This window comes from Aquarana catesbeiana, linkage group LG10 (assembly GCF_042186555.1).
Source record: "Aquarana catesbeiana isolate 2022-GZ linkage group LG10, ASM4218655v1, whole genome shotgun sequence".
Lineage (NCBI taxonomy): Eukaryota > Metazoa > Chordata > Amphibia > Anura > Ranidae > Aquarana > Aquarana catesbeiana.
This window is the reverse complement of record NC_133333.1, coordinates 112,048,266-112,192,444: the sequence shown is the minus strand read 5'-3', so window position 1 is coordinate 112,192,444 and position 144,179 is coordinate 112,048,266. Positions and strand designations below refer to the sequence as shown.

General features: G+C 42.8%; 3 protein-coding genes across 6 annotated transcripts in view; 2 read left to right on the top strand and 1 right to left on the bottom strand.

Annotated features, from left to right (window-relative positions):
- Positions 1–29,121, top strand: part of HYOU1 (hypoxia up-regulated 1) — a 74,693-nt gene extending 45,572 nt beyond the window's left edge. The window contains 7 exon segments of the mRNA XM_073602458.1: positions 5,228–5,315; positions 5,768–5,890; positions 9,164–9,297; positions 12,077–12,161; positions 18,850–19,099; positions 20,470–20,550; positions 23,836–29,121. Coding sequence (XP_073458559.1) covers positions 5,228–5,315; positions 5,768–5,890; positions 9,164–9,297; positions 12,077–12,161; positions 18,850–19,099; positions 20,470–20,550; positions 23,836–23,885 — 811 coding nt within the window. The 3' untranslated portion in view covers positions 23,886–29,121.
- A 21,357-nt stretch (positions 29,122–50,478) lies between these two features.
- On the top strand, positions 50,479–107,764 carry SLC37A4 (solute carrier family 37 member 4). 4 transcript variants are annotated; one of them, XM_073602454.1, is made up of 10 exons: positions 50,479–50,738; positions 66,191–66,655; positions 74,025–74,257; positions 76,540–76,783; positions 78,993–79,154; positions 82,612–82,697; positions 88,836–88,949; positions 89,145–89,210; positions 100,968–101,106; positions 105,828–107,764. In XM_073602454.1, the coding sequence occupies exons 2-10, from the start codon at positions 66,502–66,504 to the stop codon at positions 105,992–105,994; spliced, it is 1,365 nt and encodes a 454-aa protein (XP_073458555.1). In that variant the 5' UTR covers positions 50,479–50,738; positions 66,191–66,501; the 3' UTR covers positions 105,995–107,764. The 4 variants fall into 4 exon arrangements, with proteins under 4 accessions (XP_073458555.1, XP_073458556.1, XP_073458554.1 ...); XM_073602455.1 differs by lacking the exon at positions 50,479–50,738 and adding an exon at positions 65,758–65,895; XM_073602453.1 differs by lacking the exon at positions 50,479–50,738 and adding an exon at positions 65,772–65,990.
- A 2,513-nt stretch (positions 107,765–110,277) lies between these two features.
- On the bottom strand, positions 110,278–132,006 carry TRAPPC4 (trafficking protein particle complex subunit 4). Its single transcript, XM_073602457.1, has 5 exons — positions 131,770–132,006; positions 122,922–123,096; positions 121,891–121,994; positions 117,934–118,060; positions 110,278–110,625 (listed from the first exon to the last, which is right to left on the bottom strand). Exons 1-5 carry the CDS (start codon positions 131,942–131,944, stop codon positions 110,547–110,549), a joined length of 660 nt encoding a protein of 219 aa, XP_073458558.1. The 5' UTR covers positions 131,945–132,006; the 3' UTR covers positions 110,278–110,546.
- Between the last annotated feature and the right edge of the window lie 12,173 nt (positions 132,007–144,179).

The following is a 144,179-nucleotide window of genomic DNA, read 5'->3' as shown; positions in this document are numbered from 1 at the left end:
TATTTTCAAGATAATGCACCTGCTTGGCACAGCTCCACAGGGTCCAACAAGTAACTGGGGACACTGGATCAGAGGGGTTGAATGCCACGTCAGCATTTGGCTTGTGCCTACATTTTTCAGGCTCTCAGCAAGCCATGGCCTCTCGCAGCCGAGAAGTGAGGGGAAATGGAGGATTATGGTGGGGCTCTCAAACCCCATTATTGGGTAGGGAAGACCCCCATGCCTTGCAAGTACCCCCTAAGGGATCAGTATTTCCGCTGTCTCAGGGGCACAGTCTTCCACTTTGTTTCAGAGGAGGAATTTTCTACAATCATTATCTTGGCTGCGTGTTCAGGTCTTCACTGGCTTAGACCGCCTGGGACGAAAACATGGGATCTCTCCTTCCTTTTTGATGGAGGGTGAGGCGTTAGAGGAAAATCTTCCTGAAGTTGAAGCTGTTGAGAATCAGGAATCTTGTGTGGAGGAGTCTTTCCAGTAGGATTCTCAAGATTCAGTGCTGTCTCAGCAGATGTGGTGTACATTAACCTGAAGTTACCCCTGCTGGATCTTCACTGGTTTTGGATCGCAACTCCTTTCCAGTGCACCCTCAGTTGTAGGAAGAAATGTACCACCTTGAAGTGTTTTACTCACCAGTGGAGGAGGAATTCTACAGAAAATATTCTCTGGCTGTTGACCTGGGCTGGCTATTAACTACTTTTAAATACGATCCTGACTGATCCCAGTGGATAAGGACAGGTCTTTTTGAGACGCAGCAGGTAAGAGGATGGAGGCCCCTCTTTTACAACATCCTTGTCTCTAGTAGGAGCGGCTCTGTAGCCTGCTGTGGTGGGGGTTTACAAAGCCCTTAAGATCTGGGTGAGGCGTGTTCCTTTCCAGAGAATCTGACCTGGAGGATCCTGCCATCTAACAGTTCCTGGAAGTTTTTTCAAGAGCCTTGAATTTCCTCTTGGATGTCTTGTAAAATTCCATAAGGCTGCTTTCAAGGGTGGCAATCCGCTCTGTCCGCAAGAGAAGGATCCTATGGCTCAAGTATTTGTGGGCTGGGCAGAACTATGCAAGAGGCAAAGTAAGGCACTGCACTTTGAGGACAAATGCTGGTTTGTGCCATCTTTTGGGTACCTTCATTCCAAAGAGTGGGAAAAGTAAAAGTGAAAAAAAAAAGGGAAAAGTGGGAAAAGGCTCATTCACCCCTTAAAGAGGGGAAGGTGACAGGTCAGAAATGGGTGACTCTTCATGTTTGTTGGCCTTTTGTGTGGACTGAAGACATCAGACAACTGGGTCTGCAGCATGGTGTCCAGAGGCTGCAAGCTGGATTTTCTCTGCTTTTCCTGCCCATGCTTTGTGCTCAAGGGTATCTTTTGGTTCCACTAAAGTGATTTTCTTTGCGATTCTGGAAAGTCTGTGGTCCCAGGGGTTCGTTGTGCCCATGCCAGAGGAAGACTACTTGCGGCTTCTGTTCAAAACTCTTTACAGTTCCCAAGAGAAACGGAGATGTCCAGCCTATTCTGGACCTCAAGGGGGTCTCAACAGCTTCCTTAAAGTGCAGAATTTCAGGATGTAATTTATTTGATTGGCGATTTATTTGCTTCATCAGGGGAACTTTCTGGCATCGGTGGATATCAACAATGCCTATCTACGTCTCCCAATTTTCTAGGCTCACAATTGTTACCTGTGATTTGCAGTGGAAGATCTACCAGTGGCTTTATGAACTATTATTGGTCCCCAGAGTGTTTACCAAGGTGTTGGCTCCAGTTCTGAAGTGCCAGGTGAAGGTACAGCTTCTGCAAAGGATTTGCCTGTCTCTGCCCCCTGAAGTTTGTTGGGAAGTCTGTCAATTCAAGCCTGCTTGAGGGTGCCGTGAAAGGTGGTTGCTGTCTTCAGTGTGGTCCCTTGAGCCTAGTTTTATTCCAGAGATCTTCTGCTTAATATCAGAAGATTCCAGAGATCTTCTGCTCAATATCATGGCAGTATGGGCCAAACATCAGGAGTTATTGGCTATTTCAAGGCACCTGACTCCCAAGACCAGGTCAGCTCTGGAATGGTGGTGATCCACACAGATGATAGAATTGGAAAATCTTGACACCAGATGCTAGCCTATTGGCCTGTAGAATTTCTCAGTTCAGGGAATATGCTAGTCAGCCAATCAACATCCTGGAACTTCTGTTGATTTGGCTGGCTCTCCTACATCCACACTGGTCTGTCCCACCTTCAGGGGTTCCCCATCCGGGTGCAGTCAGGCAGGCAATGTAGAGGCTGCATGGCATATATCAACTATCAAGGAAGAACAAAAAGTTGTGCTGCTCTAAAAGCAGGTCCGATCTGATCTTGGTCAAAACTTCACGTTACGGCCCTCGTTGCAGTGCACATTCCCGTTATGGAAAGTTGGCAGATGGACTTTCTCAGCTTAAAAATAAAAAAAATCCTGAGCAGCGTTAAATGCCTAAAAAAAAAAAAAAAAAAAAAAAAAAAAAAAAAAAAATTGACAGCATGCCAAATCGGCAGTTACCGATCAAAATTTACATTTTATACACAACTCCCTAATTTTTACTCAATGTGAACAGTCTTGTGATGATAAAGTGCAACCCCAGTAGTCTAAAAATCGGTGCCAAAAAATAAATGATTATTGCATCAAAGTTTCAAGCAAAAAGTCCGTCTTCACAAATTCCAGAGATACAAGTGCTGAGTTTCTTAGCTTGCAGCAGCAGAATCTGAGAGAATGGGCTCTTCTCCTGGACGTGTTTGTAGAAATTTGGATGTGGACCTTTTTGGCTTCAAGAGTCGACAACAAACTGGACAGGTTTTGTCCTTCACCAGGGATCTGCAGGCGTTTGCGGTAGATGTCCTGATAACGCCTTGGGATCAATTCTCTGATCTTTTTCCTTTCCTCCACTGTGGCTTCTTCCTTGCCTGTTGCGCAGGATAAAGTTAAGGGCATTCCAACACACATCGTAAATCTCTTGGCAGATAAGCGGTTGGCTCTTCTGAAATGGCCAGATTTCCATCCTTCTTTATGTTCACTGGCTGTGATGGCATGGCTGTTGAAGTTCAAGTCCTGAGGGATAGGGCTTTTTCTGACGCTGACCCTACCTTTTATCCAGAAAGTCACATAGTTGAGTTGAAAAAAAGACCAGTCCATCTAGTTCAACCAATAAAAAAAACATACAATCCTATACCCACAGTTGATCCAGAGGAAGTCCTTCAGTAAGGTGCACTGCCATACAAGGAAAGCTTTTTTTTCGCCTGGTGCAAGTCTCTTAAGTTTCCTTCTGACAGTATATTGTGAGGCATGTTTTGGCTTTTCTCCTGTCAGGAGGTTTATGGCCTTGAGTACAATCGAGGTTCAAAGCTTGGCCTTATCCACTTTGGTATTGGGCACCTATTGTCTCATTTTGTTGGTAAAAGCCTTTGTACAGGGTGTCACAGGGGTTTGTTCTGCCTGTGCACTCCCACTGTCTCTGTGGGACTTTTTTTTTTTTTTTTTTTTTTTTTTCCCCTTCACCAGGTTAAGGTGGTGATGAAGACTTGAGCCTCCTACTTCCCTAAGGTAGTTTGTTATTCCACCTAAATCAGATCAGGAGATTGTCTGCAATCTTCTCTAACCCTAAACATCCTAAGGAGAAGGTGCTTCACTTTGAATGTTGTTCAAGTATTTAAAATTTTTCTGAAGTTGTTATCGTTTCTTTTCGACGGTCGAGTTCCCGCTTTGTTCCCCCCGCGGGTTCTCGCAAGCACCAGGCTGCTTCTCAAGCAACTATTTCTAGGTGGATTTTTCATCTTAGGCATATGGTATGGTATTAAGGGCAAGGTGCCTCCTCTTCTTCTAGTTAGGGCCTATCCACTAGGAGTTGGCACTTCCCGGGCTATTCAGCATCCATCCCTCCCCACGTACCTCTTCATTGCTTGCTAAAAATCTGTGCCAGGTTGAGCTGGGATCCTGCCTTTTCTTGGCCAGTGTCCATTCACCTGAAGGTGGCAGCAAACCCAAGTAGTCATGAATATGAATTCCTGTGTTGTACTACCAAACAAAACTAACATAGTTGGCAACGCATTTGTCAGTTGGTGCATGAAAATGAAATCGGAGGGCCTGATCAGAAGATGCACTAAATCTTTAGCTTTCAGGGCTTCTTCACACCATTATGTACATAAATACTGATGGGAAAAAAAGTGCAGATTTGAGGTGCAGAGATTACATGGCTTTTGAAGCACATTTCAGTGAGGTTGCACATTGACTTGAGTCTGTGTGTTTTTTTTTGTTTTTTTTCCCCTCCCCCACTTTGTGCCTTTTTATGGCTTTAGAAAAAAAACTGTGGCATTTACCTTTTTATTATCCTTACAAACCCTCCATCCAGGATTATAAAAACTGTGTGGGATTCTCCTTTTACTATAAATACCAGAGTTTTTTTATCCATGTTTAGGGTCTGATATGAATTTAAAGGGAAGCCCTGTAGCAAAAGAGAAAAACCTGCCTTAATATCAATGCCAATCCCTCGTACAAGATTTAGAGTCCGAGATGATGAATACGAAGGAGAACCCTGCAGCAGAAAGCACACTCGTAGGGTCCCGTACCCAATTCTAATCCAAGATCTGGGTCTGATGTGAATGTAAAGGGGAACTACACAGCAAAAATTCTACCAGACTTGAATGTGAGCAGCAAAGCACCTTGTTCCTATGTTGAGGATTAGGGCCTCTTTCCACATCTCTGGCTGGTGGATGTGGGGGTCAGTGGGTGGACTGTACATCTTCCCATATACTCATGACACCTGGTGACAAAATGATCTGCCCATTGCCCTGCCAACCTATATTCACCACTTCTGGTCAAATCTAGATAAAGGGGTGGATGACTTCCTTGGCCAGACATGGTAACTGATGTTATTTATCCACCCCTTTTCTTTAAGACAACATCACAGTAATGTTCTATATGGCCAGAGTAATGGCGAATTTGGCTCGGTGAGGCTACAGGTGAATAGTTTTGTTGTGACAGTGGGATCTTTCTTGTGTTTTTTTGTGGTTTTTTTTTTTTTTTTTTTTTTTTTTTGGTCCCATATGTTTTCTGCACAGTTTTTACATGTTCATGTGCAGAGCTGTGTGGAAAAATGCAGACATGCTGTTTTGGAGTGCACAGGGCACATAGGAAACAAATGAAGCAGGTCTTTGCACGTGGTATGAACAAACCCTCAGAAATGAAATAAACATGATACAGGGTTAACACCTCTCATTACTATTTCAGATTGCAAGAACTGACTGAAAGAGATTTTGAGAAACATGAGCATGAAAAAGCAGCAAATAGCCTGGAGGCATTTATATTTGAGACACAGGTCAGTTTTTGTGTTTTTTTTTTTTTTTTTTTTTATATATAGCGTTCCTTTTAAAGCACAATTTCAGCCAAAACCTTTTGTTTTTATGATTCTGCCTCCCTTCCAGCACCATCATTTGATGAGAAAATGGGAGTATAGGCCCATTCAGATGTCTGTTCTTATGTGCTGTGTTAACGCATGTGTGTCACTGGTTTATATAGATAGGCTGCCTTTATGCAATATGCTATTTTTAATGGGCTGCCAACACACAGGAATGGACCAAAAACATGCTTTTTTATTTCTTCCAAATTCAGTAGACGACCACATGGTAGTGCATTATCGGTTTTGCAATGCATGTGGCCTTGGAGCTACTTTTGCTTTATTGTGTTGGGGTGCCTTATACAATGAATGCAAATGTATTAAACACTTTGTGTGAAAGTCAGTATATACTTAACTCTAACATCTTGTCATAGTTCAAGCTTGAACAGGGGGAATTTAAAAAAGTTTCTACAGCTGAACAGAGGGAAGAGATTTCCAGCAAGCTTCAACAGGTGTCGGGATGGCTAGAGGAGGATGGTTATCAAGCTTCAACCAAGGTACAGTAATTTAATCTGTTTTGTTTTTATTTCCCCCCCTGTATCTTTCAAACCTGATTCATGTTGCTGTTGAAAGACTTCATTTTCAGCAGTTTTTAAAGGGTTGTAACTATACAGCACAAGTCTTTTGTTGTAGTGCTACAATGCCATAATCTTCATATCCTTAAGAATGTGATGTTTTGACTTTAGCCATATGTGCTGCATAAGTTTGAACAAACAATAGGCAATTATAGACAAGTGATCCTGCTTCCAGTCTCAGCAGTTAATTGTACCCTTTTGTTTGTACATCACAGGACACAGGATACTTCATGTTCATGACTACCTGGATTATGCTGCCACCTTCAAGTGAATGGCGGAAAAAGGGCAGAATTTCCTGCCCAGGCGTAACCCCCTCTTAGCTCAGCTAAACCTTAGTTTTTAGCTAGTGTCCTTAGGAGATCGAAGTGCCCAGAGATATCTCTCTGAAGATTTCCTTTCATGTGCTTTAGTTACTTATTTATGGCCTTTTCTGGATATCCTTGCTGGAATTGGGAAAAACTTCATCTAGAACAGTTGACTATGTCCAGAAGGCCAAGAGGGATGTACCTTGAAGCCACATGCAGGAGCGGCCTGTAATGTTGCCATTCTGGCTGGATCCTGCGCTCAGCGATCTCCAGGGTACTGTGTATCCATTGACCTTGAGAATGCCTTACAGATTCAGGGCATTGATTCTCTGTGGTGTTGTGTGTGGCAGTTTCCCCTAAGAGTGTTCCCTGTGCATCTGGGGTAGTGCAGGCTTATTTTTGCATGCAAAGTCGTACACTGCAATAGCCACGTTTTTAAAAATGGCAGACCAGTGCGTATACATAATCATGTCCTCACATGCGTCTGTACAGGTGCCATTTTGTCCATCTGATGCAGCTCCAGTGGTAAAGCTACACTGAGGCAGAGCCACAGCATGCCATCAACACAAAGGCACAGCTTGTGTATTGGGGGTGACTTGCCACTTAAGTGCCTGCCTTGAGCAAGCTCTCCTCTTAGCTGGGCTGCTGCTCTTTTATGATTTTCTGAGAGCCTTGAGTTTCTTGGTGGGTATCTTGGGAAAACTTCCTTAGGCGGCTTTCCCTGGGGGGGGGGGGGGGGCTGCGGCGGCAACATGTCTTTGCACATGAAAGATCACAATACTCATACTTGTGTCAGAAGAGTAGAGGTGTCAGTTTCTATTACAACTGGTTTACAGTTCCCAAACCAAGAGGAGCTTAAGCTTGATGTACAAACATCCTGAATGGATTCCGCCTGGTCAATGATTGCTTTGTTTTATCAGGGGGCTTCAAGTCTTCTGGTTCTGGAGGAAAATCCTCCTCAGTGAACTGGTGCTCCCAGTCGCATGGATGGGGGGGGCATCTATTAACCTTTGCTGACAACTGGGTTCTGCACCTTGGAGTTACAAGCTGGAGTTTTGTTGCTTACTCAATGCTTTTTGCCCTCCAAGGGTATCTTTTCAATCAAAATCCCAAGGAGTCATTGTTTCAATAACAGAAAAAGAGGGGTCTCATGGCTTCCATTCCACCCTGTTCATGGTTCCCATGTCAAATAGATACATCTGACCTATATTCGACCAAGTTCCAAAAACTTGAAAATTCAGGATGGAATTCACTTAATCTGTTTTTTGTCTCATCTGGAGGACTTCTGGCTCCCACTTCTTGGGTGGCAGACCTTGTAGATCTCCTCCTGGTGGACGAGTTGTGTTTCTTACAAATCGGCCAGATTTTCTGTCACTGGGTGCCATCTTCAATCCTGCTTTATGGTCGCTGGCTTTGATGGCATCACTGTGAAATCTTGAGGGATAAGGGTGTTTGATTTGTGACCCTATTCTCCTCAAAGCTAGAAGGTTGACCTCCAGGAAGGTGAACTTCCATACACGGAGAGCATTTTTTTTTGCCAGGTGTGAGACTTCCAAGTTTCATCATTGACCATATATCGTGGACGCATTTTGTCTTTTCTCCTGTCTGGTGTGGAAATGTTTGGCTTGTACCATCTGGTATCTGCCTTGGCTGTTTTTGTTTGAGACCCGTTGCATCTCATTTGTTGGTATAACGCATTCTGCCTGTACGCCCCCCCCTTGTCTATGTGGGACCTATACTTTGTCTTGTCCGTTGTGCAGACTTCTCCCTTTGAACTTCTCCAAGAGATTCTCTTGTCGCCCTTGCACACAAGGTTGTCTTGTTGATAAAAAATTAGCTAGACTCGCAGGGTCTGAGTTGACTGCGCTTTCAGGCAAGGAGCCTTTTTTCCTGGCTTTTCACAAGGATAAGGTAGTGTTGAGGCTTCGGTCGTTCTTCTTCATTCCACATGCACTAGGAGATTGTGTTGCCATGTTTTTGTCCTAATTTTAGGCTTCCCAAGGAGAATGTGCGTTTACACTTTGGATGTAGCTCAAGCTATTATTTATTGGAAGTCTACAGCTTTGTTTTTTTGACGACTTCTTTTTTGTATTCATTTATTTTTCGAGGGTCTTCACAAGGGTCCAGCTGTTTCTCAATTTATTACTTTAATTGCTGTTTCAGCTCATTTCTCAGGTTTATGGCATCAGGCCAAGGTGCCTTCTTTTTTTGGTCAGACCCATTCCGCCAGGGGTCTCTGTACTTCCTGGGTGATTTTAGCATCAAGCTTCTGTTCAAGAAGATGGATGCCAAGTCTTGGACGAAAGGTCTTGCTGGAGGCTTTGTATTGTTTTTTGTTTTTGTTTTTTTTTTTTTTTTTTTGTCCCCATTTCTGTTTTCTGGGTTTTTTTGCTTGATGGCTTTATGTTGCTCAGCCCTCCATGTTCAGTGCTTTGGAACATCTCAAGTAGTTGTGAAAGTTCCAATGTCCTGTGCTGTACGATTAGGAAATTAGGAGTTTGGTTTACCTGTAGAATCCTTTTCTGACAGGACACCAGGATACTTACTACTCTCCCTCTCTGTTCCCCATTGCTTGCTACAAAACTGAGGCAAAGGTGGGAGAGGTTATGCCAGGGTGGGAAATTTCTACTATTTTTTTTTTTTTTTTTTTACAGTGTTCATTCACCTGAAGATGGTAGCATAACCCAAGTAGTTGTGAATATGAAATACCTGTCCTGTGGTGGATTTCAGGGAAAGCATTTTATAATGTAAACCAAAAATTCTAATTTTCATTCATAAATGGCTGTAAATTCAGTCCTGCATTTGATCTCATAGATGCTAGTATGTTTCATTGATGAAGGCATGCAACTGATTATTTATTTACTTTAACATGTTTTCTTAATCTTCACAGGAACTGAAGGAGAAATTGACTGAACTTAAGAAAGTGTGCAAGTCATTATTTTTCAAGGTAGAGGAGCGACGAAAGTGGCCAGACAGGCTGTCAGCATTGGATAGTTTGCTTAATCACTCCACCATTTTCTTAAAGTAAGTTCAGTCTATAATCACTGTCAGACTTGCTTAGATTGCAGTGAGTGCTGGGGGTTTGTAATGATTCTATTTGCTTGTAGTGACCTCCTATTAGTTTACTGTAGTTGACTCAGTCAAGGCATTCATTCTGACAGGCTCTGGCTTACTGCACTTAGAGAATCATTGCCCTGTGCATCATATGTGACTAAGCTTTCATCTACATAGACTGAAAAAAAGAAACCTCTTGTTTGAGTGAGTTGGTTAACAGCTGCATTTAGGAGTTCTTGTTTCTTAATCGGATACCACAGGAAACATGGTTTATTCATATCCGTAATAACTGGGTTATGCTTCCACCTGCAAGTGAATGGACACTGGCCAAAAAATGTCACAGCACCGTACAGCCTCAGGTTTGTGCTAGTTTTCTGAGGTGATGGATGTGTTTTGAGTCCTGACTCCCAAGGGGCTTCCAGAAAACATGGGGTAGGTAAGGCCACCTACATAGTTCACCCTGTAATGGCACCCCTCAGGAAAAGATCAATTTGTCTTATCTAGCTTGTACAAATGGCTCTGCCGCAAATGTGTGCACACTCTATCCATTAATGTGGAAGGATGAGGTGTCAAAGGACCAACCCTTGGATGTGGAAGAAGAGAGTACCCAGTGAAGAGAGGATGTCCTATTTCTTAAAGCCTTAAAAAGAGTGGCTTTCCTTGCAGTGCTAAAGAGTTCCTTTTCAGTGTCACCGCACCCATTCCAAGGTATTGTCTCTGGTTCTGGAGTTGTTGCGGATTTGTCATATCCCTACTGTGTGGTACCTAGACAGCTTGCTTTAAGAGCAATCGGCTCAGACTTAACGTAAAACATCGGTCAGATGGAACCTGGAGCGGTTTGGTTGGGTACTGAACCTCCAAAAATCAGCCTTGGTCCCACCATAGTATGTGGAATAGCCTAGTAATTTAAATACAGCTCCGTTCAAGGTTTTCTTCTACCTGAGATAAAGACCTTTTCTGTGGGAGTCCCTGAAGTCTCTAAAAAAAAAAAAAAAAAAATACTGCCAATACGTTTCTGCATAAAGGCGCTGGGGAAGATGGTGTCTTTCTTCTATGGAGTTTTGTATGCCCACTTCCACTCCAGAAATTTGCAGCTCAATATTCCGTCATCCTGGGACAAAACCCCACTATCTGTACCTCAATCTGTCAATGCAAATCCAAAGATCAGGTCAGCTCTGGAGTGGTGCTTCTCTTCCAGGACACTAGATGCAGGAAAATTGTTCATTTCAATTGGAAGAATCTGACAAAGGATGAAGATCCAGTCAGTTCAAGACGCATAGTCATTGGAAAAGAGTAGATCAAGACTGTGTTCCAGATGAGTTTAGAAAAAAAAAAAGTCAGGGAGGAGTAGGTTTTTTTTTTTTTTTTTTTTTTTTTTTTTGTTTTGTTTTGTTTTTTTTTTCCTGATCAACATCTTGGAACTTAGGGCGTTTCATCTGTCTCTCTGCCTTTGGGGTCACCCAGTTGGAGTGCAGTCAGACAATGCCACGGTGGTGACATATGGCAGTTGCCAGGGTGTTATAAGAAGCTGCGCCTCAAGAAAAGGCAGAGATAATCTTATCCTAGTTAGAGCTGCATGCCTGTACTTTCAGCTGTGCTAATTCCAGAAACGAAAAATTTGCGTATGGACTTCCACAGTCAGCAGCAACTGACTTTGAGTAAGTAGGCCCTGTACCGATGTGTTCAAATGTCTATTCACCTGAAGGTGGCAATATAACCCAGGCATTGAGTATATGAAGAAACCCTTTGCCCTCTGACATTCTCCCAGGAAAAGGATTTTACAGGTTAAACCAAATCCACGTTTTTGTACCATGTTGGTTTTGTTTCCTGCTGAAAATGTATCTGAACTCTTAAGTGAAGATTTGGTATTTTTTCCCTATAAAAAAAAAAAAAAAAATTTAGAAATGTTCATCGTGCCTAAGCAATATCTTGGTAAAATGTTACTTTTTTTTTTTTTTTTTGTCTGGAATTCTTTCTGAAAAATAGCAGCTTACTTCTGGTAGGAGTTTGCCTAGGCACTCCTGGGCATATACAGTGCCATAGCTGTACATCTCAGGATATTTAGAATGAGATTGGGTAACGTCAATACTGTGCTGCTCACTGTTCTTGCTAGAGGCTTTGACATGGGTAAGCAAAAGCCCTGCCTCAACCAAGGTGACAGACACTGTGCAGAATAAAGCATGTAAAATCAAGCGTAAGTTGGTAATGGGGAAAGATCGGCTGCAGGGAGTGGTGGGGGGTGTGTGTGTGTGTGTGTGTGTGTGTGTGTGTGTGTGTGTGTGTGTGTGTGTGTGTGTGCTTTTTTTTCTTTTTTTTTTTTTTTTTTTACGTGGGGTCTGTTTTTGTGTGTGTTTGTTTTTTTTTGTTTTTTTATAGGTGTTTAATGTGTTCGTCGTTTGATAATTGACCACTACAAGCATTTTCCTTGGTTAACAGCTGCTGAAAGCATAACCATTGGACAAATTTGAAATCCTAATTCAGATTGATGAGATTTGCACCAAACTTCTTCCCCCTTCTTCCTCTTTTTTTTTTTTTTTTTTTCCCCTTTTAATTTACACTTGTATTTTATAATTAAATGTCAAATGTATGTGGACCTTACCTTAGTGAATTTTGCTACCTTCTGCCTCATAATCTGCAAGATGTGGGGAAGAACATGGGACTCGCTCTGCATAGTTTCTTTGATTAACTTCTTGCCTTTATCTTTTCCCACAATCCTTCTCAATCTTTCTTTATGGTTTTACCTCCTTAGGACTGTCAAAAAGATCCCAGAAGATGAGCAGATATTCACAGATGTTGAACTAAGCACTTTAGAAAAGCTCATCAGTGAGACGTCGGTAAGAGGACCAATTATTTTGAAGAATACAGGCAGTCCCCGAGTTACGAACACCCAAGTTACGAACGACTCCTACTTACGAACGGCCTCAAATGCTGGCCACTTGTGCTCCGCGCTGGTCCTGGATACCTCCGGACACATCCCATACTGTAATACTGCATGGCCAGAAGAGCCCCAGATAAGATAGCAAGCTCCTGGAACATCCCACATCTATGCACAGGCAGGCGTTACACTTACAAATGCAGTGTTCCTACCGGAAGTTACACTTACAAATGCAGTGGTTGCGACTTACGAACAAACCTACAATCCCTATTGTGTTTGTAACTTGGGGACTTCCTGTACATAGTGTATTTTGTATCATTGTGTTTTTACAGAGAAACCAGAGTAGCTTCTGCATGGCCACCAATTGCCATCATGTGTGCCCTAATCGAATTTGATTGCTGGCTGCAGTGAAGTAACCCAAGTGCATAAGGGCACATCCGTGCATTGGGCTGAGATATTTTATGTGTATGATATGCGTTACATAGCTTAAAATGTTTCAAGAGCATCCATTTTTATTATAGTTCTTATTTGCTTTACTAGTAGCCAGATTGACATCTGTTTCAGTTAGTGCCATTAAAAGCAGTGGATAAAAGCAGACTTGACTCAGACAACCGCAAATAATAATCTAGTGCAAATGTGGTCTAGGTAACACTGGTAATTGCAATGAAGATTAACCACTTCCAGTCCTGGCCAATTCTGACAATCCTCTTCTACGTGTATAAAAAAAAAAAAAAACAGCTTGGGAACCACCAAACATATATTTTTAAGCAGAGGCCCTAGAGAATAAAATGGTGGGCATTGCATATTTTCATGTCAGTCGATAATTGCTCAGCAGTTTTTCAAATGCTTATTTTTTGGACAACATACGGTTGTGCTAATAAGTTTACATACCTTGGCAGAATTTGATTTCTTGGCCATTTTTCAGAGAATATGAATGATAACACAAAAACTTCTTTCACTCATGATTAGTGTTTGGCTGAGGCCATTTATTATCAATCAACTGTGTTTACTCTTTTTAAATCATAAACAAAAGTTAACTACATGCCCCAGTTCTTAATAACATGTATTGCCCCCTTTAACATCAAAGTCTTTTGTGGGCATTTGTGGATGAGGCTCTTTATCTTCTCAGATGGTAAAGCTGCCCATTCCTCTTGGCAAAAAGCCTCCAGTTCCTGGAACTTCTTGGGCTGTCTTGCATGAACCGCACATTTTGAGATCTCCCCAGAGTGGCTCAATGCTATTGAGGTCAGGAGACTGAGATGGCCACTCCAGAACTTCAACTTTATTCTGCTGTAGCCAATGATAGGACTTGGCCTTGTGTTTTGGATCATTGTCATGTTGGAATGTCCAAGTAAGTTCCATGAGCAGCTTCCTGGTTGATGAATGCACATGTTCCCCCAGTATTTTTTGATAACATACTGCATTCATCTTGCCGTCAATTTTGACCAAATTTCCTGTGCCTTTTTTTTGTAGCTCACACATCCCCAAAACATCAGCGATCCACCTCCGTATTTCACCATAGGAATAGTGTACCTTTCATCATAGGCATTGTTGACTCCTCTCCAAATGAAGCGTTTATGGTGGTGGCCAAAAAACTCAATTTTGATCTCATCACTCCAAATGACTTTGTGCCAGAAGGTTTGAGGCTTGTCTCTGTGCTGTTTGGCGTATTGTAAGCGGGATTCTTTGTGGCATTTGTGTAGTAATGGCTTTCTTCTGGTAACTCAACCATACAGCCCATCTTTCTTCATGTGCCTCCCTATTGTGCATCTTGAAACAGCCACACCACATGTTTTCAGAGAGTCCTGTATTTCACCTGAAGTTATTTGTGGGTTTTTCCTTTGCATTCTGAACAATTTTCCTGGCAGTTGTGGCTGAAATTTTAGTTGGTCTACCTGACCATGGTTTGGTTTCAACAGAACCCCTCATTTTCCACTTCTTAATTAGAGTTTGAACACTGCTGGTTGGCATTCTCAATTCCTTGGATATCTTTTTATATACCTTTCCTGTTTTTATACAGTTCAACTACCTTTACCCGCAGATCCTTTTGACGGTTCTTTGCTTTCCCCATGACTCAGAATCCAGAAATGTTAGTGCAGCACTGGATGAAAGAAGCAAGGGTCTGTCAGGAGTCCAGAAACTCATTGACCTTTTATACACACACTAATTACAAGCAAACAGATCACAGGTGAGGATGGTTAGCTTTTTTAATAGCCATTCAAACCCCTTTGTGTCAACTTGTATGCATGTTATCAGGCCAAAATCACCAGGGTATGTAAACTTTTGATAAGTGTCATTTGGGTAGTTTCTGTTGTGATTTATGATTAAAAGAGTAAACACAGTTGATGATAAATGGCTTCGGTCAAACACTAACCATGCGTGAAAAATGTTTTTGTGTTATTCATATTCTCTGAAAAATGGCCAAGAAATCATAAATTATGCCAGGGTATGTAAACTTATGAGCACAATTGGTACAGTTTACTACACAATATACGTGTTTGTTTTTTTTGGGGTTTTTTCTTGGTAAAAGTATTGTAGCGCGCTCCCCCACCCGCCAGAGGAGCCGCTTGAGTATATTTGGTTCTGTACTCAGTCTCTCAACCCCAAGAACAGTCTCAGCCCCTCTGACACACCTGGCAACAATGTTAGTGCAAACACCACCAATGTTTTATTATAACAAGTGTCTCATTATAGTAAAACACAGAAATAGTCCTTTACTAAGAAATTTCTTTAGAATGGGAACAAGCAGCAGTATATCTGAACAATAGACAAATGTATCACGTAAATTAACAGTGTAATAAGTACTGAAATCAGTAGAAGTAGAACTCAATGATATTGTATGGCTGCTTTTTAGGGCACTCCTCAAGGTGAGTAACCCCGAGCGCAGAGGCAAACACTTTAACAATTGACAGATCACAAAATGGCAGACCCTGAAACAGACTGGTCACCTCTACTTAAATTGGGCTGAGTCCAGGCAGGAGGAGAGCAGAGGAATGACCGTTTCTTATGTCAGACCTCTCCTTTCTGTCCCCTGACACCACAGGCCCAGAAAACCGTAAACACTGTACTAATGCAGCATTCAATAATGTAACACTTAAGTTCAGATTACCTCGCTCATACACTACCTTTTCTGAGCCCTGGGTATGTGTGCGCCCATATGACACTAATAACTTAAGTCCGTTGGAAGAAGCCCTTGAATCTTCAGCTAGCCTCTTTAGTTGGTGCACTTAGAAATCCTGTTTGGTAGAGTGAAAATGGCGTATGATGGCAGCATCCGAGTAGCAAGGCAGACACTGACTGCTTAGCAGGGTGTAAGTGTGACTTTGGCCCTACAGGTGTAGGCAAAATAGGCAACGTTGCCTGCATGCAGTGTCTCTGTATCGTTTTGTAAAATAGGCAAGTGCTCGCTCACCAATCCTGCGGGCAAGGCCCAAATGAAGTGTCCCGAAACAGTCAGGCTCTTCAGGTAGCCTGATTGACTACCTCACAACTGGAACACTTCACGTGGTCTGTATAGGTGCGCCTGGAGAATGCACTTGTCAGCCTCTGGGTGTCGTCATCGTCTTTTCCCCTAGAGCATGCTGGGATGTGCAGTCCTGCCCCCATAGAAAACTATGGGGCTGTTTTTTAGGGACTAAATGTCCCACAATCCTTTGTTCTTTTTGCAGCTCTTGTTTATTGGCTCCTTCCCCTGCCAATAGGAAAGCAGGGATGGGAACAGAACAGGCAGCTTGTCTTTCTGCGAGCCCTGCTCGCGTGCACACACTGGTGAATAGGAGAGGGAGGGGGAGAATTCCCCTGCAGGAGCTGACAGGCTTCTCTCCCTTCTGAGAGCCTGTGTCATCTCAGCGGTGGCTGGCAAGAAGTGCGGGGCACCCGCTACAGTATAAAAGACAATGTTATGCTAAGTAAATAGATACCAAACATGTCGTGCTTTAAAATTGTGTCTGCCAGTGGAACTGCGTCAAATTACGGTACCTAAAAATCTCCTTAGACAACGCTTTAAAAGTCTTTACAAGTTACCAGTTTAGAGTTACACAGGAGGTGTGGCGCTAAAATGAATGCTCGCTCTGACATTCACGACATTACCTCACATGCGTGGTGCGATCGCTATTTACATATGCGTACGGGATGTACATGCGTGTTCGCCTTTTGTGTGTGGGAATGGGGCACTTTAAAAAAAGATATTTACTTTTTTTTGTTTTTGTTAACTTTATTGCTATTACAAGGAATGAACAACATACCTTGTAATAGCATGGGTTGTGACAGGTCCTCTCTATGCCGCCGGTTGTATCCTTACTGGGTTCTCCTAACACAGGAGAGGCCGGTAAAGACAGCAGGGTGAGGGGGTGGTCCCCCTTCCGCCGCCTGTAAAAGTAATATAGCAGCTCAGCTTAGTTTTATTTTGTGCAGAATCGCTGGCCCTTAACAACAAAAGGTATCACCCTTCCCATCCAAGGACGTTTATAAACATTCAGCGGAAGGGAAATGGCTAATGGTACCTGCAGCCAGGCTTGGCACAACTTTTTTTTTTTTTTTTTTTTTTTTTTAAAACAAGGTTTTATTGAATATTCAGTGCATACAAAAAGAAAAAATTAAAGATTACGTTGTCATGTTGACACTATAACAGTATTGTAGTTATTGTCATTGAAATAAAGAAAAAAATCTGTATATCATTACATTTAAACATTTCTGGCGTATCTTGTCATTCAAGGTATACATATTTTGTTTTTAATACTGTCCATCCATACTTATACCTATATATCACTGTACGGTCATACAATTGCATTAGACACAGGTAGAAGATTCTTGAAGCCATCTATCCCAGATCTTACTGTATTTTGCTGGACAACCTCTATTGATATATATATACATTTCTTGTATGGTAATGTATTATTTATCTCCACCTTCCATTCCACTATTTTGGGGGCCTCTTGTCTCATCCACTTTTTGGCTATAACCTTTCTTGCTGCAAAGAGTGTTTCATGCACGAAGGTTTTCGTATATTTGTCGGTTATATCTGGAACTATACCCCAGAGACACTGTTTGGGGTCTAGGGTTAAAGGTGAACCCATCGTGTCGTGTAAAAATGCCACAGTTTGTTCCCAAAAGCCTTTTACTTTAGGGCATGCCCATATAAGATGGAAAAAGGTACCTGTCTCTCTCCCACACATCTGACATGTGGTGGTTTGTGTGCGCTTGTATCTTGCAACTCTGAGGGGTGTGAGGTATGCCCTATGGAGAATATAGAGCTGGGTCAGACGATCTGAGAGTTTAGGGGATACAGTTTTACAGGCCTCCAATACTTCTCCCCACTCCTCATCCTCCACCGGTCCCACCTCCCTCTCCCATCTTGGTTTAAGACCATATGCTATTTTAGCAGCTATAGGGGTTAAGAGCAAGTTGTAGAATGCCGAAATCAATTTTTGAGAGTCTGTACTTTTAATTATGGCAATGAGTACATTAGGAGCAGGGCTAGGGCAGGAGTCAGGGAATTGTGATTGTGTTGCGTGACGGATTTGTAAGAATCTGTAGAACATCTGGTCCTGTATTGTAAATTCTTCTTTGAGTAAGTCAAAGGTTTTGAGTTGTCCATCTTTTAATATATGATGTAGGTAAAATATTCCCTGTGTGGACCATATAGATGTGTCCTGTATTTTATTAAATTCCTGAAGATTTTTGTTGTGCCATAGCGGCGTGTAATCGTTAAATTGTGAGATGTCAAGTCTAGAGGTTGCTAAATTCCATATTTTCCTGTAGTGGTATATTATAGTATGTCTTCTATCTCCTAGTTCCATCCCTCCCTTGTCTGTCGCTATTGCATATATCTGGTCTTTGGTGTATTGTGCCCATTTAGGGCACATGAGCGTAAGAAATCTCTCACTGTCGGTTTTGTCTAGATGAAAAAGCTGTGATAACTGTGCTGCAATGTAGTATAAATTAAAATCGGGTAGAGCAGTGCCACCTAGATCAGTCGGATTTTTGAGGGCTTGCCATGTCAATTTATGCCTGTTATTTCCCCACACAAATGTCTTTAAGAGGGACTCTAGAGATTTAAAATGTTTTAAGGGTAAATAAACGGGGGTGTGCCATAGAATATAGAGTATTTTGGGTAGTAGAATCATTTTGATTAAGTTTATGCGTCCCCAGACTCCCAGTGGTAGTTTGGACCAGACCCGTATTTTATTTTTAACTAGGGAAATGAGAGGGGTTATATTTAGGGATATGTAGTCTGCAGGGGATCTGGTTATATAAATCCCTAAATATTTAATGACATCTGCTCTCTGAAGTGGGAGCCTGGTTTGGGATTCTGGGGGTGGGAAACTATCAATTGGCAAAATTTGGGATTTGTCCCAATTGATTTTTAGACCTGAAAATATTCCAAATTGTTCTATCGTGTGGAGTGCATTACGTGCTTAGCACAACTTTTAAAGCATTTTATGCTCCTGTATGAGTGAATGGGAATGCAGTGGGCTCAGAGTGGATGGTGCGGTAACACTGGAACATATAGAAGTGAAAGCTCAGTGCACGGGATAATGGGGCATGCAATGTGGATACAGACCCATTATGGGTACTCAATACCAAGATCACATTTTTCACCTTTCAATATGTTTTCCTGATTTTGTAAAATTCCTTTGTATCAACAGGCATGGAAGAATGAAACTTTAGCAGAGCAAGCCAAGTTGCCTGCCACAGAAAAACCCATTTTATTATCCAAGGATATTGAGCAAAAGCTTGGAGCTCTTGACAGGGAGGTTCAGTACTTGTTGAACAAAGCCAAGTTTGCCAAACCTAAACCTAAACCCAAGCAAAAAAGTAATGCCACCGATTCAGAGAATGGAAATGTAACAGACACCAAAGACAAGGTCATTACCCCCAAAGCAGAAGGTACAGCAGGTGAGTTTATACTAGTTTACAGTGCTCTGCTGAAAATGAAGTGCTCTGCTGCAGGCTATGAAATTATGAAAAATCTGAACTGTAAATAAACCTATCCAACAGTAAAAAGAATAAATAATAAGGTTGCGTGGCAGACATTTCAATTATCACACCACCCAGTGGGTTTTAAGGGATAACACAGCTTTTGCTGAAACAGAACACTGTTCTGCAGACCTGCTCTGCAACAAAAGGGGACTGACAGTTCTGGTCAGCACGTAAAGAGCTTAAACCACTTGTCTACCAGCTCAGTTTACAAATGCCAGCTGGTAGAACAGGATTTTAAAGTTAAAATTATTGTACAGCTTTGTTTTAATTTAAAAAAACAAAACAAAAAAAACCTTCTGGGATCCCCCACTGCGGCTCTCGGCTCCTCCTCTTCAGTGTCTGCCCCCAATAGCAAATGCTTACTATGGGGGTATTTGTGCAGGCTTGATCCCAAGCTGGGCTGTGTGTCCCTTAACAGACAGCATGGCTTGGGTCCGCCCCCTGCTCACTGGCTTTGACTAACGGCAGCAGGAGCCAATAGCCCTCAGGAACAGCACGGGATCAAGATCAGGCTTGGGTACATTTTTGGGGAGGGCTGGGGGATCTGAGCATGGAAGGTTTATTATCTTAGGAATGGTTTACACCACAAAAAACGCACTCCAGATCCGTTCTGAATGCGTTTTTCTGCATGCGTTTTTTTTTTTTTTTTTTTTTTTTTTTTAATGCATTCCAGATGCGTGTTTTTTGGGGGGTTTTTTTATGCATTCCAGATGCGTTTTTTTTTTTTTTTTTTTTTTCCCACTGTACTGGGGTCCCCTGCATTTTTGATGCGTTCCGCTGCATTTCTGATGAGTTTTACCACGTTATGGTACAGTCCAGTGCAGGGAAAATGCAACGTGTACTACTGTTTCTTTTTCTGGAATCGCCTGTCCGTGAACGTGTCATTGTTGCATAGTTGGTAAGGTGAAATAAATCCAACAGTCCATCGTGTGTGTGATAATTTCCCATATCCCAGTATATTATGTTTGCTAAAATAATTGGAAACCATATAATTCCATGCATTAGGTGTGAACTGGCCCTTAATGCAGAGAATGCATTTAAGAAAAAAAAACAACAAAAAACACCACCTGCCTTTACCACAAAATAAAATAAAATTCAAGCTGATTTTTAAGCATGATTTGGGCGCATCTAACACAGTGGATGTTCTACAGCATTTGTCTATGGCGAAACTGCATCCTGCATACATTCTGTGTCAGACTGCTGAGATAACATTTTGTACAGATCCCTATTAGACTGCATGACTATTAGCTTGCTTCTAATTATCTATGCATTATCTTTTTTTCCAGATCAAGCAAAAGACCCGGAGCCAGCACAAGAGCCTCCTGTGGTGGAAGAGAAGGTTCTAGAGTTAGCAGGTTCAGAAACAGGTACAAGAAGTCATGATGTGAATCTGATTGTGTATTTTAAATATGGTTTGCCATGTGCTGTACCACTTCACCTTTTAAACCCCATGCACACTGGGGCTCTTTTAAACTTTTTCTCCTTTCAGGTGAAAAGCCGGTTCAAATACGTGCCTAAGCCACGGTTTTGCAAACGCGTTTAGGCGTGTTGAGCACTTGGCCATTCATTTCAGTTGCCAGAATTTTATTCATTCTGCCCATTGAAATGAATACACACCTAGCATTTCAGCCAAAATTCTCCTCTCTTCAATGCACATTGATTGGATGTTGGTGGGATTTGCCGCTAAACACTCCTGCCTCTTAACTCCCATGTGCGCATTGACACATAAATGTAGATGTTTAGTGGTAGGGAAAAAAATTTAGTCAGACGCCTGTAAAACAGGCAATTTTGAACTGCAGTGTGCATGAGGCCTTTAAGGGCACTAGTCATTCAGGGCAAAGTGACGGTGTCTACTGATAGCCCTCCCACTTTCAGCAAGGTATACTCCTTTATCCACAGTCTGCCCACTGCATTACCCTATAACCCTACCAGTAAAATCTGGTGTTGAAGCTCATCTGAATGAATAATCTTTTCCCTATGTGAGTGTTCGGATTAGCTGCTTATACCAGAGCATCATCACATGAAGGAGGTCCCCATACCTGGAACCCCTGTTCAGACTGATAGAGCAAGAAGGTGATGAAGGTGTGAGAGTTGGTAAGTATAGCTTGCTGGAGGAGTGAGCTATCAGAAGGCATTGTAATTTTGCCCTAACTGGTGTATTTTGTTGCTTTGCAGCCAGAAAGGAGACACACTGTTTTTGTTCAGCTGTGTTTACTGTTTACTCAGTGCAACTTATCCAACATCCAAGTGAAAGATATAACACCAACATGTCAGAAAAAAAAAAAAAAATCAAAAACAGAATCCCTGAGTTGGATAAAGGATCACCCTCTCCTAGAAATTACTTGTAAACTCGATCCGGTGTAGCTAATCGCCTTCCCAATGGCCCACAAGGCCATTTGACTTTCAGCTGTAATCACCTGTCGTTATTTTGATTAGCTCAGCATAAAAAGTGCTTTCCTGAAGCATTTCAGTCCCTGGTAGTGCAATTGAAGTAAACAATCCAACTATGGATGGCAAGACACTGTCAAAATATATCCAGGATAAAGTTGTGGACAGGCACAAGTCAGGAGGTGGGTAAAAAAAATGTAAACGCTTTATCAATGCCTTGAAGCAGTGAAGTCTATTATTAAGTGAAAGGTATTTGGTACAACACAGGCCCTCCCTGGATCAGGACTTTGCACCAAATTGGATGAAAGAGCCAGGAGGAAACTGTCAAATTCCTGCAACTGCTTCAGAGTTGCTGTAGGCTTCTTGGTACCCTCTCTGACCAGAGTGGTCATTGTGTGCACGTGACCACAATATCACAAATTCTCCACAAATGTGGCTTATATAGGTGGGCTTCAAGAAATAAAACTCAAAAAAGGCCACATGCAGTTACGACTGTGCTTTACCAAATTCACCTTGAAGATTCTGAGGCTGCATGTACAGTATATGTCTGGCGGAATTCCAAATAATACCATTTTTACAGTAAAGCATGGAGGTGGTAATTTCCTTTTTTGTGAGGGGGTTTCTCTACAGCAGCAACTGGAGCACTTGTCAGGCTAGAAAGAAATTTGGATGGGGCAAAATACCTTCAAATTCTTGAGGAAAATCTGCTGTCCTTTGCCAGAGTTGTCAATGGGAAGAAGGTTTAGCTTCCAACATAACCCTGTGACTCCAAGTACACAGCAAAAATGAGCATGCAGTGGTTGAAGGAGAAAAAGGTGAATGTCCTTGCATGGCCTAGTCAGACCCCATTGAAAATCTGTGGAATTACTTGAAGACTGCAGTCCACAAATGGTCACCATGAAATTGTAACTGAACTTGAGCAGTTCTGCAAAGAGTGGGCAAATATTGCAAAGTCTAGATGTGCAAAGTTAGTAGAGAAATATCCCATGAGACTAAAGGCTGTAATTAAAGCAAAAGGTGGTTCAACAAAATACTGACAGGAGGGGGTGATCCTTTTTCCAACTCGGTGATTGTGGTTTTTTTTTTTTTTTCTATCATGTTGGTGTTTATTTTTCACTTGGATGTTATAAGTTGTAGAGTAAATGCAGCTGGATAAAAAAAAAAAAAAAAAATGTCCATCTTCATGACAGGCTGCAAAGCAACAAAATGTGATTAGTTGAAAGGGTAGTGCTGCTTTTTCATATCCACTGTATATATTATTTTTAGGAAAAGGACTGGCCATTATACAAATTTTTATTATATGGGTTTAGCTGGACTTTAACCACATATTTGACTTTCAGTGGGGATATCTGAAAGATGCCTGCAGCTACAGGCATCATTCAAATATCTTTTTTGGCCGCCAATTCTGTGCACCATAAGAACAATCATATCGGCAGTTTAGCCGCTTGATCGTTCTTACAGGCAGCAGGAGGGGATATCCCCTGCCGCCCTCCGGTGCTTCTCCTGACTCGCCCGTACGATCAGCGAACCAGAGGAGGAGTCCGCCGCCGCTGGACGTTGATCATAGAGATTTCCGGTGACCAGATGGTCTCCAGTCATCTCTATGATCTTCGGTGGCCCGGGTGCAACGTTATGATGTCTTATAGACCCCAGATCTCTCCATAAAGAGGACTTGTCGCACATCATTCCTATTACAAGGGATGTTTACATTAATAGGAAAAGTGATCAAAAGAAAAAAAAAAAATATAAAGAGTGTAAAAACAAAAAAATGGTAAGTAAAACAAACAATGAAAAAAAGAATAAAGTGCCTGCTCACTGAAGTGAATGCATATGTAAACGGCGTTCAAATCACACATGAGGTATCGCCGCATGCGTTAGAGAGAGCAACAATTCTAGCCCAAGACCTCCTCTGTAACTCTAAACTGGTAACCTGTAAAAAAATTTACAGCGTCGCCTGTGGAGATTTTTAGGTACCAAAGTTTGGTGCCATTCCACGAGTGTGCACAATTTTAAAGCATGACATGCTAGGTATAGATTTACTCAATGTAACATCTTTCAGATTCTACAAAAAAAATGGGCTAACTTTAGGGTTTTTTTTTATTCCCTAGAATTGCTGCTAAAAAACACATATAATGTTTGGGGGGTTCTGAGCAATTTACTAGCAAAAAATAGATGATTTTTACATGTAGGAGAGGAGTGCCAGTATAGGCCCGGTATGGAAGTGGTTAAAGATCTTGACAATACATTTTTATTTGCTTTAACAGGTTCTGAAACAGAGCAGTCTTCAGATGAGAAGCCGAAGACCGAATTATAATTGTATTACCTTCCCGTCCATTGATGGCACTTCATATTTATTGACATTACTTTTTTGTAATGGACCCTGACTGTTCCATACCAACTGAACTGTTTTTTCGTTTAATTTTATCTCGAAACGGAAAACAAGATGTAAATATCTGTCCTGCCAGAGCACCATTTAGGGGGGGTATGTGTGTATGTGCGCGCTTTATTTAACTGTGAATGTATAAAAGGGTACTGAACATCCTCACTGAAGAACAGCGGAGCCACTGACAGACAACGATCATTCTACCAAATCTCTATTTCTGTAAAGGCCAATTTTATGATAATTTATTTCAGTTTATAGTACCCCTTTTTTTGCTCTATATTTGTAGTCCATCCCCTCAGTACACGTTTTTACAGTATGTGAAGTGTTACAGATGTGGTAATCCAATGAAAAATCTAGAGATTGGGTTTTCTTCAAATGATTACTGTAATTGTAATTTAATATTACTTGTGTTGAATACTGGACATACAGTGGCCTTCAGTATATCAAGAAATTGGGGGGAAAATGATTTATTAAAAATGTTTTCCACAGTTTTTCCTAGCTTATAATCCTTTAAACATAATTTTTTTTTTTTTTTTTGCCTGAAGGTTTACTTCCTTAGCGTGTAACTCCCAGGTAAATAGTCCTATTGGAACTGAATATATGTGAGCTGTGAGACTTGATACAGATAATAATGTGGTACACAACTCTACCACACTGCATCGCCAGGCAATATTTCTGTTTTAGCATTGCTGATTTCTGTTTAACCTGCCTTCTCCATGGACTGTAAATCAGTAAATCAGCAGTGTTATGCTGCTCATTAACCTGTCTGGCATTTCAGCTTTCTGTTCAAATAGCAAACGGTCACCTGCATTGCTATGCAGTATAGTGGAGGAGTGTGTGATAAGGCTGGTTGATCAGAAATGCATATTTACTGGAAAGAAAAGTGTGTGTGTGTGTGTGTGTATATATGTAATATATATATATATATATATATATATATATATATATATATATATATATATATAGTGTGTGTATGTATATATGGCTAGCATTCTGCTTTTGAAAAGCTTCTTCAAGAAAAAGATTTCTTTAGAGTTGATGAATGCTAAAGGGGAATCTTGTGACGCCCACCCTGCACATTTCTCTTTTTAACATGCAGACATAAATGAAGTGTTGTCCAGTATTTTACAAACATCAGTCTCTCTACATCTATCAACTCTGAAGCCAATAGGCTTTCCCAGTGGAGCTACTTTCCTTGTCACATCTGAAGCATTTCTACCATGATGCTAAAGATGTGTTGCATTAGCATGCATGGGTTTTTTTAGAAGTATGACGCTGAACAACCTGCTTCTATAAATGTAACTGGTTTAGCTTTTTCTTGGAAAATCTTTAAATATCTACAGATATTTAGCATATTAAAATTGTGTGCATTAACTAGTGTGTATGTAGTGAAGATACTAAAGTAATTTTGGTTCAGGACTTAAGCCCTTGTATATATTGATTGGGGTGGATATTTAGTTGGGATTATATGTATGGTGAACACATTGTGGACTTAATTACCATAAAATTGGTCAATTCTATGTCGAACACCAGTATCCATACTGATTGACACTCTGGGGGATATTAATAAAAAGTGCCTGAGACCAACTGGAGTGCAAACCATTTTTTATTAATTCCTCGGTTCCTCGGTCAGTTCGAATTAAGATGCATGAAGCTCGATTCAGTAAGCTGACTCACAAGGGTGAAGATCATTTATTTTTAAAAAGAGTGATTATTCTTTTAAGCTGAGTTGTAATGAGCTTTGAGAATTGGTCACATAGTTATCCTGATCTCCGTGTTAAAACAAAAGTAAACTATCCTATTCCCTACTTGCCAAGGATGATGCCATCTTGGCCTCTTTTCAGATTTGCATTTGCCACGATTCTGCACATCTGACCAGCTATGACACCAACCTCTTCTGGGCAGTATTGGTGTGTTTTAAGGATTTAATAACCTTTTAGTAGAACATTTATAACTTTAAACTTTCTTTTGGGAAATAGTACATTGGTCTTGATGGTGGTTTTTTTTTTTTTGTTTTTTTTTTTTTTTTTTCTAACCACCTGTTCAGCGTTCACAAAATTTTCATTGAGTATTGACACCTGTGATGGTTTCTTTAGTGCAAATATGTCATACCATCTGTTTTTATTTCCGCAAAGCTGCAAACCATGACTGGTCAGTGTCCTCAGAAATCCATCTTTTAGTTCATTGAATATTTATGTAGAAGTATCTGTCATGGAGGGTTTTGCCCACTATCTCCATCTTTTGCTTAGCAGTTTTTCTGCTAAAGACAAGGTGCAAAAGCCTTACAGTAAACCTGCCATTCTCTGAAAGTTATTAAACTGGTAACCTGCATAAAATAGACTCCTTTTAACCAGAGTTCTAGGTATATAAGAATCACATTTTTGACCCAATTATGCATTCATAAAAAAATAAATCCCTAAACGTATGTATTATATATGCCCTGTCTGGGTCTACAGTGTAGCTAAACAATGTCAGTTGAACAATGGGAGGTTACTGACAGGATAATATCGGAGAGATAACCTTGTGGGTGTTCTGCTGATCCTGCATTGTCTAGTCAGCTGTATTTACTAGCTCTGGAAAATATCATTCACCTGACAGTGTTGTGTGGCAATTTGAGTCCTTAAAAAGCCCAAGTAGGGTGATGTTTTCTTTCCCCTCGTGGAGGTGCAGATAGTACTACTGTATACCTGCCACAGTGAAAAGAAAACCCCTTTTGGTCAACTGTGGTATGGTTGTATGTTTCACTGAGTCTGCAGCTTCTTTTTCACTGAGAATCTGTTCCATTTAGTTCTGTTTTATCAAAGCACAGGCCTGCTGTGGGAGGATTTCCTTTTTGATGTGTGCAATATGTGCCGAAGGTTATGCACTTGAAAAGTAAACCTTACAACTGAAACCACTAAATATGTTACACATTTATATGTAAATCTTATTTCACAGATTGCTATATTTGGAAACGTAACCAAGCTGAATATATTTATAACGCTGATGGCATCATGCAGAGAGATATTTTGTAAAAGATTGCTTCTTGTCTGCCCATTCCATAGGTGTTGTTCACAAAAAAAATTGTGCCAGCAAGAATGTTTGTTTGTTTTTCACCAGAAAAGCCCCATACACACTATTAGATTTTCTGCAGATTTCTGTCTTCAGAATTGCCCAAACCATGTAGCACAAGGGCCTGCCTGATGCATACAAATTGAAACTCTTAAGGTTTGACCTTATATTTTATGGTTTTGGTAAATCTGAAGACAACAATCTGCAGAAAATCTAACAGCGTGTATGGGGTCTTAGTTTCCAGCTGTCATTTGTGCAGTGAATTAAAATTCTTACTTGTCACTTTGGGCAAGAAGAATTAGTAACTTTTCTTGCATAAGCCCCATAGAATGCTGCTGGTTGCCAGGTCTGGCCGCAAATGTCAACTAATGTAGTACAATATATTAGAAAAAAAATCACTATTTAATTTTTATGTGCAGGTACGGTAACATTCTTAGTTGTAACTTTTTGGACTCGTTTATGTAGGGTGTACTAAAGTGTATGCATGCGGAGGGCCATGTTTACACCCATGGGGATGCACAGGTATCCCATGCATCCCTAAGCAGGCAGTCCCACTAATGTAAATTGGGACACAATGGCTGCATGGATACAGCCACTGCTCCTGATTTTAATATGCGTGCTGGTGCATGTCCTTGAACACAAACTGAGTTTGGGGACCTGAACATCAAATTGGGATGTGTCTGTGTAGCTGCTTCCCAATTGCTATCAATGGGATCTGCATGCATGGAACACCTCTGCACCCCCCCATGTTGGTGTAAACAGCCCTCCATGGGTGTGCGCTGTAGTACGCCCCATGTAAACAAGACTGTAGCATGAGTTTCATTTAAAAGAAAAAAAAAAAACAATTTCTAAGGCAAACAGGTTTTTATAATGTTGTGGTCTCTGCTTACCTCCAACAAGCAACACCTTGTCTTATTACAGTGTATTTGTATGTCACATTATAGAGCGCAGTGACAGATGCCTTTTATTCATTAAGTCTGCTTACATGCATTGATCATTACAATTTACAAAATTTAAACACAAGGATGAGGACTAACCTCGTGACTAATTTCAAATCTAATTGGACATGTTTTTGACAACTAAAGTCCTTATTCTTTTGTTAGGTTTGTCAATTTAGCCTATTGTCTCCATTTATACTATCCTGAGGTTTACTTCAAAATATCATGCGTTTTTTAGTTTTGTAATTGTTAACCGATAACTGCACACATTTTATAACTTATGGCAAACTTGTCACTATATAGTGAGTATATTACACTGACATAACTTTTTAACCAACACACAAAATCCTCCCCTAGCACATCCTGAGAGCCTGTGAACCCAGGAACCTGCTGTGTTTTATTTCTATTGGAGAGAAGTTGGTAGCTTTAGCATGCACCCCATTTATAGGTCCTGGGGGTACAGGTATTAGGATTTGGAGCTTTAAAGTCTTTCCATCATGTTCCTTGGTTTCTGAAGCATTTAAAAGAGGGCTTATATTACTAATAAAGGTATTTATCTGTAGTTCCCGTAACCCAATAGTTGTGGCATTTAAGAATACCAAAAATAGTGACAGATTTGCTCAAAGCTTCTAGTCCACTGGTAATGATAGTTTACATTGTGTTCCTTCATCAACATTTCAATTATGCGTTGAAACAGGTTTGTTCTGTTGCTTTAGTTTTTTTCAACTGCGGTTTATATAGTGCCTAAGCAAGGTCTACCTCATATTTAGTCCATAGTGTTGGCTTTGTTTTACAAATTATGGATTAAATATGTTGTTGATAAATCATGGTGTGTGGTTTTGTTTTTTGTTTTTTTAAGATGAATGACAGCTGTGCAGTTGTACATGTTTGTTACTCTTTGACAACTAAGCCTTTTTAGTAGTAGGATCATAAAGATGCCTACTCAGTTTAACAAGCTTCAGAAATATATTCAGTAAAACATAAATGCCTTCATTTGCTTTCAGTGATGCAAACTTGACCGTTCTTACTGCTGGAATATGATAAAAATTACTCTGCACATAATACTAGAGCTTGGAAAAGACCCTGGCTAATTGTCAATTTTGTTTCTCATTTCTTGTCTATTGTTGGTTTTTAACTTGTCAGATTCTAGGAAAAATAAAAGCATTATATTTCTGAAATTGAACTTGTAATGTGTGTGAATGCAGCTCTGTGTTTTGGTTCACTTGGCTACCTTCGTTTTGGTGTATTTTGGGAGTTTTGAGATTTGTTTCAGTGTACACTGCTCCATGAGATCCAATGCTTCCAAATTCAAACCCTGTATTTCACATCTTTAAAACAAAAGAACAAAAAAAAAAAAAAGATTCACAGTGGTTTGGGGGTGTGAAGCGGTGGCTGGATGAATCCCGTGCCTCCAGTGGGGTGGGTTTTCTGCAGATTCTACACAGCTGTATGCCTGCATCAGCACATGCCTCTCTCAGTAAAGGCCACTGCTGTTACTTTCAGCCCCAAGTGGTACCAAGCTCTTGTCCGGAGCCAGCTAACATGGTGCCTTCTAAGACTCCTGGCAAAGCGGCGCAGAAGGGAGGGGTGGCATACACATCAAGTGCTGTGAATATTCACCTGGACACAGAGCAGCAGCCTCAGGACCAGTCAGCTTTTCACTCCTACTGGATCCGACAGCGGCACACAGCCTTACTGGCATGATGGAGAGCTTCCTGGACTCTGCAGCAGACATCAATGCCCTCTTTCAGGCCGACAAAAGCTGACATAAAGCTCTGGGTTACAGTGATCACATATGTCATCAAGCAGGAAGTTGAAGACCTGAGACTGAGGATTCTGTGAGAGCGACCCTCTGTCTCCTTGCTGGATGATAATGGCTGCCTCTCCTCCACAACGCTGGCATACTGCAGAGTTGCTGTGATTGTATGTATATATTTAAACCCTTTCAGAGTTTAACCATTCTCAAAGAACTACAGCCCTGAAGAAGGGGAAGCGAATTCCACTGAAACGCATTGGCTTCACTATCTATATCTCTCTCTAGATATAGATAGATAGATAGATAGAGAGAGATGCGCAGAAACCAGTCTCTTGAAGGTATTCAGGGCAAGATGCTGGCCAAGACCAGACCAAAGAAAGGTCAAAATACAAGCTACCACTTGGGTGATCAGAGAGGAGCGCCCTGTGTCCAAAAAAAGTCTCACTTAATGATTTTTATAGTTGGTTTATTGAAGATAAAACGTGTGTGTGTGTGTGTGTGTGTGTATGTTTTGTCTTTTGAGACTTTTTTTGGACACCCGCCGCTCCTCTCCGAACACCCAAGTGGTAGCTTGTATTTTGACCTTTCTTCCTGGTCTTGGCCAGCATAATTTTTTTTTTTTTTTTCTTTCAGAAAAAGCACTGATCGCTGTGGAATGATTTTGGTGTGAAGGGGGGGCTTAACCACTTGCCGACCGCCTCACGCACATACAGTCAGGTCCATAAATATTGGGACATCAACACAATTCTAATCTTTTTGGCTCTATACACCACCACAATGGATTTGAAATGAAGCGAACAAGATGTGCTTTAACTGCAGACTTTCAGCTTTAATTTGAGGGTATTTACATCCAAATCAGGTGAACGGTGTAGGAAAAAAAACAGTTTGTATATGTGCCTCACACTTTTTAAGGGACCAAAAGTAATGTCACAGATCAACAATCGTCCATCAAACTTTCACTTTTTAATACTTGGTTGCAAATCCTTTGCAGTCAATTACAGCCTGAAGTCTGGAACGCATAGACCTCACCAGACGCTGGGTTTCATCCCTGGTGATGGTCTGCCAGGCTTCTACTGTAACTGTCTTCAGTTCTTGTTTGTTCTTGGGGCACTTTCCCTTCAGTTTTGTCTTCAGCAAGTGAAATGCATGCTCTATCGGATTCAGGTCAGGTGATTGACTTGGCCATTGCATAACATTCCACTTCTTTACCTTAAACTCTTTGGTTGCTTTCGCAGTATGCTTCGGGTCATTGTTCACCTGCACTGTGAAGCGTCATCCAATGAGTTCTGAAGCATTTTGCTGAATATGAGCAGATAATAATGCCCAAAACACTTCAGAATTCATCCTGCTGCTTTTGTCAGCAGTCACATCATCAATAAATCCAAGAGAACCAGTTCCACTGGCAGCCATACATGCCCACGCCATGACACTACCACCACCATGCTTCACTGATGAGGTTGTATGCTTTGGATCATGAGCAGTTCCTTTCCTTCTCCATACTCTTCTCTTCCCATCACTCTGGTACAAGTTGTTGATCTTGGTCTCATCTGTCCATAGGATGTTGTTCCAGAACTGTGAAGGCTTTTTTAGATGTTGTTTGGCAAACTCTAATCTGGCCTTTCTGTTTTTGAGGCTCACCAATGGTTTATATCTTGTGGTGAACCCTCTGTATTCACTCTGGTGAAGTCTTCTCTTGATTGTTGACTTTGACACACATACACCTACCTCGTGGAGAGTGTTCTTGATCTGGCCAACTGTTGTGAAAGGTGTTTTCTTCACCAGGGAAAGAATTCTTCGGTCATCCACCACAGTTGTTTTCCGTGGTCTTTTGGTGTTGCTGAGTTCACCGGCGCGTTCTTTCTTTTTAAGGATGTTCCAAACAGTTGATTTGGTCACACCTAATGTTTTTGCTATCTCTCTGATGTTTTGTTTTTTCAGCCTGATGGCTTGCTTCACTGATAATGACAGCTCTTTGGATCTCATATTGAGAGTTGACAGCAACAGATTCCAAATGCAAATGGCACACTTGAAATTAACTCTGGACCTTTTATCTGCTCCTTTTAAATGGGATAATGAGGGAATAACACACCTGGCCATGGAACAGCTGAGCAGCCAATTGTCCCTTTAAAAAGTGGGATTCACATATACAAACTTGTAATTCCTCACACGACACCGTTCACATGATTTGGATGTAAAATGCCCTCAAATTAAAGCTGAAAGTCTGCAGTTAAAGCACATCTTGTTTTTCATTTCAAATCCATTGTGGTGGTGTATAGAGCCAAAAAGATTAGAATTGTGTCGATGTCCCACTATTTTTGGACCTGACTGTATACTGCGGCAGAATGGCAGGGCAGGCAGAGTAACGTATGGGGGTACGTCACTCCCCTCCCACGGGCGGGGGGCGCATCTCGGAGGTCGGCATCGTTCCAGGAGCGATCCGTTCGGAGGAGGAGCTGCCCATTGATTCATGGCCACCCCTTCGCGATCGCTCCTGGCAAATGAGAAGCTTTCTCTGCTTCTGTAATGTAAACGGAAGCAGAGGATGTGATGTCATCTCTCTTCGTGAAGCCTTTTTGTTCTGGCTTCCAAGGAGAGAAGACATCTATTGTGTGTCTGCACCAACACTACACTGACACTAGCACACATAGGCACATAAACCCCCATCACCCCTCCTTTCTACCCCTGTCACAGTGACACCAATTAGCAGGTTTTTTTTTTTTTCCTGATTACTGCATTGGTGTCATGTGTGACTGTTATAAGTGGTAGGGCAGTTAGTGGTAGGTCCCTTTGAGACCCCATTCACACAGGGGCAACACGACTTGCAGGTCGCCTCAGCGAGGCGACCTGCAAACGAATGCCCGGGCGACTTGCAAAACGACTTCTGCATAGAAGTCTATGCAAGTCGCCCCAAGTCGCCCCCGAAGTCGTACAGGAACCTTTTTCTAAGTCGGAGCGACTTGCGTCGCTCCCCTTAGAACGGCTCCATAGTACAGAACGGGAGGCGACTTGTCAGGCGACTAGGTCGCCTGACAAGTCGTCCCTGTGTGAATGGGGTCTCAGGTCTAGGGTACCCCCCTAAATAAAAGTTTAACCCCTGTCGCCAGTGTCACTAAGCGATCTTTTTTCTGATCGCCATATTAGTGTCACAGGTAGCCAGGTAAGTATTTAGGTTCACTGTCAGCTTTTTTATAGCATCAGGTACCCCCATATACCACCTAATAAAGATTTTAACCCCCTGATTGCCCCCTAGTTAACCCTTTCACCAGTGATCACCGTATAACTGTTACGGGTGATGCTGGTTGGTTAGTTTTGTTTTTTTTATACTCGCCGTTTATTACATAAAGGTTTAACCTCCTGATTGCCCGGCGGGTGATACCAGTTAGGTTTTAGGGCCAGATAGGGTCTGCGTCGCCCCAGGCAGCGTCAGGTTAGTGCCAGTACCGCTAACACCCACGCACGCAGCATACACCTCCCTTAGTGGTATAGTATCTGAACGGATCAATATCTGATCTGATCAGATCTATACTAGCGTCCGCAGCAGTTTAGGGTTCCCAAAAACGCAATGTTAATGGGATCAGCCCAGATACCTGCTAGCGCCTGTGTTTTGCCCCTCCCCCTAGCCCAGCCTACCCAAGTGCAGTATCGATCAATCGATCACTGTCACTTACAAAACACAACACACATAACTGCAGTATTCGCAGAGTCAGGCCTGATCCCTGCGAATGCTAACAGTTTTTTTTGGTAGCATTTGTTACAGTTGCTGACAGCCTAGGAGCTTTTTTACCTGTGAGTCTCACTACTGTATCAGTAAATTTAGAGCCCAAAATGGCAAATCGAAGGTACAGTAGTGAAGAGGCCTACACGTTTCTGAGCATGACAGATAGTTAAGAGGAAGTCGCTCATCTGTCAGATTCAGGCTCAGAATACAATCCTGTAGAAGACAGTGGCTGCATGTCAGATAGCTCTGACGACGGAGTTGTGGTCCCTGCCAAGGTCAGGCGTACCAGACTCAGATCTTCTGCTGCTGAGGTGCAAGAACCGCAGGGCTCTCGTATTGAGCAGAGAAGTACTAGTGCCGCTATTCCTTCTGGTGAACTGGCAAGTACCAGCGGTCGTAGTCAAACCAGCACTGCAGTAACACGTGGCGAGTCCCATAAGTGCAGTTCAAGCTCGTGAGGTGGCAAGCACAAGTAGTGTCCTGCTGCCACCAAGAAGACAAAGACAGGCCCGTCGAGCCAATAGTGCCCTTCCTGCTGCATTCGCCAATCCTAATTGGGAACCCACCACTTCTGTACTTTCCCCATTCACTGGCCAACCCAGCATTCAGGTGGAAATTTTACATCATTTGATTTTTATTCGCTGTTTTTCACCGAAGATCTCTATAGATCTATTGTGGACCAAAGTAATTTGTATGCTGGTCAATACATTGCCGCTAATCCCCAGTCCTCCATTGCCAGAGATTGGAAACCAATTACGGTTTCCGAATTTTAGATCTTTCTGGGCCTATCCCTAGACATGAGCATAGTTAAAATGAGTACGTTGCCGTCATATTGGTCCACTGACCCAATTAACCATATGCCCTTGTTCTCTGTTTCCATGGCCAGGGCACGATACGAGCAGATCCTGCGGTTCATGCATTTCAACAACAATGAACTCTGTCGTCCTCGTGGAGACCTTGGATACGATCGGCTCTACAAAATTCGGCCCCTTGTAAACCACTTCAACCAAAGTTTTGCAGACTTGTTTACTCCCCATCAAGTTGTCTGTGTTGATGAGTCCCTGATTAAGAGCCCATTCACACAGGGGCAACACGACTTCCAGCGCGACTTTGGGAGGCAACTTGGACACCACTTGAGTATGAATCACAGCACGACTTGGGGCAACTTACAACACAACTTGAAGTCGCCTCCAGGACAGGGAACTTTACAAGTGGCCAATCAGAGCTTATCAGCTGTGTGTGAGAAGGAGGGGGCTGGCTGTTTAGTGGAGGAAATTACTTTGTTTCCTTTCTGCTTCCTGTAAAGTTGCCTCAGTATGAACAGTGATCAGACTTGGAGGCAACTTCCACTGAAATCAATGGGTACAAGTTGCCTTCAAGTCGGATTGAAGTAGTACAGGAACCTTTTCTGAAGTCGGAGCGACTGCAGTAGTGTGCATTAAGACGGATCCATTCATTTACATTGATTTTTTCGTGTAGCGCGACTTGAGGCGACTAGGGGCGACTTGGGGCGACTTGAAGTCGGATCCAAAGTTGCCCCTGTGTGAATGGGCTCTTAGTGTTCTGGCCGCTTGTCTTTCAAACAGTACCTTCCCAGCAAGTGTGCCAGATACGGGGTCAAGATGTATAAGCTCTGTGACAGGGCCACAGGCTATACATGTAATTTTATGGTTTACGAAGGAAAAGATAGCCACGTAGAGCCAGAGAACTGCCCAGATTACATAGGGAGAGCTGGCAAGATTGTGTGGGACTTGGTGTCACCCTTATTTGGAAAGGGAGTACCATTAGTATGTGGACAATTATTACACGAGCGTGCCACTTTTTAGTCACTTGTTTGATCATCAGATTGGAGCATGTGGCACTGTGTGACCTAATTGCTGGGGCTTTCCCCAGTGGCTTGTAGATTCCCGTCTTAGGTTAGGGGAGAGAGCCTGCTTGCAGTGTAATAATTTGCTCGCTGTGAAGTGGAGGGATAATAAGAATGTTTTCGTTCTTCACTCCCTTCATGCAGACACGACAGTCCAAATTCCTACGGCGCCTGGTGGTGTGGAAAAACCCCACTGTGTCCACGAATATAACCGAAATATGGGAGGGGTGGACCTCAACGACCAGTTGTTGGCGCTGTACCTAGTTGCCCGTAAGGCTAGACGCTGGTACAAAAAAGTGTCTATATTGGCTTTGCTGAATGCTCATGTACTATACAGAGCTTCAGGACGGACTGGATCCTTCCTTAACCGGTTCCCGACCGGCACACACCGATGTACGACGGCGGAATGGCACGGCTGGTCAAATGGGCGTATCCGTACGTCCCTTTGAATTTGCCGCTGTGCCATTGCGTGCGCGCCGCCCGGGAGCTCTGAGTCGGGTTGCAGGTCCCGCGGACTCTATCGCCACGGGGATACCTGCGATCGCCTCACAGAGAGGACGAACGGGGAGATGCTATTGTAAACAAGCATCTCTCCGTTCTGCCTAGTGACAGTGTTACTGATCTCTGCTCCTTGTGATCGTGAGCAGAGATCAGTGACCTGTCACACGTAGCCACGCCCCCCACAGTTAGTAACACTCCCCAGGACATACTGAACCCCTCCCTAGCCCCCTAGTGGTTAACCCCTTCACTGCCAGTGTCATTTACACAGGAATCAGTGCATTTGTATAGCACTGATTGCTGTATAAATGACAATGGTTCCAAAAATGTCCGATGTGTCCGCCGTAATATCGTGATAAAAATCGCTGATCGCAGCCATTACTAGTAAAAAAAAAAAAAAAATTATTAATAAAAATGCCATAAAACTATCCCTATTATGTAAACGTTATAACTTTTGCGCACTTATTGCGAATTTTTTTTATTTATTTTTTTATACCATAAATATGTAGAAGAATACGTATCGGCCTAAACTGCGGAGAAAAATTTTTTTTTTAAATATTTTTTGGGGATATTTATTATAGCAAAAAGTAAAAAATAATGCGTTTTTTTTTTTCAAAATTAACGCTATTTTTTTGTTTATAGCGCAAAAAATAAATAAACGCAGAGGCGATCAAATACCACCAAAAGAAAGCGCTATTTGTGAGGAAAAAAGGACGTAAATTTTGTTTGAGAGCCACGCCGCACGACCGCGCAATTGTCAGTTAAAGCGACACAGTGCCGAATTGCAAAAAGTGCTCTGGTCAGGAAGGGGGTAAATACTTCCAGAGCTGAATTGGTTAAATTCCAGGAAGAGATCGTCAGAGCCCTTCTGTTTCCAGACGCCTCACCTTCCCAATCCAAATGCAGTAAGCCAGCTGCATGAGAGGCATTTTCCGTATGTCCTCCCGAGTACCCCTATCCAAAGAGCCCCCCAAAGAAGATGTCTGCAGCAAGCGCAGATATAGGCGTGATACCCGCTATTATTGTCCCTCCTGTTCTGACAATCCTGGTCTTTGTATTGGTGAATGTTTTGAACGCTACCATACACTAGTTGAGTATTAGCGTAGGGTACAGCACTGTTCAGACTAGGACACACTTTCACAGGGTCTCCCAAGATGCCATCGCATTTTGAGAGACCCGAACCTGGAACCGTTATAGTTACAACAGTTAGTTACAAAAAAAAGTGTAAAAGAAAAAACAAAAAAAAAAAAAAAAAATATATAAAATAAAAAAACCACAAAAAAAAAAAATGAAATAAAAAAAACAAAAATAGTTGTCGTTTAATTGTGTTCTCTCTCTCTCTCTATTCTCTTTCTATTGTTCTGCTCTTTTTTACTGTATTCTATTCTGCAATGTTTTATTGTTATTATGTTTTATCATGTTTGCTTTTCAGGTATGTAATTTTTTTTTATACTTTTACTGTTTACTGTGTTTTATTGTTAACCATTTTTTTGTTATCAGGTATACCATTCAGCTGCAGCGCCAAGAAAGGGGGCTTTCATCATGACAAATATGGAGTGTGGTGGTCCCATCCCTTACGTAATGAATCATAGAACAAAGAATCCCCCTTAGGTTGGGACTTTGACAGACCACCAGACTCATTCAAATAAAAAAATATATTTTATTGATCTACTTTAAAGAGACGTAGGAGCGTCTATAGTGTATGGTGTATACGCTGTATATTCAGCTGCAGCGCGGATTTATTTATCTTGACAGCAACAGCGTTTGCTTCCATGATACATAAAGCCGTGACCCCAGCGCTGTAGGAGGTAAGCATGGGGGCAGCAAGGATGGAGGAGCGATTTGCCCCTAACTTTTGTGGGCGGTTGCCCCCATGCTTCGGTGTGTGTGTGTGTGTGTGTGTGTGTGTGTGTGTATGTATGTATGTATGTATGTATGTATGTATGTATGTGTGTGTGTATATATATATATATATATATATATATATAATTTTTTTTTTTTTGCAATAAAAAGTATGTGAACCCTTTCGGAATGATATAGATTTCTGCACAAATTGATCATAAAATGTGATCTGATCTTCATCTAAGTCACAACAATAGACAATCACAGTCTGCTTAAACTAATAACACACAAAGAATTCAATGTTACCATGTTTTTTATTAAACACACCATGTAAACATTCACAGTGCAGGTAGAAAAAGTATGTGACCCCCTAGACCAGTGATGGCGAACCTTGGCACCCCAGATGTTTTGGAACTACATTTCCCATGATGCTCATGCACTCTGCAGTGTAGTTGAGCACCATGGGAAATGTAGTTCCAAAACATCTCGGGTGCCAAGGTTCGCCATCACTGCCCTAGACTAATGAGATCTCCAAGAGCTAATGGAGTGAGGTGTCAGCCAACTGGAGTCCAATCAATAAGATGAGATTGGAGGTGTTGGTTACAGCTGCCCTGCCCTATAAAAAACACACCAGTTCTGGGTTTGCTTTTCACAAGAAGCATTGCCTGATGTGGATGATGCCTCGCACAAAAGAGCTCTCAGAAGACCTATGGTTAAGAATTGTTGACTTGCATAAAGCTGGAAAGGGTTATAAAAGTATCTCCAAAAGCCTTGCTGTTCATCAGTCCACGGTAAGACAAATTGTCTATAAATGGAGAAAGTTCAGCACTGCTGCTACTCTCCCTAGGAGTCAGCGTCCTGTAAAGATGACTGCAAGAGCACAGCGCAGACTGCTCAATGAGGTGAAGAAGAATCCTAGAGTGCCAGCTAAAGACTTACAAAACTCTCTGGCATATGCTAACATCCCTGTTAGCGAATCTCTGATACGTAAAACACTAAAAATGATTGGATTTCATGGGAGGATACCACAGAGGAAGCCACTGCTGTCCAAAAAAAACATTGCTGCACGTTTACAGTTTGCACAAGAGCACCTGGATGTTCCACAGCAGTACTGGCAAAATATTCTGTGGACAGATGAAACCAAAGTTGAGTTGTTTGGAAGAAACACACAACACTATGTGTGGAGAAAAAGAGGCACAGCACACCAACATCAAAACCTCATCCCAACTGTGAAGTATGGTGGTGGGGGCATCATGGTTTGGGGCTGCTTTGCTGCATCAGGGCCTGGACGGATTGCTATCATTGAAGGAAAAATGAATTCCCAAGTTTTTCAAGACATTTTGCAGGAGAACTTAAGGCCATCTGTCCACCAGCTGAAGCTCAACAGAAGATGGGTATTGCAACAGGACAATGACCCAAAGCATAGAAGTAAATCAACAACAGAATGGCTTAAACAGAAGAAAATACGCCTTCTGGAGTGGCCCAGTCAGAGTCCTGACCTCAACCCGATTGAGATGCTGTGGCATGACCTCAAGAAAACGATTCACACCAGACATCCCAAAAATATTGCTGAACTGAAACTGTTCTGTAAAGAGGAGTGGTCAATAATTACTCCTGACCTTTGTGCACGTCTGATCTGCAACTACAGGAAATGTTTGGTTGAAGTTATTACTACCAAAGGAGGCTCAGCCAGTTATTAAATCCAAGGGTTCACATACTTTTTCCACCTGCACTGTGAATGTTTACATGGTGTGTTCAATAAAAACATGGTAACATTTAATTCTTTGTGTGTTATTAGTTTAAGCAGACTGTGATTGTCTATTGTTGTGACTTAGATGAAGATCAGATCACATTTTATGACCAATTTGTGCAGAAATCCACATCATTCCAAAAGGGTTCACATACTTTTTATTGCAACTGTGTGTGTGTGTGTGTGTGTATATATATATATATATATATGTGTGTATATGTGTGTGTGTGTATGTGTATATATATATATATATATATATATATATATATATATATATATATTAGGCACAGATTGCGATTAAATTTTTTTTTATTTTTTTATTCTGGTTTTTTTTTGCTTTGCAGGTATGGTATGTCTTACTGTTATACTGTAATGTTACTTTGTTTTATTGTTAACCATCATTTGCTTAGCAGGTACGCCATTCAGTTGCAGCGCGGATTTATTTATCTTGACAGCAACAGCGATTGCTCCCACGATACATAAAGCCGTGACTCCAGCGCTGTCTGAGGTGATTTCACCACCACAGTTAAAAACAAAATGGTGCATGTATGTCCATCATTAGAAGTGGGTGGATGAAGGGAGGTATTCTAATAGTGGGCATACCCACCGATCAATCTCTTTTTTTCGTGCAGTAAACAGGCTGCATGAAAAGAAGATTATATCATATCACCTTCAATGGGAGGAAGATCTTGGCAAAAAGTTGGACTCGGAGGACTGGCAGATTATGACGATATCTCTTACAAAAATCTTGAGAAATGTTCTGATCCTAGAAAATGCATACAAGATCTACTACAGATGGTACTACACGCCTGCTAGGCTAGCTCATTTTTCCTTGTCAAAAGAAGTTTATTGAGTATACAATGTTATAAAGATACATAAAGATACATAAAGTAAGTTTACAAGGATCTATAAAGTAAGCTTATTGTTTTACAGTAGGGTTTATATAGGTAAATATCATGAAATTTCAAATATTAAACATTGGGTTCACGTAAATCTAAATTAAAGATATATATCATTTCCTTAGTTACTTTTGTAGGTATTTAAATGATTTATACCTACTATACATATTGTTTACAAGTAGAGTGTATATAGGTCAAATAAATTCTGATAATGAGCTTTAATCGTAAGGTGGAGAAAAGGAAAGAGAAAGAAGAAAAAGGGTTGAAAGGTAGAGGTATGGTCCACAAGGTTGTCCCGCTCGTCAGTTTATTATTCTTTTTAGTTCTCTTTGAAGCCTTAGAATGGGTGTCTCTGTAAGTCATTTAATCTGTTACCATGGCAACAGGACAGAGTCATTGAAGTTTGACAGGAACTGTTGTTTTATCCAAGGATGCCAAAGTTTTTCAAATTTTGGAATTTGATTTTGATCGATGGCTACCATCTTAGCATGGGACATTGTATTATTCATTCTGTGAATTGTTTCTGCTAGTACCAATGTAGGAGATTTCCATGCCTTGGCCACTGTTTGTTTTGCAGCTGTTATTAGTTGGATCATAAGTTTGAATTGAGTGTTAACCATTCCGGTTTTAGATTAAGTAAAGTTAAATATGGATCTGGTTGTATTATTTTTTTAAATATTTTAGATGCAATCACGAAGACTTCCTTCCAGAAGGTTTGGATTACTGGGCACGTCCACCATATGTGTAAATATGTGCCTATTTCTGGGCATCCTCGAAAACAAAGAGTTGAGGTATTAGGTGAATATTTTGCCACTCTAGCGGGTACAAGGTACCAGCGAGTTAGGACTTTATAATTTGTCTCCAGTGCTAAGATGTTGGGTGAAGATGACTTAGATGTGAGCCATATATTAGACCAGTCCGTGTCTTCTAAAGTTCGTCCCAGGTCCTCCTCCCACCTCTGAACGTAAGAGGGTCTATTAAGATTTGCTACTCCATATAATTGATTATAAAGTGATGAAATTGTACCTTTAGCAAATGGATCTTTTGTACAGAAGGCTAGCTCATTTTATCCCCTCTTATCCACCTTACTGTTTTCGGGGTTGCTTGCTGGAGGGCACTATGGTTTACATATGGTGGACGTGTCCCAAAGTTTGTAGACTGTGGGTCAGGGTTTACACCCTTTTGCGCAACATGTTCCACTCTAATCTAAAGAGAGATCCATATGAAGCCCTTCTATGCAAACCAATCCTGGAACTTCTTCGCCCAGAACGTCAGTTGGCCCTGCACCTTTTCAATGCAACTAAGTTGACCATTGCGCGGTCCTGGAAAACCCCTATATTCAGTTTTGAGGCAGTGAAGAATCGAATGAACGATATAATGATAAATGAGAAATTAACGTCCCTGGCTTCTGATACGCACAGTAAATTTCTTAGAGTTTGGCAACCATGGATATCATACAAACAGTTTGATAACCTGCCTTTGTCAATCTAGTAGCCTCCGGATGCCCCCCCCCCCCCTTGTAAACTGGACTCCTTCCTCTTTTCTGCCTTTTCTCTTTGTTTCCTTTCTCTTTTTCTCTTTTGATTCCCCCTATCTCTTTCTATCAACTTACTCTTTACCATTTCTTTTATCTTTTAATGTAATCTCCTTTGTGATTTTTTTTCACTAAGGAGTTAATTCACTTATGATGGTTTTCGTGATATGAATCAACCAAAGGAAAAGGGAGAGAAGGGAAAAAAAGAAAAGGGAAAAAAAAAAAAAGAAGAAGAATTTAGCCTAAAAAATGTTTTTTCCTTTTTTTTTTTTTTTTTATTATTGATCACTTATAAACGTGTTATTTACTTTGAATATGCACCCAATGAACAACAAAACACTTTTAAGATATAGATTACATTTTTGTTATGATATACTGTAAATGCTCTTTGTCTTTATATATAATTTTTTATTTTCTATATTTTTGTACTGTAGTTGTAGTAAGTCTGTTGTACTCATTTTTTCTATCAATAAAAACCTTTGTAAAAGAAAAAAAGATTACACTATATGCCCAACAAGGACCAGCAATGTACTGGCATGTTCCTGGACTTTGAGTGGTTATACCAGAATGATGCCTGCGGGTTTAGGTATCATCTTGGCATCATTCTTTTCAGCCAGCGGTCGGCTTTCATGTAAAAGAAATCCTAATGGCTAATTAGCCTCTAGACTGCTTTTACAAACAGTGGGAGGGAATGTGTCCCCCCCCCCCCCCCCCCACCGTCTTCCATGGTTTTCTCTGGCGCAAGCGTCGGTCTGGCGTCAAATGTAAACAGCAATTGCACCATGCATGTGAGGTATCACCGCGAAGGTCAGATCAAGGGCAGTAATTTTAGCAGTAGACCTCCTCTGTAAATCTAAAGTGGTAACCTGTAAAGGCTTTTAAAAATGTATGTAGTTTGTTGCCACTGCATGTTTGTGCGCAATTTTAAAGCATGTCATATTTGGTATCCATGTACTCCATGTAGATATCCATGTGGATCATCTTTTTTACTTCATCAAACATTTGGGCAATATAGTGTGTTTTAGTGCATTAAGATTTAAAAAAGTGTGTTTTTTTTTTTTCCAAAAAAATGCAAAAATGAAAAATGGCTGCGCAAATACTGTGTGTGGAAAAAAAATTAAACACCCACCATTTTAATCTGTAGGCCCTTTGCTTTTAAAAAAATATATAATGTTTTGGGGTTCAAAGTAATTTTCTTGCAAAATAAAAAAAAATGTAAACAAAAAGTGTCAGAAAGGGCTTTGTCTTCAAGTGGTTAGAAGAGTGGGTGATGTGTGACATAAGCTTCTAAATGTTGTGCATAAAATGCCAGGACAGCTCAAAGCCCCCCACCCCCCCCCAATTACCCCATTTTGGAAAGTAGACACCCCAAGTTATTTACTGAGAGGCATGTTGAGTCCATGGAATATTTTATATTTTGACACAAGTTGCGGGAAAAAGACATTTTTTTTTTTTTTTTTGCACAAAGTTGTCACTAAATGATAAATTGCTTAAACATGCCATGGGAATATGTGAAATTACACCCCAAAATACATTCTGTTGCTTCTCCTGAGTACGAGGGTACCACGTGTCTGAGACTTTTTGGGAGCCTAGCCGTGTACAGGACCCCAAAAACCAATCACTGCCTTCAGGCTTTCTAAGGGTGTAAATTTTTGATTTCACTCCTCGCTGCCTATCAGTTTCGGAGGCCATGGAATGCCCAGATGGCACAACCCCCCCCCCCCCCCCCCAAATGACCCCATTTTGGAAAGTAGACACCCCAAGCTATTTGCTGAGAGGCATGTTGAGTATTTTGCAGATCTCGCTTTTTGTCACAAAGTTTTAAAATTTGGAAAAAATACATTTTTCTTTTCTTTCTTCATTTTCAAAAACAAATGAGAGCTGCAAAATACTCACCATGCCTCTCAACAAATAGCTTGGGGTGTTCTACTTTCCAAAATGGGGTCATTTGGGGGGGGGGGGGGTGCGATCTTGGCATTTTATGGCCTTCGAAACTGTGATAGGTGGTAGTGAGGCATGAAATAAAAAATTTACGCCCTTAGAAATCCTGAAGGTTTCGGGACCCCGTACGCGGCTCCCAAAAAGTCTCACACATGTGGTATCCCCATACTCAGGAGAAGTAGCAAAATTTATTTTGGGGTGCAATTCCACATATAACCATGGCATGTGTGAGCAATATATCATTTAGTGACAACTTTTTGTTAAAATTCTTTTTTTTTTGTCATTATTCAATCACTTGGGACAAAAAAATTAAATATTCAATGGGCTCAACATGCCTCTCAGCAATTTCCTTGGGGTGTCTACTTTCCAAAATGGTGTCATTTGGGGGGGGGGGGGGTTGTACTGCCCTGCCATTTTAGCACCTCAAGAAATGACATAGGCAGTCATAAACTAAAAGCTGTGTAAAATCCAGAAAATGTACCCTAGCATGTAGACGCTATAACTTTTGCGCAAACCAATAAATATACTATTGACATTTTTTTTTTTTTTTTTTTTACCAAAGACATGTGGCTGAATACATTTTGGCCTAAATGTATGACTCAAATTGAGTTTATTGGATTTTTCTTATAACAAAATGTAGAAAATATTTTTTTTTTTCTAAATTTTTGGTCTTTTTCCATTTATATCGCAAACAATAAAAATTGCAGAGGCAATCAAATACCATCAAAAGAAAGCTCTATTTGTGGAGAAAAAAAAAGGACGCAAATTTCGTTTGGGTACAACATTGCATGACCATGCAATTACCAGTTAACCACTTCCCTACCCAGCCATAGACATATGACGTCCACAGATGGGATCTCCCATCCTGGGTGGACGTCATATGATGGCCTGGGATTCCCGGCCGTCTAGGGGGCGCACGCGCCCGCCGCGTTGCTCGGGACCCGGTGTGTGTGCCCGGCGGCCGCGATGTGCACCGGGCACCCGCGATTGCCGTTAACCGGGCCGGACCGTGGATCTGTGTGTGTAAACACACAGATCCACGTCCTGTCAGTTGTGAGGAGAGCGATCTGTGTTCCTAGTACAGCGGAACACTGATCGGTCTCCTCCCCTTGTACATCCCCGCCCCCTACAGTTAGAAACACTCCCTTAGGAAACATAATTAACCCCTTGTGTCCCCCTAGTGGTTAACCCCTTCACTGCCTGTCACATTTACACAGTAATCAATGCAATTTTATAGCATTGATCGCTGTATAAATGTGAATGGTCCCAAAAATGTGTCAAAAGTGTCCGATGTGTCCGCCATAATGTCGCAGTCACGAAAAAAAATCACGATCGCCACTAAAAAAAATAAATAAATAATTTTTTTTTAAAAATGCCATAAATCTATCCCGTATTTTGTAGACGCTATAACTTTTGCGCAAACCAATCAATATACGCTTATTGTGATTTTTTTTTACCAAAAATATGTAGAAGAATACGTATCGGCCGACACTGAGGAAAAATTTTTTTTTTTTTTTTTTTAAATTGGGATATTTATTATAGCAAAAAGTTAAAAATATTGTGTTTTTTTTCAAAATTGTCGCTCTTCTTTTGTTTATAGTGCAAAAAGTAAAAACCGCAGAGGTGAACAAATACCACCAAAAGAAAGCTCTATTTGTGGGGAAAAAGGGACGTGAATTTTTTTTTGGGTACAACGTCGCACGACCGCGCAATTGTCGTTTAAAGTGCGACAGCGCTGAAAACTAAAAATTGGCCTGGGAAGGAAGGGGGTGAAAATGCCCTGTATTTACCGGTTAAAGCAGTGCAATGCCAAATTGTAAAAAGTCCTCCGGTCTTTAGGCAGCCGAAAGGTCCGGGGCTTAAGTGGTTAATGTATAGTAATTTATAGACTCAAATACCAGATGTGCCAGGAACATACTGTTAGTGCAACACCCTCAGAAGCAAAGCAGCAAATAGGCTGGCTTTAAAGGACCAGATGCTGCCAAAAGATGAGTTTATAGCTGGCCTCTACTGCCAGCACATGAGCCAAGCTTTTGATCACAGTGGTTCTAAATTTGTTTCTAAGTTTCTGTAACAGTTGAGCTGAGGTTGGATTTCCATTTTGACACATGGGGGGGATTGGTCTGTGTTACCAGAAGTAAAAAAAATATATAAATATATATATAATTTCTTTAAAGGCCATAACTGTTGAGAGGTACAATCTGGTTTTCTGTTCTAGATTGGGCAAAATGTTGAAGTTGCAGGTATTGGAATACATCTTAGCTTGAGTTTATAGGTTAGTTGAAGGACCAGAAAACCAAGTCAAAATTCCTATTACCTTAATCTTACAATACAGAGAACAGGACTTGTTTTCTTAGTCCATGGGGTGTATCCAAGCAAATAAACTGAGGGATAGGCAACATAGTGACCAAACGTGACAACAGAACTGAGGGTATATTGTATCTCAGGGGCCTTCATGATGTGGTTTGTTCACTATGGTTCTCTAGTAAACCTCTGCAGGCTTCACAGAACATCTGTATTTATGCTGAGATTAAATTATACACAGGTGGACTCTATTTACTAATTAGGTAACTTGTGAAGACAATTGGTTCCACTAGATTTTAGTTAGGGGTATCAGAGTAAGGCTGGGTTCACACTGGTACGACTAACGCTCCGACATTGAGAGCATGAGTCGCATGACGTGTATAAATGAATGGTTCCCTATGAGAGCCGTCTTAACTGGTCTGATACAAGTTGGTCTGACTTTGAAAAATGTTCCTGCACTACTTTTGTTCGTCTTTGATCCTACTTCAGCTCGTTGAAGTTGGATCACCGTCTTAACCGATCTGACTTTGGCATGCGACTTGTGATCTGATGATCTTGAAGGGGAAGCCCACGCCAAAAAAAAAAAAAACACGGCATAGCGTCCCTCCAAGACCATACTGATTTAAGAGGAATATCCACGCCAAAAAAAAAAAAAAACGGGTGCCCCCCCCCCAAAATCCATACCAGACCCTTATCCGAGCATGCAGCCCGGCAAAAAGCAGCAGTTCTGATTAATTTTTAACCTTGTGAAATTATCAAATGCTAAACTGTGAGCTTAAATAGAGCTAAAGCCTCAATTTTAAAATCTGTGAACAGGCAGGCTGTTTATTGGAGAAGAGACATGCAATGACTCTTGTGCAATAAAATAAACCTACCTGCCTGCTCGCAGTTTTTCTTATGAATTTACACTGAGCTTTGCACTGATCCTGTGTGGCAGGGTGACTGAACCCCTGCACATGCGCAGAAATGGTGCCATCCTGCGGCAGCCAATGAAAATGACCACTGCCTAACATCTAAAATAGGCTGACGAGGGACGTTGGACCATTAAGGGAAAGGTAAGCATCGCAGACTTGTAAAGGTAAAAATTTTTTCACCTTAATGCATTCTATGCATTAAGGTGAAAAAACTTTTGACAGTACCGCCGCCCCCAGGCCCCCCGTTTTACTTACCTGACGCCTCGAATCTTCGCTCCTCGTCCTCGTCAGCTTCATTGCAGCTCAGCCTGGTCGCTGATTGGCTGCAGTGGATGGATTGAAAGCAGCGCAGCCATTGGCTCGCACTGCTGTCAATCACATCCGATGACGCGGCGCGCCGGGGGGCGGGGCCGAGTGATACAGCGAGCGGCTATAGCCGCCGGCTGTATCACGGGAGCGCGCCCGCAAGCACTCACCACCGTGCGAGGGAGCTCGCATGAAGGTGGTAAATGCTTGCGGGGAGGAGCTGAAACAGCCGCCGAGGGACCCCAGAAGAGCAGGTTCGGGGCCACTCTGTGCAGAACGAGCTGCACAGTGAAGGTAAGTATAACATGTTTGTTATTTTAAAAAAAAAAAAAAAAAAATAACTTTACAACCCCTTTAATTCCGCTGTAAAGTGTACGTAAACTCTAACAATACATTTCAGTTTTTTGCTCCCTTTTGGTCTGTTGAAGAGGAGCTAAACTCTGCAATACTTTGCTCCTTTCAATGGTCCGGCATCTCATTCTGGCACCTTTATTTCCTACCCAGCTTCCTGTGAGTGACAGGCTGTGGCCAGTGGCGACACGTCCATTAGGGGCACCTGGGCGCAGCCCCCTCTGTCACCCCACTCCCTATATGTAGAATGGATAGATTCATGCATTTTTTTTAAGCACCTGATTAGAGCCAAAGGCTCTAATAGGCTTCAAAAAAGGTGGACTCGGAGCGCAGAGCATTGCGCTCGGAGCACACCCAGGGGTGTTAGAAAAGCAAATGAATATTCGTTTTTCAAACATTAAACCGCCTTTCAGTCAATCAGGAGGCGCGGGTCTAATACCCGTCACCTGAAGGCACAGGCACTCCGATTGGATGCCTAGCAGGAAGGAAGACAAATGGAAGACACATGAGCCTGATCCGCTGCTCATCCCACCCTCCCGCAGCTCGCTAAGCTAGAGTAAGTGCCGGGCAGTCAGCCAGCCAGCCAGCGAGTGGGCGGATGGTCACAGTGGCTGCGTTTGATGGGCACAGTGGCTGCATTTGATGGACACAGTGGCTGCATTTGATGGGCACAGTGAGTCTGCAATTGATGGGTTTTTTTCAGTATTTTTCAGTTTGTTTGCGCCCCCCCAAAAAACTTTGAGCACCAGCCGCCACTGGCTGCAGCCATCTTCATTGCAGTCATCCTGGGCCACAGGGTCAATGTTGGAATGTAAACTGATCTGCGCTCGCTCCTTATCCGGGCTGTGTGTGTCCATAAACAAACACAACACGGCTTGGCCACACCCTCTGCTCTCTGCTCACAGAATTTGACTGACAACAGCAGGAGTGAATGGCTTCTGCTGCTGTCCAATCCTCATGTGAAAAGAGAAATATAGGGGAGAAAAACTGCAACCGGGCACAGTGTTGGATTGATATAGGACCCAGGTAAGTGTTTGGGGGGTAGAGAGAAGGGGGTGACAGCAAGTGGCAAATGATTTTTACATTAATGCAGGGAATGTATTAAGATAAAAGCATTTTAGTTTTTCAGAACCACATTAAATTCACCATTGAAAGTGTTTTATATTTGATGAGTGCAAAAAAAATAAAAAATAGCTGTTCATCCAGCCTGAAATCTTGTGAGCTGATAACCTCCTGTACTATCTGCCTCTGGGCTGTTATCAGTTAGCATTGTTCCCTGCTGTCTCCACAGACTGCAAAACAACTCCCACTCTAATGCAAAGAGAAGGAGGTGTTATGTAGTCCTTAACACACTACCTGTCCTAGGGTGACAACCAGTGGTGGCTTGTCCATATGGGCCGCCCCCACTAATCCATGCACCCGGCCCTTAATTTACATGCAGGGCACTGGGTACATGGATTCCAATGGGGGTTTTTTTTTAAAATTTTTAGAAGCACATAATTAGACCTGGAGGCTCCAATTGGCATCAAAAAAAGGATGGGCTCGGGGCGCAAAGCACTGCTCCCTGAGCCCACCCAGTTGTGTGACAATAGTGAATTAATGTATTATTGTCTTCCTGATTCTCCTCCCGTCCAATCCTGGCTTAGGAAGCAGGTCCTGAGATGGGGTAAGTGTGGGGACCAATTGATCGGCCGACCGGGGGGGGGGGGGTGGCTATGTTGGCAGACAGATTGTAGACCCCACTGCTCAGTACAGTTGTCACCCTAGGACAGGAAGTGAGTATCAGGTTAAAACAAAGGAGAAAAAGTCTTTAAATAAGAAAATAAATGCATCCACCACATCTAAAGACTGGTAAACAGCAAGTCCACGATATTTTGTTCTTGGGATTAGATACACTTAAAAATTGAAGTAAGTTTTTTTTTTTGCCCATCATACTTACCGATGCTGCATCTGTCCCCCGGTGCCTCTGCACTGAAAACCGAGTGATTGAACACCGCCGCTGGCTCGGTTCTCACAGATCCCTGAGCGGAGTGCTCCTGCCTGCCCATCAGCAGCTCTCCGCTCTGCCCTCTCCACTCTCATTGGAGCACTGAGCTGTGGAGGGGCGGGGAGCAGCTGTCTTAGGCTCTCAGCGGCTCGCTGACACGGGTATCAGTCCAGGCACCTGGTGGATCCAGACTTTATTGTCGGGATGACGCGGTGCCTGGACTGATTCCTGTGACGTCAGCAGAGAGCGGACTTCAGACCACTCTCTGCTGAAAACGGGTCACAGGAGTGCATACCTCCCAACATTTTGAGATGAGGGACACCTACTAACAAGCGTATGTAGGCATAGGACACGCCCCATTGCCACACCCCCTTAAAGGAGAATTAACCAAAAAAAAAAAAGGTTAAATCCACAAGGGCTAATTTTTACCACTACTATTCCTTTATATTGGCTTGTAAAAGGTATAAATGCAGCAATTTATAATTTGGATGAAAGGTTTAGCACTGGGAAACACTTTTTGAAAGATAAAAAGTGCATTTTATGTACAATTCTATGGATCGGACCAAAATGAGGAGGAATGAGGGACAGAGGGACATTGCTCCAAATCAGGGACAGTTGGGAGCTATGGGAGTGCAAAACGAATTGCACTGTGACCCAGAGGAGAAGTCCAGCCAAACAAGCTCAGACTGGACTTCTCCTTTCATTATACTGTAAGTCTTTGTGCTTGCCAAGTAAAGGCTGCAGCACTGAATAGTAGACGTGCCTGCCACCTAGTGGCGCGCTGAAGGCATAACACATCTACAGGGATGCCAGGGATGTTCTATTTAGAGCCCACAGGCTTGTGTATTGGATCTCATCTCTGATCTCTGCTTCTCTGATTGGTCACTGTCTATTCCGCCAGCGCTGAACACACAAGGTGATACAATGTAAGCGCTCAGCCTCCATTTACTTCTAAAGCAGAGGGTAAAGGGCGCTTTATCTCCCCCAATCAGGAACTCGTGCTCGGAGCTATCGAAGGGCCCGCCTTTCTGTCCTCATTTGCATATGGAAGATGTGGGCGTGGCTGACACCTCCATAGTATTGTTATGTGGCGGGGAGTGGCGCGGGAGGATGTCGGTGGAGTGAGAGGTGAGTGACGTGTCCTCCCGGTGTCTGTCCGTTCTGTTCTCCGTCCAGACATGAGGGCATGACACACGGATACTTTTATTACTTCTCCGTTTCCCTGCCTCCCACTCACTGACATTCAGTTCGGAGTCTCACCAGTGGGTGGCGCTCCATTCTTCTCACTAATGAAATCAATTGTAGATGTTGGCAGCCAGGGGGCGCTCCATAGCATCATAGAAAGACCCTCTGTCACCAACTTAACCCCTTGCTGCCCGGGGGCCTTGTTCAAATCAGCATTTTTATGCTAGAAAGTTGGTTAGGACCCCAAACATTCTATATTTTCTGGAGAATAAAATGGTAGTTGTTGCTATTTTTCATGCCGCATGATATTTGCGCAACCATTTTAAATATCAAACATAAATTTTCAGGAAAAAATTCACACGCAATTTATTTTAGTACGTACCAACATAATATCCACTTTTTTTGGTAAAATGTAAAAGATGGTGTTGTGACGAATAAATAGATACCAAACATGCCAAGGCTGAAAATTGCACACACCTGTGAAATGGCCACAAACGACAGTACCTACAGTTATCCATAGGTGGCGCTTTAAAAGCCTCTACAGCAGGGATATGCAATTAGCGGACCTCCACCTGCTGCAAAACTACAAGTCCCATCATGCCTCTGCCTCTTAAGTGTCATGCTTGTGGTTGTCAGAGTCTTGCTATGCCTCATGGGACTTGTAGTTCTGCAAAAGCTGGAGGTCCGTTAATTGCATATCCCTGCTCTACAGGTTATCAAGTTAGAGTTGAACGCGTGTTGCTAGAATTGTTGCTCTCTGACATTCGCGGCGATACTGAACATGTAATGCAATAATTGTTTGCACGAGGATGGGGGTGCTGTAAATTATTTAGAATTTTATTTTTTTATAGTGTTTTTTTTTTTTTTTCAACTTTATTGCTATCACAAGGGGTAGACAACAGCCCTTGTGAGAGCTTGGGCAGTGACAGGTACTCTTTATAACAAGATTAGGGGTCTATAAGATCCCTGATCCCTCCAAGGCAGCTGATGAAACAGAGATCTGTTTGATTGGCTGCTTCCCTGGACTGAAACGCATACCAAAGTGATGAAATCCTCATTACTTCCAGCTTCATTCTTCATTGAGAAGAGGGAAACAGCTGATAGGTATTCCTCACCTCTGTGTGCAGCCTACCCAGGAACAGCGGTGGAAAGGAGGGGGAGGGGCTGTCAGGTGATCGGGCAGCTGTATAAAGTCGCTCAATCACTTTTACTGGAAAGCCCATCACCAGCTCTAAGAAATTATACCAGGATCATGGCTACAGCCTGGTATAACTGCTTCCTCTCTGAGACGTGTGTGTATGTATGTATGTATATACAGTATCTCACAAAAGTGAGTACACCCCTCACATTTTTGTAAATATTTTATTCTATCTTTTCATGTGACAACACTGAAGAAATGACACTTTGCTACAATGTAAAGTAGTGAGTGTACAGCTTGTATAACAGTGTAAATTTGCTGTCCCCTCAAAATAACTCAACACACAGCCATTAATGTCTAAACTGCTGGCAACAAAAGTGAGTACACCCCCAAGTGAAAATGCCGAATTGGGCCTAAAATGTCAATATTTTGTGTGGCCACCACTATTTTCCAGCACTGTCTTAACCCTCTTGGGCATGGAGTTCACCAGAGCTTCACAGGTTGCTACTGGAGTCCTCTTCCACTCCTCCATGACGACATCACAGAGCTGGTGGATGTTAGAGATCTTGCGCTCCTCCACCTTCTGTTTTGAGGATGCCCCACAGATGCTCAATAGGGTTTAGGTCTGAAGACATGCTTGGCCAGTCCATCATCTTTACCCTCAGCTTCTTTAGCAAGGCAGTGGTCGTCTTGGAGGTGTGTTTGGGGTTGTTATGTTGGAATACTGCCCTGCGGCCCAGTCTCCAAAGGGAGGAGATCATGCTCTGCTTCAGTATGTCACAGGACATGTTGGCATTCATGGTTCCCTCAATGAACTGTAGCTCTCCAGTGCCGGCAGCACTCATGCAGCCCCAGACCATGACACTCCCACAACCATGCTTGACTGTAGGCAAGACACACTTGTCTTTGTACTCCTCACCTGGTTGCCGCCCCACACGCTTGACACCATCTGAACCAAATAAGTTTACCTAGGTCTCATCTGACCACAGGACATGGTTCCAGTAATCCATGTCCTTAGTCTGCTTGTCTTCAGCAAAATGTTTGGAGGCTTTCTTGTGCATCATCTTTAGAAGAGGCTTCCTTCTGGGATGACAATTTGATGCAGTGTGCGTATGGTCTGAGCACTGACAGATTGACCCCCCACCCCCCACCCCTTCAACCTCTGCAGCAATGCTGGCAGCACTCAAACATCTATTTCCCAAAGACAACCTCTGGATATGACGCTGAGCACATGCACTCAACCTCTTTGGTCGACCATGGCGAGGCCTGTTCTGAGTGGAACCTGTCCTGTTAAATCGCTGTATGGTCTTGGCCACCGTGCTGAAGCTCAGTTTCAGGGTCTTGGCAATCTTCTTATAGCCTAGGCCATCTTTATGTAGAGCAGCAATTATTATTTTCAGATCCTCAGAGAGTTCTTTGCCATGAGGTGCCATGTTGAACTTCCAGCAGGGACATGCCATCAAGGGAGGCAGGTGAGGCAGAGCCAAGCCTCACCTGCCATGAACATAAAAAAAAAACCAATCAAGCTTGGAAAGTCGTAGCTTGGCGACCTTGCGTCACAGAGACCCCAAATTTGGGGGTTAGGTAGCTGAAGTCCTACGATCTATAGTTCCAGGGATACGAGGGCTCCTTGTGTCAGAAGCTACATACAGAGCAGCCAGTTTAAATACAAGCTGGCACACTCTGTTTGCAGCAGACTGAGAGGATGAGCTCCTCACTTCTTGTCAGAGGCACTGAGCTCAATGGAAAGCTTGGAGTCTTGGACCAATGGTAAAGTACCATTGGCCCAAGCTGTCTAATAAAAATGCTGCAGTGGAGGCTGTCCTCTCACTACTGTGTCATAGAAGGGGCATGTGCTCTCTTCCAGTCCAGCCCTCGTAACTACAGGGAAAATACATGGGTTTATGTGTATAAGATTTACCCACAATCCCATGGTTTTTCTCACACAGTTAAGAGGGAAAATAAGAATCTACTGCTGTTGAAAAGGTACAGTTTTAATCAAACTAAATCATATATTATTTTGCTATATGTTATAGCATAATAATTTATTATTTATCTATTTACTGTGAAATTACTAGTTGGAAGTTATAACTTCAAACTTCAGTAATTTGTCCGTTAAGTCACCTGCTTGAGTAGTTTTTGAAAATATAGTAAATTACCTTAAAAATAATATATAATAATTTGTTTATTAAATTCTGACACTTCTCTCCTACATGTAAAAATCATGTTTTTTCTAGAAAAATACTCAGAACCCTCACACATTATATCTATATCTATATATATTTGTTTTTAGCAGACACCCTAGAGAATAAAATGGTGGTCGTTGCAACTTTTTATGTTACACGGTATTTTCACAGCAATTTTTTATACACTTTTTTTTTTTGTAAAGAAACAGTTTTATGAATAAAAAAAACAAAAAAAAAAACAGTAAAGTTAGCCCGATTTAAAAAAAAAAAAAAAATTAGTATAATGTAAAAGATGACGTTACACCGAGTAACTAGTTAACTAACATGTCACGCTTTAAAATTGCATACACTTGTGGAGTGGCGCCAAACTTCAGTACTTTAAAATATCCATAGGCGAAACTGTAAATTTTTTTTACAGGTTACATGTTTAGAGTTACAGAGGCGGTCTAGTGCTAGAATCATTGCACTCGTTCTAATGATCGTAGCATATGTAACCTGTTTGTATCTGGCTCTGATACTAGCCAGGGCCTCACCAGCCTCTGCGCTGGATGACTCAAATGAATGTGCATGAATGACTCAAATTTGTCAGCCACGCCAATTTTGAAAAATGACAGGAGCCTGAAAGCAAAAGAAATGAATAACCCCCACAACCCTGTAATTGGGGGGGGGGGGCTGGGCATGCTGACTAAGTTTCATGTTACACCCTAAGCAGGGATCAGCTTGGGCGTCTGCCTGAGCTATCCCACAGTGAAGCTGTCAAAGCTGTCAGCCAGTCCTGGGTGATGGGGGCATTCCTTGCTCTGCAGTCACACGTATACATGCCCTCTGCATATGTGTGGCTGTAGGGTGGGGAATGCCTCTGCTGCCTGTGGTTGACTGTTGGCTTTGACATGGAACCCCACCACTATCATAGAGGATTGTGGTTCTGTAGTCCTTAGAGATCACTAAGAACAATGTATTTTGATGTCAGTCAGCACATGAAGAGAGTACAGGAAGTTATAAGCTCACAAGATTTCTTGTATTATATATTTAACAGATCAAAAGGGAACAAATAATTGAATTTCACTGTTGGGGATTATATACACCAAACACCCCAAGGTTTTGTTGAACATTAAGGGCTCATTCACACCAGAAAGTGCATATAACTGCTTGTTTTTGAGTGCATTTTTACATGCATTTGAAGCACGTTTGACACACGCTTAGATGTTTTTTGGGCTGCATTTAGCACTGCACATTTTTTATAAGTTTTTGGGCTTAGCTTAAAGGGGTGCGGAGCATTTGAAGTGCGTTTGTAGCATGTTCCCTGCATTTGCGGTGCAGAAAAATGCAACAAGATCCCCTTTTTTTTTTTAACTGCACTGCACTGCAAATGATGTGAACTATGCCCATAGGACTACCTTGATTTTGGGCTGTCTATGCAGTTGGAGTGCAGTACAAAATGCATCCAATTGCAGTCAGCTGCATCCCACTGCCGTTCGGTGTGAAAGGGCCGCTACAACATATTGATAAGATTGTTTACATTAAAGGAGAAGTTTGGGGTTTGTAAAAAAATTAAAAAATACTTCTGTGCTGCAGCTGTCCCGTGTGGGCTTTTAGCCCGACAACTGAGTGATCACATGAGCACTCTACTTCATTCAAAAAGCCATCTGAGCCATCTCTATTTGGAACTTCATGTCCCATGATTTATAGGGCCATTGGGCATGATTGGTTCTTACTAGTCACTTTCAGTCACTTCCACTTTGTGTCTTATATCTCTAATGGCACAGGCACCAAACTTAGCCCAAATAGATAGCTACAGGGAGCTCCTAAGGACTCTGCAAGCTAAGGAGCCACCCTTATATTAGAAGGTGGGGTCAATGATTAGGATACCAGGTAAAACTGCAGCAAAGGAAAGGTTTCAAACATGCAGGAGCACCATGTAATGTAAGTCTGGACATTACATACTGAAATTCTTACAAACTAAGGGTTGGTACTGTCTTGTTCACATGTATGTCTATAAAAATATACATATGATTTAATGTTTAATATTCAAAATGCATGCTTTAAACTATGAGGACATACAGTATCTCAGAAAAGTGAGTACACCCCTCACATTTTTGTAAATATTTTGTTATATCTTTTCATGTGACAACACTGAAGAAATTACACTTTGCTACAATGTAAAGTAGTGTGTGTACAGCTTGTATAACAGTGTAAATTTGCTGTCCCCTCAAAATAACCCAACAGACAGCCATTAATGTCTAAACTGCTGGTAACAAAAGTGAGTACACCTCTAAGTAAAAATTTCCACATTGGGCCCAATAAGCCATTTTCCCTCCCCGGAGTCATGTGACTCGTTAGTGTTATAAGGTCTCAGGCGTGAATGGGGAGCAGGTGTGTTAAATTTGGTGTTATCGCTCTCACTGTCTCATACTTGTCACTGGAAGTTCAACATGGCACCTCATGGCAAAGAACTCTCTAAAGGATCTGAAAAAAAGAATTGTTGCTCTACATAAAGATGGCCTAGACTCTAAGATTGCCAAGACCCTAAAACTGAGCTGCAGCATGATGGCCAAGACCATACAGCGGTTTAACAGGACAGGTTCCACTCAGATCAGGCCTCGCCATGGTAGACCAAAGGAGTTGAGTGCACATGCTCAGCGTCATATCCAGAGGTTGCCTTTGCGAAATAGACGTATGAGTGCTGTCAGCATTGCTACAGAGGTTGAAGGGGTAGGGGGTCAGCCAAAAAGGAAGCCTCTTCTAAAGATGATGGACGAGAAAGCCGCAAATAGTTTGCTGAAGACAAGCAGACTAAGGACATAGATTACTGGAACCATGTCCTGTGGTCTGATGAGACCAAGATAAACGTATTTGGTTCAGATGGCGTCAACCAGGTGAGGAGTACAAAGACAAGTGTGTCTTGCCTACAGTCAAGCATGGTGGTGGGAGTGTCATGGTCTGGGGCTGCATGAGTGCTGCCGGCACTGGGGAGCTACAGTTCATTGAGGGAACCATGAATGCCAACATGTCCTGTGACATATTGAAGCAGAGCATGATCCCATCCCTTCAGAGACTGGGCAGCACGGCAGTATTCCAACATAACGACCTCAAACACACCTCCAAGATGACCGCTGCCTTGCTAAAGAAGCTGATGGTAAAGGTGATAGACTGACCAAGCATGTCTCCAGACCTACACCCTATTGAGCATCCTCAAACGGAAGGTGGAGGAGCGCAAGGTCTCTAACATCCACCAGCTCCGTGATGTCGTCCATGCCCAAGAGGGGAAGGCAGTGCTGGAAAATAATGGTGACCACAAAAAATATTGACACTTGGGGCCCAATTTGGACATTTTCACTTAGGGGTGTACTCACTTTTGTTGCCAGCGGTTTGGATATTAATGGCTGTGTGTTGAGTTGTTTTGAGGAGACAGCAAATTTACACTGTTATACAAGCTGTACACTCACTACTTTACATTGTAGCAAAGTGTCATTTCTTCAGTGTTGTCACATGAAAAGATATAATAAAATATTTACAAAAATGTGAGGGGTGTACTCACTTTTGTGAGATACTGTAAATATTATGTACTGTATGGGTTATTGTAGTTACACATATGCACATTATAATGACATTAATACTCTGGTGATGGGAGAGGGTTAATTTCCAGCCTGCCCGCTCACATTTGCACTGATGCTATTTGTGAAAGGCTGTCTGTCAGCCCCCAGAGCTGAAAAGCTCAGCATGTTTTATATTTAGTCCCCACCATTGAAATGCTGCATTATATTCTAGCTCTTGCCATTTAGACATTCAACTTAAAGAGCAAGTAAAACCTTAATGCTCAAAATAACTGGAGTATTTATACTACATTACTGATGGACGTCATACTGTATTTCACTCATACAATAACATACCACAATGTAAAGTTATTCACAAACAGCAGGCAGCAAGGTTATGGTCCACATAGTCCAAGTACAGTACCGAATCACAGCGTGTCTAAACTGTGATATTTGGAGTAATTAGCTCAGTGGTAAAAACATTTTTTAGTGAGTTGGTCTGTTTCACAATAAGTTGTATTGGGTTTTCCCAATAGTTTTTTTTTACAATAAAACCAGGCATAATAAAGGAGTGCGAGTAAAGTGACAAAACATACAACTTAAGAAAATCCCAGTTGCACTGTAAGATGCTCCATGCCAGTCTGAACTGTGGTTTAAGGCTTGCCAGCCCACTTTTCTTGAACAAAATTCAAATTCAACAGAAAATCAGCTGCCTGGGCAGTGGTTTCCACCATTAAAAAAAAAACACAAGCTGAAAAACTTTGCCATCTGGCTCTGTCTTCAGCGGTGCCACTGCTTGGGCCTTAAACCTTGGCTTTTGCTTGGTCCCTCGGAATATCTTACATAGTACCTCTGTGTTCATTCAGCTTTCACAGCTCTCCTGGCTCTCTCAGCCTTTTCAGCTCTCCTGGCCCTCTTAATCTTTTCAGTTGCAGCACCCATACCCTGGCCTCTCGATAGGGGATCTCCTGATTTCCCGATCTCTCTCTCGTTTTTCTAAGACCTCAGTTCCCTGGACTCTCGTAGTCATCTTAGCTGTCTATCCTCCAGACTCGCGTAGCCATCTTAACTCTCCCCACCAGCATGGAGTACTGTCTCTTGAGTGAAGTATACCTGTCTCTTAATGGGAGCTCTGCACTATGGCCAGGTCCTTCATTCTAAGGGCTGTGCACCTGCACTTACAGCCTGCCGGTCTCCTGCAAGACCTGGACATTGGGTTGGAGACTTCTTTCCACCCAAAACTTTTCAAAGTCTCTAAACTCTGGGACCCAATTCAGGAATACCAAAACCCAAAGAAAGCTGTTAAAACTGTTTTCTCCGCTCATATTCAATATTCCAGAGCCCTGCACTCTGTATACGTGCAAACCCTGTGATATTTCTATTTCCATTTTCACAGTGGCAGGGCCTTTCATTGGCAAGGCTCGACAAATCCAAGGTGCCATGTTGCCACACCGCAAGGGTTATATGCTTGTTAAATATGGCCATAGATGGTTCTTGGCCGGCTCGGCAAGCACCAGCCGAGATTCACACCCTGTATGGGCAGGCTGATTGTGCCCAAGTCGATCGATCGATCAACTTGGGTACAACCAGCATGTCGGATTTTTCATTTGATTATTGCCAGCAGCTAGAGCCGCTAGCAATAATCACGGTGTCCTCCCAGCAGGGACAGCTTCCCCCATTCCCTCCTTCCCCCTGCTAGAAGAAAACAAAAGCTCCATGGGAGGAATCCCCCCATCAACAATTACTGTGTTGATGGGGAAATCCAGCAAATGTTTTTTCCTGCAACCCGTGGTTGCAGGAAAGAAAAATCGCTCATCTATGGCCAAATTAGGTCTGAGGGGTAGATGGAGGAATAGCACTAACCATATTCCTTGCACCGGTGGCCACTGATGCTCTAATCTTCTCTATGATGCTCTGGGTTGTGGGTTGGCCATCAGCATTCTCACAATGCAGGACCGCTGGTCATGCTTTGTACAGGATGAGGCCAGAATGTGACTGCTGATGGAGCATTCTAGAGAAGAGGCTTCAGGTGACACACAATGTAGTGTAAGCCTTACAATCTTTCCTCTGTCCCTAGACTTAAAGCAGAGCTCCACCTAAAAGGGAAAGCTCTGCTTGTCTGACTCCCCTCCGCTGCCACATTTGGCACTTTTTTTGGGGGGGGGGGGGGGGAGGGAGCTGGTTTTGACAGATACCCGCTCCCACTTCTGGCTTAGTTCACGGTGGCAAACTGAGCCAGAAGTTCACCCCCCTCCTTCCCCTTGCAGCCTTCTGGGACACTTCACAGGTACCAGAAGACTGCGGCCCATTTACAAATCGCTGCGCACTTCGCACATGCGCAGTAGGGCTTCACTGCCGGTTTCCTTAGTCAAGATAGCGGCGCCAGCACCCATTTGCCAATTGAAGAATTGGCTCAGGTGAGAACATCGCCGGATGCCTGGACAGGTGAGTGTCCTTATATTAAAAGTCAGCAGCTACAGTATTTGTAGCTGCTGACCTTTTACATTTTCTGGGGGAACCTGAAGCTCCCCTTTAACAAGCATTTAACCTTTACAATGCAGAGGCCCCATTGCAAGCTTTTTTTTTCTGCTGCCTTTAGTTTGGCTTTAATATATATATATATATATATATATATATATATATATATATATATATATATATATATATATATATATATATATATATATAAAAAAACATTTTTCAAGCTATAAGAAGTTACTATGATAATAGTCGGTGACCTCACTCTCCTGTACACACTCACCTTACAAGAAGTACATAATATCAATAAATAATCTGAAGGTTCCTACAAGTCCCTGTTAACATTTTGGTATCCTAACTTGGAACAAGGCTGGTATAAGGGACCCCTGTGGATGTGAGTTCCTCTTTCCTCATGGGGTGTCTGGAGTCACATAATTCGGGGTGCTTACCAGAACATATGCAGGCAGTGCCTTCCTTCCCTGAGGATTTTCTGATCTGTTTTTGGAGGGATTATCTGAGCGCATTATTTCTGATTCCTGCCCTGGAGACCTTAAATGGAGTATGTATTGTCCCTATGAAATTATTCACCCTCTTGGATATTTGTATGTTTATTTTTGCCATAAAACTTGTAATCTTTTTACGGCAAACAATAAACACTTTTATTTCATTTAAAACAAACATACAGATCAGCTTTCCTTTTCATCTCATTTCGCAGGCTACACACTTGTTCAAGGTCAGTTCCTCAGAAGTATTGAAGCCACTGAATCAGCAATACAGCAATCAGCAATACAACAATCAGCAATACAGCAATCAGAAATACAGCAATCAGAAATACAGCAAGGCGTACTAAATTTACATACTTAGAAATGAAAAACAACTCGTTCAACTGGTGGTGCTGTCCAGTGAGCTGTGGATCTGGTTTGACCTGTCCACGTAGCCTTGCACACAGTTAACACCTATGTAAATTTTATTTTGTTCTCAGCTTTGTAGCACAAAGTGTAATCTGTTCCACAAACATTTTGTGGAATTTGTCCCTTGTGAGAGTTCCCTGGTCCTCTAAACTTTGAACCAATTCCACTTTCAACAGGTTGATCAATAGTTTTCGGCAAAGGGTCACAGCTGTGCACAAAAGGAAAAGATTAGTACAAAACATAACTGCACAGGGAAACATAGCTGTGAAATCCATGAAAGACTGACATTAGAACATAAAAGAAAAAAGCAGACAAAGACACCATGAATAACATCAGACAGCGGTCAGATCCTGCAAACTCCTATAAGGCCCCGTTCACACCTATGTGAATTAGATGCGGATTACACTGCATCCAATTCGCAGGACATTTTAAAATACCTTCATTTGAATGAGGCTGGTTCACATATGTGCGTTGCATTCGCACTGCGAATTGCCCAAAAAAAGTGTGTGTTTTCTGGGCATTGCGGTGCAGATTACAAGCACATTATCTTCTATGGGAACACATCTGATTCTCAGATGCATTCCGTTGTGAACATTCTCTCCTTCTCCTCACTACACCTTCCCCCTCCCCCCTTCTCCCTGCTCAGCTGATCCGCAGATATAACGGAGAGGCACCGCTGAACAGCTGCTTTTTCTCTTCGCAGAGAAAACGGAGCTGGAATTCGCATCGGACTGGTGTGAACCCGGCCTAAAAAATGTGCATGATTAAAGGGCAACTTTTTTAATTTTAACTTTTTTACTTATTATGTAAGGTCAACTTCCACCTCAACCCCCACCTCCATTTTATCTCGGACTTCTCTCTCCCCGCTCATATTAAGCTAGCCATACATAGCTCAGTTTATTAATTCAGTCTGAAATAAACGAAGTCCTCCATACACACAATCGAGGTGGATGGGGGAATCCTTTCGGCTACACTATTGTGTTCTGACAGCGGGGGGGGACTCCTTTGAACATCTCTGGAGAGATGTAAAAATGTCTGTCCACTGACAGTCCCCATCCAACCTGACTGAGCTTGAGAGGATTTTCAAAGAAGAATGGCAGACAATTCCCCAAACCAGGTGTGCAAAGCTTGTCGCGTCATCCCCAAAAGACTCAAGGCTGCAATTGCTGCCAAAGGTGCTTCAACAAAGTACTGAGTATTATGGTGCACTGAGTGTAGATTGAGAAACAAAAATGAATTTAAGGCAGAGTGCCGCCTAAAAAAAATATATATATATTGAAAGTCAGCAGCTACAAATACTGAAGCTGCTGACTTTTAAAATAAGGACACTTACCTCTCCAGGGCGCCTGCGATGTCCTCACCGAAAGCCGACCTGTCCCTCGGGTTCTGGGTGGCGGCGCCGGCATTGCTAGTAAGGGAATCAGGAAATGAAGCCTTGCGGTTTCACAGCCTGGTTCCCTACTGTGCATGCGAGAGTTGCGCTGCGTGTTCTGAGTGGTCCCTACTGTCCTCTGGGACCTGTGTGTCTCCCAGAAGACAGCGGGGGGGGGGGGGGACAGAGGAGGGGTCGGACATGGCGTAGATCGCTGCGGATACTTCATCGATCTTTCACTGGAAGTGGGAGCGAATACCTGTATAAGACAGGTATCTGCTCCCCCCGTCCCCCTGAAAGGTGCCAAATGTGACATCGGAGGGGGGGGAGGATTCCGGACAGCGGAAGTTCCATTTTTGGGTGGAACTCCGCTTTAAGCAACCGTAGGCTGCAATATAACAAAATTGCAAAAATTTTGAGCTGGTCTGAATACTTTATAAGAAATGAAAATATATATCTACGCTTGGAACTAAAACAGCCAGCAGCTGTACACAATAACCTAGATACTCTGCACAATGACAATATAAAGTGCAGCGCTAAGCAAATAAATTGCAGTCTGTGTGATGAAACAATATGCATGAACAATAAGCATACAAAAGACCTAAATCTTAAACTTATGTATTAAGTGCATTAAAAAGTAATGTACTTACTTTAAAATAGTAGAGTTCAGACATGTAGGTATATGCCTCTAAACTCTACTATTTGAATGTAAGTGCATTACTTTTTAATAAATTGGATGTTGATACAGTATCAAACTATGTGGAGTTTCATGTTTCCTCCATACTCTGGTATTCCATTGATGGGCGTCTAATATTGCTTACTGATATACATCATCTGTGGTCACAAGAGAGGATATCCAGGTTTCCCTTTTAGTGGATCCTAGATCCGACCAAGCGCTGTTTGACCTCCATGAGTAAGGGGGGGGGGGGTCGCTGGCTTTCTGATAAGCCTCCATCTTATGCCGCGAACACATGGTCAGACTTTACGGCAGACTTTGCCCGGCGGACTTTTCAAGGTACTTTACGACGGACTTTCTGAATGAACAGACTTGCCTACACATAATCCACCAAAGTCCGTCGAATTCGTACGTGATGATGTACAACCGGACTAAAACAAGGAAGTTCATAGCCAATAGCTGCCCTAGCGTGGCTTTTTGTCCGTCGAACTAGCATACAGACGAGCGGGCTTTTCGACCGGACTCGATTTCGACGGATTGATTTAAAACATGTTTCAAACATGTTTCAAATCTAAGTCCGTCCAACTTTTGAGAAAACAAAGTCCGCTGGAGCGCACACACGATCGAATTGTCCGACGAAATCCCGTCCGCCGGGCAAAGTCTGCCGTAAAGTCCGCTCGTGTGTACGCGGCATTAGTTTTGGTGATGGGTGTCACGCCGCCGGGTGTTTGATCTTCATTTTCAACACACTATCTATCTCTTTAGTTCTACATAATCTTGCACATGATTGCACTTTATTATGTATTATAACACTGTTAAAATGTATATATTTCATAAATCACGCATATTGATTGCACTTTATTTACATAAGTTTAAGATTTAGGTCTTTTGTACAGTAAATCCTTGGATTGCGAGCATAATTTGTTCCAGAAACATGCTTGTAATCCAAAGCACTTTTTTTTTTAAAGTGAATTTCCCCATAAGAAATGATGGAAACTCAGGTGATTCGTTCCACAACCATTTATTCATAAGTCCTTCAGTTTATAGTCCATATAAAAAGATAGCAATGTGATAGGTTGTGTAACCATGAAATGTTCATCCACAAATGGAAGCCTTCACAAGGGGATTAGAAGCAAAATCCAGCAGGAGCTACAGAGTATAAAAGAGAAGAGAGGCGCCTCTAAGTGTAGCAATATGGTTACATTTAACCACTTCAGCCCCGGAAGGAATTGCCTCCTTCCTGACTAGAGCATTTTTTTGCGATTCGGCAAAGCGTCGCTTTAGCCGACAATTGCGCGGTCGTGCGACGCTGTACCCATACAAAATTGATGTCCCCCCCCCCCCCCCCCCCATAAATAGAGCTTTCTTTTGGTGGTATTTGATCATCTCTGCGGTTTTTATTTTTTGCGCTATAAACAATAAAAGAGCGACAATTTTGAAAAAAAAAAAAAAAACAATATTTTTTAGTTTTTGCTATAATAATTATCTCCAAAAAATATATATATTTGAAAAAAAAAATTCTTCCACAGTTTAGGCCAACATGTATTCTTCTACTTTTTTTGGTAAAAAAAAAAAAATCGCAATAAGTATTGTATATTGATTGGTTTACGCAAAAGTTATAGCGTCTATAAAATAGGGGATAGAGATGGCTGGGTTTTTTATTGTGACTGCGACATTGCGGACGGACAGATCGGGCACTTTTGACACTATTTTGGGACCATTGACATTTATACAGCGATCAGAGCTAAAATAGCCACTGATTGCTATATAAATGTCACTGGCAAGGAAGGGGTTAAACACTAGGGGGCGATCAAGGGGTTAAGTGTATTCCCTCAGTGTGTTCTAACTGTAGGGGGGATGGGCTCACTACAACCTGACAGGGAGCAGTAGATCCCTGTCATGTTGCTAGGCAGAACAGGAAAATGCCTTGTTTATATAGGCATCGCCCTGTTCTGCCTCTCCTCACCGCAATTGCGGGCCCACGGCGAACATCGAGTTTGCGGGACTCGGGGGCACGCTCCCACTAGGAGGGGATTTCAAAGGGACGTACGGGTATGCCCTTTTGCCTGCCTGTGTCATTCTGCTGACGTAAATCGGTGTGCAACATGTGGTTAATGAAGGTACAACATTTAACATGGTTGATATTAAAATAGGCACATCTAAGTATGCAGGCATCCGGGGTAGAGCTGTCCACATAGACCGTCCTCCACACCACCGGCTCTCACCGCTGTCAGTCTGAAGACTACCCTGCAGTAGAGCGATTGAACTGCTTGTGGAGCGCAGCTTGGAAGGAACGGCGTAGATGGCGGTGCGGGGGATGGTCTATGTGGACAGCTTTACCCCGGATGAATGCATACTTAGATGTGCCTCTTTTACTCATCAACCATATGAGCTGAATGTTGCTAAATGTTGTACCTTCATTAAATGTAACCATATTGCTACACTTAAAGGCGCCTCTCTTCTCTTTTATACTCAGTTGTGACATGACGCTACTTGTATATCAAGACATTGCTTGTATATCAAGTCAAAATGTATTTTTTACTGAATACTTTATGAATGCACTGTATATGCAAACATGTGCGTTCGCAAAGCTACATGGGTACAGGATATGTACCTCCCTGAACACACACTTTCTCTGCATGGGGCGGTGCATACAGCCTGTAAGCAGGTAGTCGCTTGGATTTGTATATAGACACACTCCACCACCTTTGCATACTGCTTCCGTCACTCCCTGGAGAAAAATGCGGCTGTTCCAGTGACAACTGGAATTTTAGGATTTTCCTGACCTCCATTCCCAGTGATTATGGTAACTAAGACAGAGTGTGAATCCTCCTAGTGTTGCTGGGCTTATCTATCTAAAGCTTACAATAAGGTTTGGTTTTGGATACACTTTGATGCTAGGTAGGTTCTAACAATTGATTGTTTTCTTTATCATTAACTTGCTTTTCACATGTCTGTTTACAATTTGTTATAAATGTATCTCTGATCGATCTTTGCCCTTCTGTTTCATTGTGACAAACATTAGAGGTAAACAACTGTTAGCTGGAATGTTAAATTCCTTTGGTGTCACTTAAAACCTTTTCTCTCTTCTGTCTCTGCAGGGTAATGTATGGGGTGACGCCTCTCAGTTAATCATTCTCCCTGAAGTATTTTTGCTGCCAGCCTTATAGAAAACAGGGAGCAAACTCACTACTCAGCAGAAAGCCCTGAAGAGATTGGCAGAGTCCTCTCCCCTCCTCGGACCTTCTCTACTTACAGCTCATCAGGCTTGTTCTGTGCTCTCTCTTCTCACTGGGAAGTCTATATGTGAGCTGTGATAATATCTGCATCTATAGCTGAGTTACTCGGAGAAGAGCTTTTACCATTTTAAATGAATTACTGGAACTAAGTTACAAATCTCCACGTGGACACAATGGGGCAGCAGGGACAGGGATATGGCTACTACAGGACAGTCATTTTTAGTGCCATGTTTATGGGGTATACTTTATACTATTTTAATCGTAAGACATTCTCTTTTGTCATGCCATCTGTAATGCAAGAAATCAAGCTTGACAAGGATGATTTGGGTGAGTTGTTTCTGTACATTTATTTCTGCTAACAGGCCAGATAATGTTCCCATAACTGCCCTTTTTATATAGTCATTTTAGTTTTCTGTATATGTACCTTTATCTACGATCTTTTTTTAATGTACACTGTATGCTAAATTTGTAAAGATCATGCAATGCAGACTTGATTTAAATATGTTTTAGCACCCTTCCTGCCGTATAATACCTGAAAAAACATAGCAGAATTTAAAATGAAAATAAGTAAATGCTATACACTATACAAATAAATCCGCATTCTTAGTTCACGGTTAATATTTTAGATGCCTTGATATGGGGTTAGAGATTTATCTTTTGCAAAGAAGTACAATCTCATCTTTTCTAAGACAGATTTTGTATAGGAATGCTGCCTGAAGATGAACTTCTAATTATTTTCTTATTTCCTGGAGTAGTGCTCCACCAGGTTGGAATGGCTCCTGCTCTCATGACACTTTCACTATTTAACTGCAGATAAGCGTGATGTACTAATAGCCATAGCAGCTTCTATGGGGCTTGGGGTAAAAGGAGCCCATTAGGGGGGCTGTTTAAACCTAGAATATCTATGTGCGTGTGAAGATAACACATATCAATTACTGTAGTATTAAGGATTGCAGAGGTTGCTAATGAAACTGACCCTCTACTCCCTGTGACATTTCCGACCAAGAGCTGACGTCAGACATACAGGAGGAGACTTCTGAATAGTTGTCACTAGTCATAGATCTTCTTTGCAGGAAGGAGAATTTACATAGTTACATAGTTAGTAAGGTTGAATAAAGACACCAGTCCATCCAGTTCAACCTGAGTGAGTGTGGGTGTGTGTCTACAATTGTCCCTAACCCTGTACATCCCACACTCACATCAGTTCCTACCCTCAATCATATACTAGGGCCAATTTTGGTCAGAAGCCAATTAACCTACCAGCATGTCTTTGGAGTGTGGGAGGAAACCCACGCAGGCACAGGGAGAACATGCAAACTCCAGGTAGGTAGTGTCATGGTTGGGATTCGAACCAGCGACCCTTTTTACTGCTAGGCGAGAGTGCTACCCACTACACACTAAACACCCATGTCTTAATTGTCAACCTGGCCTGCACTGAAATGAACCCAGCCTTGCTCAAGCTGTAAAAATCCCAGCACTATGGGGTTGATTTACTAAAGGCAAAAGAACGGTGCAGTTGCTCAATAGCGAAGTAAATTAGGTAAAGCTTCACTATACAATAAATACCTAATCGCATGCAAAGAAATAAAAAAAAAGAAGAAGAAAACAGTATTTTTGCGTACACATGATTGGATGATGGACTTCAGCAGGGCTCCCCCTCATTTACTAAGCTCTGGAGCAACTGCACTTGCAAAAGTGCACAGTCTATTTGCCTTTAGTAAACCACCCCGTGTGCCGCGTACACACGATTGGACTTTCCGCCAACAAAACCGTGGATTTTTTTCTGAAGGATGTTGGCTCAAACTTGTCTTGCATACACACGGTCACATAAATGTTGGCCAAAAATTCAGAACGTGAGAACGCGGTGACGTACAAGATGTACGACGAGCCGAGAAAAAGGAAGTTCAATAACCAGTGCAGCGCCTTCTGCTTGGTTCAGAGCATGTGTGAACTTTTGTGCGACGGACTTGTGTACACACGATCGGACTTTCCGCCAACAAGCTTTGTTGGCATAAAATTTGAGAACCTGCTATCAAACATTTGTGTGCAGAAATTCCGACAGCAAATGTCCGATGGAGCATACACACGGTCGGACTTTCCGACAACAAGCTCACATCGAACATTTCCCGACCGTGTGTACGCAGCATAAGTCTGTTTTACAAAAGAACAAGCTCTCTTGCATGTAAACAGGGATGAGAAAAAAACATTTAACACTGGCAGGGGAGCTTACAATGATCAGTTTTATTTATTCACGTAAAACCTTTTATCCCAAAAGGAAAAAAATCTGTTTGCTGCTACTGATTATGAAGTGTAAGCTGGAGTTTATCGTCAATTTATCAGTGTATCGAAAACAGCTAAACACTCCCCCCCCAGACTGACTTTGCTGCTGTGCCCCCTGTGCTCCTTCATCCAGAGTGGGGGCACTCTAATACAGGAGATGTGTTACTGGCCAGATCACCAGGTGAAAACCGAGGGGGGGGGGGGGAGCCTAAAAAAAGAAAACTAATGCAGCCACCACATCTAATGATTGGTAAGCTGCAATATTTCATTTTTTATTTTGCGTTTAATACCACTTTTACAAACCATAGGAAGCTAGCATGAGAAGTTCATTGTTCAGGTGTAAAATGGACAAAATAAAAGAAATGCCTGAATTATAACAAGGACCTAATAAGGAACATGACCATTCTTGCCTTCAGATCAGTTTCCCTCATTTTGGGAATACAGGCATACAGCTCTGAACTGTTAGTTGTTGGTGGGTGTTTATATCCCTCTCCCTAATAACTCCCTCCCTCACCTATCCCAGTCTTCTGACCATCATTGGCTCCTTCCTCTCCTCTGGTTGGACACATACTGTTATAGGTGACCACCAGGATCACCTTATGAGCTTTGTAAAGTGCTGTAGATTGGACATGTCCCAGTGAGGCAGTCAGGCAGGAAAATACAAACTAAGCTCAATGTTCTAGAACAGTCCCTGAGCAAAGGTCCCAGCTTGTGCTCCAGGCTTTATTACTTTTCTACAGAGGGCTTGACTCCTGTAACGTCTGGGCTAAGGCCTGACCACCCAGTGTACTGTTTGTTCATGTATCAGACTTATTGCTGCTTTGAAAACACATTGTTTTAATTGCTGTAACATGTTGATAACTGAAGACCAACCTTATGTGACTCACCTTAGCAAGCTATGTTTGTAGTGGTGATGTATTTCCTCCTCGTGCAAAGTTGTGTCTAAAATGTATATGTGTTTTAACCGATTGCTGCACACCTACTGTACATTTACTGAGGCAGGGCGGCATGGGCAGGTTGGATCCTAAAGGTGTACATCATCCAGCCTGTTTCAGGTTAGGGCTGTACATGCGCGCCCCTGCTGCTAATCCACGCTGTCACTGGCTACAGCGGGTTTTGTCAACACGTCCCGCCCAATTCTTTATGGCTGAGACCTGCTAATCCACTGTAGCCAATCACAGTGTTTACATACATACTCTACACAGATCAATGATCTGTTTTTTTCTGCAGGGAGAAAAAACAGCCAGATCTGTTAGTAAAAGCCACATTACACATTGTTAGGCACACAGTTAACCCCCTTCATTGCCCCTAGACATGAACCCCTTCCCAGCCTGTGTCATCAGTACAGTGTCAGTGTACAGTATTATCACTAATCATTGTATTAGTTTCGCTAGCAACATCAGTGTCAGTTGGTGACCCTCCCAGATAGTGTCTGTTAGCACCAGATTGCATTCCCACAATAAGTTGATGATCACCGCCATTACAGTATTGGAGGTCAAGTAATTAACAGGGACCTGTCAGGATACAAATAATGGGGCTGCAATTGCTGATTTGTTTTTAGGTACCAGTTTCAGGACCATAGTTCTCCCTAAAGCAGACCTTCCATGATAATACAAGGACAGCTCCACTCCACTGAAATCTAGTAATCTTGTATTGTCATGCATGGTCTTCTTTAAGAGTCAGTGATCTGGAACAAAAACCTGCACATCAAGTGTCAGGTGCAGTGTCGTATCAGTTTTTTCTTTTTTTTTTTAACAAAATGTTCTGATAATGATAGTGGTTAAAATCGTGAACTTTGTCAGACCTTCAGTGTTCTTTTCTGTATGTGGAGGTGGTGGGTTGGTTTACCCGCCTAACTTACATGATAGACTTTAAACTTTTACAAGACTTCAGTGGCTGCACTCATTTGCGCCAGTGCAGATTTCAAATTGGGAGCAGTGGCTGTACCCATGCAGCCCCACTGCGTTCCAATTGATATGATTTGGTTATGCCTGCACCAAGATGAATGGAACACTGGTGCATCCTGTGCGGGCAAAGAGGGCCCTTTACATGGGTGTACAGATCAGTATGCCTGTGTGAATGAGCCCTAAAAAAATGTTTTTTTGCATTTAAAAATTTATTGGTTTATAAGTATTTAATAAATAAATATACATAAAATATCAGCACGATTAAATACTTTTATTTCTCAGTACAAGCTTTCATACTTCTGTCATTGCAAAGCATGTTGGGTTTATTTTAAGAAGAATTCCCATAAGAAGTTTTACAATACTTGCTGACACCCTCTCTCGTTCTGTTTGGTCAATCTGGTTGCTTATAATAAAGGAAGATCAGGAGTGTCCTCGTGATGTCCCCTGATGTCCCATGCTGCCCCGCTCCCTTCATTCAATAGCCCTATTTGCTAGTAGACAGGCGCAATCCCAGTAGAGTTTTTTTTTTTTGGCTGGTTTGTGCAGGACTTTTTGGTTCCTTTCTGTCCATCCCACCTTAAACAGTCTACTAATACTTTCTAGTAGACAGGGGAACTGTATGGTAACAAATAAAACATAAAAAAATACAAAACATGTTATAAAAAAAAAATATGGGCAGACTCGATAGACTAGTCGGTCTTTTTTCTCCTGTCACTTTTCTATGTTTCTATAAAAGAGTGACAGCTGACTTTGGCTTCATTCACACTTCTGCAGGTAGGAAAGATTGTGCACATGCGTGGTTTCTGCCTGTCACATTTAGGGAAGCCCATTCATTTCAACGGGCTGCGCAAAAGAATTGTTTAACCCTTTTTAAAAACTGTGCTGCACCAAAACGCGTGTGTTAGTAAGATGCATGGGGTACCATTAAGAATCAATGACGTTGTCATATGTTTGCTAAAGGGCTGTGGGTTTTTGTGTGTTTCAAAAAAGTGCACAATTTTGCGTGCGTTCCTGCAGTGCACAAGTGTGAATGTAGCCTTAAGTTATTTACACCTCTGTTTTTTTACACCCACTCCAAAGTAGGAACAAGAGAGATCGAGATCCAGCTGCAGATTATTCACAAGCATATGGTTTTTTTTTCTCAGCACATTTTGACATTATTAATCAGGAATTCATTTTAATATTAAACATTACATATTTATATTTCATATTTTCCAGTTGAAGCTAAAATGCTGTGTGGTGAAGGCTGGGTTCTATCTTTTAATGCTGTACTGTAAATATATATAATATAATATATTTGATCCAATTTGTACTGTAAATAGACCAGAATAGATCAGGCCAAATTACATATGAATTCCTCATAGGGAAGAGCAAACCTTCCCCCCTTAATAGATGCATGTTTGGATTTTCAGTCAAAAAGGTTGGCATTCTGGGCTCAGTTTTCTCATTTGTAAGTTGGGAAGAGGTTCAGGGTGTCACCGCTACAATAAGTCTGAGGCCAAACTTTCTGGTTCTGGATTTATGGTTCTACAAATTTATTTGTAGATTTGCCTGGAACAATTTTTTAAACCACTATGCACTGTATGGGATTTGAACTGTGGCCAGCAGGCTAAGAAGGATCAATAAGGTGACTTTTGGATAATCCAGCCCTGTCGCTATATGAAGGGGGGCACAGAGCAGCTGTGGTGCCCAGTGTATGGAAAACTGCTATAAGGAAAACTGAGAGACTGCACAGGGAGAAATGAGGGTCATTTAGGACACTGCACAAGACTCCAAGTCGCTTGTCAAAATGTTATGACTATGATCCATGCATGTGCAGTAACTCTATTTATTCCTATAGACAGTTTGTACTTTACATTCCAGGAGAATAAACTCTCCAAAGGATTGAATAAAGAGTTCTGCTTATACAGGGTATGTGCTCAGAAGATTTTGACAAGCAACTTGGCGGCTCTGTAGGCAGCATCCATCTGGGTCAGGGACAGGTAAGTGTAAGACCTACCGGGGAATCTGAGTGTGGAGGACAGTGCAGTCCAAGGGTGCAGCTACACTTTAAGGTGCCCATAGACATCAGTGAACATTTACCTCCTCTGAACATTTAAAGTGTCACTAAATCCACATCATATAAAAACTGTCAAAAAATGCTGTATTACATGCAGTTCATACTCAGTCACTATTAGATTTGGGTTTTTTTTTCGTTCTGCAAAAAGCCTGGTTGATCCTGCTGCTCTCTACCTCCACCTTCTATTCATGTCACCAATTCAGCTAGGGATTTTGCAGCTGTGGTGCAAACTCTGCACATGCTCAGTTTTCAGTTCTGAGTCTATGTGGAGCATTTCCTCCCCATCACTTCTGGGCAGTCCATGTGACTATACTGTAGAGTTACTTGTAGGTGTATACACAGTGGTAAATGACGCCCCGCTCCCTCCCTCCTCCTCCATGTCCACTAACCAGCTAAACACAATAGGGGTGGGATATTACATGTAGATTTGGCAATGTTATTGCCAAAAAATAATAAAGATTTAATTTCAAATATACATTTGTATGACAATTTAAAACAGTTTATTGATAATATTTATTTATTTTTAATCTGTTTTCCAAAGGCCTTTTTTTTTTCTTTTTTTTTTGAACATGTGACCAGCAGCAGAGGACTAGAAGCTCCTCCTGCTTATGTTTCCATACAGATAGGCTGGGAAAGATCTGGGTCATGTGACAGCTGTATATCAATTAGGAAAAAGGTACTTAGTTTTTGTTTTGTTTTTTTTAAATAAAATAATTACATCATCCACCTACAGAAATAAAAGGGACAATGTCAATTAAACAGTGTGTGTGTTTAGTATCACTTTAACGTTTGGATCAGGAAATATTGGTATGTTGGATATCACCTCCATGATCTTACCTGATGCTCCCTGGCTGAGCTTGGAGTTCAGTGGATCATCAAGGTTTGATTTTCCTAGCTGATCTTTTTCCTTGAGATAGAATGGTATCCACAGTGCTTCCCACTCCCTCCATAGGCACAGACATGAAAGCTCACCCAATGAATATGTTTGACTGAGAGATTCTCCTCCAATTTAGCAGTAGAATTCTGAAATTTTCTTTGTAAACATTTTCTGCACGCTAATTATTTATCAATCTTCTATAAAATAATTTTATCATCTTTATAAGAAGCTGTGTTCTGCAAGAATTAAAAGATGAATTAAAACTAATGAAAATATTGGTTAAAAAGCAGCTATAATAAACCAGTAAATAATTTGAAGATTCATTTATTATCGTTTTATTTTTTTAATTATGTTTTTTAATTAAGATTTTAATATTACATTAGATTTTTGAAAATGCCATGATGTCTTTTAATGTGTTTTATAGAACTTATGTGTATGTATACGTATGTGTGTGTGTATATAATATATATATATATATATATATATATATATATATATATATATATATATATATATATATAATCTATCATATAACAGTTGTGTATATATAATGCAAATTTATTGTGCCCACAGGTTTGATCACAAGCAGCCAGTCAGCAGCATATGCAATCAGCAAGTTTATAAGTGGAGTCCTGTCTGACCAGATAAGTGCCCGCTGGCTCTTCTCTTCGGGTCTCTGTTTAGTGGGCTTAGTGAATGTTGCATTTTCATGGAGCTCCAGCGTGTCCGTCTTTGCTATACTTTGGTTCCTTAATGGACTGGCTCAGGGATTTGGATGGCCACCCTGTGGGAAGGTGCTCCGAAAGGTAAGCTTTAACCAAGCTGATTTGACAACTGTTGTGGTCTTCCAAAATTAAATTAAAAAATTACACTCTAAAGTCCCCCCCACCGCAAAGTTTAAATGCTTGTTTAGCCTCAGGGAATAATGAATAAGCAGTAATAACTTATCCCATAAGGGATAAGCAGGGGTGCTTAAAATGGATGTACAGGCTAAAGGTTTTTTACCTTACCTACCTCCCTCCCTCCCGCCGTATAGACAAATGATGGCAGCCGGGATGCTCCATTGTTCTGGGAAGACGTCATATGATGTCGCCCCAGTATCGCCGTGCTTGCGCGCCCGCAGGTGCCAATTTGTGCCCATCAGTGAGGCAAGTCAGTGCCGCCCATCAGTTCCGCCTATCCGTGCTGCCTATCATTGCCCATAAATGCCACCTATTGCTGTCCATCAGTGCTGCCTATCAGTGCTCATCAATGCTGCCTATCAGTGCTCATCAATGCTGCATATCAGTGCAGCCTCATCAGTGCCCATCAGTGCAGCCTCATCAGTGCAGCCTCATCAGTGCCCATCAGTGCAGCCTCATCAGCGCACATGAATGAAGGAGAAAAATTACTTTATTTAAAAAAATTCTGACAGAAACAAACTTTTTTTTTTTTTTTTTTTTTTCAAAATTTTCTGTCTTTTTTTTTCATTCAAAAAAAAAAAAAACAGCAGTGATTAAATGCCACAAAAAGAAAGCTCTATTTGTGTGGAAAAAAAAAGATAAAAATTTAATTTGGGTACAGCGCTGCATGACACCGCAATTGTAATTGTGTGACATTAAGGTAAAAAACCTTTCATGGTCAACTTCAATCAAATGCTGTGAGCAGGGTGGATATAAAACAATGATTTTTTTGGAAAAAATCTGATTTTTTTGTTTTTTATTTCTATATAAATCGATTTTTTATTTATTTATTTGTATTATTTTTTTTTTCAAATTTATTTTAATAAAATGCTTTTGGAGTAAAAATCTATCTAAAGATAGTTTTCTATTTACGATACAATAATAATTAAGTTTAGCATGAAATGAAGCTTAGTTATGTAGCATGAGGCTATATATTCTGCAATGTTTACATTTTTGGTAAACTCATTCAATGAATCCAAGCTCTGCAAGCTGACATTACATGCACGGCATTGATGCATTCACACAATTTCACAGTAAGCATAAACAAAAATCCCAAAGTTCAGGAATATTCCTTTATCCCATTGTTTTGCAAATCTAAGTACACTAAGTACTGTATGATTGAATCGGTTCTGATATCGCTGTTTTACTAACCTGACAGCTTATTATTCTAAATAGGAAACCTTCATTTTTGTTTGCAAATATTAAAGATTCTAACTACCAGCAAGAATAAGTCCTTACATTTAAAGAGCACCTGTCATTTCCGATCCATCATGGCAGCCCCTGGTAGTGGGCATCCACTCACCTGCTGCCACGTCCCTCACCTTGTTGTGTCACTGCCGTATCACCAGCCATCCCATTAAAGTGAATGGGACCATCGGTTAGTCAACAGCGGGTCAGAGGAGGAGCCACTGCTGGACAGAGATGACAGTTGCTCTTTAAAAATCTTGATTTAAATCAAATCCACCCTAGTTGTGAGGGGACGCTGACAAAAGGACAACTGTCCTGTTGACAAGTGAGGGAAATCTCCCCATTGGGGTCACAGACAATGTTAAAAACCAGATAGAACTTTTATCTCTTTCCCACCATAAAAAAAAACAAAAAAAACATTTTGAATGGAGTTGGACTTTAAAAATTAGGATGATAACTTTGACTTTCTAAAGCCTGGTACACACTAGCAGTTTTTTTTTTTTCGTTCAACCCAGTGGGCTGAACGAAAAAAACTGAAGAGCTTGGGAGGAGATCCTGTACTAACAATCTGATGTTAGTACAGCCATCTCCCCACTAAGCTATTGTGTTCTGACAGGGGGACGGCCCCGCCGCCAGAACACCAGCCATTGGCTGAGAGCACTGACCAGATGCCAATCGGCAGACCTTTTTCAGTCGTGCCCCTTCATCAGAAGTGGTTTGGCTGGCTTTTGTCGGACTGGCTGCCGTACACACGGGCTGAATGTTGGCCAGTTTCTATTGAACATTCTATTGATATTTGGCCCGTGTGTACCCACATTGCTTAGTTCACCCCCATGCTTTTTTATTCGTACTGAATTGTATACATTTAGTGCAGCATATTATTCCACGTAATTGGGTTTGTAATTGGATTTGTTTTATGCAGCTTATTTACACTAATTGCAATATTCTGTGTTTTCCAGTGGTTTGAGCCTTCGCAGTTTGGCACATGGTGGGCGGTATTATCTTGCAGCATGAATCTTGCTGGCACCCTTGGTCCTATCATTGCAACCCTTGTCGCAGCTAGTTACAGCTGGCGCAGCACTCTTTCCATGTCAGGTCTGATCTGTGTTGCGGCCTCTGTAGTGTGTCTTATGCTCATTAAAAATGAGCCATCAGATGTGGGTCTGAAGAATATTGATGAAGGGCCCAAAAAAGGAAAGAAAGGTGAGCCTCAACCATGTATTCTATGGCAGAAAATCCGAATGCTTTAAGACTCATGCACACCAGGCTTACAAAATGCCACTTTTAAAGGTGTTTGGCATATTTCTTTCAGCCTGTAAAAGCACCTCTATGTAAGCCTCTGGGAGGGGGGGTACTAAAACTGGAGCATGTAAAATATGGTGCAGCTCTACAAAGAAACCAATCAGCTTCTAGGTTTTACTGTCAAAGCTTAATTGAACAAGCTCAATGGCTACCATGCACAGCTGCTCCAGATTCTGAGCACTCCGGTTTTAGTTAAACTCGCCCTATGTGTCCATGCACACATAGGTGTTTATAGGCGTATTAGAAGAGGAGCGTTTACAGGCTGAAAAAAACACCAAAGGTGCGTTCAGGAGCGGAGCTGAATAGTGGAAAAAATGCTGAACGTGCCTAAATGACACACCTAGCGTTTGAGTATTTTGGTTTTCCATTGGCCAGAACACATTAATATTCCAGCCAATGGAATCCATTAAGGCTCAAACGCTTGACACGCCTTAACGCACCTAAATGTATGTGCAATACATGGCTTTTACCGCATTTTTAATCCGCTTTTCTCCTGCTAGGAGTTCAGAGGGACTTAAACAGACACCCTGTATGCATGAGGTCTTAAAGTTTACTGTCCATTTTGGAGTACAAAAAATTTGCAGTCCACAAACATAGGATAGCTAGGAGAAGGAAAGACTCCTGTGTCTGTAACAACATTGTCACCCTAGAATGAAAGAGAGGGGAAATTACCCACAGATGCACTACATTGTCAAAAGTATTGGGACACCTGCCTTTACACGCACGTGAAATTTAATGGCATCCCATTCTTAGTCCGTAGGGTTCAATATTGAGTTGGGCCACTCTTTGCAGCTACAACAGCTTCAACTCTTCTTGCAAGGCTGTCCACAGGGTTTAGGAGTGTGTCTATGGGAATGTTTGACCATTCTTCCAGAAGCACATTTGTGAGGTCAGATTGGTGTGCAGTCATGTTGGAACAGGAAGGGGCCATCCCCAAACTGTTCCCACAAAGTTGGGAACATGAAATTGTCCAAAATGTCTTGGTATGCTGACGCCTTTAGTGTTCCCTTCACTGGAACAGAGGGGCCAAGCCCAACCCCTGAAAAACAACCCCACTATAATCCACCCTCCACCAAATGATTCAGACCAGTGCACAAAGCAAGGTCCATAAAGACATGGATGAGCGAGTTTGGGGTGGAGGAACTTGACTGGCCTGCACAGAGTCCTGACCTCAACCTGATAGAACACATTTGGGATGAATTAGAGTGGAGACTGTGAGCCAGGACTTCTCATCCAACATCAGTGCCTGACCTCACAAATGTGCTTCTGGAAGAATAGTCAAACATTCCCATAGACACACTCCTAAACCTTGTGGACAGCCTTCCCAGAAGAGTTGAAGCTGTTATAGCTGCAAAGGATGGGCCAACTCAATATTGAACCCTACAGACCAAGACTGGGATGCCATTAAAGTTCATGTGCGTGTAAAGGCAGGCGTCCCAATATTTTTGACAACATAGTGTATATATAGACAGCAATGCAAAACTGATAGAGATTTTAACTTTTCCCCACTCTACTATGTGAAAAGTTTTTTTTTCCTGCTATTGTGTCCTTTTAGAAGGGATTCCCCTCATTTTCCTGTCGGGTGACATGGAGAGGAAGTGAGTAGAAATGTTCCCAATGGGGAGAAGCAGAAACTTTACAGAAGGTCTAACCCATCTCTTCTGTTATGAAATCAAACACCACCTCTGAATGCAGTACAGTTTAAAATTCACACCTACAAATACACAGAAAATACAACAAATAAGCAAGTACAATGCTAAGCAAATGAGTTCATATCGGATTATATTATCTCTCAATGTTATAATAAATAAATATGTCACAGCAGGTAATCACTCTTCATTTCTATTATAATCCAAGGCTGAATTGCAGACAGAAACATTTGGTGAAGAATAAAATATACTAATTGGCTGTCTAGCATCTGCAAACTATTCTCTCATGATTAATCTACTTCTATGAAAAGATCCGATGAAATACTCAGATACTTGATTGCTAGCAAGATTAGTCTCATAACACCGTCATGTGTCATGCAATGGTATCTGTCAATTGTATAGAGCTTTATAACCAGTTCCAAGAACACAGGATGCTATGTAACAAATGTGTTTTTTTCCAGGTTCTGGAGCTTCAGATGAGACTACATTGAAGGAGTTTCTATTGTCTCCATACCTGTGGTTGCTGTGTACTGGGTACTTGGTTGTGTTTGGAGTAAAGACATGTTGTACAGACTGGGGTCAGCTCTTTCTGATTCAAGACAAAGGACAATCTGCTTTAATAGGTTAGTATGTGTCATCCTAAATAATGAAATACAATTTGCACTTAAAGTAGAATTCCAGGCAAAAATTCTTACAAAATGCTCCATCCCCTTCCTAACATCTATTTTGACTAACCTGAGTAAAAAAAAAAAATCTGTATACTTACCTATTTTCAGCTTCAGCTCGCTCTGATTTGGTCATGTGATCCAGCTTCCCTGTGTCAGCCAGCCGCAGATGCAGGGTAGAGGAGAGAGTGCTGACAATGCATAGGTCATAGGAGACTATGGATGATGTCACAATCCCTGGCATTACCAGTCTTGTCAAGGGCTCTTTCCTCTACCCTGCAGCTGGCACAGGCTAACACAGAGGAGATCAGGCAACTGGACCAGAGGTGCCTGAAAATAGGTATGTATGCAGATCTTTCCTACACATGTTAGTCAGAATAGTGGTTAGAAGGGGGAACAGAGCATTTTTAAGAGTAGTTTGGTTTGCCTGGAATTCTGCTTTAACCCTTCCGCTGCCAGGTCCATACGTCCTACAAACCTGACAGTGGGGGGTTTTACACACATTCCCAGTTGCTACAGCCATCGGGATTATGTGTAATCGTGACAAGCAAACTCCTGCCTGTCAGGTGGAAGATTGCTTCCACACACCCCCAGCAACGGTGCCCCCGCCGTGTATCCCGGGCTCCGCTTGCCCATCTGCAGTGACGGGAATGACATAGCAGGTGCCGCCAGGCAGAGGGCTGAGAGCAGAGCTCCCCATCCTGTTGACCCAGAAACCGGCATCTTTGACGTCACTTCTGGGTCCGCCCCTCGGACATTGCATTACATTCAGTAGAGCACAGGGGAGACCCTGGATATCTAATTAAATAGAACCTGTCACCAAAAATCTATCACTTAAGCCCCATACACACTATCAGATTTTCTGCTGATTTTTTTTCCTTCAGATTTACCAAAACCATATAATATGAGGTCAAACCTTAGGAGTTTCAATTTGTATGCAATCAGGCAGGCCCTTCTACTACATGGTTTTGGTAAATCTGAAGACAAAAATTAGCAGAAAATCTGATGGTGTGTATGGGGCTATAGGGGACTTTTTTTTACTTGTAAAAAATGTAAAGTTACACCCAAACACATAAAATCCTCTCCAACTATTTTTTGAGGCCCCCCCTCCCCACATATACGCATGTATGAATGTAAATGCACGTGTCGGGGGTGCCTACGCATGAAGACGCCAATTGCGATACTAAACTGATGACCTGTACATTTTTTTTTATAGTGTATAAATATAGGGTACTGAAGTTTGATGCCATTTCACATGCACACAAAAATTGGAGGTTTGACATGTTGAATATCTATTCACTCGGTGCAACCTCATCTTTTATATTTTACCAAAAAATGTGATACTTTATTGCGTTTGTGTGCCCTAAAATTAGCTTTAGTGTATTTTTTACTGAAATTTAGAACTAACACTGTTTTATTCTCAAGGGTATCAGCTTTCAGAAAATATATAATGTTTTGGAGGCTTTATGTAATCTTCAGGCCTAAAATCATTTTTATAAGCATATATGCATGAAATGCAAAAAAACGGCTTTGGCAGCTAAAGAATTAAGACTCTCCATGGTAATACTACCAAATGTGTTGACAAATATTTAGTTTTTTTTTTTTTTTTTTTTTTAGTATAGTATAGGCTATTTCATTCATGTTTTAAGTCAACCATCCACATCCAAATTGCTCACCAATTATTGCAAGTGGTAAAACGTCTGCTTGTGCTACTTTGGATTTCTCCTTTTCTTGGAACACGGACCCATTTCAGCATACTCCATGATTTGGAATACATTACATCAAACAAGTGTACACATGGTGAAAGGACTGTTCCTTTTTCTGGCAATAATAATTGCTGAATAATCAGAGATTTTCCATGTTGCCAAGACTAGGGCTGCACAGGTGATTTTTTTTTTTATTTTTTATTATGCAAATTTAAAAACATTTATTCCCTGTACACACAACCGGTTTTGCTGTCGGAATAAACTCTGAAGGTTTTTCCAACGGAATTCCGCTCAAGCTGTCTCGCATACACACGGTCACACCAAAGTCCAACCGTCCAGAACGCAGTGACGTACAACACGTACGACGGGACTAGAAAACGGAAGTTCAATAGCTGGTAGCCAATAGCTTCCGTCTCGTACTTGCTTCAGAGCATGCATCGTTTTTGGTGCGTTGGAACAACATACAGACGAGTGGTTTTTCCGATAGTAATTTGTTCCGTCGGAACAATATACAACATGTTCTCTATCTAAGTCCGTCTGAATTTTCGACATAAAAAGTCCGATGGGGCATAAACACGGTCGGAATATACGATGAAAAGCTCCCATCGGACTCTTTCTGTCGGAAATTCCGCTCGTGTGTAAGGGGCATTAGTATATAGTGTAAAAATACTGTTTAGCATCACTTCAGGAGATTATAATTATTGGGTAATAGTTAGGACATCAGTCTCATAATAAGTTCAGGGGATAAACTTGATTTTCCCAAGTTTCTCATAAATGAGTGATTGTTTATCAATTACTGTATTTATTGGCGTATAACACTCACTTTTTCACCATGAAAATCAGGTGCAAATTGCGTGTGCGTGTTATATGCCAATACTTCAATTTTAGCTGCCTCGAAGGGGACAGGGAGGGGGTGGGATGAGCGCCGTCAGGTTACATACAGTGAGAATCCTCTGTTTACTTGGCGCCTCTGTATTAAGTCCCATCTCCTGGGCCGCCATTGGACTACTGTTCTGTCTATCATAGGAGATTCTCACTGTATATAATCTGTCGGAGCTCGTCCCGCCCCCCTCCCTGTCCCCTTTAGGCTGCAGATGGGCATCGATCAGTCTGCACTGAAGGTAATGGTGAGGCTGCTGCATTGATGGCAATGGTGAGGCTGCTGCATTGATGGCACTTGTGAGGCTGCAGATGGGCATTGATCAGGCTGCATTGATGGCAATGGTGAGGCTGCAGATGGGCACTGACCCTTATTTTGCTTCAAAGTTCCTTATTTAAAATTTAAGTTTTTTTCCTGAAACTTCCCTCTTAAAATGAATGTGCGTGTTATACGCCTGTGCGTGTTATACGCCGATAAATACGGTAATTTTCTGTTTCATTCAAGTTTATGGAGGAGAGAGAATATTAATGGCTAATGGATTCTTTTATGCCATGAAATTTGTGATTTTTGTTGAATTACTTCATAGTAATAGTCAAACTATTAAAAATCTCTTCTGTTGCAGTTCACATTAAAAGTCATGAGATATAAATGAAGATATCAAGCTAAGCTGTATACAATACTTGTACATTGTAAATACACTAATCAACTCATAGAAAGGACATATCTAAAAGAGGTGTTGTTTGTTGCATTGCCTTTTCAGGAACTCTGGTATATTTTTTCTGTATAATGTTTTAATATTATTAGTGTTTATTTTTTATGTCTCCTACAGGAAGTTCCTACATGAGTGCTCTAGAGATCGGTGGTCTTATAGGCAGTATCTTAGCAGGTTTTCTGTCTGACAGAGCAGTGGCAAAAGTAAGAACTCTGTGCATTGTTTGTATTTCTTTCAGAAATCATTAGGCTTTCTTTGGTTTTCTTTCCCCATCAAGTCTTCAGTAATTTGCAATCCCTGGTTTGGCTTTTCAGACCTAATCTTCAATTTGCTTGTTTAGACAAAAGGTTTTAAGCTAGGTTCACACTAGCCGCACCTTAAATGAAGCTTTTTGATCATGAAGATACCAAGGTCCAACAGCTGGGTAGTATGTGTGTCAGCTGTCAGAGCAGCATGTACACTTTAATCAAAGAAATACAACATTTTAAACCATGCCAAATATTAACAAATAAGCAAATGAGCCAAAAACAACAACAAATTAACTTTAAAGCTAATCGCTGAATAGTATGGTGTCCATTGAAGGGATACTGTAAGCCCTTAACCTTTTGGAATATACTAACACCTACAAAAGGATTAGACACTGGAAAACAAAAATCTGAATTCCAGTCTAGGATAACCACCCTCATTACCAGAAAGACTCAGTTTTTTTGTAAAGAGACACAAAAAGGAGAGGAACACCTTAAATTCATCCAAAATAGGTTTGGGGTATAGCCAAGGTTAAATTACCAGTCTAGAGTTGCCTGCCTTGATAATTATACCCTTAATACCGCTGATCCATAGTTGATTGGACTGACAGTAAATGATCAACAATCAAAAAAATGGTTGTTCATGGGACCAAAATAGCATATGCAAAAGAAGGGGGGTGGAGGAGAGAAACCTCCAAAAGACAGTCCACTCAAGAACATACAGGTATTTCCTAAATATCTTTATTGATTATCCCAATTAAAACAGTACATCTATCCAAAAACCATAAATTAAAAATAGTTTTTTATAGTATAGTATAGTATAACAGTTTTTTTGTAGCAATGAAGTACCAAGAGCATGAACATAAATACAGAGGGACACAAGGGACCTGTGTCCTTCAAAGTATTTTATGGTAAGTACAAAAATCCTCTTTTCTTTTTCATCCATGGAGAGACACAGGAAGTCTTTAATCTTTGGGACCTGTGTCCTTCAAAGTATTTTATGGTAAGTACAAAAATCCTCTTTTCTTTTTCATCCATGGAGAGACACAGGAAGTCTTTAATCTTTGAGACATCAAAAAGAAATCCATTTAAGACGTGGGCAACCTGGCAAACAAGAGCTAACAAGCCCAAGAAAACAGCAAACTAAGGACTGACTGTAGCCATATGAACGGCCTTATTTCGAAGCTGGTATCAGAGGAGGCTGCAATGTCAGACAGGAGAGCTGCTAATCAGGAAGATTGGAGGTGAGAAACTGAGTTGACAGCAGTTAGCGAAAATCAGGTTTATAGCCCTGGGACACCACCTCATGCACCAAAGCCTCTGAGGTGGTAAGGAGCTGTCCAAATGTTCACAGAAAATAGCACACACCACCCCCTTCCTGCTCTGGAAAGTGGAGGTTCAGTTTTATGCCAAGGAAAACTTGTCAGAGGATTTGGCAGACTCTGAAAGCCAAACCTTATAGGTGAACCGGAAGCCATCCTTGGGGAAGTCTAAATGCTGAAGATGCAAGAGTGAGGAAATGCAAATCATGTTTCATAACAGTTATAGAGAGAGACGACTTTGCAGTCTGGCCTTAAGGCTTCTACCAGTAAAGAAGATGAATGCTCTTGCCACCAGTAGCATCCTAGATAATGGTTTGAAGATTAGATCCAAAGAGAAATTGTACCACCAAGGCCATGCTGATTAAATGGTTCTTGCACATGGATTCTGCATTCCAGTACTGCAACCAAAGTGGCTTACACATATATATGGACATATGAAGAAGATAAGCTGGGAAGCCTCCAGTAGACCGTGACAACTGAAAATGAAAGCTACAGACGTGCTCTACACATTCTATAAGCAAGGGATCAGCTATAGCAGTGGTGAGATCTCTTTTTAAAGGGATATTGGCCAGTCAGCTTTGGTTTGGCAAAGTAAAATCACAGCCAGGATGGGATTAAGGGCTGGGTCTACCATCAAGAACAGAGTTCTGCAACCATATTGTGAATAGACCCTAGAGGCCACACCCTGAAGGGTTAACTAACAAAAAACTACACTCCCCATCCAGAGCAGAAAAATTCTAGAAACCACTACTGTAAAAATATCTACTTTATAGGGCTACCACAGTAGTTTAGATAAAGTAAGAAAAAAAGAAATGTATAGAACTCTTATGCAACCAACTGCTTAACACATGAATTTATTTGTATTTAAAGGAATGCAAAAAGAAAGCCATACCTATTAAAAACAAACTCTGCCCAAAATGATACTTCTAGTAAAAAGATGCATAAACACATCCTAACACCTAAATATATACAAACTTACTCATAATGAACATGTTCGGCATATATAACCTCCTAGCTAAAACAACTAGGATGTAAGGATGTAAGCAGTTGGTTGCATAGAAATTATATACATTTCTTTCTTTTTTTTTGCAAATATAATTTGTATTGAAACCCACAACGGGCGAAAACAGGTCATTACATCCACTTGTGAAGGCATTAAAACATCAGACCTATAACTTGCACGCATGTCAGAGAGCAGTTCGAAAGTATATATAGTCTACTAGCAAATATCAAGGAAAATTAAAGATTAACATTTATTAACAATGACAATATAATGATTAACAATAATAAGAATCAGGAAGTAATCTATCACTTTCTACCGTCTATCAGTTGTCATTAAAGATGAAGAATGGGCTGTGGGGCAAGACCCGCTGTCGCCCAAAACTATTTTCTAATTTTCAATGATCAGAGAAGGTAAAGTAAAAAGGAGTGAAGAAAAAAAAAAGAGGAAAGAAGAGGGGGAGTAGAAAAGTAAGGGTGGGGGGAGTGAAATGGCATTGGTTCAGGATATCTAAGGTGATCAGGCTCCGGAACGTATATGTGAGTACCCTCTGAGGAAACGACAAACCGGTTCCATAGTCCCCAAATTTTTGAATATTTTTCCTGTTGGTGTTGCGCAGTGAGTATTAGATCTTCCATCCTATTAATATCTTCCACCTTACGAAGTCAATCAGCAATGGCCGGTGGTAATTGTTTCTTCCAATAGAGTGGGACACAAGATTTTGCCATGTTCAAGAGGTGTTTTAATGGAAGCATTAAATGGAGTTTTTATAGAGTTTGGCTTAGATGGTGTTGACATGTAGCAGGAAAAAGGCTGCATCACCAGGAATATTATATTCCATAAATTTTTGGGTATTTTTTCTAACTGTCGCCCAGAAGTGGGTCAATTTAGGGCACAACCAAAATATGTGGAGTAGTGTTCCTCTGTGCCCCTGGCATCTCCAACAGAGGTCAGTATTTGCGGGGTAATATTTGTGTAAGAGGTGGGGAGTGAGGTACCACCTTGTTAATAGTTTAGTTGGTCTCTTGGATTTTCGTACAAACCAATGATTTCAACTAAAATCTGAGGATATGTTGTAGCTGAGCAGATGTAAATGTATGCCCCAGGTCCTTTTCGAATTAGTTCAAGAACAGTAAGTGTTGTTGATACATTTCTTTTTTATTCCTTTATCTAAACTTCCAGGATTTCCCTGTAAAAGTGATATTTTTACAGTAGTGGTTTCAAGAACCAGGTTCCAGGGTGGACTTCCAACCTATTATTGGTTGGGTCCCCAAAGACAGGTGCATTTTCCACCAGTAGGGTAGTTAGTCGCCTTGTTAAGATGGAACACTGGCGTATCCACAGTAGAAATAGACCGCTTTTGTTCAAAATCTTCCCTAAATGAATAAAAGAATAAAAAACCCTTGAGGAGCAAATAGGGCGTCAGGGTGTTTCCAACCTCTGTAGCAAAAGAGTTAGAAAAGCATGTGCAATAGGAAAGTCTTTGTGGCCGTAAGAGCTTTAAAGGACCCAAGACTGGAAATGGCATTAGTAGGAACAACAGGCTGATCCTCTAGTTTCAGAGTGGTCTGCTCCATATCTCTAGGAACCGGTACTTTTTAATTTGGGAGTAATAGCAGTGGATTGCGACTCCTCGGCAAGTTTATCAGTCAAAGACTGGAGGGACTTAGAATCAGACAGAGTCTCAGTGGCTGATGGCTCATAAGCCTACAAGGCTGTGGATAAATCAGAGAATATATGGGAAAAGACTTAGGAGAGTGCTTGTGTCCCTCTGCAGTCAGAGTTCGCAAATAACTAGGTGATTTGGGCCATAAAGGCTTGCATGGCTGTAGAAAAAAAACTCTGCAGGGAGAAGTAGTTATGCCTCAAAGATCTATCTAAGTATGGCAAAACAAACTCTAAGAGCAGAGAGCAACAAGATACCAGACTGTGAATGTCAGCACTATCAGTAGGCACCCTGCAAGCAGGCCCAGTAGTAGTGTGCATGTCTAGTGGCAGAACCATGTGGCGGTTAGGCTCAGGGTAAGAGATAAGGCCTCAGGTACTCATGAAACCCAGACATCGGGTAGCAGATGAGGGTCTGATGGCTGGAGGTGACAAGTTACTATAGGCAGGCAACAGGAACAGATTGAAGATCAGAGTTTCTCATGACTCTCTGCAAGCAGGAGTAGAAGCGGGGAGATGTTTCCTCTTTGCTGTATGGTGGGAAAGAGCGCATACACACAACACTCCGCCCAGCAGATGATATCAATGCTCACAGTTTTTCCCCCTTCTGCTGTGGAAGCTGGCATGAAACCTGAGAATTTTAAAGGCGCAATGTAATTGAGGTAGCTTCCTGTGTTTGGCCAGCCTAGCCTACTCATAAAGTGAGTCTTCAGAGCCAGGAAAGCGGGGAGGAAATGTCAGCGGTTCTCGATTTTGGAAAGCACTCTGCCGCTGACTATTACCAGCACGGAGTCGGGAAAGCGCAGAACTGAGTGCCCAAAAATCAGTGTCTGATGGTTAAACTACACCCAACATGTCCAAACCTGCAGGTTCTGGCCACAACACTCCAAAAGCCAGGCTGAGGATGGTCACATTGAATAGCTGCATTTACACATTGTAGAGAAGAGTGATTGAAGAAAACATTTGAAGAGTGAGAAAAAAGGTGCTAGAAAAGTAGGTTAGTTTTTCATGCAGCAGAGCTGAAGAAAAGATGCCCATCTTTCTAGGACACTAGCAAATAAAACTGAGGCATGCTGGTAGTGGTGTTATCTTGGGCTGGCCTATAGTTTGTTTGCTAATGTACAATCTTCAATCTTCCTGTAGGGGGGAGTGTAACCTAACTTTCCTGTGTCCCCAAAAGAAATTTCAATTTGTACACCTATACAACCGTGGATTCAGGTTAAACATGTAATGTCGCGTACACACGAGCGGACTTTTCGACCGGACTGGTTCGACGGACCGAGTCCGGCGGACAATTCGACCATGTGTGGGCTTCATTGGACCTGCAGCGGACTTTTTCGGTATGCTAGTCCGACGGACAAAAACCGACGCTAGGGCAGCTATTGGCTACTAGCTATCAACTTCCTTATTTTAGTCGGTCGTATGTCGGACTTTGGTGTGATCGTGTGTAGGCAAGCCCGTTTGTTCGGAAAGTCCGTCGGAAGTCCGCCGAAAGTCCTTCGGATAGACCGTCAGACCAGTTTGGTCAAAAAGCCCGCTTGTGTGTACGCGGCATAAGAGGTAATTTAGAGGGGAACTTTTTTTATTTTTTATTCGTTTTTCTCAATAAACACAATCTGTGATTTGCCATGTATTATTATGTCTTGAAGAGGATAAAGGAGGTGGGTTTGGTTAAATCCTGGCTGATTTCTAACTATAGTCTGTACCGAAGCCAAGGGACCATCAATGACAAATGGGTATAAGGTAGTCTGTTTAGGAAATTTATTTCTTATAAGAAGACACCTAGCTACAAAATACTCTTTACATATGTGTTAATGAACAAAAAATATTTACAGCATTTGCTTAAATTTAATAAAGGTATTTGATTAATTTACTGTACAAATATAATCCAGTTGCTGTTTTCTGAGTCAAAAAGGAATTCATTCTTCTTCATGAGGCTGTGGATTTAATAGGAATTGGGTTTTTGTTTTCTCTTCCTTATGATCAACACTATCAAAATGTATGATTGTTACAACTGACTGATCTATTTATTTTTTTAACTTGAGTTGATGTATGGCATTGCTGTTTTTATGTTCTTTCTCTTTTTTCACTAATGGCTTTTTTTCATAGGCAGGGTTAAAGACCCATGGCAGCCCGCGTCATACTTTACTTCTCTCAATGATGGCTGGAATAGTGGGCTCCATGTTTTTGTTCCGTATTACAGTGACTCCTGGATCACCCAAGGTACCAATAATCAAAGCTCAGTGCTGAAACATCCACCAATGAAGTTTTGTTAAATATAGAGTTACTGCGTCTACACGTTATTTCTAGTTGGCAGGCTTGGGATGCTTTTCATTCTTTGTGAACAGCTGCTGTTCCTAAAATTTCCGTGTTTTTTTTCTTTTCTTCTTTCTTCTTCCCTGCTGTCCTATCGCTCAGGTTGATGGAATCTTATCTTTCGCTCTTGAGCCACTTGCTGAGATGTCGGGTCTGAATGAACAAGAGGTTTACATCCTTTCTATATTTTGTTGTCCACCTTTTGTTTTCATCCCATTCCCTTCATGGCTGTTTCTACATTTTTGTTATTTTACATGTTCATAGAGCTTGTGTACTGTATTGTAATAGTAGTGTTTCAAGCAAATGAAGGGTATTTCAGTGACTGGAGTATTTGTGAATTTGAAGGCAATCTTTCAGCTTTATGTGCAGCAGCACAATACAGCCGTGTGTCTGTTAACAACATGACCTCTTGCTATCAGTTGTGATGCTGGGGGTATAACAATAGACAGTGGAAAGATGACAGCTGGAAATTAAATTCTGTTGCTGCCATCTCCACGTTCCTTTTCTCAAAATAATTATAAAAATCACGTCAAGTGTGTTTATGGCTGCTTTACATCATATGTGGGCCCAAGGCAAATATTTTATGGATGGGGACTAGCACACAGTTATTCCAGTGTGTGTATGTCCTGTTTAATCTTTGACCATTATTACTGCAGGAATTTATTTACATACCATTCAGTAGGGATGCACCGATACCATTTTTTTAACACCGAGTACGAGTACCAATACTTTTTAGCAGGTACTCGCCAATACCAATTACCGATACCTATCACCTAGGAAGAGGGATGGTTTGAGAGGTGGCGGGGGGTTGTTGTTCAGGAGTTGGGTGACGGCAGGGTGGGAGGGGAGGGGTAAGTGAGGGCAAGGTAGTAGAGAGTGGGGTAAAATAGGGATTGTGGGGTGGGAGAGTTGGGATGGAAAAGGCTGTGATTGCTGGGGGGGAAGAGGATGGGGAGAGGAGGGTCATTGGGAGACATGGGGGCAGAGGTGACAGCTGGTAGAGGGAAATGGGAGACAACAGGCAGAAGTGACTGCAGGCATGGTACAGGAGACAGTCAGGGACCGCAGGCATGGTACAGGAGACAGTCAGGGACCGCAGGCATGGTACAGAAGATCATCAGAGACTGCAGGCATGGTGCAGGAGACCGTCAGAGACTGCAGGCATGGTACAGGAGACAGTCAGGGACTGCAGGCATGGTACAGGAGACAGTCAGGGACTGCAGGCATGGTACAGGAGACAGTCAGAGACTGCAGGCATGGTACAGGAGACCATCAGAGACTGCAGGCATAGTACAGGAGACCGTCAGGGACTGCAGGCATGGTACAGGAGACAGTCAGGGACTGCAGGCATGGTACAGAAGATCATCAGAGACTGCAGGCATGGTACATGAGACAGAAAGACTGCAGGCATGGTACAGGAGACAGTCAGAAACTGCACACATGGTACAGGAGACAGTCAGAAACTACACGCATGGTACAGGAGACACAAAGAGACTGCATGGTACAGGAAACAGTCAGAGACTGCAGGCATGGTACAGGAGACAGTCAGATACTGCAGGCATGGTACAGGAGACAGTCAGAGACTGCAGGCATGGTACAGGAGACAGTCAGGAACTGCAGGCATGGTACAGGAGACAGTCAGGGACTGCAGGCATGGTAAAGGAGACAGTCAGGGACTGCAGGCATGGTACAGGAGACAGTCAGGGACTGCAGGCATGGTACAGGAGACAGTCAGAGACAGCAGGCATGGTACAAGAGACAGTCAGGGACTGCAGGCATGGTACAGGAGACAGTCAGGGACTGCAGGCATGGTAAAGGAGACAGTCAGGGACTGCAGGCATGGTACAGGAGACAGTCAGGGACTGCAGGCATGGTACAGGAGACAGTCAGAGACAGCAGGCATGGTACATGAGACAGTCAGGGACAGCAGGCATGGTACAGGAGACAGTCAGGGACCGCAGGCATGGTACAGGAGACAGTCAGGGACCGCAGGCATGGTACAGGAGACAGTCAGGGACCGCAGGCATGGCACAGGAGACACAAAGAGACTGCATGGTACAGGAGAAATCCAGAGACTGGAGGCATGGTACAGGAGACAGTCAGAGACTGCATGGTACAGGAGACAGTCAGAGACTGCAGGTATGGTACAGGAGACACAAAGAGACTGCATGGTACAGGAGAAATCCAGAGACTGGAGGCATGGTACAGGAGACAGTCAGAGACTGCAGGCATGGTACAGGAGACAGTCAGAGACTGCAGGCATGGTACAGGAGACAGTCAGGGACCGCAGGCATGGTACAGGAGACAGTCAGGGACCGCAGGCATGGTACAGGAGACAGTCAGGGACTGTAGGTATGGTACAGGAGACAGTCAGGGACTGCAGGCATGGTACAGGAGACAGTCAGAGACAGCAGGCATGGTACAGGAGACAGTCAGAGACTGCAGGCATGGTACAGGAGACAGTCAGAGACTGCAGGCATGGTACAGGAGACAGTCAGGGACCACAGGCATGATACAGGAGACAGTCAGGGACTGTAGGCATGGTACAGAAGATCATCAGAGACTGCAGGCATGGTACAGGGGACCGTCAGAGACAGCAGGCATGGTACAGGAGATCGTCAGAGATTTTAGACATGGTACAGTAGACAATCAGAAACTGCAGGCATGGTACAGGAGACAGTCAGAAACTGCAGGCATGGTACAGGAGACAAAGAGACTGCAGGCATGGTACAGGAGACAGTCAGAGACTGCATGGTACAGGAGACAGTCAGAGACTGCAGGCATGCTACAGGAGACAGTCAGAGACTGCAGGCATGGTACAGGAGACAGTCAGAGACTGCAGGCATGGTACAGGAGACAGTCAGGGACTGCAGGCATGGTACAGGAGACAGTCAGGGACTGCAGGCATGGTACAGGAGACAGTCAGGGACTGCAGGCATGGTAAAGGAGACAGTCAGGGACTGCAGGCATGGTAAAGGAGACAGTCAGGGACTGCAGGCATGGTACAGGAGACAGTCAGGGACTGCAGGCATGGCACAGAAGACCGTCAGAGACTGCAGGCATGGTACAGGAGACAGTCAGGGACTGCAGGCATGGTACAGGAGACAGTCAGAGACAGCAGGCATGGTACAGGAGACAGTCAGAGACAGCAGGCATGGTACAGGAGACAGTCAGAGACAGAAGGCATGGTACAGGAGACAGTCAGGGACTGTAGGCATGGTACAAAAGATCATCAGAGACTGCAGGCATGGTACAGGGGACCGTCAGAGACAGCAGGCATGGTACAGGAGACCGTCAGAGATTTTAGACATGATACAGTAGACAATCAGAAACTGCAGGCATGGTACAGGAGACAAAGAGACTGCAGGCATGGTACAGGAGACACAAAGAGACTGCATGGTACAGGAGACAGTCAGAGACTGCAGGCATGGTACAGGAGACAGTCAGAGACTGCAGGCATGGTACAGGAGACAGTCAGAGACTGCAGGCATGGTACAGGAGACAGTCAGGGACTGCAGGCATGGTAAAGGAGACAGTCAGGGACTGCAGGCATGGCACAGAAGACCGTCAGAGACTGCAGGCATGGTACAGGAGACAGTCAGAGACAGCAGGCATGGTACAGGAGACAGTCAGGGACTGTAGGCATGGTACAAAAGATCATCAGAGACTGCAGGCATGGTACAGGGGACCGTCAGAGACAGCAGGCATGGTACAGGAGACCGTCAGAGATTTTAGACATGATACAGTAGACAATCAGAAACTGCAGGCATGGTACAGGAGACAAAGAGACTGCAGGCATGGTACAGGAGACACAAAGAGACTGCAGGCATGGTACAGGAGACAGTCAGAGACTGCAGGCATGGTACAGGAGACAGTCAGAGACGGTCAGGCATGGTACAGGAGACAGTCAGGAATGGTACAGGAGACAGTCAGGGACTGCAGGCATGGTACAGGAGACAGTCAGAGACAGCAGGCATGGTACAGGAGACACAAAGAGACTGCATGGTACAGGAGAAATCCAGAGACTGGAGGCATGGTACAGGAGACAGTCAGAGACTGCATGGTACAGGAGACAGTCAGAGACTGCAGGTATGGTACAGGAGACACAAAGAGACTGCATGGTACAGGAGAAATCCAGAGACTGGAGGCATGGTACAGGAGACAGTCAGAGACTGCAGGCATGGTACAGGAGACAGTCAGAGACTGCAGGCATGGTACAGGAGACAGTCAGGGACCGCAGGCATGGTACAGGAGACAGTCAGGGACCGCAGGCATGGTACAGGAGACAGTCAGGGACTGTAGGTATGGTACAGGAGACAGTCAGGGACTGCAGGCATGGTACAGGAGACAGTCAGAGACAGCAGGCATGGTACAGGAGACAGTCAGAGACTGCAGGCATGGTACAGGAGACAGTCAGAGACTGCAGGCATGGTACAGGAGACAGTCAGGGACCACAGGCATGATACAGGAGACAGTCAGGGACTGTAGGCATGGTACAGAAGATCATCAGAGACTGCAGGCATGGTACAGGGGACCGTCAGAGACAGCAGGCATGGTACAGGAGATCGTCAGAGATTTTAGACATGATACAGTAGACAATCAGAAACTGCAGGCATGGTACAGGAGACAGTCAGAAACTGCAGGCATGGTACAGGAGACAAAGAGACTGCAGGCATGGTACAGGAGACAGTCAGAGACTGCATGGTACAGGAGACAGTCAGAGACTGCAGGCATGCTACAGGAGACAGTCAGAGACTGCAGGCATGGTACAGGAGACAGTCAGAGACTGCAGGCATGGTACAGGAGACAGTCAGGGACTGCAGGCATGGTACAGGAGACAGTCAGGGACTGCAGGCATGGTACAGGAGACAGTCAGGGACTGCAGGCATGGTAAAGGAGACAGTCAGGGACTGCAGGCATGGTAAAGGAGACAGTCAGGGACTGCAGGCATGGTACAGGAGACAGTCAGGGACTGCAGGCATGGCACAGAAGACCGTCAGAGACTGCAGGCATGGTACAGGAGACAGTCAGGGACTGCAGGCATGGTACAGGAGACAGTCAGAGACAGCAGGCATGGTACAGGAGACAGTCAGAGACAGCAGGCATGGTACAGGAGACAGTCAGAGACAGAAGGCATGGTACAGGAGACAGTCAGGGACTGTAGGCATGGTACAAAAGATCATCAGAGACTGCAGGCATGGTACAGGGGACCGTCAGAGACAGCAGGCATGGTACAGGAGACCGTCAGAGATTTTAGACATGATACAGTAGACAATCAGAAACTGCAGGCATGGTACAGGAGACAAAGAGACTGCAGGCATGGTACAGGAGACACAAAGAGACTGCATGGTACAGGAGACAGTCAGAGACTGCAGGCATGGTACAGGAGACAGTCAGAGACTGCAGGCATGGTACAGGAGACAGTCAGAGACTGCAGGCATGGTACAGGAGACAGTCAGAGACTGCAGGCATGGTACAGGAGACAGTCAGAGACTGCAGGCATGGTACAGGAGACAGTCAGGGACTGCAGGCATGGTAAAGGAGACAGTCAGGGACTGCAGGCATGGCACAGAAGACCGTCAGAGACTGCAGGCATGGTACAGGAGACAGTCAGAGACAGCAGGCATGGTACAGGAGACAGTCAGGGACTGTAGGCATGGTACAAAAGATCATCAGAGACTGCAGGCATGGTACAGGGGACCGTCAGAGACAGCAGGCATGGTACAGGAGACCGTCAGAGATTTTAGACATGATACAGTAGACAATCAGAAACTGCAGGCATGGTACAGGAGACAAAGAGACTGCAGGCATGGTACAGGAGACACAAAGAGACTGCAGGCATGGTACAGGAGACAGTCAGAGACTGCAGGCATGGTACAGGAGACAGTCAGAGACGGTCAGGCATGGTACAGGAGACAGTCAGGAATGGTACAGGAGACAGTCAGGGACTGCAGGCATGGTACGGGAGACAGTCAGGGACTGCAGGCATGGTACAGGAGACAGTCAGGGACTGCAGGCATGGTACAGGAGACAGTCAGAGACTGCAGGCATGGTACGGGAGACAGTCAGGGACTGCAGGCATGGTACAGGAGACAGTCAGGCATGGTACAGGAGACAGTCAGAGACAGCAGGCATGGTACAGGAAACAGTCAGAGACAGCAGGCATGGTACAGGAAACAGTCAGAGACTGCAGGCATGGTACAGGAGACAGTCAGAGACTGCAGGCATGGTACAGGAGACAGTCAGAGACTGCAGGCATGGTACAGGAGACAGTCAGAGACTGCAGGCATGGTACAGGAGACAGTCAGAGACTGCAGGCATGGTACAGGAGACAGTCAGGGACTGCAGGCATGGTACAGGAGACAGTCAGGGACTGCAGGCATGGTACAGGAGACAGTCAGGGACTGCAGGCATGGTAAAGGAGACAGTCAGGGACTGCAGGCATGGCACAGAAGACCGTCAGAGACTGCAGGCATGGTACAGGAGACAGTCAGAGACAGCAGGCATGGTACAGGAGACAGTCAGGGACTGTAGGCATGGTACAAAAGATCATCAGAGACTGCAGGCATGGTACAGGGGACCGTCAGAGACTGCAGGCATGGTACAGGAGACAGTCAGAGACTGCAGGCATGGTACAGGAGACAGTCAGAGACTGCAGGCATGGTACAGGAGACAGTCAGAGACTGCAGGCATGGTACAGGAGACAGTCAGAGACTGCAGGCATGGTACAGGAGACAGTCAGGGACTGCAGGCATGGTACAGGAGACAGTCAGGGACTGCAGGCATGGCACAGAAGACCGTCAGAGACTGCAGGCATGGTACAGGAGACAGTCAGAGACAGCAGGCATGGTACAGGAGACAGTCAGGGACTGTAGGCATGGTACAAAAGATCATCAGAGACTGCAGGCATGGTACAGGGGACCGTCAGAGACAGCAGGCATGGTACAGGAGACCGTCAGAGATTTTAGACATGATACAGTAGACAATCAGAAACTGCAGGCATGGTACAGGAGACAAAGAGACTGCAGGCATGGTACAGGAGACACAAAGAGACTGCAGGCATGGTACAGGAGACAGTCAGAGACTGCAGGCATGGTACAGGAGACAGTCAGAGACAGTCAGGCATGGTACAGGAGACAGTCAGGAATGGTACAGGAGACAGTCAGGGACTGCAGGCATGGTACGGGAGACAGTCAGGGACTGCAGGCATGGTACGGGAGACAGTCAGGGACTGCAGGCATGGTACAGGAGACAGTCAGGGACTGCAGGCATGGTACAGGAGACAGTCAGAGACTGCAGGCATGGTACGGGAGACAGTCAGGGACTGCAGGCATGGTACAGGAGACAGTCAGGCATGGTACAGGAGACAGTCAGAGACAGCAGGCATGGTACAGGAAACAGTCAGAGACAGCAGGCATGGTACAGGAAACAGTCAGAGACTGCAGGCATGGTACAGGAGACAGTCAGAGACTGCAGGCATGGCACAGGAGACAGTCAGGCATGGTACAGGAGACAGTCAGAGACAGCAGGCATGGTACAGGAGACAGTCAGGGACTGCAGACATGGTACAGAAGATCATCAGGGACTGCAGGCATGGTACAGGAGATCGTCAGAGACCGCAGGCATGGTACAGGAGACCGTCAGACTGCAGGCATGGTACAGGAGACCGTCAGAGACTGCAGGCATGGTACAGGAGACCGTCAGAGACTGCAGGCATGGTACAGGGAGAGAGCCCCGCTGCCCAGTACAACAGGATACCGCCTGTACAGTGTCTTCATACAGAGCCCCCCTGTTCTCTGTCTCGGTATCCAGCCAGGTAGAGCCCGGAACAAGTGCTCTGTGTGGCCGGGAGTCAGAGCTGGAGGAGGGAGGTGTGCAGAGAGGAGACAAGGCTTGTGGACTGTTAGGAGTAGTGATGCCACTGGGAGGAGGTGGGGGTAGCACTGTCTGGAGGAGGAGGCAGTCCGCTCCCAACCAACATCACGTCCGGTATCGGTTTCGTGAGTACTGATACTCGCAAAAATGTCTAGTATTGGTGCCGATATTGATACCAGTATCGGTGCATCCCTACCATTCAGGTAACCAGAGATGTCAGAATGCATCTCCTGCCCCATTGCCTGTGAAGAGCCAGCTGTCATTGACACATTTATCCAGCACGGTTTGGTGCCTTACAGCAACATGCAGACACAGACTGATAGTGATGGGAATATTCAGACTCAGGCTAAGTAGATACTTGCTGCTCCTGGAGCCCACAGCCAGTGATGGCTGGTCTCCTCAGACACATATATGGAGGGGGATGACCAAAGACATTGGCCCATGTTTAGTTAGACAGATCTACCCATCTCACAGCTGACTTAGACCTTGAAGACTGGGCTTGATTTATGCATAGGTCACACAGACTATAGTATAAGGCAGCAGGGTTGTCATAGGTTGAACCAGTAATCCTTTGTCATTCTGCTGACGTAGCCTGGTGATATATTGGGATATTCACTATCGCTATTTACACTTCGTCCAACCTTTTATGTGTACAAAACTGGAATATGTCTGTTTGCACAGTAATGCCCTGTACACACAATAGGATTTTCCGACGGATGTTGGCTCAAACTTGTCTTGCTTACACACGGTCACACAAATGTTGTCGGAAATTCCGAACGTCAAGAACGCGGTGACGTACAAGACGTACGACGAGCCGAGAAAAATGAAGTTCAATAGTCAGTGCGGCTCTTCTGCTTGATTCCGAGCATGCGTGGAATTTTGTGCGTTGGAATTGTGTACACACGATCGGAATTTCCGTCAAGGGATTTTGTTGTCGGAAAATTTGAGATCCAGATCTCAAATTTTGTCGGAAATTCTGACGGAAAATGTCTGATGGAGCCTACACACGGTCAGAACAACGAGCTCCCATCGAACATTTGTTGTCGGAAAATCCTATCGTGTGTACAGGGCATAAGAGTGAAGGGGCCATTGTTGCAGAATATACAGCTGCACAAGGACCCTCTAGAATTTGGGAGCCCATTTGCATGAGATGTAATCTAGCTATTGATACACAGGGAATCATTGTATCTGGGTAGTAATTATTGAGGAAGGCCAGAAAAATTGCTCTTGCACAGGATTCCTTTGCTGACTTTTGTTTGCAACTACCTACTATATGTGTTCTAGGTGCTGCTCTCACCTTACTTTACTAGTGGTCAGTTTGTAGAGATGCCTAAAAATGTCCAATTTGTGCAGGATCTGAGAGCTTTTAAACTTGAGAAGCACTAGAGTGGTGCATACAATGTACAAGCCCCACATCTCTCTATGAGGAGGGGAATGGCACAGAACATATAGAAGCAGTAATATATCATGAGGAGAGCATTAATGTTCAGGATTTCTAACCTACCCAGTCAATTGTTCCTCCCAAATAGTGGTTATGTGAGTATCCCATAGACGTACATGTGAGATTGTCACCTGATTAAGATTGTGATGCAACTGTAGGAGAAATAAATCTGCAGCCTTGTTTCACAAAGATTTTATGGAGTTTTTAAACCGGTTTCAGGAAGGTATACCGAGTCTGAAACAGTGTCAATATACTTCTCAATGGTCTTCTTATAGATGTATAAATATATAAAGTACCAAAATGGGTATCAGAGGTTAGCAAAGCAAAAGTTGCTGAGTATAGCAAGAAGAGGGAAAATATCTCATTTATCTGTAGCCGTATTCCTATGCTGAAAGATAAGCCCCTTATTATAAAGGTATACATCAGGTGGCTATAGGGGAAAAGGGAGGAAGAGGTAGGGGGAGAAAAGGAAATAAAATGGGTAAAAGAGAAAAGCGTGAGGGGAAAAGAGTAGAGGAAGAGATTTGGTTTATACAGGGGGAAAGGGAAGGAGGGAAGAACGGAGGGATCCCTGGGGTCTGGCCAGACACATGGCTTCTCTAATGTACTGGGGAGTGAAAGGAGAGAGTGGTCAAGGTTCATGTGGTTATTATAATTTAATCATGGAGACTTTAACTTAAGAAATTTAAAGTGAGTGTTGTTAAGCATTGCAGTAGGCATCTGCTGGTGCACCATAATGCACGTTATTCACGGCTTCAACTATGCAAAATTGATGGTTGTTTCCACACTTTAGCCAATGTTTGACTGGCAGCTCTGCTAGGTTTAGTTTGTGTTTGAAAAGCTCTGGTCAGTGCAGCAGTACTTCCCAGGGATTCCATATATAGTTGGTGTTCAGGGCTGACCTGAGCACATGTTGAACACACAAATCCCAAATCGGGTAGCTTTGGGACACCGCCACCACATATGTAACGCCACATTCCCCACAGCCTTGATAGCAGACTAGGGTGGAGAGGCTGATTGTTTAATAAAATGCATAATATCTGGGAAGGAATAAAAAGAGCAAACATGCACATTATTAATGTCTTTAGTAATGCAGCCCTGCTGTTCAGCAAAATTTGGTCTGCTGAAAACATGACTATTCACTTTTGAGAGCTGCAGGACTTTTTCTATCACTTGGGAAGGTAAAACTCTTGTCTAGGATGGCTCCTTCCTAGGTCTGGACGAAATATTGTTCCCAGGTATCATTGAGCAATGGATAGAAGAGTAGTGGGCATCACCTGGCACTTTATGATGCCTTCTATGCGCTGGAAAACCGTTTTTTTTTTTTTTTTTCTGAAGTTTTTTTAAGACCATGATAAATAAAGCTCATTTCAAAATTGTGTTTTGAAATGGGCTTGATTCTTTTTAATTTTCTGTTTCAATATATTTAACATTTCAATAATCATAACAAGCCACGGTTTGCCCACACAGGGGCGACATCGAACAGGCATGTAAAGTAACAGTGCGTGAACGCGTAATAAGTAACATAACCGTACCCTGTTAGCAGGACCGTAGAGGACCAGGTTAAAAATTAGGCATATATCATAGGCTATATTACTCTGTAAGTTGGAGTACAGCAACAGGGATGAAGAGAAGAAGGAGGAAACGGAGAAAGGAGAAAAAAAAGAGGAGAGGGGCCCCAAGAGAGGATGAGTACCACGGACGTGGGAACCGTACAATCAAGGTTTAAAGCCAACCATAACTAGTCGGGGGCAGGGACGGGAAGGAGTAACTTATCCACTGTGATTCTTTTTAATTTTCAATTTAGAACTGAGAAATGTATTCTACAATCATTTGTTATGAGCTATGTACACAGGCTGCAGTTCATTAAAGTAGTGACAACACTTTTCTGGCAGTACAAGCTGTCCGTTGTAAGTGATGCGACAAATTAATTCAACATTTGTACCATTTTCATAAACCGTTGTGATGTGTGCAACTTATTCATAAAATTTTTATTTACCACACTTTAGTATTCTGGTACTATAATAATCGTTAATTGCTAGGACAGCAAGGGTAGATTTTTGGGTTATTCCCAGAGTTCAGTTTTAAGTATGTCATTTATAAAGCTTATGCTTTATTGAACATAACCTATATACAAAAAAGTGCCAAGCTTCTTTTGTTAACCTTTTCACAAGCCATTTTCTCCTATAATAAACCTGTGAAACTAGCAAAATTTTGTGAGAACAGAATTCTAGAGAAATGGTCAGATCAGATTTTGTTTATAAATGACATCTGCCAAGTGTCCTGTGTGAGCCTTTGGATACCCCTGGCCATCTGGTGCCTGTATAACTGATAGGTATGATGGGTGGTTGTATACAGAACTTACCGTCCTTATCACCATAAGAAGCAAGGCTGGCCAGGTTGTAAGTTTGTTACCTCCTGTTTATACTGTACGATACAAGCATGCATGTGCGTGTTGGTGTTAGGTGTACTTATTGATCCCAACATTTCTTATTCATCAGTCACTGTCTCCTGTCTATGTCCAGCATAATAGTGATGAATAATTGGTCTTTCTACTTGTGTGTTGATCTGAAGCAAATTATTTTCATTATAAATACAATTTTTTCCAGGTATGGATTCTCATCCTAGGAGCCATATTTGGCTTTTGTTCATATGGACCTATTGCTCTCTTTGGCGTTATTGCCAATGAAAGTGCTCCATCCAACTTCTGCGGCACGTCTCATGCAATTGTGGCTCTTTCTGCCAATGGTAAGTTGAAAATCGTTTATACAGTATGAATGTATTTCCTGTTATTACTTTGTGTGCTATACCTTTGTTTTAAAAATTGTGTATTCTAAATATGGATATAAGTGTATAACTTTAGGTGTTAGCTTTTGTGCTGTCTCTGTTTCTTGATCATGTATACAGAATAGTTCTCGCACAGAAAAATTGCTGCCATTTTTCCTTTTTTCATATGACTGTGAAGGTTTTCATTTATCCAGGTCATGGTATAGCAATTGGTAGTTAGTAACATTTAGATGATTGTAAACTTTTTTTTTGTTGTTCATAACAAACTGGTTTATACTTACCTGCGCTGTGCAATCGAATTGCACAGAGTGGCCCCGGACCTCCTCTTCTAAGGTCCCCTGACGGCCTTCCTGGCTCCTCCTCTCCTTGGTGTTCCACCATAAGAAGCTGCTTTCTATGGTGGCACACCTGCAGACTCAATCCCCTGCCACGCTGCCTGTGTCCATAGACAGTGATGTGCACAAAAGCGACAATAGACATGTAATTTTGAAGAGATTACGGCAACAGTTTTTTTTTTCATTCTTTCGGGAAAAAAAGGTTTTAATTGTATTTATTTTTTTTTTTTTTTTTTTTTTTTTTTTTTTTTTTTTTTTTTAAATTCCTTTATTTTATTTTATTTTCAAGGGAACGTGTTACAGTTTGAGGTACATATTGTCAAGTTCTATAACATTTAATGGATAACATAAAACAGTGGTAGGGAGAAGATTTTAACAGGAACTGTCGTCGTCTAGAGATGTAACACATAAACAATCCTCTCGTTTACACAGTCTGTATGGTGAAAGCGGAGCCTGTGTGCATGGGAGGGTCTAGTGTAATGACTATCTTAGTGTCCATTTGCACGCATTTCCCTGAGACATGCCTTGTGTAAACAGGTAACTCGTGTAATTATCCTTTATCGGTAGGTAAAGGGGTGAAGTAAAATAACAAAAAGAGAAACTCTCCACTGATCGGGGGTGGGGATATTCCTGGTCGACCAGTGAAGTCCGGCAAAGGGCAACTAACATAAAGTAATGTAGACCATGATATTCATTATATCTGATCAGATCTTCCCTAAGCCGGTAGAGTATAGGGGATTGTGTGAGGACTGGGGAGGGTGGGGGGGGGGAGGGAGGAGGAAAAAGCGGGAGACAATAAGGGGGAGGGGTAAGGATATTAGAGAGGAGAGATGGAGAGGGAGGTGAAGAAGGTAAGGAAGGGGGGTAAAGAGAGGTAAAGAGGGGAGGGTGGTGGTGCCACCCTCCAGCCAGGCGGGGCCCCCATAACGGGGGGTGTCCACGTTAAGACATCTCCCGGAGGTAGGCCTCGGAGTAAATGAAGTGTTGCCAAGGGCGCCAGGTCTCCCGGAAGGCTTCCTCCCTGTCATGCAGCGTGGCCGTGAGATCTTCCATGTCACGCAGTTCATTAACCCTGGCATACCACTGGATCTTAGTTGGTGGGGTTTCCGATCTCCAAAATAGAGGGATGCAGGCCTTGGCCGCATTAAGTAGTTGTATAGTGAGTGAGGCTTTATATTTCTTAATTGTTCTGCTAGATAGGTGCAGCAAACAGGCCCCGGGATCTCCCCCCAGTGCGACGCCCGTTAAACGTTCGATCGTGTCTGTCACCTCTTTCCAATAAGGTTTAATCTTGGGGCAGTCCCAGAAAATGTGCAACATCGTTCCTTCTCCTGTTCCACAGCGCCAACATATACTTGGTACCTGCGGGAGGAACCTGTGGAGAGTGGATGGTACCTTGTACCATCTGGTCACAATCTTGTAGCATGTCTCTTGGACCCTTGTGGCTAGAGAAGATTTTTGGGCAAAATGTAAGATCTTTTCCCTTTGTGCTTCATTAAAATGCACTCCTAATTCTGTTTCCCATTTAGTGAGGAAGGGGGGCACAAAGCTTTCAGGCGGGGCAATCAGGGAGAGGTAGATCGAGGACAGGGAGTGGCGTACGGGCTCTCTGCGGTGGCAGACACGTTCCAACTCCGTGAGTGGGCGTGGGGGACCTAAAGTCTGAGCACTTCGGCGTAAAAAATTACGCAGTTGGAGACCACTCAGGAAATCCAATGGCGTGTCCAGGTCCTCAATTCCCGCGGCCGACCGGAGCCGGCCACCGGCATCTAGGAAATCGTGGAGGTGTGGCCATCTATCTCCCTCCGATAGGGCTCTATAGATCGGGCCCTGGCAGCCCGGCAAGAAATCAGGGTTGCCCAGTATCGGCACCATAGGGGAAGGAATAGGTGATATCAGGGTTTTACGAAAGGTTTCTCTGGCCACTCTTAATGTGTTTCCCAGAGTCGGGTGTTCGGCGATGATCTTCGGGATCGGAGTGGAAAGCCACGGCCAACTCCTAGCCGTTCCATCGGAGTCCTCCATCTCCATATGGACCCATTGTTTGGCTTCTGAGTGGCAGTACCAGTCTATCAGTCTGGTAAGATGTGTTGCCCTGTAGTAGGCTTTTACGTCTGGTAGTCCCACTCCACCCCTACGTTTTGTCATATAGAGTAGTTGTAATTTGATGCGAGGTTGCCCGCGTGACCAGACAAAATCTCGGAAAAGTGCGTCAAGTCGCTTGAAGAAGGAGGGCGGGAGATGTATGGGGAGGGCCTGCAGGAGATAGAGTATCCTCGGGAGGGCTGTCATCTTGATGGCATTACAGCGTCCAAACCACGTTAGAGTGAGGGAGTGCCAATGTTGTAGGTCTGTTTTAAGCCTGTGTAGAAGAGTGGCAAAGTTTGCTTGGTAAAGGTGGGCGGGGTCCGCGGTAATGGCCACTCCTAGGTACGGAATGGTATCGGTTGCCCAGTGGAACTTGTAGTTCAGGCGTAATTGTCGGATACTTTGAGAGCTCAATGTGATATTAAGCATGGAGGATTTAGACATGTTTATTTTAAATAGGGACAGGGCTCCGTACTCCCTCAGGGAATAAAGCAAGGCGGGGAGTGAGGCAGTGGGGTCAGCCAAGAAGAAGATAAGGTCATCCGCGAAAGCGGCGACCTTGTGGGCTCCAGATGTTTTACGAAAGCCCTCTATTTGGGGGTTGGCCCGTATCTTACAGAGCAGAGGTTCCAAAGAAAGAATAAAGATTAGAGGAGACAGGGGACAACCCTGTCTGGTACCATTTCGGATGTGGAAATAACCCGACCTGGTTTCGTTAACCCTAACCGCCGCTGTGGGGCTGGAGTAGAGAGATAAGATCCAGCTGAGCATCGACGACCGGAGGCCAATGTGTTCGAGAGTAGCTCTGACAAATGTCCAGTCTACACGGTCGAAAGCCTTCTCCGCGTCAGTTGACAGCAGGAGAAGGGGTCGTCGCGTGGTCCTGGCGGCATGTATGAGGTTCAGCACCCTAATGGTGTTGTCACGTGGTTCCCGTTGGGGGACAAAACCCGCTTGGTCTTTGTGAATTAGGTTTGGTATGTGTGGGAGCAATCTGTTCGCCAGGATCTTGGCAAACAGTTTCAAGTCGGTGTTTAGCAAAGCTATCGGTCGGTAGTTTCCACACCGGAGTAGGTCCTTTCCCTCTTTAGGGATGAGAGAAATGTAGGCCCTAAGGGAATCTATGGGGAAGGAATTACCTTGCGTAATTGAGTTAAGTGCATCCACTAGCGGTTTAGAGAGCGTCTCAAAAAAGGTTTTGAAATAAATTGGAGTAAGGCCATCGGGGCTTTAATTGTATTTAAATCCAATAGAGTTTTTTAGTTTTGGATAGAGCAGTATTATAATCACTGTTTGTTGCTGTTTTTTTTCCCTAGGAGAGGGATTTACTCTCTCAATTTGTCCTGGTGACCATTATTAGCAGGACTGAAAGCAAGGGAAAAATCCAATATTTTAACTCGTCACTAGAACTGTAATAGAGGGATTTTTTTTTTTATCAGGGCACTTGTTCTGGTATCAGCTGTCTAAAAGGCCATTTCCCTTACTTTGGATATATTTGCTGTCACTTCCTGTTGTGTATCCTGTACAGGAAGTAAAGGGAAACCCCCCACCCCACTGGGGACACAGATGGCAAAAAACTTACAGGGTTTCTAACAATTCCTTTCTCTATCCAAACTAGATCAATCAGTTAGTTATTTTGCAGTGTTGTGCTTTGTTAGTTTAAACTGTTTTGCAGTTAAATCTGTTCAGGACACACACTCTTTATATATTAGAATTTGATAAGTATATTTATTGAAGCTGTTTTTATAATACATATCAGGTATAATATAGTTAAAACGATTGTATAGTCTGTTATTTTAATAGGAAAAAAAAAAAAAAAATTTCTACGGATCCTAATCTTCTGGGGTCCCTGGCTGAAGCTCCTGGCAAGTGCCCCCACAGCAAGCAGCTTGCTATGGGGGCACCCGAGCTACAGCTCCAAGTGTCTACCCACATCTCTCTCTCTCCTCATTCTCGGACAACCAAGGCATTCGTGGACATCTCTGGATCGATTATGGGGCTCGGGTAAGTATTAGAGGGGCTGCTGCACACAGGGTTTTTTTAACTTCATGCAAAGAATGCATTAAGATAAAAAAAAAACTGCCTTTACAACCACTTTAATTGTTTACACTTTAGTGTTCTCATGAGAAAATTTCCTCTCACCTTTTCTGTGACAATGGGTTACAAACTGCAGTAAAATCCAAACATGTTTCTGATTATAGCTTCACTGTTCTCATTTAAATAAAGCTTCTCATTTTAGCACTCTTTATTTTCTTTCAGTTGGCGGATTTCTTGCAGGATTGCCCTTCAGCACTGTTGCCAAATATTACGGATGGGATGCAGCATTCTGGGTTGCTGAGATGATCTGTCTGGCAGTCACCATAATCTTCTTTCTTCTGAGGAACATCCAGACTAAAATGGGGCGTTTGCCCAAAAAGTCAGACTGAAATGAAATTCAAGATCCCTCCACCGAAGAGCATGGAAGTCAGATGGAAGGTGGAGGGATGGATTTTAAATTATTAACTCTTTTCAACTCAAAGTACTGCAGCGTTCTGATTGGATGCTGCAAGCAAGTCATGTGGCCTTTCCCCGTTAAGGCACAGAAGTGTCCAGACTGCAGGACATGAAGAAAACGGGGATATAACACACTGCACATAGCCAATGTGAAATCTATTAGATTTTATGAAGGAAAGTTCATTTTACCTTCTATTGTGATATATCACAGACTTTTAACTGGAATTAATACTACTGCACCTATCACATATAAAACTAAGAACAATAGTGTCATTAAATAAACAAAACTGGAACAAACCCTTTGTAACTGGGTTACTGGAACAAGGTGACCTGTCAGATTTTCCTGCAGTTGTATTCCTACTCTTCTCATGCTTAGTGATTGTAAAGCATTAAAGTGAAAAACCTTCTGTGCTGCGGCTCCCCCCAAACCCCCCCTATTTTTTTTCTTACCTGCCCGATCTGATCCAGCAACGTGCAGGAGAGCAGAGGCTTCCTCCTCATTGATCACAGGAGCCATTGGCTCTCGCTGCTGTCAATTGGTACATCCGCAGGACTCGGTAGCAAGCCCACACAGGTGCCCCCATGGAAAGCGGCTTTCCGTGGTGGCACCCAAAGAAGGAGGAGGGGCCTGGCGTACCAGTGGAGGACCCCAGAAGTGGCTCTGGGCTGCTCAGTGCAAAACAATTGCACAGAGCAGGTAAATATAAGCATGTTTTTGTTTTTTAAATAAACGTTTACAATCAATTTTAAGGTGTCCATAGAGAGACAGCATGTCTTAGGAAAATTTGTATGAAGATTCTCAGAACATCTGAATGTCGTTCGAAAGATTTTGTTTACTTGTAACATTTGATTTTGGAACGAATGGACTTTACCAAATGGAAACCACATACACTGCTAGAAATTTGAGAAACATTTTCCATCCTGCTCCTTTGGAATTTTTTTGGGCATTGTAGTCAAAAACAAACATTTGACCCACTAACGATGAGAAAAATGAACAAACTTTCTTATAACAGAAAAAAAATACGCTAGAGCTAGACTATTGAGGCACACCATCAAAAGTGTAACTGCAATGTTTTAGTGTAACAATATGGAAAATATTTTTATGAACATGGATGTTAAAGAAAAACTTTTTATGCAAGATGGTGTGCTTTAGAAGTCACATTCTAGCATATTTTTCTTCCCTTTTATTGTGTTTGATGCCTTTTATGGAGACGTGGCACTATTTTTTCAAATCTTCTTAGACTGTTCTTTTCCTATGAATTTTCTGTTGAAATTCTACCCATCGTTAATGCGATGGAAGGGTATCAGGATTGTTTTAATTGACCATGGAAAGTTTAGAACGGTGATATTACATTTCCCCAACCCCCCCAGGTAAGGCTTATATGTTTGAAAAGAAACCGAAACTGTATTTTGCTTCCTGGTGATGACATGATGACAGCTTACACTGTGTCCCAGAAAAGAATGGCGATCACCAGCATTGGAATTTTATGACTGGAGCAAAGTAGGAGTAAAACAAGATGCAATACCTGCCCGCCTACAACAAGCACACATAATAATGGGATTCCTGTATATTCCGTTGTGTGAAGGCACATGTTCAGAGCAGTGGTACTCTGCAGCCAGATCTTGAATAATGTTAGAGTCAAAGCCATGTGTTTAGAATGGGAGTATTAAATAGAAATGGAAATAAAATCAAATACACTCAAGAGTGGCTTGCATCCTGTCTTCAGGATCATCTATTGCAGAATAAACCTCATGTTGAGCATATTTAAATATTTGCACCTTAAGAAGCTTAATAATACTATATTCAAAATTGATGCACGTTTAGAGAGTGTGTATAGGTGTGAGCGATCCGCTTAGTACGTTTTGTAGACTTATAGCTCTCAATAGCACAACATAGCAGTGAGCCAAGTACACCCATTCTTAGTGCTCAATAATAGCCTCTCCCAAGCTGGGTTTCTAACAGAAGGGATCCATGAGAGTTCACAAGGGGTTCTGTGACTATCAGTCAGGCACACAGATCTGTTTCCCTACAGTGTCTGGTTCTGGAACTGATGTCACTTTTCAGAGTCAGCAGTAAAACCTCTCCCCTCCTCTGAAGGGTAAGTGACCATGGACAAAGTTGATCTTTATTTCCTGTCTGTAAGGGCCACCAATACAGGGAGGGCCCTTCTAACAATGACCCACCAAGGTAAGGCAGCACTAGACTGACCACCAATATAAAGACGCTTTCTCCCACCAACGTAAAGCAGCAAAAAGACATGGATGGGTTTTACATTACACAGGTAAATTTCATTCTATACTCTTGTTGTATTTACAACTTACCAATCACTAATATACTATGAGCTGTAGATACATTTGTAGGCAGGAGTCACCTGAAAAATTGGTGTACGGGTGGGTTCCTATAGGGTAAAACATTTGAGAGTCTGCTTAATAATCTTTACATCCCCATAAGAGAAGGTTTAAGCCATCACAATGTTTGGGAAAAGTAGACTGCTGTCGTTTTAAAGGATTTTTATTGCGCATATGGTTTAACCTCTTGCTGACAAGGAAAGCATATGTGCAGTGGCAAAAAGGGTGGGCTTTAACACACCCACATGCCATATGTATGCATCCATGGGCAGCAGGGGTTTCTGGGCTGAGGGCGCAGAGTACCCAAGCAAAGGCGGCTACTGATCATGTGACAACAGTCACAAAATCAGACAGGCCACCCCCGGGGGGGTAATAGCTCAGTTAAAGGGATGCTGGAAGGGATTAAACAAGCAAGGTTCTTGATGGAACATGTACATTAATTAATAAAATCTTTAAGAGAGTGTATTCCAATTAACAAATTTGTTTATCTCAAACAAACCTCATTCATAAGTAATTAAAAAAATAAAATCATAAGAATGCAAAAAACTGGAAGAAGCTACAAAAGAATGTTCCAGATTGTTTGTGGTTATAGTCTTTATAATTCTCTATGCAACCACTAAAGTAATATTAAACCCTCTGTTTTATTTAGGCACTTTCAGCAGCTAATTTAATTACTTACAGAGAATACAGCTGCTTCATCTTTTAATACTTGCTTAGCTGCAGCCATGACTGCTGCTCCACAATTCCTGTTTCAGGGTGGTGCCTTCCTCTTGCAGCATCCTATGGAAAAACGTGCATGCAGGGACTAGTTTTGTCTCCCTACACTGTGTGCATCAGTGGAAACACACAACCCCATAGCCTTGAATTGCAAGGCACTAACCCTTCTCCTCCTCCCTCCAAGCTAACAGACTGACTGGAGACAGCACCGTCCAATGTTAATGCTTTCCTGTGAAGACTGGAAGTTCAGGGAAGTAGCACAGAGTGAAAGAGCCGGCAGCATCAACATTTTTAAGTTGCAAGTGCTTGGGTTGGAATTTAACCAAAAGTTTATTGGGGAATGTTCATTTTATTGCACTCAATGTTTTAAGCTAAAAAAGGGTTTAATACTACTTTAACATGTTACATTTTCCATCTCTTCAAGTCTCTCTTTCAATCTCTTTAAATCTGCAGCCTTCGTTAAAGAATATGTAAACCCAACATTTCACATTACTGATATGTTCCCACTGTACTGTGTACTTGTATGAGAAAGTCTCCTGTTCTTTGTGTGAAATCCCTGGTCTTCCGACCAGTCCCTCTGCTTTTCTGTTAAAAACTGACCACACTAAAGGCCCCTTTCACACGGGCTTTCCGATCAGGTCTGCCTGTCATTTTTTTAGGCCGACCTGATCAGAGTCTCCATTCACTCCTATGGAGCGGTGGATGTCAGCGGTGACATGTCCACTCACACCCGCTGCTATCCAATCCGTGAAATCCAGACGGATGGTGACCCTATTTTCCATCGGTCTAGTGGATCGGATGAAAAACAGACAAGCAGTCTGTTTTCATCCGATCTGCCCATTAAGGAGAGCGGGGCTCCGATAGGTCCATCTCAGCACAGTAAGCGGAGATGGGTCTGTCATCCGCCTGCTCAGCGGGGGATCAGCGAATCAATTCCCCCGCTGAGCAAGCGGACAAGCCTGTGTGAAAGGACACCAAGAATGAGAGCACAGCATGGACTAGCTGTACTGAGAACTCAGCCTCTTTTTGGGCAAGTACACTCCACTATTGGGAAGCCAGTGCATAGAGATTGGAAGAGGCTAAAAGACATCAGCAGCACTGAGATAAGAAAGAAGAAGGAGGGCCAAAACTTGGATTTGGAAACCGAAAATTATTTTTTGAAAACCCAACATGAATATAATTTTTATTTTTAAATACTGCTACATATATTAGCATTTCAACTGAACATACTCAACCCTCATTATTTCAATATGAACCACCATACATTAGTAAACTTTACAATATATACAAGCAAGGCAGTGTGTATAATTCACCTAGCATGAAACAATGCTATATGTGTAGAGTACGTCAGACTTAGACTCCACAGACCAGCAATAGCTCCAGCTCTGTCATGCACACTGTTATTTACTGACTTCAAGGCTAGGAACTGGGTCCAAAGGTTCCTGCTTTCTCTGATATTTCCAAAGCAGACTTCAAGTTCTGGTCAAACAACTCACACCTAAAAAAATAAAAAATATAATACACATTGGTTGACAGTGTGCAAACTCTCCTAGAAGCCTTTCCTCCTGGCAGAAAAAAAAAAAAAAAAAAAAAAAAAAGGCTGACGCTTGTAAAAGTGTCTAAAGCTTTTAGGCGCATTTACAGGGGTCAAGAACTTGAGCGTTCATTTCATTGGCCAGAATAATTTATTCTAGCCACTAAAATTAATGCTCAAGCGCTAAATGTGCCTAGCGTTTACCAGCATCAATCGTTTTGACGCCCCTAGAGGCAGCTACAAAAATGTCCAGAGTGTACGAGGCCTAATTATTACAATAAAACAATCATGACTGTTCTGTTTTGGATGGAGTTCTAACTGAGTACAGAATGTATTAGTTAACAATTCAGTTTTGGACAGATCAGCAACAAGCCAGAAGCAATGTGAGGTTTGTATCGCTGCTTAAGTCTCCACTGGGAGATGAGCTCTCACTTTATGTGCTGCTGATGACAGCAAGTGAGAGGAGTTATAAATTTAACAGTTGCTACCAAAACAACACTTGTCCAAGGTGGTTATTTCACTTTGAGAGGATTTCCATTCACATCCTGTTGTATTTCCTGGACAGGAAGTGAGGATACATCTCCCCGAGGACCAAACAGATATACATAAAATCCAGACTGAGTTACAAAGCCTTCTCATTAATAAGATAGTTCTACTTTAACCACTTGATCTCCGGAAGATTTACCCCCCTTCATGACCAGGCCATTTTTTGCGATACCGCACTGCGTTACTTTGACAAATTACCCTGTACCCAAATAACATTTATGTCTTTTTTTCCCCCACACAAAGAAAGCTTTCTATTGGTGGCATTTGATAATCTGTGCGGTTTTTATTTTTTGGACAAAAAAAAAAAAAAATGTTTTTACTTTCTGCTATAAAAATCCCCCCCCAAAAAAAAATTGAAAGAGAAAAAAAATGTAATTTCTTCATCAATTTAGGCCAATATGTATGCTACATTTTTTTGGTTTAAAAAATCCCAATAAGTATATATTAAATGGTTTGCGCAAACGATAGTGTCTACAAACTACAGGATATATTTTTTTACTGGTAATGGAAGCAATCAGCAACTTATAGCAGAACTGCGATATTGAGGCAGACAAATCGGACACTTTTTGGGGACCAGTGACACTATTACAGTGATCAGTGCTAAAAAATAAAAATATTCACTGTACCGACACTGGCTGGGAAGCTGTCAACATCAGGAGCCATCAAAGGGTTAACCCTGTGCCTAGCTGGTGTTTTCTTACTGCGGGCGAGGTGCTTGGACTAGGGGAAGGTATGGATCGGTGCCCCTGCTTTGCAGAGACACAGGATCAATGCCTTCTGTACTGACAGAACAGCGATCTGCCTTGTTTACATAGGCAGATTGTCGTTCTTCCTCTGTACCAAAGGATCAGCAGGTGCCAGTGGACAGAGTCCGCAGTACTTGCCGATCAGCACCCGCTGTGTATGATCAAAGCAGGAGCGGGCCGCCGGCGGAGCGTGCACCCCAGAAGTGCAGGATCACATACTAGGGGTACATGATCCTGTGCAGCAGAGCCACCTTGCTGTCGTATATGTACGTTATACTGTCGGCAGACAGTTAAAGTGTAAACAGCGAAACAAAATATACTATATTGCAACTTATTCGTTTTCTTAAGTGGCTACATTACTTCTCTCTTTTTTTTTTTTTTTTTAACTTTTTTCCTTTATTTTCTCTGAGTTATCTTGCAAATAACAGACTTCAAACATATCTGCTTTTGTTCATCTCCATTATGTAGGGGAAGATGGGATTAGAAGTTTACACAAAAAAAATGGTGCTTAATGCTTCCATTTCACTGTATTTATTTCTAGCAAGATCAACAGGTCATTTCTGTACTTGCTGATAATATTCTTAGCCTGAAAACCAATATAACCACCGCCTCTAAGAACTGTTAGGGTGCAATAAATTCAATTTTTGTTTTTAAAGTGGGAGTTCCAGGCTTTTTTTGTTAATTAAAAGTCAGCAGCTACAAAAAGTGTAGCTGTTGACTTTTAATAAACAGACACTTACCTGTTCCACGGTCCAGTGATGCGGCCGCACAGAGCCCCGCTCCTCTCCTCTCCCCCTCGCCTCTATTGAAACTGTGGGCACACAGTGGACAGGCAATCTTCTGGGACCTGTCACGTGTCCCAGAAGATAGCCGAGAGGGAGGGCCACCTAGGAGAAGGAGGAAAAGTCGCCCAGGCAGACCGTAGGCGGAAGCAGGAAGTGGGACAGGAAGTCCCACTCAAAACTAAAGCACCCCCCCCCCCCAAAAAAAATTACATGCCAAATGTGGCATGTAAGGGGGCGAGGAGTGCTTAAAGCGGAACTTCCACTTTTGGGTGGAACTCCGCTTTAAGTTTAGTTAGGCTTTAAACAAAGCAACATTTCATGTACTGATGTGGAGAGCAATAGCTTGCATTCAAACAAGAACAAGCAATTAAAAAGCAGTACATAAACCAAAAAGTAGCAGCGCTAAACACACCAAAATTGAAATTATACAGTAAAAACCAATATGGAAGTGAAAAAAGTGTGGCAATGTGTTCTGTAAATGTAAACTGAAAAGTCCATCTTTTTAAACCCACAGTGCTTATAGTAGAACCAAACTTGTAGTGTAATCGGACAGTTCAATTTTATCCTCCACCGCACCACCAGTGCTAAACATCAAAAATGCTCGCTTACCAGACGGCAAGCAGTAAATGCTTGTGACCTATACCCGCGTGTGCCATTCGAGGGACGGGTGTTTGTACGAGCCGGCCGGCTAATCTGCTTTTAACTACTCTAATCTTGTAAGTGGCTTTCTTATTTCTTAATAAATATGTCTGGCAGTATTACGCTATGGTACCCTTCTTTCATTTTGGGACATATCTGAACGTTATCTACATCTACCTGCACTTGGTATCTGTGAACCACGAGTTTGGCGGTCCCTGCCTGGTTTGTAGATCAGCCTGAGGGTTCCTCCTGGTATCCATCTGTTTGGCTCCTGACCGGATAAAGGCCCTGGCCGGGTATAGGTGTAGGTGGCAAGCATTTACTGCTTGCCGTCTGGTAAGCGAGCATTTTTGATGTTTAGCACTGGTGGTGCGGTGGAGGATAAAATTGAACTGTCCGATTACACTACAAGTTTGGTTCTACTATAAGCACTGTGGGTTTAAAAAGATGGACTTTTCAGTTTAAATTTACAGAACACATTGCCACACTTTTTTCACTTCCATATTGGTTTTTACTGTATAAAATTTCAATTTTGGTGTGTTTAGCGCTGCTACTTTTTGGTTTATGTATTGTTGTGTGTATCTCACTTCTAGCAGCAGCTTTTTTCTGGGTATTTGTATTTAGGTATTTTATTTCTATCATAGCGCGGTATTTTTTATTAATTAAAAAGCAGTAACTATATAAATGTTATAAAGTAGGATAGCTTTAATGCAAGATTTGGCTCCCCAGCAGATTTTAGTACCATTAGAAATGTATCATGAACAGCCCGTTCAATGAAATGGATTTGCATAAAATAATTCCAGTGGATTGTGATCTACTTATTTAATCACAAAGTCCACCCATGATAGTTAATTCTGCTAATAATTAACCACCACAGCCATCAACAAGCATGCCTCTTTTTACCTGTCAGCACAAACAGCCGGGTTATGTAGTCACAGGTCATAGATAAGAATAGCAGAACACCCCACAGCTAAGGGGGCTAAGGGGGTGTACGCAGCATGAACAGTGACAAAGGGCTTATTCACACTGACAAGCATTGAACCGATGTACATTTTAGATGTTTAGATGAACAGTTCAATATATACTTCTGTATTTGTCAGCTACCACATCAAGCTGCTCAGACTCAAACAATGCATGCAGCATTCAGACTGCACTGTGCCACTGATGCCAATCACTATGCTTGGCAGAGAGGCTCTCTCTCTGGCAGTGTGATAGCAGAATGGGCTGAACAGAGGCTGAATGGTCTTCTGCATCCAACAGATTAGAACTCTTCAGCAGCTTGGTTGGCTACATTGTGATGATGTAATGTGCACAGGTGTCCCATAGTTACAGCAAAGAGCCATGCTGTAAATGTATGCTGAGCTGCACATGCTTGGGCTGGCAAGGAGAAGGGTTTATGACAAAAGCGACTAATAGTCTGGCTTCGGTCATAAAAAATCATTTTATTTCTGCCTTAAAGAGGTTGTAAACCTATCTTTGTAAGTTGTACCTATAGGTAAGCCTAGAATATGGCTCACCTATAGGTACTGTAAATATCTCAAACGTACGCCTTTTAGGAGATATTTACTGTTTACTGCGCCGATGATGTCATCAGCGTATGCGCTCTGAAGGAACGGCCACCCATGCCGTTTCTTCAGGAGAGTGTGCCGTGACTGGCGGCTCCCGCGCATGCACGGGAGTGACATCAGCCGGACTCTGGCCAGTCGCAGAAGGTGAAGATGGATGCGGGACAACACAGGCTTCGTTTGCAGGCAAGTGTCACATAATGTGCTAGTATGCAATGCATACTAGCACATTATGCCTTTACTTCGCAGGGAAGAAAGGAAGAAGAAAAAAAAAAAAAAACACACCAGGGTTTCTGTGATGTAAAAAAAATGAGACAAAGCTAAATCATTTCACTTTTTTCCACCTTTAGTGTGACCTATAAACTGTACAACTCAATTGAAAAACCAAACTGAAATCTTTTAGGGGGAGAAAAAAATAGGGTTGCAAAAGTGTGCACACCCTTAAAACGAATAATTTCCAAGGCATTAGATATACCATGGAACATAGTGAAGACAGTCATCAAGTGGAGAAAATATGGCAGAACAGTGACATTACCAAGAACTGGACATCCCTCCAAACTTGATGAAAAGAGGAGAAGAAAACTGGTCAGGGAGGCTGCCAAGAGGCCTACAGCAACATTAAAGGAGCTGCAGGAAGATCTGGCAAGTACTGGCTGTGTGGTACATGTGACAACAATCTCCCGTATTCTTCATATGTCTGGGCTATGGGGTAGAGTGGTAAGATGGAAGCCTTTTCTTAAGAAAAACATCCAAGCCCGGCTAAATTTAGCAAAAGCCCATCTGAAGGCTCCCAAAAGCATGCGGGAAAATGTGTTCTGGTCTGATGAAACCAAGGTTGAACTTTTTGGCCATAATTCCAAAAGATATGTTTGGTGCAAAAACAACACTGCACATCACCAAAAGAACACCATACCCACAGTGAAGCATGGTGGTGGCAGCAGCATCATGTTTTGGAGCTATTTTCTTCAGCTGGAACAGGGGCCTTAAAAAAAGTAGGAGGGAATCATGAACAGTTCCGAATACCGAAGAAAAAAATGTGGAGTGATACTGGACTTTAAATTGGTAGACGCTAGTAGACCAAAAATGAAAAGAGAGCACTCAATAGAATAAAAATCCAAAATGTATTATGACATTATAAAAACCACTTAAAATCATGTACATTTATCATCTACCCACATGGGACGATACCATATGTACACTGTATGTACTTACCTTTCTTGCATCTATTTCATGATTTTAAAGCGGAGTTCCGCCGAAAAAAAAAAGTAAAGTCAGCAGCTACAAATACTGCAGCTGCTGACTTTTAATTTATGGACACTTACCTGCCCACGGTGCCCGCGATGTCCTCACCTGAAGCCGTCCCTCGGCTCCCGGGTGGAGGCGTCGGCATCTTTGGTAAGGGAATCAGGAGCCTGGTTCTCTACTGCGCATGCTCTGGTCCCTGCTGCCTTCTGGGACCTGTGTGTCTCCCAGAAGACAGCGGGGGGGGGGGTCCAGACATGGCGTAGATTGCCGCGGATACTGCGGGAGTGGGAGAAAATACCTGGATTATACAGGTACCTGCTCCCCCCTGAAAGGTGCCAAATGTGACACCTGAGGGGGGGGGGGGAATCCGAAAAGTGGAAGTTTTTTGGGTGGAACCCCGCTTTAAGTGGTTTTTATAATGTTGCCATAATAATTGGATTTTTATTCTATTTAGTGCGCTTTTCCTTTCATTTTTGGTCTACTAGTGGCTACCAATTTAAAGTCCAGTATCACTCCAAATTTTTTCTTTGCTATTCACATTTGAATGTGGTGCCACATTCTGAGTTGTATCTCAACACATTTTCTCAGTTCCAAATACCAGTCAATTGCGGTACAATACATTCAGGGTTCTGCTAGAAAGCTGAACATGAAGAGGAACTTCATATTTCAGCATGACAACGACCCAAAGCATTCATCCAAATCAACAAAGGAATGGCTTCACCAGAAGAAGATTAAAGTTTTGGAATGGTCCAGCCAGAGCCCAGACCTGAATCTGATTGAAAATCTGTGGGGTGATCTGAGGAGGGCTGTGCACAGGAGATGCCCTTGCAATCTGACAGATTTACAGTGTTTTTGCAATGAAAAGTGGGCAAATATTGCCAAGTCAAGATGCGCCATGCTGATAGACTCATACCCAAAAAGACTGAATGCTGTTATAAAACAAAAAAGGTGTTTCAACAAAAAGTATTAGTTTAAGGGTGTGGACACTTACAACCCTATTTAAGGCCCCTTTCACACTGGGGCGGTTTGCAGGTGTTATTGCGCGAAAAATAGCGCCTGCAAACCGCCCCTAAACAGCCTCCGCTGTTTGTTCAGTGTGAAAGCCCGAGGGCTTTCACACTGAAGCGGTGCGCTGGCAGGAGAAGAAAAAATCTCCTGCGAGCCGCATCTTTGGAGCAGTGAAGGAGCGGTGTATTCACCGCTCCTAAACCGCTCCTGCCCATTGAAATCAATGGGACAGCGCGGCCATAGCCGCGCTATGCGAGGGGTTTTAACCCTTTTTCGGCCGCCAGCGGGGGGGTTAAAACCGCACCGCTAGCAGCCGAATACCGCGGTAAAACAGCGCTAAAAATAGCGCTGTTTTACCGCCGACGCCCCCTACCGCCCCAGTGTGAAAGGGCCTTAGTTTTTTTTTTTACTTCCCTCCACCTTAAACGATTTCAGTTTGTTGTTCAATTGAGTTGTACAATTTATAGGTCACATTAAAAAAGGTGGAAAAGTTCTGAAATGATTTATCTTTGTCTCATTCTTTTACATCACAGAAACCTGACATTTTAAACAGGGGTGTGTAGACTTTTTTAAAAATTATATATATTATATATTTTTTTTTTTACTTTTTACCCGGCAATCCACTTAAAAAGTTGGATTCCAAAAGACTGGTCTGTAGGTTCCCAAGATTGCTGCACAGTGTGCAATTTCAGCTCCTGAAAAATGAAGCATTACAGTAACATGGTAAATAATTCTCACCTAATGGGCATTTCCAGGGAGTAAAATGGATTCTTGAGTGCATAGTCAGAATACAATTCATAAATTTTGCGTAGTAAAGCATCTATGCCAGCCTGGCGTGGATCTGACAAAACCATAAATTTTATACCTGAAGAGAAGGAATGGACAGTAAACATGTAAATAAACAAGTAAATGTTGCAAACAAAAAGTCAGCAAATACAGCATACTGTATATGGACATTTTGTGAGTAAACTGAGCTCTAGGTATACATTAACCACTTGAGGTCCGGGCCATAGACGAATGACGGCTACAGCGCGGACCTCAATCTCCGGGAGGACGTCATATGACGTCCTCCCCTATGCACGCGCACCGCGTGCACCCTGCAGGGCGCGCGGTGTGCGCGCTGTGATCACCGAGTCACGGAGACTCGGATGATCACAGATCTGCGTAAGGGGCCGGTCCCGGCCCCTTACTATGTGATCAGCTGTCAGCCAATGACAGCTGGTCACATGATGTAAACAAAAGCTCGGTGATCGGTTTCGTTTTCTCCTCACGCTGACAGCGTGAGGAGGAAAAAAAAGCCGATCACCGGCTTATGTCAAAGGGACAGGGTCCCGAAGAGGAAGGAGGCACAGATGCCTCATCTGTGCCTCCAAGTGCCATCTGCCAGTGCCCACAAGTGCCACCTATTAAAGCCCACAAGTGCCACTTATTAAAGCCCACAAATGCCACCTATTAAAGCCCACAAGTGCCACCTATCAATGCCCACAAGTGCCACCTATTAGCGCCACCTAGCAGTGCTGCCATCAATCAGTGCCCAACACTGCCACCCATCAGTGCCCATAACCGCCACCCATCAGTGCCCATCACTGCCACCTATCGGTGCCCATCAGTGCCGCCTCATCAGCGTACATCAACGAAGGAGAAAAATTAACTGTTTGCAAAAATTGATAACAAAATATAAAAAAAATATAATTTTTAAAAAAAAATTTTGTCTTTTTCAATTTTTTTAACAAAAAATAAAAACCGTAGAGGTGATCAAATACCATCAAAAGAAAGCTCTATTTGTGGGAAAAAAATGATAAAAATTTCATTTGGGTACCGTGTTGTATGACCGCGCAATTGTCATTCAAAGTGCGACAGCGCTGAAAGCTGAAAATTGGTCTGGACAGGAGGGGGGTTTAAGTGCCCAGTAAGCAAGTGGTTAATGCACCTCTGTAATCGTTAATACATCATTAAAATGTATTTTGCGAATGCAAGCGGTGAGCCTGACCTGCTATTAGCCTGTTGTGTCCCTGTACAGCAGGGCTGGAGTGTGAAAGGAATAAACAGCACACAGATCCAGTCAGCTCATGTGCTACAAGCAGCATGCAGATACAGTGGGGGAAAAAAATTATTTGATCCCCCTGCAGGCTTTGTAAGTTTGCCCACTTTCAAAGAAATGAAGGGTCTATGATTTTTATCACAGGTGTACTTTAAATGATAGAGATAGAATATCAACCAAAAAACAGAAAAAAACACATGATACAAATGTTATGAATTGAATTGCAGTTCAGTGAGTAAAATAGAGCCTGAGGCTCTAACTGGCTTCAAAAAAGCATGGACGACAACTAGTAAAGTAGTGAGTGTACAGCTTTGTCTACCAGTGCAAATTTGCTGTCCCTTCAAAATAACTCAACACACAGCCATTAAAGTGGGGTTCCACCCAAAAAACAAAAATACCTGGAAAAATTCTAAAAAAAAAAAAAAAAAACAAAAAAACATTTGGATATTTTTTTTTTTTCACTTACCTCTAAATGCCTGTTGCTAGGTGGTCCCTCGTAGTCTGCCTGTTCCTTTGCCTGGGCTGGTGACATCACTTCCCCCTCGGCACAGGAAGGGCTCCGCTCTGCTCCCTCCCTCCTGTCAATCATCTGGGACCCATTACAGGTCCCAGGTGATTGAGCAGCCAATCACGGCGCGCGGCTCTGCTCGCGCATGCGCAGTGGGTGCCAGGCTGTGAAGCCACAGCCTGGCGCCCACAGTTGAAATGCCGGCGCCGACGAGGGGGGGGGGGGGGGGGGATAGACAAGACGAGCGGGGCTTCGATCCCCGGCATCGCTGGACCCAGGGACAGGTGAGTGTCCAATTAAAAAGTCAACAGCTGCAGTATTTGTAGCTGCTGACTTTTAATTTTTTTTTTTTTTTTTTTGACGGCCCCCCTGGGTGGAACTCCTCTTTAATGTCTAAACCACTGGCAACAAAAGTGAGTACACCCCTAAGGGAAAATGTCCAAATTGGGCCTAAAGTGTCAATATTTTGTGTGACCACCATTATTTTCCAGCACTGCCTTAACCCTCTTGGGCATGGAGTTCACCAGAGCTTCACAGGTTACCACTGGAGTCGTCATGGAGGAGTGAAAGAGGACATCACGGAGCTGGGGGATGTTAGAGACCTTGCGCTCCTCCACCTTCCATTTGAGGATGCCCCACAGATGCTCAATAGGGTTTAGGTCTGGAGACATGCTTGGCCAGTCCATCACCTTTACCCTCAGCTTCTTTAGCAAGGCAGTGGTCGTCTTGGAGGTGTTTGGGGTCGTTATGTTGGAATACTGCCCTGCAGCCCAGTCTCTAAAGGGATGGAATCATGCTCTGCTTCAGTATGTCACAGTACATGTTGGCATTCATGGTTCCCTCAATGAACTGTAGCTCCCCAGTGCCGGCAGCACTCATGCAGCCCCAGACCATGACACTCCCACTACCATGCTTGACTGTAGGCAAGACACACTTGTCTTTGTACTCCTCACCTGGTTGCCACCACACACGCTTGACACCATCTGAACCTAATAAGTTTATCTTGGTCTCGTCTGACCACAGGACATGGTTCCAGTAATCCATGTCCTTAGTCTGCTTGTCTTCAAACTGTTTACGGGCTTTCTTATGCATCATCTTTAGAAGGGACGACAGCCATGCAGACCAATTTGATGCAGTGTGCGGCGTATGGTCTGAGCACTGACAGGCGGAACACCCACCCCTTCAACCTCTGCAGCAATGCTGGCAGCACTCATACGTCTATTTCCCAAAGACAACCTCTGGATATGACACTGAGCACGTGCACTCAACTTCTTTGGTTGACCATGGCGAGGCCTGTTCTGAGTGGAACCTGTCCTGTTAAACCGTTGTATGGTCTTGGCCACCGTGCTGCAGCTCAGTTTCAGGGTCTTGGCAATCTTCTTATAGCCTAGGCCATCTTTATGTAGAGCAGCAATTCTTTTTTTCAGATCCTCTGAGAGTTCTTTGCCATGAGGTGCCATGTTGAACTTCCAGTGACCAGTATGAGAGATTGAGAGTGATAATACCAAATTTAACAAACCTGCTCCCCATTCAAACCTGAGACCTTGTGACACTAACGAGTTACGAGACACTAACGAGTTACATGACACCAGGGAGGGAAAATGTCTAATTAAGCCCAATTTGGACATTTTCACTTAGGGGTCACTTTTGTTGCCAGCAGTTTAGACATTAATGGCTGTGTGTTGAGTTATTTTGAGGGGACAGCAAATTTACACTGTTATACAAGCTGTACACTCACTACTTTACATTGTAGCAAAGTGTCATTTCTTCAGTGTTGTCACATGAAAAGATATAATAAAATATTTACAAAAATGTGAGGGGTGTACTCACTTTTGTGAGATACTGTATACTCCGATAGAATACAAGAATGTTATGATATAATGAATATTACAATTGTGCAGTCGATATATAATCACGATTGTATGCAGGCTGAAGGTTTAAAATGTACCGGTTCCTAACAGTTTCCTGGCTTCTGACAGATTTGTCAATGATTGAGTATCCACAGACATAGCTGGGAAACAAGACACAGTCACATTGCTATGCAGTGTCTAGTGGCATTAAAATCTAGGAAGAAACTGCAGCCTGGTAAAGCAGTAGTATGAGATATACTAAATGTTTCCAGCACCGATATTCCTAAATCACTTACCTGTTAAAGTTTGAAAGCAGTGCAGTTTGAATGTATCAGTTTCCAGCATTTCAATGCCAGAGCTTCCTGGCTCTGGAGAGAGTTGGGATCCAATAGCAAATAGTCTGGAAAACAAGATATAAGCTTAGATTCAGATTTGTACATGTTCAGATTGGTAAACACAAATTTCAAACCTGTAAGTGAAACTGCAACAGGGAAAGATGAAATCCTCTCCCAAAGCTGTATAAATCCAAGGACAGGATGGACAAAAATACAAAGCTTTTGCTAAAAGAGCTCTGTGTTCATTTATTCATCTGTATGCCTGGAGGTCAGCTCAATTGTTAAAGGTTATGTGGCTTCTTCAGTGTTTTACAATACCAATACGCTGCAATACTAGAAGAGTTCAATGTAGTTCTATTATGTTGTCTGGATTACCACTTGGATACATTTGCATGCTTCAGCTATTTTATAGCACCAAAGTTGTATAACGGGAGGAATACTGCCTCATGTTGGGTAGGTGCCTCCCATGGTTACACTTTAGCTGGCTATAGATTATACAATTTCCTTTAGATTTACCTTCATCTATGTAGTAGAAGGGCCTGCCTGATTGCATACACATTGAAAGTGTTTAGGTTTGACTTCATATTATATGGTTTTTGTAAATCTAAAGGAAAATTCTAGAATGTATGGCCAGCCTTACACTACAGCTGCTATCTGTGTTTTGCACGGCAATCTAACTAAACCAGCCAAAATCTTTCTGGATCAAGAACCCTCCCTCCGGACACATCATTGGGTTTCTCTACTACAGATCATTTTGAAGCCACACAAGGGCAGACGGTCTTCAATCAAATGGCTCCTCTGGATTAAAAAAACTATTTGAAATTACTTTTCCCTCTAGCAAAATGTGTGTTACTCTCCATCCCTACATCATCCTTTCTCCCCAATATTCTAAAACAAAAAAACAAAAACCAACTTGTATCAAAGCATTCAAACAGGATTAACAGGGTGAAGGTAACATAGTAAAACATGCGTGTCTCAATGCAGCAACTCACGAGTGAAACATGGATGCCAACATTAGCTTCTCATTGGATGAAAGACGCGGTCGCCCAAAGCGGATGGAAAGCGGATAGTTGGAGGGGTTTCCCAGAAATTCCAGAACTTCCTTTCCATCTGCTGTGTATCTTCCACTTACATCAATGCCATTGATAGAGAGCACAGAGTGTCCAACTATATGGGATTATAAACATAAGAGACAGAATTATTACTAAACAAATCTCATAGAGGAGACAGAAAACAAGAAATGTGATCACACACCAAGTACATTTCCTTTAGGCCCCTTTCACACTGGGGTGGTTTGTAGGCGTTATTGCGCTAAAAATACCGCCTGCAAACCGCCCCTAAACAGCCTCCGCTGTTTGTTCAGTGTGAAAGCCCGAGGGCTTTCACACTGAAGCGGTGTGCTGGCAGGACCGTAAAAAAAGTCCTGCGAGCCGCATCTTTGGAGCGGTGAAGGAGCGGTGTGTTCACCGCTCCTGCCCATTGAAATCAATGGGCTATAGCCGCGCTGTACGAGCGGGTTTAACCCTTTTTCGGCCGCCAGCGGGGGATAAAACCGCACCGCTAGCGGCCGAATACAGCCGCAAAAACGACGGTAAAACAGCGCTAAAAATAGCGCTGTTTTACTGCCGACGCCCCCACCGCCCCAGTGTGAAAGGGGCCTTAGTAAAGTGGTATAAAATAACAGCTGAGGTGTAATAAAGTGACAATAGGGTGTACATACAATCAACTCTCAAGTGTAAAAAATGATCTGCAGGGAGAAGGGGGAATATGTCTTTCCAGATAAATCTTCTCTTTTGTTGGAATTGTAATACACATAATGTCATAATCCATGACTGGGAATCCTTATAATACTATATAAAACAGAAAGCACACTAGTATGGTGTTACACCTTTATTAAAGCTCAACTCCAGGAATTGCAAAAAAAAAAAAAAAAAAAACCCTGTAAAGACAAAGACATAATGAGCTAGTATGCACCGCATACTAGCTCATTATGAAATACTTACCTTAGAATGAGGTTCCCGTATCGCAGCCCGGTCCATGCCAAGGGAGCTGACATTTTGCCCTCAGCATTTTTTCCGGGGGGTCACGGCTCTGGTCACTCACAGCGCCTGAGCCGTGAACCCAGAAAAAATGCTGAGGGCAAAATGTCAGCTCTCTCGGCATGGACCGGGCTGCGATACGGGAACCTCATTCTAAGGTAACGCATGCGCGTGGGAGTCTTCTTCCCGGGTAGGTCTGGCAGTGTCTGCTGGACATTCAGCCGGGCATTCACAGTGCATGCGCCGCTGACGTCAGCAACTGCATGCAAAGTGAATATCTCCTAAACCGTACAAGTTTAGGAGATATTTTACCTACAGGTAAGCATTATAGGCTTACCTGTAGGTAAAAATAAGGATATACAACCACTTTAAAACACACTGTGACCAGAGCAATACTGTACAGTGTTACCATTGTAACATTGTACTACTCCGGGGAAGTGAACCAGGATTTTTTGCACATTAGGATTGCTTATACCAGTGAACTTTACTGGTATAAGCAACCATTTTTACTAAATGAAACGGATTCAGTGTGTTTTGTTGTGATTAGCTGTGGCCACAGCCATTCAAATGGTACAGATGAATGGTCACAGCTAATCACATAGTACAGAAGGGCTGTGATTGGCCCTGCATGTACCATGTGATCACTGTGACCAATCACTGCTAGCAACACAATTGTACACACTAAATGCCATCCATTGTTTACAACTGTCATGTGATCTGCTGTGATCGGTCACAGCGATCACATAGTACCAGCAGCGGGCAATACACTGATCAGTCATCAGCTGAGTCCGATGGACACAGCCAGTGACAGATTGTGCCACGGAAGTGAGCGAGGCACGTTCCAGGAGTACATCATATGACATCCACCCAGAATGACAAATGTCTTGCCCAGCGGTCATTTAACAATAGGCTGAGAGAGAAGTGGTTAAACAAACATTTAACCCCTTCGCTCCCAGAGCTGTTTTTGCACAAGTTAAAAAAAAAAAAAAAAAAAGAGAAGGAGGACATGAAGATGACATAAAACCCTCAAAACATCATATATAATCTGAAAGCAGACACCCTAGAAAATAAAATGGTGGTAATTAACCACTTAAGGTCGCTGAAAAATGATCACATCTGATCAGGCCTTCGGTACATCAGGTGTATCTCATTTCTTGAGACACTAACAAGTCAGGAAAGTACAAATACCCCCCCAAATGACCCCTTTTTAGAAAGTAGACATTCCAAGGTATTAAGTAAGTAGCATGGTGAGTTTTTTTTAAGTTGCAATTTTTTCCCACAATTCTTTGCAAAATGAAGATTTTTTTATTTATTTATTTTTTTACAAAATTGTCAAATTATCAGGTTATTTCTCACACACAGCATATGCATACAACAAATTACACCCCAAAATACATTCTGCTACTCTTCCCGAGTATGGCGATACCATGTGTGAGACTTTTACACAGCCTGGCCACATACAAAGGACCAACACTGAAGTAGTACCTTCAGGTGTTCTACGAGCATAAATTGTACTCTCAATTGTAATCTCATTTCTCAACCACCTATTACACTTTGGAAGGCCCTGGAGCACCTGGACAATGGAAACGCCCACAAAATGACCCTATTTTGGAAAGCAAACACCCCACGTATAATCTGTGGGGCATAATGAGTCTTTTGAACGGTTCATTTTTTTCCAGAAGTTTTTGAAAAATGTGGAAAATAAATGAAAACGCATTTTTTTTTTTTTTTTACACAAAGTTGTCCATTTAGAAATATCTTATAACACATATTGTGTATATAGCAAAAATTACACCCCAAAACACATTCTGCTACTCATCTTGAGTATGGCGATACCACATGTGTGAGACTTACACAGCCTGGCCACATACAAAGGCCTAACATTGAAGTAGTACCTTCAGGCGTTTTAGGAGCATAAATTACACATCTCATTTCATTCCTATCACACTTTCGAAGGTCCTTGAGCACCAGGACAATGGAATTACCCACAAAATGACCCCATTTTGGAAAGCAAACATCCCAACGTATATTCTATGAGGCATGGGCTGCAGATAGGTACTTGGGTACTCTAATGGGCTGGTGACAGGTACTCGGGTACTCTGACGGGCTGGTGACAGGTACTTTGATGGGTGGTGACAGGTCCTCTTTATTGGGGGGGGCAATCAGTGTGTGTTGGTGTACACTGTAAGCGGTAACGAGATGTTACCGCAATCTCCTTCTCACACACGATCGGTGTGTGAGGAGGAGAACCCGGTTATACCTCGTTAGCGCTCTGTGTTTACATTTAGTGATCGGCTGTGAAACGATCACAGCCGATCACGTGGTAATGGCCAATGGCTGTTTACCAGCGTCAGTGGCAAGCAGTGTTCCCGGGAACACGCTGCCATCGACGTTCGCGTGCATGTGCCGTGCAAAGTGGGGAGGTACCATTGTGATCACTTGGTAAACAGCCATGCCCAATGGCTGTTCACCCCTCTCGGTGACGAGCAGTTTCTCTGACACGTCACCACCGACAGTACAGGGCTGCGCGCATGCCCTGTTTAACTGGGCGGATGTCATATGACGCCCGACCAGAACAAGAGCCGCGCCGCCTGCCCGTCATACGACGGCAAGCGGTTAATGACCAGGCCATTTTTTGCGATACGGCACGGCCGCTTTAACTGACAATTGAGCGGTTGTGCGACGCTGTACCCATACAAAATTGATGTCCTTTTTTTCCCACAAATAGAGCTTTCTTTTGGTGATATTTGAGCACCTCTGCGGTTTTTATTGTTTGCGCTATGAACACAAAAAAAAAAAAAAAAAAAAAAAGACAATTTTGAAAAATACTTTGTGCTATAATACATATCCCATTTTTTTTTTTTTTAATTATTTTTCCATCAGTTTAGGCTAATATGTATATCTACATAAAAATAAGTGTGATTGGTTTGCGCAAAAGTTATAGCGTCTACAAAATTGGGGCTACTGCATATTTATGGCATTTTTGTTTAAATTTTTTTTTACTAGTAATGGCGGAGATCAGCGATTTTTAGCAGGACTGAGACATTGCGGCAGACAGATCCGACACACTTGATACTTTTTTTGGGACCATTGCCATTTATACAGCGATCAGTGCTAAAAATAGCCACTGATTACTGTATAAAGGTCACTGGCAGGGAAGGAGTTAACACTAGGGGGCAATCAAGTGGTTAAATGTGTTCCCTTAATGTGTGTTTCTAACTGTGGGAGGATGGGACTGGATGGAGGAGAAGACCGATCGCTGTTCCTAATCAGTAGGAACAGCAGATCTGTCTCTCCTCCCCTGACAGAACGGACATCTGTCTGTTTACATTGACAGATCTCCGTTCTGTCAGGAGCAATCGTGGGGTGGCTGGCGGCCACGCGCACTGGCTCCGGCGTTGCCCCCTCTAGAGCTATTAAAGCGGCCGACGTGCCATGACGGCGATTCGCCCAGGAGAGCCAACCTGCTGCAGTACAACTGCGGCGGTTGGTCTTTAAATTCAAAATACTAACAACTTGCAAAGCCATCCACAACTCAGCCCCCAGCTACATCACTGACCTAGTCTCAAAATACCAACCTACTCGTTCTCTTCGTTCCTCCCAAGACCTCCTGCTCTCTAGCTCCCTCGTCACCTCCTCCCATGCTCGCCTCCTCTCCCGAGCCTCTCCCATCCTCTGGAACTCTCTACCCCAATCTGTCTGACCCCCTAGTCTGTTCACTTTTACACGATCCCTGAAAACCCTTCACTTCCGAGAAGCCTATCCTGCCCACACCTAACAACTGTACTTTTATTTTCACCATCAGCTCACCCCCACCTTTTGTATCACTTGACCCTCCCTCCTAGATTGTGAGCTCTAACGAGCAGGGCCCTCTGATTCCTTCTGTATTAAATTGTATTGCAACTGTTCTGTCTGCCCTCATGTTGCATAGATCTGCACAAATTGTTGGAGCTATACAAATCCAGTATAATTCCAATATTTTTATGCCACACAATATTTCGCACAAAAGGTCTAAAATACACAACTTCAATATAAAATACACTATAGTTAATTTTAGGGCATAACAAAAATGCAATAATTACCCAATGTTGATAAAATATAAAAAATAAGATTGTGCCAAGTAAATAGAGAACCAACATGTCCAACATTAAAATTGTGTGCGCCAGTGAAATGGCAACTTCAGTCCCCTATGTTTTCCATAGGCAACACTTTAAAAGCCCCTACAGGTCATCAGTTACCCCAAAGCTCTGGTGCTAGAATCATTGCTCTCACTCCAGCGTGTGCGGCGATATGTAACATGTGCAGCTCAATCGATGTTTTAGTGGGTAGGTGCCCCAGAAACATGCATATATGTTCATGCATGTGTTATATATAGCTGCACGATGAATCATTAAAAAAGCACAATCTCGATTCAACCCCCCTAACCATCTCTATGCAGAATTTTCCTGATTCATTCATGTAAGGCTTCATGTACACGGGACGTTTTAAAACCTCTCCTGAAGGATTAAACTTGACAGATAGGATTCGTTTAGCTGCACTTGCGTTTAGAAGCGTTTTTTACATTGAAAATAGTCAAAAATGTTTCTTCATTAAAAAGCGCCCTAAACGAGTTACCGCGTTTACAGGCATTTGGTGTTTCAAATGTCTCTAAACATCCGTCCTGAACGCATTTTTTTTTTTTTTTTTGCGCTAAAACTCAACTGCCTAGAAATGACCCTGTGTACATGTACTGATAAGATAACAGAGGAGAGTTCAGGGGCAGCTGAAAAAAAAAAAAAAACGCCCAACTGCTCCTAAATGTACGTTTACCAGCAGCAGTGTACATGAAGTCTACAATGAAGAGACTTCTCTGCTCACTCTTTTCGTTCTTTTTAGAGGATCAAAGGGATGAACTTCGGTCTGTAAGACCCCTTTCACACTGGGGCCGCGGTAAAGCACCGCTCATTTTAGCGGCGCTTTTTGGCCACTAGCAGGGCGCTTTTAACCCCAAAGAAGGGGCTAAAAACTCCTGTGTTGCTGCCCATTCATTGCAATAGGCAGGGCGTTTTGGGTACTTGTACTCGTGCTAATGCTCTGATGCCTAATCCGATACCTGGGCAGTCAGGGGATGATCGGTGGGGACCGTTCCAAGCATTGGTCTCCCTGTGTGGCTTTCAATAAAGCAGCTGACAACCGCTTCTCTCCTCTCCCTCCCGCGGCATTCAGCTGCCTTATTAAAATCTATACAGGGAGATCGGTGCTTGTAACTGTCCCCACCGCCACACCGATCATCCCTGACTGTCCCATGTCCTCCTCCATGCTCCTAAGGTCACCCCGCCATGTCCCCCTCCGCGTCCTCCTCTGGTCCCCCCTGTCCCAGATCTGTCAGGATGGAGAGTGGAGGAAGGACCCGGAGAATCTGTCGTTTACCAGCTCCTTCCTTTTCTGAATTGACAGAGTCAGTGATCACTGCCTCTGTCCATTCATAACTGAGCATTGAAACTATGTTTAGGATGCTTCAGTTTATGAATGGAGAGGAGCCTCTTTCTCCTGTCCATTCACCTTCAGTGCAGCTGAGGCTACAGAGAAATAGACTGGGGAATCTCTATCCTCAGTCCCTTTCCCTGTCTCAAAGGGGAGATGTCAGGGGTCTATTTAGACCCCCCAAGAGGGTTAATGGAAAAAAAAAAAAAAAAAAAGTAATACAATATTTAAAAAGTAAAATTGTAAAAAAATAAAAAAAAATAAAAAAAAAAAGAAAACACACCTGACAATGCCCACTCCCCCAGAAAAAAGGCATTGCAAAAATAAGAAAATATATAAATTGTAAAATAATAATAATAATAATAAAAAAAAAAGAATATTGTAAAAAATAAATAAAATTAAAATAAAAAAACTACTGACACAGTCCACAGCTCATCAGTGCCACCTATCAGTGCTACTGTCACATGACATTAAAAAAAAAAAAAGTATTGGTAATCGGTATCGGTGAGTACTAAAAAGTATTAGTACTTGTACTTGGTCTTAAAAAAGTGGTATCGGTGCAACCCTACTGTATATTGGAGACAGAATTGTGCAGGAGTGTAGTCCAGTGTATGTAGTAACAAGGGTGATGATCCTTCACGCCGGTGGTCCTCCATATGTGCAACATTGTACCTTCCTCTTGTTCACATCTCCAGCATAAGTTGGAACTGTAGAAGTAAACATGTAAAGCGGGGTTTGGGTTCAGGTACTGATCTTGCAACCATTTTCTTGGGATTGCTATGTTTAAAGAGCCCTTATGCAAGTATTTATGGAATCGCAGTCCTCCTCGGACAAATCGATGCCCAAATCCTTCTCCCAGGCCAAACACGCCGAATACAGGAACGAGAGCGGGATACCCCAAATAGGTACAAGTAAAGTGTGGAAATCGGATGTCGTTGAGGAGAATCCTTAGTGCAGAGGGCCATAAAAGGTGTGAGAGGCATAGCCCACATGTCGTCAGTTTTTGGAAGCTCCTGGTATATAGCTCAGAGAAACTAACTGGAGTTTGTATCCCAGGATATATTATGGTGCCAGACTCCCACAAGAATGGGAAATTTCCTTGGCATCGAGAAACCACTGCTATGGGAACCAATATGTTTGAGGCTTAGGATTTGGTATAATAACCTTCAAATTCGACAGTGCCTGAAACCACCAGGTCTTTAAGAACATTGGGCAACATAATATGGGGTCCGAAAGAAAGAAGAGGATGTTGTCTGTGAAGGCAGCTAATTTACAGGGGGAAATTTTAAGTGCTTGGGTGTAACGTTAATTTTTTACAATTTAAAATAAAAAAAAACACAGGAGAGGCGGCAGGAAGAGCAGAAGTTGGGCAGCACGGCAGGAAGAGTGGAGGATCAGTGTTGCCAACTGTCAGTATTTCTACTGGCAGCCAGTAAAAAAACAGGCAATTTTCTCCTGCCAGTAAAAAATATGGCTGTGACGCTCGGCCTGGAGCCAGCCGAGACCATACAAGTGCCTGCTACAGTGTGTTCGGGCAGCTCTGGTGGAGGCGGTGCCTGAACATGTCCTGTGATGTCATAGTGTAAGGGAGGGAAGCAGAGCGGCCAGAGCCTCCTGTGTGGGTCTGCGGGATGGGAGCAAGGCAGGCCAGGAGCGGGACCATCAGTGCTGTTTGGACTGGAGGGACCACCTGGCTTGGAGAGAGACTGTCACTGTGATTCAGGAGGGGACGTGCCATGTCAGTAATCTGTGCTGCTGCACACTGCTGTCAGTGTCACTGTGAGAGTCAATTTCAGGTGTGTTTCTAATGTATTGCCCTCCTGAGCCGTCTAAGAAATATGTTTTTTGCTCTAATATCTACATTAAATCACATTGGTAATTACATATTGTACTTGTTTGTAGCCTATATAGTGAAATTTGTACTTAAAACTGTAATTTTGTAACTTTTGGAAATGCCAGTAAACACTTGGCTGTGCCAGTAAATTTTGGGTGTTGTGTCAGTAAATTTCAATCTGTTAGGATTGGAACACTGTGGAGGATGGGTGGGAAGAGCAGAAAATGGGCGGGAAGATGAGCGCACGATGGGCGGGAAGATGAGCGCACGATGGGCGGGAAGATGAGCGCACGATGGGCGGGAAGATGAGCGCACGATGGGCGGGAAGATGAGCGCACGATGGGCGGGAAGATGAGCGCACGATGGGCGGGAAGAGCGCACGATGGGCGGGAAGAGCGCACGATGGGCGGGATGAGCGGATGATGGGCGGGAAGAGCGCACGATGGGCGGGATGAGCCGAGGATGGGCAGTGAGGCCGGACGTCCCCTCCCCCTTCAGGCTCACCTCGGATGTTGTCTCTCTGACCGAACGACACCAACACCCGATCGTCATGTACTTTGAGGACGAAGTCTAGCGGGTAGCTGAAGGTCTTCTCAGTCTCGGCTCGGGGGTTCTGGTTGTCCAGCTGGTAGATGAGTCCTCCAGCCTTGTTCACCACATACACACTGAAGATCGCCATCTTCCCGGAGGAGCCCGGTCACGTGACGCACGCTGGAGGCGTCTCCCGGAGCGGAGGATGACGGGAAATGTAGTTCTCTCCCTAGTATTGGAGGTGGGGGGAGGAGAAATCATTTATTGATATCATTGCGGGTGTCACCTTCACAGTATTATCTTCAGTGAAAGATAACGTTCATATTTTACATGACGTTTTTTTTTTAATGAAAAGTGTAGGCCGATGACCTGCTTATATCTGTGTCTATCTGTGGCTTTAACCCTTCCTGAACACATGATGGGGTACTATTCCTCCCACTGACACCAGCAATAATGCACAGCTCCTCCCACTAATATCAATTATGGGGTGCCATTCCTCCAACTGACACCAATGAGGAAGCAATATTTTAATATTTTAGCATCAATGTAGGTTGTCCAATAGAGACGATGCAAAAACTCTGCAAGAGTGCAAGGAATGAACACGCCTCCAGAGAGGTGGGAACTCCTCCTCCTCTCTGATAGGGTGCTTTCAGAATCACATTGTCAGGTTGGTTGGATGGAGGGGAATTTTGACCCAATTCCCAAGCTCAATACAGTCCTCTGTGTCTGACACACACATGTATGATGGCAGGTCCTATACCCTGGTCACCCCATCCTCTAATCCACATCCAAACAGAGTATTGGTAACTGTAAGCGCAAACACACAAGTCCATATATAACAGGAGATATAAAGGGCTGAGCAACTTAGTCCATAGGGGACAGGCTGGAAGTTCAAGGGTTCAGTGGTAACCGGTAATGTAATGGTTAAAGTAGGCTGGTATGCTAGGCGGCTGCTGTCCTCAGAGAGCTGGCTCTGTGATGGATGAGAGAGGCGTAGAGAAGGAAGCACCACCTGAGTGTAGTATTAACAAATGATGTTTAATGACACCAGGTAAAAACACACTTACAGGATAAAAACATATAAAAGGCTCATCTGTATAGGTATGTGGTCCTCGGTGTTCCCTCTGATCCCGTGGTGGTGACGCTGCAGGGATGCTGGGCTACAGAAGGTGGATTACCAGCCGGGAGCTCCTTCTGTGGCCATCAGGAAGAGACTAGGGGCCGGCGTGGAGCGCACGTGAAGCGTGCATGACGTCACAGGTCGTCCGTCTGCTTCCGGGTTCGGTATCCAGGGGAGGGATCGTCCAGGGAGGAGGGCTGGCAGAGAGGTTGAGAGAAGGCTATGCGCTCGGAGCCACTGCTCCTTCAATAGGCCTCAAGAGGAGCAGTGGCTCCGAGCACGTATCCTTCTCTCAACCTCCCTGCCAGCCCTCCTCCCTGGACGATCCCTCCCCTGGATACCGAACCCGGAAGCAAACGGACGACCTGTGACGTCATGCACGCTTCACGTGCGCTCCACGCCGGCCCCTAGTCTCTTCCTGATGGCCACAGAAGGAGCTCCCGGCTGGTAATCCACCTTCTGCAGCCCAGCATCCCTGCAGCGTCACCACCATGGGATCAGAGGGAACACCGAGGACCACATACCTATACAAATGAGCCTTTTATATGTTTTTATCCTGTAAGTGTGTTTTTACCTGGTGTCATTAAACATCATTTGTTAATACTACACTCAGGTGGCGCTTCCTTCTCTACCCCTCTCTAATCCACATCCATGTCAGCGTCTCACATGCCTGGAGCACATGCAGGGCCCTGCAGTTTGTCATAATGCTGGCCATAGATGATTTCCTTTTTTTTTATTCTTTCCTGCAGTCAATGGATTGAATAAAGAAAAAAAATCAGATTTCTCCATCCACACAAATGAGGTGGATGGAGGACTCGCCCTGCTGAGACATTTTATTCTCACAGGCAGCTTTCCAGGTTAGGGCTCTGTAGGTCTAGCCAAACACCTGAGGTCCATGGGACACGGGCCCAAGCCACCCGGTGCATGTTTCATAGAGAGCAAGTTCCTCCCGCACCACCAGGAGGGACCCTTCCCCTAACCACAGCCAGCTCCTGGACTGGTCATGTTTACACTTTACATTTTTAAGTATATCTTCATCGAATTGCTTTACTCACCTTTCCCTCAGCTGTACATCTCTGTTCTTTGTAGCACATTGCTTGGCTTGCCTTACATGCTGGGTCAATAATGAAGCATTGCAGTGGCTTCTCCCGCATGTAGATTAGGGGGCTGGATGCATGGATAGGGGTTGGCGCCCCTGCGCCCTGCATTACGGGCCGCCACTGGTTCCCATACAAGTGGCTGTAATAGTTCCAAATACCGGTAGCCCAGAGCCCAAACATCATAGCATCACTTCCCATAATTTGGCTGGAACAAATAGCAAAAGTCCCACTAACTCTACTCAGCAGGGGTTGCAATGCTATGGGGGCACACCTGCAAACTCGCTCCCAAGCCACGTTACCTGCGTTCATAGACACAGACAGCATGGCTCACCCCCATCCCCATCACAGGATTTGACTAGTAGGAGCCAAGCCTGAGAGAGCGGAAAGAAAGGATGGAGCCACTACAGAGGGACACGTGGGTCTAAACTTACTCAAAGGGGTGCATGTTGGGTTCTGGCATATCAATAGAACTTGGGTCTGTAAATTCTCTAAGGGGTATAAAGTAACACTGCTGCAAAATATTAAAGGATAGGTTCACTATAAAAAAACAAATGCACATTTTTTTGCAGGTAAAAAAATGTGAATTTATTCTTTTTTGATGCAGGAGCCTGGAAATCATTGCACCAGCAATCAGGAGATCGCTGATGCCATGCAGGTCACCTCCACACTGTCAGTGTATGAGCTTACCCATACATCCTGTACAGGTATGCCGATACTGCCTGACAGAAACACTCAATGAACTACACTACAGGTCTGTGTATGAATGACGCGGCCGTATGGGATTGCTTCTAAAAATGTGACAGCTAGTCAGGGCCACCTTTGATATTGATTGGACCCTGGGCAAACATTTTCTTGGCCCCCTCCATGCAATTTTGCTCTCCACCTACTCTAAAACATACAATAAATAGCAGCTAGACTCAAAAGCAGTTTACTGAATCAGATCAGGCGACAATTGCGATTGCTAGAGGTTATTGGACATCCTTAGCACTCAATAATTGGTTGCTAGAGGTTACTGGACGTCCTTACCACTCACTAATTGGTTGCTAGAGGTTACTTCACATTATTACTGCTCACTGATTGGTTGCTAGAGGTTAATGCATATCCTTGCCACTCAATGATTGGTTGCAAGAGGTTGGTGCACATTATTACTGCTCACTGATTGGTTGTTAAAGGTTACAGCACATCATCTCCTCACTGCCTGCACACCATGGACTGGGGAGGTGAGGGGACCCATCAATAGACAGAAAACTCCTAGGGATCCTAGGACTCCTGGGATCAGTAGCGATGCTGGGGAAGGGAGGGGTGTGATCAGTGGCAATGCTGGGGGTTGATGGGATCAGTTGCAGTGGTGGGGGATGGGATTAGTTAGGAGGCAGTACACTGTGGCAAATTCTGAATCATGTAGAGCAAAGCTGGAAATCTTTGGCAAGTAAATTGTGGGGGATTCTACAATGACCACCAATGTAATGGGGAATTTACAAAGACCACCAATGTGAGGGGGATTTACAGACCACAGATGTGAGGGGGGATGTGCTCTAACCACTATGGGGAATTTTATGCCAGCCACCAATATAAAGAGGAATTTCTACACTGACACCAATATAATAGGAGCATTTACACCAACCACCAGTGTAAGGGGGAATATACAATGACCTCCATGTAAGGGGGAATTTACACTGACAATCACCGTCGAGATTTGTACTGACCACCAATAAAAGGTTACACTCCTACACCGACCACCAATGTTAGGGGGGATTTACACTTAACACCAATGTAAAGGGGGATTTACACTGACTACCAGTGTAAGGGCAATTCTGCACTTACCACAAATGTAAAGGGAAATGTACACTGATCACCAATGTAATGAAGAATTTACACTGACAACCATTGTAATGGGAGATTTTACATCAACAACCAATAAAGGGGGATTTCTACACTGGCCAACAATGTCAGGGGGGATTTGCACTCACCACCAATGTAAAGGGGGCTTCTACATAGACCACCAATGTAAGGGAGGATTTAAAACTGACCACTCATGCAAATTTGGATTTTCTTTACCGATTACCAATATAAAGAGGAGTTTCTAGACATCCATGTAATGGGGATTTACACTGACCATTAATGTAATGGGGATTTACACTGACTACTAATATAATAGGAGCATTCACAGTAACCACCAATGTAAGGAGGGATTTACACTGGCCACCAATGTAAGGGGGACCGTCACACTGGCCACTTGTGTGAATTAAAAGATTGTACACCAAGGCCCAATGTAATGAGAAGATTTACACTGACCACCAATGTAACTGAGACATTTAGCCTGTGTTCACATTTGTGTGTGTCAGGAATGCATGCAAAATCGCTTTCCTGACACCACAAAAACATGCTACCCTTTAGCAGATACACAGCAGTGCCATTAATTGTTAATGACACCCTCACGCATCTGCTGAGATGTACGTATTCACATGCAGCAAAATTCAGGGTGCTGTAGCACAATGTTATTTTGCAAAAAGGTTCCACCTCCAATTTACTTACCTTTGCAGAACAAGCTGATGTTAGGCTTAATGACTATAGTTGTGAGCAGGACTTTCAAACATGCCCTTTACCTCCCCAGTGGGCAGCATTCAGCAGAAGTGATGGTGGATACGACCTCAGGGGGGTATGATATACATATGAATGCCGCCTCTATTCAATGTCGCCAATCCGTGGCTATTTACATATTAATACTGCCACTATTTACATATCAATGCTGGTTATTTACATGTAAACACAGGGTCTGTAGGTGAGTCACCTGTACATGGCAATAGAGCAGATCTGAGCAGCATTAGTAACAGAACTTCACACTGAGATATCGGGACACAGCACGGGACTAAAACTTCAAGGGACAAGGGATATTTAAACTGGGATAGTTGGCAAGTATGAGGCAGCTGCTTTGGGCCCCACAACAATGATGGGGCCCAGGGCTGCTCCTTTTGCCCTGCCTTAAAGACGGCCCTGCAGCTAGTACAGGGAACTTCTCCCCGTACTGCTGCCACTGGGAGGGGGCATTGATGAACGCAATTTGCACAAAATGTACCCCCGCATGCACAGATGACCCCACCCACAAGCAGCTAGGCACAGGACCTAGAAGCCAGTGGAAGTGACTGTAATAGCGCTGTCTACTGCAGTGATTTTCAGCTTTCAGGGCGATTGGTTAGGTATGGCATATGCTTACAGCTGTACCAATGTAACTACAAAAAAATATCCATACCTGGAATTTAGCTTTAACGATTTCACAAGTCCAGCAAGCTCTGGCATTTGTTTTATTGTTGAAGATTTCCCAAGTCTTAACCAGGAGCAGCAGGTTGTAGTGAAGAGTCTGGGACTTGGATCATAATCTGGACAATGTTACATTGAATTCAGAAGGTCTTTGTGAAAGTCAAAGAGTTGAGTAGAAGATTAATGTCCTTATTTTTGGAGAAGCTAAGTGCTTAGTGCTTTTTCTATTTTTGCTATTTCTCCTCCACCCTATCCAAAACAAATTAAAAGCTTTTTGTTTTTAAACATAATTATATGTGATATGTATTTCAACCAGAAAAGTGCATAAGGAAGCAAAAGGGACGTCCAGAGGTCTATCAAAATATTACAACTACCAAAAACTAGCAATACATGAATCAAACTTGGGCAGATTCAGCAGGAATTAGCCGACTTTTGATCCATGACTAGTGCATACATAAAGTGAATGGTGAAATAATTAACTAAAAAAAAGGCAAAGTCTCCTTTATCAGTCTCAGTATTCCACTCAAGGAACAAAATAATTTAGTATATCCCACACCAGTGAAGAAAACCAAGGTTAGATTGACAAAATGCTTACCAGAGTCTCATGACACCAAATAGAGAGGTTAATGAGTTAATATCCCTGGCACACTTCTAGGCACACAACTTGATAGTAGATTAGACTCAGGAATACTCAAAGATATTCTGTCACTTCCACATAGAGCGTTAGAGCATTCTAATGACCGTTTCCCAAGACACGTCTCATAGCAAACATCCATGCACTTTCACTCAAAGCCACCACTTTTTATTAAACACTAAAATTACACTCACATGAGGTTATATACAGCGCTGTGCAAACAATCCATTCCGTCAAGGGGACACTTCCAGTGTGCAATGACGTCACATGCATGGCTCCACCCTGACACATTTCATCAAATATGACATTCTCAAAGGCCCCGGAATATCTTTGAGCATTCTTAAGTCCAATCTACTATCAGGTTGTTGCATACCTCCCAACTTTTTTAGGTGGGATTCTGTGGGAACGAGGGACACCTATTAGCAAAAGTATGTAGACATAGGGCACACACCTGCTACGCCCCTTTAAAGGAGTATTATGTAAAAAAAATATTAGTTAAACCCACAAGTGATTTTTTTACCAGTACTATTCCTTTATACTGGATTTTGAAATTTACAAATGCAGCAGTCTAGAAATTGGATAAAAGTTTTAGCAGTGAGAAACACTTTTTGAAAGAATAGTGTATTATATATAATCAAAAGTATCAGTAGCACTAAGTATCACTGATCCCAGCGCTCAAACGCATAAATGGAGTAAATGCGCTATAGCAGCTATTATGTTAATAAAACAAATGATAAAAATGCAAAGATAAAAATAGAAATAATCACCCCATCATTAACAGCGCTAACAAAATAACTAGGAGTATTTAGTGCAATGCATGACATTTATAGGACAATCAAATCGTACACACAAACATCAATCAATATGTGACAAAGTCCAAAAAAGTCCTTAAGATAAATGTGGCGCTCCCTCACCTCTCAGATCCCCCCAAAAATCCATACCAGTCCCTTATCCGAGCACGCAACCTTGCAGGCCGCAGGAAAAGAAAATTTTACAAAAAAAGTGTGAAAATGGAAAAAAAAAAAACAACACACACCGTGGGAAAGTCCTTTATTAAAAAATTAAAAAATAAAACTGTCCCACGTAGTCCATTCACCTCCGCCGACAGACGGAAAAATAAAAAATAAAGCAATATGATGCGTCCTCGCAGGTGACAGCTCTTTTAAAACTGTAAGCGGGGTCACACGGTGTCGTCGTCGGGTGACCCCGCCCCCCCTGACGCACGGTGACATCCCTATGGCTTCCCCGTAGCGTCAGAGGGGGTGTGGCCACCCGGTCCGCCCCCTCTGACACTACGGGAAAGCCATAGGGATGTCCCCATGGTACGGTTCAGGAGGGGGGGCCCCACGCCATTTTTTAAAAATAAATTTTAAATTTTGGTTCGAGGTTCCCCTGTGGGGGAATCCCATGCCGTTTTTATCAATGAACTTTTATGTGTATTGCCGGACCAACAATTCATTATAGCCGTATAGAGTAGTAAATTACTTTTTTTTCCTTTAGAAATGTCATTTTGCTGTCAGACTGTTCTAAACACAGGAAACATGCGCCACTTTACAGGCATACTATAGACACCCCCAGGTACGAAATTTAAAGGAATATTACACTTTTATTGTTTCACTTTAAGCATTATTAAAATCACTGCTCCCGAAAAAATGGCAGGTTTTAAAACTTTTTTTTGCATTGATACATGTCCCCTGGGGCAGGACCCAGGTCCCCAAACCCTTTTTACAATAATAACTTGCATATTAACCTTTAAAATTAGCACTTTTGATTTCTCCCATAGACTTTTAAAGGGTATTCCGCGGCTTTCAAATTTGCCGCGAACACCCCAGATTGTTTGATATTCGGCGAACGGGCGAGCAGCCAATGTTCGAGTCGAACTCATGTTCGACCCGAACATAAAGCCCATCCCTACTCACAAGAAGTAAGAACATAATAGGTATATGGAGTCCATCTGGAGGTCCCTGGATCCGGACCCGGTCACTGTGTGTAGCTGTGTAATGGTCTGGTCGCTCAGCACGTCCTGTGGCCACCAGGAGGGAGCCGGAACCGGCGTCGGACACTCGTGGATGACGTCACGGGTCACAGGAGCACATCAGGGGAACTTCCACAAAGAAAGAGGAAAGGACTGGCAGGCTACAAGCTCGGAGCTTCAGCTCCTTCTATTGGCCTGGAGTGGGAATGTCCTAATAGTACTATTTATATGGTAGCGCTGTGGGACAACTGGCCCCAGCGCGGACAAAAGTGTGGAAAAATTATGTTTGGGGGACAAGTATAGGACTACTAGCTAATGGCAGCATAAGAATAGGACAATAAAATCATTAAATAAAACCAATGAAATGGACGGCCAGACATAACATTAAAATTAGTAAAATAAAATACAATAAAAATAAGAATAAAAGTAAAAATAAAGATTAAAATACATTCAGGTATGTTCCCAAAGCTCACCCCTGATTACAACTACCAACATATGTGGATCTTGAATGAATATATATATATATATATATATATATATATATATATATATATACATACATGTACATATGAATACGGGAGGGGGGGGCGGGGTTTATGCTCCATATGCACCATATCATGCCATACATGTACAAAAACATAGGCATGAGAGTATGGCCTCTTTCACACGAGGGATCCGTATGTCCGTTTTTCATCCTTCCGTTTTCGGATGAAAAACGGACATACATTCATCCCTATGGAGCGTCGGATGTCAGCGGTGACATGTCCGCTGACATCCGACCCCGCTCCGATCCGAAAAGTGTAACGGAGGAAAAACCTACTTTTCCATCCGTTTTCGGATCGGATCGGGTGACGACGGACACTACGGTCCGTCATCATCCGATCCCCCCATAGGGGAGAGCGGCGCTCTGACAGGTCCGTAGCTGCACAGCGTGCAGCGATGGACCTGTCATCTTCCTGCTCAGCAGGGATCGGCGGAGCGATCCCCGCTGAGCAAGCGGGTGTTCACGGGGCGGATCATCACTGATCCGCCCCGTGAGAAAGAGCCCTAAATATACATATATAAAAAAATCCATAAAAACAGACAACATTCCTCAAAAAACATGTGTCAGTATTAGATGTTAATTTATTATTGATTTTAATTTTAAGGAATCATGTTCACACCTAGCCATGTTACATAGTTACATAGTAGGTGAGGTTGAAAAAAGACACAAGTCCATCAAGGGCAACCTATGTGTGTGATTATATGTCAGTATTACATTGTATAACCCTGTATGTTGCGGTCGTTCAGGTGCTTATCTAATAGTTTCTTGAAACTATCAATGCCCCCCCGCTGAGACCACCGCCTGTGGAAGGGAATTCCACATCCTTGCCGCTCTTACAGTAAAGAACCCTCTACGTAGTTTAAAGTGGATGTAAACCCAATGTCATCCTTTCTAAACTACTGCCATAGGGGTTATCTATAAGGATATATATGCCTCCTACATGTATCTTTACCTGTCAAATGTCTCCCTTCTGTCTGTTATTAGACCCGAAAAACTGCAGCTTCTGTGGGTGGGTCTGTTGTCTGGAGCTCGGTGGGTGGAGTCGTGATGTCAGTAGACTCCCCGCCCACCTCTACACTCTCCTTGTCAATATGCATTTTCTCCTGTGTATTTCTTACACTGAACTTCTGCTATGATCGCTAACATCCAGTGAAAAGACAGGAAAGTAACCACATGACTTCAGCATGCCAAATCATGCTGAGGTGTGGAACAGCCAATCCTTGCAGAGCTGCTGAAGAAAGGAGTGGGGGAGGGAATTAAAAAATAATGCATGTCTTAGGCTAGTGCACGAGATGTAAATAACCTGTCAATCACAGCAAGGGGGTGTATTTAACAAAGTTTTTCTCAGTTTGTCAAGATTTTTCTCCCTGAACAATAAAAGGGGATTGCTCAGAGATGGATTAACTCTGTGTGGCAAGACTTGGCTCAAATGATAGGAAATCTTATACTCTACAGTATGATATCAAAAAAAAAAAAAAAATTTCGGGTTTACATCCACTTTAAGGTTAAACCTCTTTTCTAATTTTAATGAGTGACCACGAGTCTTAAACTCCCTTTTGCAAAAAAGTTCAGTGCTCGCAACCTTTCCTCATAACTAATATCCTCCAGACCCTTTATTAGCTTTGTTGCCCTTCTTTGTACTCGCTCCATTTCCAGTACATCCTTCCTGAGGACTGGTGCCCAGAACTGGACAGCATACTCCAGGTGCGGCCGGACCAGAGTCTTGTAGAGCGGGAGAATTATCACTTTATCTCTGGAGTTGATCCCCTTTTTAATGTATACCAATATTCTGTTTGCTTTGTAGCAGCAGCTTGGCATTGCATGCCATTGCTGAGCCTATCATCTACTAGGACCCCCAGGGTCCTTTTCCATCCTAGATTTCCCCAGAGGTTCTCCCCCTAGTGTATAGATTGCATTCGTATTTTTGCCACTCAAATGCATTATTTTACATTTTTCTACATTAAACCTCATTTGCCATGTAGTTCAGATCTTTTTGCAAGGTTTCCACATCCTGCGGAGAAGTTATTGCCCTGCTTAGCTTAGTATTGTCCGCAAATACAGAGATTGAACTGTTTACCCCATCCTCCAGGTCGTTTATGAACAAATTAAATAGGATTGGTCCCAGCACAGAACCCTGGGGGACCCACTACCCACCCCTGACCATTCAGAGTACTTCCCATTTATCACCACCCTCTGAACTCGCCCTTGTAGCCAGTTTTCAATCCATGTTCTCACCCTATGGTCCATGCCAACGGACCTTATTTTGTACAGTAAACGTTTATGGGGAACTGTGTCAAATGCTTTTGCAAAATCCAGATACACCACGTCTACAGGCCTTCCTTTATCTAGCTGGCAACTCACCTCCTCATAGAAGGTTAGTAGATTGGTTTGGCAAGAATGATTCTTCATGAATCCATGCTGATTACTGCTAATGATACCGTTCTCATTACTAAAATTTTGTATATAGTCCCTTATTATCCCCTCCAAGAGTTTACATACTGTTGATGTTAGGCTAACTGGTCTGTAATTCCCAGGGATGTATTTTGGGCCCTTTTTAAATATTGGGGCTACATTGACTTTTCTCCAATCAGTAGACATGTGCGCCGTCAATAAATTTGTTTTGTTTTGTTCCGTTTAGTTTTAGTCGAAATTTGTATTTCGTAGACATGTGCAGGATGAAAAAATTTGTTTAGTTTAGTTTCGTTTCGATTCGTTATTTAACTTAATTCGTTTAGTTAAATTCGTTGCATTCATTACATTCGTTTTCGGAATTCGTTTCGTTTCGTATTCGAATTCGAAAAAATTCGACCGCATTCGAAAAAATTCGACCGCATTCGAAAAAAAACTATCAAATTCGAAAAATTTCTAACACATTCGAAAAAAACTGTCAAATTCGAAAAAATTCTACCACATTCGAAAAAAACTGTCAAATTCGAAAAAATTCTACCACATTCGAAAAAAACTGTCAAATTCGAAAAAATTCTACCACATTTGAAAAAAACTGTCAAATTCAAAAAAAAGTTACTACATTTGAAAAAAATATTAAATTCGAAAAAATTCTACCACATTCGAAAAAAACTATCAAATTCAAAAAAAATGTTACTACATTTGAAAAAAATATTAAATTTGAAAAAATTCTACCACATTCGAAAAAACTGTCAAATTCGAAAAATTTCTACCACATTCGAAAAAAACTATAAAATTCGAAAAAAACAATAACTGAATTTGAAAAAGTAAACTATATATAACCATTTTGCGAAATTTGAAATTCGTATAGAATGAAATCGAATTCCAATAGAAAAGGTTAGGATAGAATAGAAAGTATAAAAGAATAGCATAGAAAAACAATAGATCAGAATAGAAAAAAATATAATATATTGTATTCTAAGCTTTTCTATTTGAATTCGAATTCATTCTGTACCAAATACCAATTTTGGAAGATGGTTAAATATATATATTATATTTTTTTTCTATTCTGTTCCATTGTTTTTCTATGCTATTCTTTTCTATTCTATTCTAAACTTTTCTATTCGAATTTGAATTAATTCTATGCGAAATTCGAATTTCAGAAGATGGCTTCTAAAATTAGAATTTCGTATAGAATGAATTCGAATTTGAATAGAAAAGATTAGAATAGAAATAGAATAGACTAGAAAAACAATAGAACAGAAGAGAATAAAATATAATATATATATTTTTTTCTATTCTGTTTCATTGTTTTTCTATGCTATTCTTTTTTATTCTATTCTAAA

Coding starts and splice junctions, on each gene's coding strand:
- SLC37A4 (XM_073602454.1), top strand. CDS start 66,502: ATGGGGCAGCAGGGACAGGGATATGGCTACTACAGGACAGTCATTTTT. Junction 66,656..74,024: donor GCTTGACAAGGATGATTTGG/GTGAGTTGTTTC, acceptor TTGTGCCCACAG/GTTTGATCACAAGCAGCCAG. Junction 82,698..88,835: donor CTGACAGAGCAGTGGCAAAA/GTAAGAACTCTG, acceptor TTTTTTTCATAG/GCAGGGTTAAAGACCCATGG.
- TRAPPC4 (XM_073602457.1), bottom strand. CDS start 131,944: ATGGCGATCTTCAGTGTGTATGTGGTGAACAAGGCTGGAGGACTCATC. Junction 121,995..122,921: donor TTGGCATCCATGTTTCACTC/GTGAGTTGCTGC, acceptor CTTGTTTTCCAG/ACTATTTGCTATTGGATCCC. Junction 118,061..121,890: donor CTGCTTTCAAACTTTAACAG/GTAAGTGATTTA, acceptor CCTTCTCTTCAG/GTATAAAATTTATGGTTTTG.